This window comes from Vicugna pacos, unplaced genomic scaffold (assembly GCF_048564905.1).
Source record: "Vicugna pacos unplaced genomic scaffold, VicPac4 scaffold_103, whole genome shotgun sequence".
NCBI lineage: Eukaryota > Metazoa > Chordata > Mammalia > Artiodactyla > Camelidae > Vicugna > Vicugna pacos.
Genome location: NW_027328783.1, coordinates 3,779,678 through 3,923,121, shown reverse-complemented (window position 1 = coordinate 3,923,121; position 143,444 = coordinate 3,779,678). Strand labels below are relative to the sequence as shown.

At 44.6% G+C, this 143,444-nt stretch overlaps 1 protein-coding gene and 6 long non-coding RNA genes across 15 annotated transcripts; 6 read left to right on the top strand and 1 right to left on the bottom strand.

Annotated features, from left to right (window-relative positions):
• Window positions 1–6,271: 6,271 nt before the first annotated feature.
• LOC140694737 (uncharacterized) lies at window positions 6,272–18,946 on the bottom strand. Its single transcript, XR_012070352.1, has 5 exons — window positions 18,691–18,946; window positions 9,287–9,434; window positions 7,965–8,024; window positions 7,049–7,243; window positions 6,272–6,302 (listed from the first exon to the last, which is right to left on the bottom strand). It is a non-coding gene; the product is annotated as an uncharacterized lncRNA (long non-coding RNA).
• Window positions 18,947–23,101: 4,155 nt separating this feature from the next.
• Window positions 23,102–24,571, top strand: LOC140694756 (uncharacterized). The gene is made up of 3 exons (XR_012070377.1): window positions 23,102–23,282; window positions 23,689–23,796; window positions 24,309–24,571. It is a non-coding gene; the product is annotated as an uncharacterized lncRNA (long non-coding RNA).
• A 21,781-nt stretch (window positions 24,572–46,352) lies between these two features.
• LOC140694752 (uncharacterized) lies at window positions 46,353–49,223 on the top strand. 2 transcript variants are annotated; one of them, XR_012070370.1, is made up of 4 exons: window positions 46,353–46,621; window positions 46,926–47,046; window positions 47,312–47,510; window positions 49,103–49,223. It is a non-coding gene; the product is annotated as an uncharacterized lncRNA (long non-coding RNA). The 2 variants fall into 2 exon arrangements; XR_012070369.1 differs by lacking the exon at window positions 46,353–46,621 and having other exon boundaries at window positions 46,798–47,046.
• A 414-nt stretch (window positions 49,224–49,637) lies between these two features.
• LOC140694727 (uncharacterized) lies at window positions 49,638–61,796 on the top strand. Its single transcript, XR_012070340.1, has 11 exons — window positions 49,638–49,812; window positions 49,931–50,022; window positions 53,246–53,332; window positions 53,667–53,826; window positions 54,921–55,008; window positions 56,739–56,867; window positions 57,211–57,343; window positions 57,731–57,784; window positions 58,061–58,255; window positions 60,017–60,126; window positions 61,522–61,796. It is a non-coding gene; the product is annotated as an uncharacterized lncRNA (long non-coding RNA).
• Window positions 61,797–71,802: 10,006 nt separating this feature from the next.
• On the top strand, window positions 71,803–103,618 carry LOC140694717 (uncharacterized). 7 transcript variants are annotated; one of them, XM_072957827.1, is made up of 9 exons: window positions 71,803–72,106; window positions 72,581–72,861; window positions 73,388–73,466; window positions 96,561–96,678; window positions 97,215–97,338; window positions 101,914–101,973; window positions 102,139–102,229; window positions 102,508–102,628; window positions 103,339–103,618. In XM_072957827.1, the coding sequence occupies exons 1-8, from the start codon at window positions 71,914–71,916 to the stop codon at window positions 102,600–102,602; spliced, it is 1,041 nt and encodes a 346-aa protein (XP_072813928.1). In that variant the 5' UTR covers window positions 71,803–71,913; the 3' UTR covers window positions 102,603–102,628; window positions 103,339–103,618. The 7 variants fall into 7 exon arrangements, 1 of the variants encoding a protein (XP_072813928.1); XR_012070301.1 differs by lacking the exons at window positions 71,803–72,106; window positions 73,388–73,466; window positions 101,914–101,973; ... (1 more) ...; window positions 102,508–102,628; window positions 103,339–103,618 and adding an exon at window positions 97,620–97,889 and having other exon boundaries at window positions 72,648–72,861; XR_012070300.1 differs by lacking the exons at window positions 71,803–72,106; window positions 73,388–73,466; window positions 101,914–101,973; ... (1 more) ...; window positions 102,508–102,628; window positions 103,339–103,618 and adding an exon at window positions 97,599–97,865 and having other exon boundaries at window positions 72,648–72,861.
• Window positions 103,619–109,172: 5,554 nt separating this feature from the next.
• LOC140694759 (uncharacterized) lies at window positions 109,173–111,519 on the top strand. The gene is made up of 3 exons (XR_012070380.1): window positions 109,173–109,299; window positions 111,117–111,266; window positions 111,362–111,519. It is a non-coding gene; the product is annotated as an uncharacterized lncRNA (long non-coding RNA).
• A 7,475-nt stretch (window positions 111,520–118,994) lies between these two features.
• On the top strand, window positions 118,995–130,875 carry LOC140694733 (uncharacterized). Of its 2 annotated transcripts, none has more exons than XR_012070347.1 (3): window positions 118,995–119,224; window positions 119,690–119,744; window positions 130,630–130,875. It is a non-coding gene; the product is annotated as an uncharacterized lncRNA (long non-coding RNA). The 2 variants fall into 2 exon arrangements; XR_012070346.1 differs by having other exon boundaries at window positions 119,018–119,153.
• Window positions 130,876–143,444: the final 12,569 nt, after the last annotated feature.

The window sequence follows — 143,444 nt, the reverse complement described above, 5'->3', positions numbered from 1 at the left end:
TTAAACAGATATCTGCCTCCTAGTCCTTGCTGAAAGGCAAGGAATAATGAGGATCCCTTCAAATGTAGTTTTGCCTGATTGTTATCTCTCTCTGTCAAAAGCACCCCAATTTTTTTTTCAAAATTCAGCTTTGATTTCTTTTTATCAAAGTAATGCCATACATTTAATAAAGAGTCAAACAGTTCTCGAACACCGATTGTAAAAAGGAGCAGTTCCCATCAACCGCCCCATTTCCTGGCCAGAAACAACCACGTTCAGCTCCTACTGCTGACTCTTGGAATACTTACTCCCTTTCTCTGACTAATATCCTTGTAACACAGCCTACTGACTTTTTCAGCTTTATGTATCACCTATTTAACTTTCTATTTTGGAAAATGAGGATTCAGCTCTCTTTCAAACCCCATCTCATCTACACACCCAAACCTTCATTCTTCCAACCTTTTGATACAATTACATTATAATTTTCATCAGCTCAGTATCCTTGATTTACATTATTATTACTCTGTACAGACTATTCAGAGCTGTAGCAATTTGTGCTAGTCTTACCTTTTCTTCCCTACTTCGTTTTCCTGGAGTTAATAATTGTCTTGGTTTTTCATAGCTTAGATTTCTGTGCACTTAATAATTCAACCTCAGACCTTCTCTTAACGAACAACTTTCACAATACTTTCCAATACATTGTCTACAAATTTCATCTCCTTGAATAAATCTCTTCAGATCTCCTTCCACATGGATTAACAACATGCTAGTCTTGTCACAGAGCTCATGGGGCCACTAGTGGGAAGTAACATGGGAATACATGGATCAGGATCAGGGAAAAGATCAACATAATTGCCTTAGCAATACATACTTAAAATAGTAGGAAAATTGTTTTCTTTACAAACACAAACACACACACAAACCCCAAAAGCCCATAAAGAATGATTAAAGAGTGGTCAAACCCATTGCCCTGCCTTCAAATTCTGTATAACATAAAACAAAAATAACAGAAGGAAGATATCATATAAATATGAATCTCAAGGGGGATTGGGTACACTCAGTGGCAGAGTGTGTGCTCAGCATGCTTAAGGTCCTAGATTCAATCTTCAGTACCTCCATTAGAAAAAAAAATTAAAAAGAAAAAAAATTATCAATTTTAAATATTTACATATTAACAAATATCCTCCTTTAAAACTGTGTTCTAAAGGATAACCCGGGTTAAGGAGAAAGTACCTCTTCATGACTGTGATCCTGCTGATAATTGAGGGAGGAAATTAGAGTATGACCACATGAAATAAAATTCCTTATGAAATAATGATCCCGGGTGACAATCATTATTGGCTGCTGTCATCACAAAAAAGAGAGTCGAATGTAATATTATGTACCTTATGACAGGAGTACAAAACTTCACATAACAATTATTTTTGCACAAAGTTGAACCTCAATCAGATCAAGCTTTTAGGGGAGGATTAAATCACTTAGCTAAAGCCAATACATAGGATGGAGAAACAAGTCTAACACCATAGGGGAGAATGAAATCAGCCAAACAGGAAATAGAGAAACCCCTCAGCAATTTCAAGGAAAATGAGAAACAGGAAAATTATAGATTAGAACGCACTTGAGAGATATGCTAGCTGCAATGTCTGAATCTTGTCTGGATCTTGATTTCAACCCCAAAACTACTTAAAAGTGTATTTTTGTGACAAGCAGGGAATTATTTTGTAACCCTAAAAAAAAGGAATATTCCAATTTTATTTGAAAGAGACCTTGTCATTTCACTAATGAAAGGTTAAGCTATGTAGGATTGTCTTCAAAATGACCCCATAGTGGGGGAGGGGAGGAGATGGAGATGAAAGATGCAACAACAGTGACTCTGAGTTTATAATTCTGGAGCTGGGTGACTGATAACACCCAGGCAGGCTGGCTGTACTGTTCTCTCTATTTCTGTACATGTTTGAATCTTTCCATAAAATGTGAAACAACAAATAGACTTCAGTGTTTTAAAACCCTCACTTTGAAGGTTAAGAGGTTTGCCCAAGTAGGTGGGCACCTGCGTGGGGCACTGAGATAAGAAAGAACAGACACCTGGCTCCAGACCGACCTGGGGCTACCTTGATCCTCCTCTTCTCCTAACCATCCACAGCCAGCCCATAACTGCATCCCGTCAGCCCCACTCCCCAAATGCATTCCTCATTGGCTCCCACCATCTCTCAACTGGCCCAATCCAAGAGCCTCCTACCTGGCCTCCCTGCTTCCTGGGTCCCTGCCATACATTCTCCACATTATCTTTGCAAAATGTGAGTGAGAGAAAATTACTTAAGTGCTTAAGCTATCATGACTGCTTCTCACTGCGCTTAGAGTCTACACTCCTTTCCGTGCTCCTGATGCCCTTCTAAACCTCGCGTCTCATCACTCTCACCAGCGCTGGCTCCAGTGTCTCCACAAACCTGCTGAGCACATTTGTGCCTCGGGGCCAATGGACAAGCTGCTTCTATTCCATGGGTGACTTTTCCCAGATCTTCAAATTCCAGCCTCCTTATCGCCATCTCAGCTCACATGTAACCTACTCAAAGATAGCTTTCTTAACTCACTTCCCCCCGAGTCTCCCATCTCAACACTGTGTTATTTCTTCATTTCAATCTGACATTGTTTCCTTATTTGCACGATTATTTTTGTTTTCTCGGTTGTCCTTGGCCTCCATCCCCCCAGCAGCCTTGCCCAAACAGCATAAGCCCCCGGGGAGCAGCCGGCGCTGGTGCTCTGAGAAGACACATGCTGAGCGCGACATTACAATCACGTGGTGTAGTGAAACGGTGTCGAACAGCAGATACAGAAAAGCAGTGAGAATTTCTCTCTTATTTTATAATTTAAATGAAATATAACATTTACTCCTATGTAATGAAGAATTTGGTAGGTCTTTGTTCCCAGTTCCTAGGCAGCAACCGCTAAAGCCTCGAAATTTCCCAAGATAAGAGTGTCTTTGCTATTCATGGTGGAACCTTGGATGGCTTGTGTTCATGAGATGACTCAGGATGGGGACTGGCCAGCCAGAGACACCAACCATGTGATTAGACGAGTGGGGCTTTGAGCTTTGTGACAAGTGAGTGGCCACCAGGAGAGGAAGGGGCTCAAAATTTAGGGCTAAGGAAAGGTTTGACTTACAGTTAGGGTTTGGGTTAGCCATGTCGGTAGTGACCCAATAAATCATGGCTTTGTAATAAAGCCTGCAGTAAAAACTTGGGGCAACGAAGCTCAGAGCTCCTGTGAGCTTCCTGGTTGGTAACACTCTTGGAGGACTGTCACACTCAGATGCCATGAGGACAACCCTGAGCCCTTCCCACTGGGGTGCTCTCCACAACAGCTCACCTCATGAGACCTAAGGGCTGCTGCTTGTCTGTGCTTCGAGGAGGAGCCCATTCCCTGTACAGAAGGCCCTGATCACTGGGGCAGCTGAGGTCCTCTGACGGAGGCTGAAGTGGCACTGGGAATCAGAAGCAAACAGGTGAGCGTCACTGTCACAAAATGTTCACATGTTCTGTTGATAAAATTTGGTGCTAACACTTCATGGTCATTTATAAATAAGGGGCCCTCACTTGCCAGGAGGGATGGAGGTACCATATAATTTTTCATAATTCTCACCCAGGATTAATATTAACCCCTTGAGGGTCATTTGCAAACGTGGGTGGAAAGGAACGCTTGGATGTCACAGTCCTGGGACCACCGTGGGTACCTGGTGAGAGCCTTGCAGATGCTTAATGTTCTACAACCGGGCCAGTGTTCCACAGGAAAAATCTAGTCCACCCAAGTGCCCAAACTGCTGCAGTGGAGGGACACCTGATGGTCCAGCCCCCTCTTTGGACACCCGGAGGAACTTGGACCCTGACAGGTTAGGGGCAGGGTCAATTCTAAAACCCAGGCATTTTTGTCCCCACAATTCAGTAGTTATTCGGTGACAGCACATGGAATATAAACAACAAAGTAACTTGACATGATGTTATATATTTAGCTTACTCAAGAAACAAAGTTTAAATCCAGTCATTCTCCTTCCCACCTGACCTACTTTCCTTTGTCTTGTACTAGCACCAGATTATTACCCACCCAGCCTTAACAAGGGTCCTGACTCCACTTACCTCCCTCCCAAACACCACATGAGATGATTCCTCAGCCTGGATGTGGGACCAGCAATTACAAGAAGCTTTAGTGGAAAAGAACTGGTTATGCACAGATACCAACTAAACACTGTAGATTCCTGGTGTCCCACAATAGTAATCATGACAGCTGTTTGCAAGTGTCCCCAAAGTTCATTTAAGACTCTCACTGCTAATTTTGCTGGGACATAAATATGAAACATGTGGACTGCTGGGCTGGACTGCTAAGCTGGGTCTCTAATCCAGGAAGCTCAGTGTCTGCTCCCTGCACCCAGCTCCCTGTTCTGTTCATGCATATGCATCAAGAAGCTGTTTAGTGTCCATTTTAATATCTTAAACAGTGCATTTCAATATTGTCTTCATCCACAAATACGTGTACCACATAGTAGTAATGATCAATCTTAGTATTTGCTTTCTTTGGTCTTAGAGAGTCAGATAAATGGATAGCAAAGATAACAAAGTCATAGAGGGCTATAATATAGTATTTCCTTTATTTCAATGACAGGATTTATTTAAAGAGCTGAGATATAACATCCTTGCATTTATGGCATCATTAAGCATCTGAAGCTGTTACATTATAAAAACTTCATTTCTAGCGAGATGTTATCAGTTAGAGAAGAGCTCCTAAATTTGAGGGGTTGCTGTCATCTCAGACAGAGTCCCTAAAAAATGTCAGCAATCTGCAGTATTGCCATCATGACAAGAACCCAGACAGATGAAATTTGGAAAGCCCTGTGGCTTTCTAGTGTACAGACATAAAATGGTATTTCAGAGGGAAAAGCCTGAATTACAGAAAGTGATAAATGAAATGGTCTAACATGCATTTCCCTTTCAAAGAACTAATATGTCTTTTGTCGATAATAACATCTGTCAGTAATTATGAAAAGAGCTGACAGATGCATAGTACTTAATATAAGCCAGGGCAGTTGTATCACTGACACAGATTCATTAATCCCCATAGCATCTCTACGAGGTGGGTACTACAATTATCCCCATTTTATTGGTGAGGAACTTGATAGACACAGAGGGTAAATGACATTTACAAGGTCGACAGCGAGAAACCAACACAGGTGTTCCAGCTTGAGTCTACGCTCTTGGCCACTTCTCTTTTTTTTTTTTTTTGGTGGTGGGGAGATAATAAGGTAATTCTGGTGGGGGGTGGGGAGGTAATTAGGGTTATATGTCTATTTTAGAGGACGTGATGGGGGCTGAACCCAGGACCTTATGCTTGCTAAGCATGTGCCCATTCACTTGAGCTGTGCCCTCCCCTCTAGAGTCTATGCTCTTAGCTGCTAATCCTCACTGTCCCACATGGTAACTGTGGGGGAAGTACAGTTCATTCATTCACTCGTTAAACTCAGCCTTCCCGGTGCCTGAGATTCAGCAGTGAACAAGACAACATGTTTCCTGCCTTAAATGAGCTTGTCGCCTCCTGATATATTATCTTCATTTTACCCAGGAAGAAACAAGGTCAAGAAGATTAGCCTTTTCCTGTTAACACCGGAGGAAACATGAGGTGCTTTATTTCAATTCTGCCATTTGACTTACACCATGGGGAGGGAAAGCTGCCTTGCAAATCCTGGAGCTCACAAACCTGTTAATCCTGAATTTTTTTTAACACTGTCCCTTACTTGATACTTGATCTGAGAAAGGATGAAGTAAACCTAAAAATGTTCTAAGAGAGCTTGTGGCTTATACAAGGTAACTAACCAGCCACTGTTTACTATCCTAACAGGAATCTGTAGGCATATTTCTTTTCTTTCTCTTTTTTCCTTTTTATGGGCAGCTTTTAAAAACCAAATCAAACCAACCAAACCAAATCACTGATAATTCAACAGCAGGTTCTAAATCACCCCCAAGACAGCAGCTAAACTCGGTTTAGACTTACAATGCGGTTTCTGGTGGTTGGATTGAAGAATGTATCTCTATCCTGAATATAAAAGTCTTTCATGGAGCTCTTCTCAAATAGGGCAATGAAAAACTCTTGTTCCGGTTGTTGATACTTTCATCCACTTGGAGGACTTTCATCAAACAGCGGAAGTTATTAAAGGCTGAGGACCGGGTTTTCAAATCATTGGGCTTCAGAGGCAATATTATGTGCAGTATCTCAGCGTATGTACAGAACACCTCCCACAGGGGGTGTGCTTTTGCAAATACAAGCTTGTCATCCAAAACCTATATTGGGAGAATGAAAACACAAACCAGGAAAATATTTTCACATTTTTAGTATACAGATTTTTCCTACGTTGCTGGTAGTTAAAGCACTTGTGCAAACACACACATATGTCACACTGGTAAAAGTGAAGATATAATAAAAATAGATTTGCAGTACATCATACATTTTTGCCTTAAAGATAATTTCTTTGTTGAAATTACTGAAAAGTTTTTTAAATTCCTTACAGTTCCTTCATAAAATAACCAATGTTTTAGATAAAGAAAAGCAAACTTGTTAATTTTTAGTCCAAATTAGTAACTAAAAATAGAAACACCAAAATATTCTTTGCAGTGGTATTGTAATGACAATTTTTTAAATTTCTGAAACCTAGAACTATTTACATATCTGTTCAATATATTGTTAAACAGCCATTAAAAGGGATTTAAAAAATTTATATTTATTGATATGGAATATATAATAAAAGGAGAAAACAAAAAAATGTGAAATAATAATTTTCCTTTTTGGAAGGGAAAAATATCTTCATTTGAACAAAAAAAAGTTTAGAAGGATTTTATGATCCTTTATATATAATTAAGGTACAGATGGTTTTTAATTCCACTGTTCTTTCACTTTCAATTTTGGGGGTAACTTTTTATAATAAAAAAATCTCTAAAAAGGTTCTTGCATAAATACATTAATAGATATATTTATGACTATATTCTCTGGCTATTAAAAAAGATCTCCTAGCTGTGGATCTGAAACTTACATTCCATAATGCAGATTCTGACTGACTCGCCTCCCAGCCCACAGCAAAGGCACGGCTAGTGTGACATGTTTCAAATACCATTCCAAGGAACATGCAGGCTCCCAGCCAATGGCTGCAAGGGGACTGACACTGATCTGGTTGCTCCCAGCTGCAGACCATCACAGATGAGGTTAGATCCACAGGCTCATATTTTCTCTGTCAAAAGAAATCAGAAAGTGTTAGGCTTTTACTTACACCAGGGAACAAGAATTTGTTTTTTTATGCAAAAAAATAACAACAAACCAATTTGAACCTGATGAAAAAACATTTACTCAAAACAGCACAGTAGCAATGAAGGTGCTCTGGCAGACAGGGACTTGTTGGATTCCTGTGAGTGCTGGACTCCTCACATGGAATTTCCTTGGCACTCCAGAAGGCCTGTGGTTGTCCTCATGGGTTTGTGGCCATAAGTGGTGCACAAAAGTCTCTGGCTTTGCCACAGTTTCAAAGCCTTTTTGGCTTATGAAAGGTTTTGCCCTCAAATGGAGTTTTCTTGAGTCCAGTCACTGATGTCATTTACCAGAGTTACAATCCAGATCTGATATTCTAGACTCTTAATATCTTGCAGACATTCAAATGGTTCAGGTTTGGATGTGTATTCACCTCTGCAGGCCTGGACCAAATCCGATAAAGACACCCGGACAAGTTCAGCAAAATACAAAGAAATTTTTCTCTCTGCAAGACTGAAATGTCTGTGAAGCTATAAAAACATCTGCACCTACAAAAATAGGGAACCAACTCATCAATAACATATCTATCCATAATGCATGGACATTCAAAATAAATACTGTATTTACTCCTATTAAATTCTATCTTGCTTTTGCCAAACTGTGTCCTAAACTGAAAGGAAAGTAGGTAAATGTAGAGAATTTTTTACCTTTTAAGAGAAAAAGGAACCCTCCTACTCGGTTGGTGGGAATGTAAATTGGTGCAGCCTCTATGGAGGACAGAAAAGAGGTTCCATAAAAAAATGAAAATAGACTTCCGTGTGATCCAGCAATCCCATTCATGGATATATGTTTGGAGAAAAATTTAATTCAAAAAGACACATGCACCCCAATGTTCACAGCAGCACAATTTAAAATAGCCAAGACACTGAAACAACCCAAATGTTCACTGACAGATGACTGGATAAAGAAGTTGTGGTATATTATATATATATATATATATATATATATATATATATATATATATATATATATGTATATATACATGTATGCATATATATACACACGCATATATACACATGAACACACACACAAATGGAATACTGTTCAGCCACTAAAAAATAAAATAATGACATTTGCAATAACATGGATGGACCTACAGGGTATTATGCTAAGTGAAATAAGTCAGAGAAAGAAAAACAAATATTCTATGTATTAACTTATATGTATATCTAAAAAATAAAACAAATTAATGACTATAATAAAACAGAAATAGACTCACAGGTACACAGAACAGACTGGTGGTTACCAATGGGGAGAAGGAGAAGAGGGGAGGCAGGAAGGGGTTAGGGGATTGAGAGGTAAACAGTACTAAGTATAAAATGGATAGGTTACAGGGCTGTATCATACAGCACAGGGAAATATAGCCATTATTTTATGGTGACTTTAAATGGAATATAATCTATAAAAATGTTGAGCCTCTGTTTTGTACACCTGAAACTAATATGATGCAAATCAACTACTCAATTACAAAATTTTTAATCAAAGTTTTCTTTTCATATTATTTGCAATAAGTTAGAAGCCAGCACTGTCAACAGAAACATAGTGCAAGTCACAATTTTCCAGTAATCCCATTTAGAAAATAAAAAGGAACAAGTGAAATTAATTCCAGTAATAATTACATTTATCCCAAAATATCCAATATACTATCATTTCAAAAGTGTGATTGACACTTTTAAAACTTATTAATAATATTTTACATTATTTTTGTTGTACAAAGTCTTGAAAATCTATTATGTATTTTCCACTTATAGAACATCTCAATTCACAATAGCCACATGTGGCTGGTGGCTACCATACTACACAGACCAGATTACACCATTCACACTTCTGATAAATTAACTGCTCTTACTTATTTAAAAAACTTGCAGAAAAGGGTTTAGATATTCCCTCTATCAAACAAAGCAACCTTGACAGGTGGGGATTATTTTCATTATAAAGTGAAAAATAAAGGTAAGAGAGCCATGCTTACATGTATGTTAAGGTAACAATACCTTCTTAATTCATTCAGGACTTTACAATCTTTCTTCATATGCCAAGGATTCACTGTCACTGCGCAATGTTTTTCACTACTATCATCTTTGTGATTGAGAGGCTTCTGATGACCCTGCTTTGTGCTTCTGTACATAAAGTAACAAAACAGAGAAAAAGACCTTATTAAAGATAATTTAGGGGGGAGGGTATAGCTCAAGTGAAAGATCATGTTCTTAGCATGCACAAGGGCCTGGGTTCAATCTCCAGTAATTCTTCTAAAAATAAAATAAATAAATAAAAACCTAATTACCACCCCCCAGCAAAAAATTAATTTATTACTTTAATTAAAAGTTTAAAAAAGATAATTTAGTGCAGGCTTATCAGGCTACAAGAGCTACAATGAATGCCCCCACCCATTAATTTAGAAGAAGTCTCACAGTATTTCTCAACATAAAGGCTAAAATATAATTGAGAACACTTCCTGATGGTCAGCATCATTTTAACAAAAATGTAGATAATTACGTCCCTGTTGTCAAATTTCTGTCAGAGTTGGGCATGGAACATTTAGTTAGTAAAAGTGACTTTGCAGCTCTCTTTGAAAGAAATGCTGAGAAATGATCTTTTCTGTTGGAAATTAGCCTGCTTTTAAATTCTTCAGTAGGCATAAGTGTTTACAAACCAGGCAGGAACTGGATTATATTTTACATGTACTTTAGAAACTGATTTGAATTTTGCCCTCTACCTGCAAGGCTATTTCTTAGGTAATAACATAAGCAGGCCACTATACTAAATTTTGTTTCCCTGTTTGCTTAATCCTCACAACAACTCTGTAAGCTGCTATTATTACCCCCATATAACAGATAAAGAGCTTGAGGCAGAAGATAATTTGGGTAACTTGGTAAATGGTGGAGCTGGGTAAGACTGCAGCCAGTCTGACACTCAGGTCCATTCTTCTCACCAATGTCTGATACTGCTACCTACATTCAGCAATGACCGCTAATTTCATATTTAAGTGTGTCATTTCTAAAAGTGCAAAGCTATATTAGTACTGCTGTGTAAATTATCCGTTTGAGATGTGATTGCCAAAAAAAAAAAAAGAAATAAAATCAGGGTGCCACTGAGGGGGGGCAAACTGCATATGGACGGACACAAGGGACTTTGTGAGGAAAAAGTTGCACAAATCTAGAAATAGCTAAAATGGCTGACTTGTACAATTATAATGTGTGAATTTTATGGCCTGTAAATTACACCTTAATACAGATATTAAATTAAGAAACTGGGATACAAAATTAAGACTAAAACACATATATAAATCACACAAAGAACAACAGGCAAATATCATTATTTACTGCACCATTGTCCTTGATGCAGCTTCCTATCCTCACCCATTCCTGAAAGGATGATTCATTTTTAAAATAGTCTTTTAATTTATTCAGCAAATAATTTTTGATTGCCTACTATGTACCCAGGACTAGTCTAGGCAGTTGGAATAGATAAATAAACAATACAAAATCCTGTCCTCACGGAGCTTTGTTGGAGTCTAGCTGGGATGGGGGTGGAGATGACAATTCACACAACAGAGCAGCAGAGGAGGTGGCATGTTAGGAAAGAGGAACCATGGAAAAATCAAAAAAGGGCAAGGTAAGGAGAGTTTAGGGTATGGGATGAGGGTGATGTTGTATTAAATACCAGAGCAGGCCACACTGAGGACTGAGGTTAGAACTAAGACTTGGAGGTGAGAAGTCCCAGGTGGACGGAATAACCATCACCGAGGCCAGCGTGCACTTCGCATGTTCCAGAATGGGGGCACGGCTGGAGCTGCGGAGAAGGGTCAGTGCAGATCCTGTATGGCCTTGGAGGACGTTGTAAGGACTGTGGCTTTTACCCAGAGTGAAATGGGGAGGCACTGCAGAAGGACGACACAATCTAACTTAGGTTTTCGAGGCTCACTTGACTGCCAGGTGAGAATAGTCGAAACGGGTCAGAGATGAAAGGAGGGAAGCCTCTGAGAAGGGCTGTGCAGGAGGAGAGGACAGTGGCTCAGGGTAGGGAAGCAGCAGTGGAGGCAGGAACCATGGTGAGAAGTGGCTGGGTTCTGGATATGTTTTAAAGGCAGTGTTAAACCAGATCTATTGACAGAATTCATGTGGTATGTCAGTGAAAGTCAGAATAACTCCAAGTTTTTTGACCCAAGCAGCTGGATGGATTAAGTTTCCACTAACTGAATGGGGGAGGTTGCAGGAAGAACCAGTTTGGGGTGTAGGAGAACAAAGAGCTCAGTTTTTACACATGTTGCTTTTAAGATATCAGAGTTTCAAGTGAAGATGTCAAATCAGCAGAAGATTGTAAGAGTCCAGAGTTGGAGAGAAAAATTCTAGCAGGAGACAGAAATGTGGGAATCATGGGTCACACAGGTGGCACAGGAAGACATGAAACCCAGGTACTCAAACATTAAGATAACCTGGCATTAACCATAGAAGTTGTCCTTGAGGGCCTGCCTACTAGGTGTGGATATCAGTCCTATTTCCTGACCACTCGAGTTTTAAAAAGCAACTTACAAATTAATTCGTGCAAGACACTGCCTCCAGTGGGTGGGTCCAGAGCTGGAGTGGGAGAATTGGATGGTGCACACTACTCCCTACAGTAGAATGTGTGTGTGTGTGTGTACACATGTGTGTGTGCGCAGGGGGATGAGATACACCTGGCTTAAGAAAAAGAGCTAGTAAGTCTAGAAGCTGAAAGATGAAAGAACATCCAGATATGGTAGAGGGAACAGGGGAAACACTGTGTACTGTAAGACATATCCCCATAATGCCATTTCCCACCATCCTTTCATCAGGAACACAGTTGGAAAGGGGGGAATTATGTAGATACGTGTGATGTACACAAACTTTCTGGGTATGTAACACAGAATATCTACATATGTAGCAAGTTAGTGATATTTATATATGCTTCAAGTTTAAAAACAAGTTCACAACAGAGGGAAAATAAAATACTGAGGAGTGGTAGAAGTATCATAGAAGGCCTTTCAATGCTCAGAATGGAAGCAAAAGCAGCTTCACCCAACAAAGAACGTCAATAAGAGTCAAGAATGTTTATATTTGCTTAAGAAATTGAGAGTTACAACTTCCTGCTTTAAAGAATTAACATAAGATAGATACCACACTATAAGCAACGTCTATACTGGAGCTTTCTTAAAGCTATTTTAGTTCCTGCTTGTTCTGATGTACTCCAGACACTCTGCAAAGAAAACCTTCTATTCAAAGGCTTAAAGGAATAAAATAAGAAATAACACTGCATTCTTTTCAGTGGTCTCTGTACTGAAAGTCACTTGCAAATGCAGCACCCTGCCACAGGTCCACATTTTTAACAATAAAGACCTTTGCGCAATTTTTCAATTGCTATGTGACTTTGGGTCAGTCTCTCACTAAGAAGCAGAATGGAGTACCAGAAAATGACACATCAGGTCTAAAACTACAGATGTGGGAGATGAACCTACACCAGGAAACAGCTAAGTGGGAGGGTAAGGTTTACCTTTTAAGTTACCGTAAGTGCAGTTACACCTGCTCCCTGCTTCCCCTGTGAAGTGAAGAGCTAGTCTTTTCCAGAAAAGCTCTCATTCTGAGAACTGTCTTCTTTAAAATATTCGGAGATTCTCTTTTAAGGTTCTTTCACTTTTAAGCCTTTCCCCAACTCTACATCCTATAACAAGTGTAAAAATTATCCTATAGCCTATTGTTACAGAACATACTCTACAAAAGCTGAGGTTTCCCAGGGTTTGGATCCCAGAACTCTGCTACCAGATAATCCTAAAGCTTTCCTTCCATAACAGACTCTTCTGCCAATTCCCAGCTGCGGGCAAATTCGGCTTCTCAGACCAGGTAACTTTCTAACTCTGCCTACGAACACTCTGCTGCCAGGAAAGGAACTCTCAGACAGAAAGCACACAATGCCCCTAGTGAGGGTTGCCTCCTTCAATCAATCAAGATGCCATCACCAAGCAAATATTTAAACCAACTGCAAAACCTCTGAAGACAACTTACAAACAATATACTTTCTATGGAGGCATACTATTTGCTCTGGAATAGTGATTTCCAATGGAAGGAACAAAGGACCACATGACCCAAGCAATTTTTTAAAACTGCACATAACCATCCCTCTTCACGTGAGGATTCAGGCAATACGGTCTTACAGGCCTAGGTGTAACAGAATGACAGCACCTCTAGGAGTAGGTTGAAAAGCAGCGAGGTAGACTTCTAGTGAAAGGGGATGATGTAATAGGCCCCATCGCCCACTTACCTACCAGCACAGGACAGTCATCTCAGATCGAGAACAAACACTTTGGGAAACAGAGGTTGTTTATATTTTTATGGTATTCTGGTGGAAATAACGCCCTGAGTCATGTGAAGTTGTGGCTGCAAAATTGAACAGGGGACTGGACATTTTCACATTCAGGACAAAAGTAGCCCCTGGATAGCCACCATATCTGCTCTCCCCTTTGCCTGTTCACCCCAAAAGCTGCAGGACTCTCCTGCTTGCAATGACACCCACCACTTCTCACAAATTCTTGCCAAGTTCACATCAGCAGCTGGTGGTGTCAAAGTCACCATTTGTACTGCTATGAAGTCCCTCCATTTCTTTATATCCCTTCTATTTTCTCTGTTGTCTTCCTAGCTACACTTGCATTCACAAGATAGTTACCGCACTAACATTGCCTCTGTAATCAGTCCAGGATATAGGAAGTAGAGATTCAACTGTAACCAGTCCCAGAATACTTGTCATGCCACACTAGTGTCCCAAAAAATACTCTGGCATCCCTCATCTCACTCAAAGAACCACTGCATTACTTAGAGGTTGTAAAATTAGAGGGCTTTCTCTACTGGGAAACACTGTGGCTTGTGTTAGAGTTGTGATTTCAGTTTTTGCAACTACTTACAGGCAAAAAGACATGGCCCGCAAATTTTCTTCAAGCGTTTGGTATTTAAACTTTCATTAGATACAGAGCCGGTGGACTAACCGTAATCTAGGAACATATGGTCATATTATCAAATAATGTTCATGTCTACCTTACAGACATGTAAGAACTTGGATTACACCTGCAAGCCTCTAGGACTTTAGAATTAGATGTGAAGCATCCTGTGAGATAAAAAACCTCCTATCCAGTCACAGAACACAATTACAGACAACATGACACTAATGTCACTGAATATATTAGTATAGTCCATGTATGGTTAAGTTACATCTCCAATTTCTCAGAGCTGGAAAGGAGATGTCTAGAAAAGCTGGAAAAGCCCAATTACCAAAACAGCTCAAAAGTTAATGCAGACTCCTGCACCTCCCAGGGCAGAGGGCGGAGGGGGCATTGCCCAACACTCTGTCCTCCCCCAGGATGTGGCATGTGGGGAAGCAGGCAGGAATGGGTGGCTGGGACTCGGAGGTGGAGAGGTGATGAAAGCAAGAGTGGAACTGCTCTGGTCCTAGAACAACAGAGCTGTAAAAAGCTCGGCTTCAGTTCAACCAACTCCCTCTCCCACTTTCCCTCCCACCTACGTGACAAACAGAGCACAGCCAGGCACTTTCTGCCCATGACGGTGACTACTAGTAGGAAAGGGACCAGGATAAAAGCATGTCCTATAAAAGATCAGTCTGATTTTAAGGCTATGTTATAAACAATGAACAGCACTGTCAGAGTGGGACACTTGTGTGGCGCTCAAGTAGGGAGGAGGAGGTTGAGGATCCATTTCCAGCACTTCCATGTCTTTTATCACTCCTATTTCTGACCTTTCCTTTGCCACTTTTTGAAGCACTGCCATCACTGGCAGGTAAAGGGGCAGCAATGTGACTTGGCCGTTTGGCTGATGGGGCTACATTTCCCAGCAGTGGAATGAAAAGGCACTGGAAGAGGATCAGCTGGAAGATGTGAACTGCGGTCCTGGCCTGTGCCAAACACTAACCAGGTGACCCTGGGTTAGGCTCTTAGTCTCTCTGGGCTTCCGGCTGTTTACTTATAAAAGAAGGTTTTGTCATTGCACAAATATATCCAATATGAAATGTAACATGAAAGTCAAACATAATGACATCTCACCTGCTTGCTTCAGGGAACTGTACAAGCACTGAACACTATGTGAATGTAAACACAGTCTTAAGAAAACTATTGAGGTAAAGCACTAAACTGAACATGGAGATAAAGTTTTATGGATTTTCTTGGCTTTCTTTTTTAATTGCAACACTGAATTAATAGTTATTAGCTATAATCCACACCACCACCACTGCGAATAAATAAAGAAGGTAAGCACTGCCTGGATGCCTGTTATTGCCCGATGCTAAGCAGGGTGAGGGGTATAAAGGAGGCTGAACAAGTGAGTCTTCTCCAGTTACCAGCTAAGTGAGGAGACACATTGGAAACCACCCAGGAATGGTACCAAGTCAGTACTCAAATCCAAGATTACAGACTACTGATCATAAACAGTACAGGAATACAAAGAGGAGCTAGAAGTATTTGGAATAAATAGGGAAGACTCTATGAAGGGGATGGGGCTCCAACTAGTTCTCAGGGCAATTCTAAGCTGTTTTAACTGAGGACTGGATAGGAAAAGGCTGGTGACTCCTGGTTTTTAATAAGGCACAGGTTACCCTAGGAGGCTAAGTTACATAATGATTGGAACAAATAAGGTAAGTCCAAAATGATGAAGGGTCGAGACTCCCTGGCTGAGATCTGGTTGTGTTAAGTCTTTGACTTGACTGTAGATGTGGGAGCACCAAAACTGTAGGTTGACTGAAAGGGGGGGAGAGAATATCCAAGAATTCAGCAGAAGGAAAAATTCATGTATCAGGGATGAAAGCTCTTCATCAGAGTATCAGCAATCAGAATAGACACTTGAAACCAAAAACATACAGTTCACGAAGCTGACAAAATGTGGAGGGTGGTGAGAGAAAGATAAATCAAAGACCACTCCAAGCCTTTGTGTATTCAAGACCGAAAGAATGATTATCCCACTGAATAAGTGGAGACGCTGCAAGAAAAAAGATTATGAAATCAGCTTTAGACATGTTGAATCTGACGTATGAGCTAAGAGTAGGTTTTCTCTAAGAAGCTCAAAATTCAAAACTGAAGCACAGATGTTGAGTACAGGCTTAAGATGCAGATGGACAAGACATGATAAATCTCCTAAAAGAAAACATAGGCAAAACATCATCTGACATAAATCTTAGCAACATTCTCCTAGGGTAATCTACCCAGGCAATGGAAATAAGAGAAAAAATAAACAAAAGGGACATAATTAAACTCATAAATTTCTTCACAGCAAAGACAACCATAAGTAAAACAAAAGGAAACAACAACCTACGAATGGGAGAAAATATTTGCAAATGATACGACTAACAGAGGCTTAATTTTCAGAATATATATAACAGCTCATACAACTTAATAACAAAAAAACAAACAACTCAATCTTAAAATAGGCAGAAGACCTAAACAAGCATTTCTCCAATGAAGACACAAATGGCCAATAGGCACATGAAAGAATGCTCGATATCACTAATAAACTGAGAAATTCAAATCAAAACTATAATGAAGTATCAGCTCCCATCATTCAGAATGGCCATCGCTCAAAAGTTCATGAATGATAAATGCTAGAGAGGCTGTAGAGTGAAGGGTACCCTCTTACACTGCTGGTGGGAATCTAGTTTGGTGTAGTCATTATGGAAAGCATGGAAATCCCTGAAAAAACTAAAAGTAGACTTACCCTATGACCCAGCAATCCCACATCTGGGTATATAACTGGAAAGAACTCCAATGTGAAAAGATACCTGCACACCAGTATTCACAGCACCACTGTATACAAGAGCCGAGACATGGAGGAAAGCTAAATGTAGCAACAGATGACTGGATAAAGAAGTTGTGGCATATTTATACACTGGAATACTACTCTACCATGAATAGGACAAAATAAAACCATTTGCAGCAACATGGATGGAGCTAGAGATCGTCATTCTAAGTGAAAGCAGCCAGAAACAGAAAAATACCAAATGATACCACTCATATGTGCAATGTAAAAAAAGAGAGAAAAAGACACTGTGAACTCATCTACAGAACAGAAACAGACTTGCAGACTTAGTAAACAATCAAGGTTACCAGGGAAAGGGGATAGGAAGGGATAAATTTGGGAGTTCGAGATTTACAAATGTCAGCCACTATATATAAAAAGAGATTTTAAATTAAGTTTCTTCTATATAGCACAGAAACCTATGTTCATTATCTAGCAATAACCTATAATGAAAAAGCTGATACAGCCACCAACTGAGGAAGCAGGAGAAGAAAGGAGAGTTAGTTATGCTGGGCTAGAGCCCACTTCTAAAATCCTTGTCAGCCACTGAGGCTGCCCCGAGTACACTGAGCTTTCCTCCCAGGGACAGGCTGACATGACATGCGTCCTGCAAACCTGGGGCAGTAGAGGCCGTCCCCAGGTCTGGCCCTAGGGGAGATGGGAGCAAGTCCACCTGCTCCCCTTGGGGCAGCACCCCTCCCTGCAGCCCCCGCCACCTGACTGCACCACGCCTGCATCTCAGGAAACCACTGACTTGAAAACAACTGATCCACGAACCTGGGGCAGCGGCAGGGAGATGGGCAGCGACCTGGCAAGCTGGTAGACTTGCCCCCATCTCCCCCATGGCCTGTCCAGGGCTCGGCCTCTGCTGCTCCAGGCACGGTCCGCAGGTCAGCCTGCTCTCGGGAGGAGGGCACGGTGTGGTTGAAGGCAGTGGCGGGTTATGGGGTCTGCCCATGGGAGCCCTTGGATTTGCTTCAAACTCCCCAGCGCATGGCCTGAGCTTGGCCTCTGCTGCCTCAGGTTCGTGGAACTCAGGTTATAGGTCAGCCTGCTCCTGGAGGGCGGGTGCTGTGCTGTCAGGGAAAGGCGGCAGCTGCGATGGCGGGATTGGGGCTGCCCTGTGAGAGCGCGGGGGTTGCAACAATTTCCCGCTGCTGCTGCAGCCATCCCAGCACACTCATCGCACCGAGCCCATCTCCCAGGAGCAGACTGACCTGTAACCTGAGTCCCACTAACCTGGGTCTTTAGAGGCCGCCCCCAAGGTCAGGCCGCAGGTAAGATGGGAGCAAATCCATGGGCTCTCATGGGGCAGTTCCCATTCCATCCGAGGCCCCGCGACCGCACCGCACCCACCTGCAAGGAGCAGGCCATCGTCTGAGGGCCAGTCGGAGATGCTCTGGAACCGTCCGGCGCCCTCCCAACTCCCGGGGCTGTACCTGCTCTCCTAAACCCGTGTATAAGCGGCGGCAAAAACACGGTGTTCAGGAACTACTAATACCGGGGTTACCACGAACCACAGCGGCGGCTGGGACCCGCCTCAGGGTCCTAACGGGACGCGCGGCCGGGACCTCACCTCCGCACCCCTCCCTGGGCGCCTCCTCAGCTGCACAGCCCAGGCGTCACCCGCCGGCTCCCCGAGCAGCGCGCCCCCACCAGCGCCCTCTTAACTGTCCGGCAGCGGCAGCCGAGCCGCGGGCAAGCGGCGGCCCAGGCCCCAGGCCGTGTTCCTCTTCCAGGAGCTGGTCCAGGAGCAACCGGCTGCCGCCAGCTTCCACGCGTTCTGGGTGGGTTCCGGCGTCCGCGCGTCTGTCCGTCTGCGCGTGCGCGCCCCTCCTCCTCCCGCCCGCAGCGCAAACTGCTCGGGTGGGTCTCCTGCTTTACCGGCCCTGGCCGCTGGGGCCGGGAGGAGCCAGGTGGGGCCCCTCCTGCTTGTCCCGCCGGGTCTCCATCCCCAGAGCCTTCACCCAGCCACCGACTGGGTCCTGGCATTGAACTAGAACCACGACTGCCCTAGGCCAGGCCTCACCCACCCAGCCCCACTTTCCCTGCTCAACTTCCCCTCCCTGTTACTACCCTCCCACCACTGGCCAGGCCCAGTCTCCCACCAGACCTTGAAGACAGGGCTCCTTCTCCTCACACCATGGTCCCTGCCCTGACACTCCATCCTGCTAGGTCCTAACCTATGGCCCCTACACCCACAAGCTTACCCCTCATGCCTCAGCACAGGACACCCAACATCCTGAAATTATCCCCCTCACCTCTCAGCCAGGTCATTTCCACTCTGATCGGGCCCCACACCTCTCAACCTGTACCCCCACACCATGGGATCCCCTTAAATCTGAGTGCACCCCTACCCTGAGCTCACTCACTCACCCTTCACCCTGTGGTTGGGGTGGGGAAATCCGTGCTCCAGTAATGATGACTACTGCCACCAGTGGGGGATCGAGCCTAGTGTGCACCTTCAGAGTTAATGTCTGAGGCTACAGGGTGAGGCAGGCTGGGATGAAGGTGGTTCCAATTCCTGCCTTGGCACCCTGATCCCCGCAGCCTGTGCCTGAACTGACCTGATGGGTCAGGTTGATCCCAGACTGCCAGCCACTGGCCTTGGGCTTTCGGTGGTTGATGGTCCTGATGGTGATCTGGACTCCTAGGGCGGAGGCACTGGGCACGCGGACCTTTGGGGTGGGGGAGTTCAGAGTATGCACTTAATCCCAGGGTTAGACATCAGATGGTGGGCTGTGTGCATGGGGCTTTGTGCATGGTATGGACTCAGCACAGGTGGGTGCAGGGAACTTGTTCATTCACACCAGGCCAGAGGGAAGAGGGAAGGGAGCTTTTAAAGTGTCAAAGTGAGGAAGCCAAAGCTTTAGAGCAAAGTAGGAAGGTGCACTGGCCAGGCCACCATGGATCTCGCCGCAACGCTTGTCCCTTGCATCAGGGGAGACTGGCAGTTGACTGGCCAATGAGACATCCCCTGCTGTGGTATAGTTTACAGGCAATTGAAGGGATTTTGAAAGGTAATTTTAATCCAATAATTTTCAGTTTCTCTGTGGTAGATTAGGTCCAAAATCATGGTGAATCTGGCAGGGATCCTGCCTGAAATCCAGCCTGGGACAGTGGAGGACCCACCCAGGAATCATCCACTTAGCTCTCACCAAAAGTCACTGTAATAGAGAAGAACAAATCTGACTCCATATTGGATCTGTTCCTTTTCCTTTAACCCTCTGCCGTGTTATCTAGGCTTAGACTTGCAAGCTCTGCACTTTTTGTAAAACAGTGTTGCCTTTAGTCTGAAATAAACAGGAGAGCCTATTCTCAAAAGTCTGAGCTTTAAGGATATTAACACTTTGCACTCCTATAAAGATAACAAGTTGCAGAATAGAAAAAGTTTGTTTTGTTGCAGGTTTTGCAGGAACACCATGATCTGACCCACGTGGACAGCTGCAAAGGATTCCAAGAACAAAGAATTCCTACACCAACAAGTTTGCAACAACCAACCACAGCCCCTCCCCTTTTTTAGTAGAAAAGGAGCCTGAAGTTGACATGGGGAAGATGGTTCTCCAAGATATTAGTCCGCCATTATCTTGGTTTACAGCTGTTTACGTAGACCAGGTCATAGTGCCTCTGTAAATCCCCTAACAAAACAAAAGTAGTTTTCTATTCTACAACCTGTTGTCTTTATATAAGTGCAAAAGTGTTAATATCCTTAAAAAATCAAAGCCTTGAAAGTAGGCTCTTCTGTATATTTAAGGCTAAAGGCAACATTGTTTTACAAAAGGTGCAGAGCTAGTAAAACTAAGCCTAGAAAAGAGGGCAAAGGGTTAAAGCCAAAAGGACAGATCTTCTATGGAGTCAGATTTTTTCTTTTCTATTATACTATATTCTATTTTTGTTTTAAGTATATAAGAATAAAGTTTAGCCTTTTCCCATTTTAAATTGTGCAATTTTAAGGAGCATTAATTGCATTCACAGTGCTGTGAGACCAGCACCACTTGTTTCAGACTATTTCCTTCCTCAAAGTAAAAGCTTGTATACAAAGAGCACCCCACGTCCTACCTCCCCTAGCCCATGACAAGCCCTAATCCCCTTTCTCTCTCTATGTCTTTACGTATCCTGGAGGTTCCCTATCAGTGAAATCGTATAAAAGGTGGCTTTTTTTTGGTTTGTCTGCCCACATATCTTAAGTAGGGACGGGTGAATTATTATTTTTTTTGTTTTCACATGAATTAGCATTTTTGTATTTTGAGAGGAAAGTCCAGACGGATTAAAGATGAGACGTACCAAATGAAGCCCTTTTAGTAACTCTGTGTATAATCTCGGGGTAGGCACTGCTGTTCTAACTGTGAAACCAGAGCCAGAAGGGAGATGCTTAGCTCTTCTTGTGGCAAAATAAATCCAAACAAAAGCAGAAAACAAAGGCCAAGAAAGACAGCTGGAAAGACAAACCACAGCCTGGAAAAACCTTTCCTCATGACCCAAGATCGGAAAAAAGCTTCACATCCCTGTGGTCCAAAAAGCTCTTGAAGCCCAGTGTTCTGAAAAGAAACAAAACACACAGAGTCAGTTCCAACGAGAGGCAGTGCAGGTGGCCAGTTTGTACTGGAGATGCTTGACCTCTCAGGTGAGGACACAGGCAGACAGACAGACTGCAGAGACAGCATTGGCCACCATCACCCTGGCAGGTCTTTAGCCCGGTGACAACCAGCCCTGGTGACAACGTGAGCAGGCAGAGGCCCCAGGAGGTACCCTGGAAGGAAGAGCAAATGGACGCTCCTCTCCGGCAGAACAAGGTGTAGGATGCATCAAAGTGCCACAGGTGCATCCCTTCCCTAGCAGTGCTGAGCCTTAGAGAAGATCCCACCAAAGTGCTTGAACAATTTTCAAAGATAATGTTTCTTCAGTAACATGAATTCAAAATAATCAATATGTCGTCAAGGGATTTTCAGAAGTGACCTGCCCTGGACCCGTACAATACACACACATAAATACACACATATACACATAGATATATACACACATACATACAGGAAAAGAGACAGACAGACTGAAACACAGAGAAGCAGGGGGAGACAGAGAAACAGAGAGAGAGACAACTCAGAGAGGCACTGAGAGACAGAGACAGAGAGAAGGAACACTGGAGCTGGTAATGAGTGGAACTCACATACATTTTCACAAGTCAGTCTATGTGTCAGAACCTGGTCCCAAAGTCGATCCACCCTCCAGGGGAGGGTGTGGGGATCCCACAAGGGTGTGGGAACAGAAGGCAAAAAATAGGAAGCCATTGTGGGGCCGCCCACCACAGAGGCCGTGATGGGACACTGGGCCTGTATGTCAACATGACAGAATGACCTAGGAGGTTGTATGCCAGAGCGGACGATGTCAGAGTTGTATTTAATTTCAGTCTCACGACTGGGAGCGGGGAAGCAAGCAGCAAGGAAAGTGACTTTCTCCAGACCCCAGGGCAGACCCCGGCCTGTGTGGGGTGTGCTTTGCACTCCGCCAGCCCTCTGTGGGGTCCTTCCTTTGCTGAGTCTGTGCACGATCTCCCTGTGATGCCAGCCCGTGGGGGTGACAGATGCAATAGGTGTTTCTAGGTCTAGAGACAGGATGGCTTCTCTAGGAAGCAGGGGCCAGAATGATCCCCACTGTGCTGATGGGGGATTGGGGAGACCCTGAGAGGCACGTGGCTTGTCCAGGATGATAACACTGCTGAGTAGGGGGAGCCAGGTCTGAACCCAGCTGTGTCTTCAGAGCTGCGGCACTGGTTGCATCCAGGACTCCCCAGGGCTATGGGGGGGGGCTGAGTTGGTGTCACTGTGTGTGGACATGGCATGGAGTGAGAAATGAGAGATTGGAAGCCCAGAAAGGCCCTTGAGGAGCTTTGTGTCAGGAGGAAGCTTGGAGAAGTGGACCCCAGGAAGTGACCTCACTTCCCTGGCAATAGAGCCCAACAGAACTTGGAACCGAAGTCACCAGGCACCCGCTCTGTAGAGAAGTCCCTACTCAGCTCACCTGGTTGGAGACAGAGGCATGGTCTGCTGCATCCCATTATCCTGAGGCCACAGGCCCCGGAAAGCCCGCAGCGAGGGTCTCTACCAACGCTGCCGGCACTGGGTCAGGTCTCACCCAAGGCGCCTCTGGCCTTTTGGCCAGAGAGACCCAAAGGTAACACAGGGAGGCCCAGGGCAGGCCCCCCCAGGCTGGGCCACCACTCAGATCCCATCCAGGTAGCCACACGGCCCCATCCTGCCTGGTGGAGGTGGAGCAGTCATGTTGGGGATGGGTATCTGCCTCAAGAAAGAGCAGGACAGAGGCCTGGGGGCCCGGTCACGTAGACAGCCCAGGACAAAGCTGGCTGGCTGGGATGTGGAGAGCCGGGGAAGGGTCCTGCCGCCCGAGGTGGAGCCCATGCTCTCTGGGTATGCATTTTCCCTCCCGGATGTCTGAGCTGAACAAGGTTCCGGTCTGATCTAGCAGCAGAGGGTAGAGTCTACAGAATCAGGAGTGTTCCTGGCCGGGAAGGACTCTGAGACTTCCATGCTGGGTCAGCTGCTGGTCACTATCATTGCAGAGCCAGATACCACATGTTGAAAAGAAGCTGATGAATAAGAACACCAACGCCCCCTCCCCAAGTGAAGGACTGGTGTGTCACTCTTCTGAGGGCCAGCGCAGACTCCTGGTGGGTCTGGATATGGAGGGGTCCCCACCACCATGGCCCACAAATCAGTGGGGCAGGCCTCCGACCCAGACATCACCCAGGGCTCTCCCAGGGACCTACCCGGGGCTGACGGGTAGCTCAGCACACCCTGGTCTGACCTGGAGCACCGTGCCCACCTCGCTGCAAGTCAGGTGGAGGACCAGGAGCCCCCGAAGCAGAGACCAAAGGTCAGAAAAGCAGGGCTGGTGTATGTGTGTAGGTGAGGGTGGGGCGAAGGCTGGGCCACACAGGGAGGTGTCCCTAGAGGCTACTGTTGGGACCAGAAAAAAGAATGGCCTCAGAACACCTGTCTGGAAATATTCAGTCACAGAATACATCCTGTGGGCACTTTCTGGGTGGGAGCTGTCTGGAAAGCTCTGGGAAGATTTCTGTCCTTGTAGAGGCACATGGAAAGGGAGGCAGGTGCGTAAATTTTTCCTCTCTCACAGCATGAGATCTTCCACAAGACTTAAAACTCTCTCCACTTCCAATAGTTACAGAGGAGGCAGGGGCAGGGGAAGATGTCAGAGACCAAAAATGGGACGAACTGGATCCAGCAGGAGACCTCGAGCTCCCTCCTGCCGCTCCTGCAGCTCCTCCTGAACCTGCGTCTGCAGCTGGACTGCTGGGCAACGGAGAAACAGTTCAGGCATCACCACCACCTGGGGTAGAGCCCCCTCTGCACCCACCCACACCTTCTTCTCCAAAATGTTCTCCAAAATTCCACCGTCAGTCCCCCCACAAACTTGACGTCCCTTCCACTGGAGATGTTTTTGTTTCATTTTCTTTAGTTTCCTTTGCTTGTTTCACATCATTTATGACATCCTTTATTTTTCTTTTTAGAGTTTCATGTAATAAAATGTAGACTTTTCCCCTTTTAAATTGTGCAATTCAGGAGCATTAGGGGCATTCACAATGTTGTGCGACCATCACTACCATCTAGTTTCACACTATTTCTTTCCTCAAAGTGAAACCTTGGATCCAGAGCATGCACTCCCCTCCCTCCTCACCCAGCCCCTGACAACCCCAAGTCCTCTTTCTCTTTGCGTGTCTTTACCTCTACTGGTTGTTCCCTGCCAATGAAATTTTAAAAAAGGATTTTTTCCTTCCTGCCCACATGTTTTCACCTGGGGCTGAGGATTTTTGTTTGTTTTCACTTGAAACAGCATTTTTATTATTTTCAGGGGATATGCAGGGGGATTAAAGATGTGATGCACAAAATGAAGCCCTTTTGGTAACTCTGTGCATAATCTCAGGGTAGACACTGCTGTTCCCCCTGTGACACCACAGCCAGAAGACACAAGGGAGATGCTTAGCTCTTCCTGTGGCAAAAACAAAACCAAACGAATCAAAAAAATTAGTAAAAGCCCAGAAAAATTGCTTGAAAGGCAAACCACAACCTGGAAAATGCATTCCTCATAACCCAAGGTTGGAGAAATTTTTCCCATTCCTGTAGTCCAAAATCCTTTTGAAACTCAGTGTTCTAAACAGAAACAGAACAGACATGGGCAGTTCCAATGAGAGGCAATGCAGGTGGCCAGTGTGTGTTAGAGATGCTTGACCTCTCAGGTGAGAACAGAGGCAGACGGAAACACTGCAGAGACAGCATTGGTCACCATCACACTGGCGGTTCTTTAGTCAGGTGACAACCAGCCCTGGTGACAATGTAAGCAGGCAGAGGCTCCAGCAGATCCCCTGGAGGGAAGAGTGAAGGGACGCTCCTCTTCAGGAGAACAGGGTGCAGGACGCATCAAAGGGCGACAGATGCATCTCTTCCTCAGAAGATCTGATACTTACAGTTCATCCCACTAAAATCCTTACACACCTATTCAAAGATGCCTTTTCAAGGGTGTTCATCACAGCACTGGTTGAAACAGTCGGAATTAAAGCAACAATAATATTGATGGAGAGGGGATGGGGTCCATTCGTTCTGGTTCATGTGGATGAATGAATGCTGTTCAGTTGGAAAAGTGGGTGCCTGGTCTCAACCCAATGTCAAGGGAGGCCTCAGGGTGGAAGTATGCAGACCCACTCTCTGCATCCAGGGTCCCATCTGCACGACCACATGTGTGTGAAATCAATATAGATGGAAATTGATCTGATTGTGAGTGTGTGAGAGACAGAGATGGAGAGAGACATACTGAGAGACACAGAGACTGAGACATAAGCACCAAATCATTCATGACAGACACCGCTGTGGGTGGGAATTACAAATCACTTCTTTTTTAGGCAATATTTCAATTTTTTGTACTGTGTCTCTATTACTCTACTAATTCTAAAAGGATTAAAATCCTATGCTAATGTGACCCATTCATTACTCATCTATGGAGTAATTAAAGTACATTAATCCTATTTTTAAAAGAATTTAAAGCCTTCTCAGGACTCAGTTCCATTTCAGCTCAGTGGAAGCAGAGGTTCTCCAGGAGGTCGTGTCTCTTCTGAATCAGCATCCAATACAGGTGAGCAAGAAGTACCCGACTTGGACACTGAAGACTACAATAGATGAGAGAGTCTGTTGAGAGAAATTAAGACCTAAATTCAAAGAGAATAATCCCATATTCATGGAGCAGAAGGCTTCATTCTACTAAGATGACAAAGGTCCATGAATAGATCTAAGGATTCAAAGAATGCCTACCCAAATCCCAGGTGGTATTTTGCAGGAATTGACAATCAATCTAAAATTCACGTGGAAAATCCAGGGGGTCAGAATACATGAGTGAATCTTGAAAAAGAAGAACAAAGTTCGAGGAATGGAAAGTCAGATGGAACCCACGGTTAATACAAAACCTCTTTAAGCTGAAGATAACTGAGATTCAAAAGATGCAGAAGAAAACCTGTCATGGAAGCCAATTCTCTCCTTTCCCTTTTCCCTATTAAGTTAGGTTGATAAAAAAGCCTTTAACTTTCACCATTTAACATGGTAGGTACTTTTCTGGTTGGCTCCTGCGTGTGTATAAATAAAACGTTTCTCTCGTTCATCTCCTCTTTACTTCTGTGGGCTCTTTGGGAGGGACTCTGGATTATGGGGACCTGCTCTTTTCTCACCTTCTTTAGTGACATCTTTTGCCCATGGTGAAGTTCTTAAAAAAAAGAAAAGTCTCATTGGTTTTGGGTCAGATTTGGAACATGTATACCTTTGGAGACCCCCTGGAGGAACAAGGGGGTTCAATACTGCCTGGAGAATTCACTTGTCAAAATGCCTAACAAGACGCTATTTGCAAGGTTTTTTTTTTAAAGATTCTTACCCTAAAACAAATCCCCTATCTAAACCTCTTGGATGATCAAATATAAAGAAAAAAGGAGAATCATGTCTGGCCTAAGAACACTTGCTTAACAAAACAGAAGGACAGAATCAGTTTCAGAGCAAAAATTAAAATGCATTTATACCATCAACCCTCCCACCCTTTTGTACACTGTCCTCATGTAATCTGCCAGATGGCCCCCTGGAGAAGGCCCTTTGCCCGGAACTCGTGCTCATTTTCAGAGCTCGGCCAAGCGGGAGGTTGGTCCCCAGGGCCTGAGAGGGGCTATGTGTGAAATCTTCTCTGCTGAGACCCAGTGGGCTGAAGGGAACTGTGTTCTCTGAGGGAGAGAGAGCACACCGAGCCTCTGTGGAGGCATCTCTGAGATCCTCCCAAAGGCACACATCTCTAACTCTGGACACGGGAATTTTTGATTAGCATCTTAGTTGGAAATCTCCTCCTGGATAGAAAGAAGCAGATTCAAGATGTTGCAATTGGATGGGCAGGTCGGCCTCTCGAATTAGTCGATGAGGAGGACACGCAATTCTCTGCAGAAGTAGGAACACCCATCCCTGCTCGGCTGACGTCATGTACAGAGAAACAGACGCGACTCTAGGGGGAATTCAAAACCCACCAACCTTTCTTACCGACGTCAACATCCCCACTTTATTCTCCTGTCAGGTCTCTGCACAAAAACTGTGGCTCATCCCCAAATATCACATACCCATCACCCTGTACCACTCTGTGTCTGTGTCCAACTCGAGCATTAAGGCCTGTGACCGTTACTGTTAATTCGTGTCCCCCTTTCTGCCCGTCTCCCGCCATCATCCCAGTCCAACCTCGGTGTCTCTCTCCAGGTCAGCAGTACTCTTCCCACTGGCTTCCCATCAGCTTACCTTGCCCTGCTTCCATTGCTTATTCCCCATACGTTACCCACAACGGTCTTATTAAAGTATTAATCAGATCAAGTTGTTCCGCATTGCAAAATACTTTTGTGATTTTCCATTGTATTCAGAAGGATATCCAGAGTCCCTACCAAGGCCCTTTGTGATCCGGGCCCTCACCGATCTCTGCAGCCTCAGCTCTCACCGTTCTGCTCCAGCCCATCTTCACCGCCCCGATGGTCCCCACCAGGACAGCTGCGTTTCTAACTCCAAGTCTAGTACTTACACTTCTTCCGGCCTGGGAGGCCTTTCTTGTCTGTTACATACGTGGCTTATTCTTTTGCTTTATTCAGGACTTTGTTCAAATTATTTACCCTCAGAGAGGACTTATCTGACCAGATTATTTAGAATAGCATGCACATATTTCCTATTCAAACATTTTCCCTCCTAAAATGCTTTATGTTTCTTTGTGGCAATTATTAGTACCTGGTAGTACATCATATATTTATTTGCTTACTGGTTTACTGTCTGTCTTTCTTACTAGACCTATATTCATGGAACCACAAATAACTGTTTTAACCAGTAACTTTCAAACCACCTTTAAATGAATTCTTTTATAAGATGAGAATTTCAGAGGCTTCCATGGGTTGCTTAGGGGAAAAAAGAAAAAGGATTCAGGTTGAAATAATTTATTAAGGACCTGAGAGTTGGTTATTTATTTTATACATAGTAGTGTGTACCTGTTAATCCCAAACTCCTAATCTAGCAAAAGACCTAGCTGACTACTAATTTTAAAGGAATTTTTTTTCTTTTTAAACTGGGGTTGTTTGAGATCTCTTTTCTTCTTCATTATTTTTCTTTTTTTAAAGATTTTTTCTTATTATTTTTTTACATTGAGGTTCCGCAAATTGAATCCAGCATGTACTCTACCCCTTGAACTATACCATCCCCTCCAAAGACAATTATTTTTATACTTTGACAATACCATATTGAATTAAGATTTTTGTTCCATTTTCCCTTCATAGAGTTTATAACTGAGGGAGAGAGTCAGAGGAAGCCCTGGGCCAACCCTTCCTTCTCAGCGGGTCACTACACAGCAGAGGAGCTTGGCTGTCTCCAGGCCCAGCTCACCTTTCTGCTCTGAGGGCCGACTCAGGCCACTTCTCTTAAAAGCGGCGTGTTAGAAGCAGCAGAAAGCCAACTAGCGAGCAACAATGACAAAACTGACCCACCTGCAGTTGGACATCATCTGCTCTGAAACGAACCTCTTAAATTTCTTCTTATTAGTGGATGGTTTTCAAAAATATTCCCAAGGAGATGAATCTCACTCCATTTTTCTGGATTTCTTAGGCCTTCTATGACTTTAACTGCAGGCTTCATTTTCTGCACAACATCTGCAGGGAAGCCAGGCAGAAAACGTGAACAGACCCTGCAGGCCGCGGCTGAGGCCTCCCGTCAAACATCCTTGTTGTGCAGAGCCTACGTTCATGGGACCAGTTTCATTACTGCTGTAATTAGTTCTTGTCCAAGTGTCCCACCGGAAATGTTTCTAGATAGAACGTGGCCTGACGCAGATGAGCAGTGGGGATGTGGGGTGCAGATGACACACAGACTGGAAGGAGAAAAGGGAAATGTTTCTTCAGGCTTCAGTTTGGAAGATTTCTGATTTTTATATGGACATTAAACTTGGTCAGGCTGAAGCACCATTTGCTCTAAGACGGGGTGATGTACACGTATCCCTACAACTTCAAAAAATATGTTGAAGCTGGGCGTAACAGCCTAGGGGACAGACAGCTTTGAGTGACACCTCCGTTCCAGGATGCCTATGATCTCGGGCTCACAAAGTGGAAAAGAATACACATATTTTGCCTCTGTAGTTCTATGTGAAATTATTTTGACCCTTGCCGGATGGTGTAAGATCAGAGAGCATGTAGTCTTTCGTACATCGCAAAGACGACAAGTCTTCTTGATGAGTCAGCAGACTGTTTCCGATGGCCCGGGGTCTATGTCAGACATTAGCTGTCTAGACAAATACCACACAGCCCCCATCCCTCAAGGAGATCACAGTGTGTCGTGGAAGGGAAAAATTTAAATAGGTTTTCAAAACAATTTGGTAAGAGTCACTTTGCATCATATATACTATATGTTCAGAGGGGCTCTTGCACTGCCTGGGGCTGTGTTCTAGAAGGTAGGGAAGGTGTCAGAGAGGAAATGCTTTCTGCACTGACATCTGACGGATTCCAGCAAATCTCTAGACCAGGAGAGTGCGTGGTGGGGACGGGATTCTCAGCAGCTTGCGTGTCTTGTGCAGACCCCTGGTCATGTCTAAGAGCACTTTGCACTTAGGGAAGGAAGGTCAGTGAGGCTAGAGGCTGTGAGGAACTAACGGAAGCTGAGGCTGAAAAAAAGCAGCAACGAGGTGATGAGAAGGTGTGACGTTAAATCAGAGAGCGTGGACTTCCTCACACACGCAGCGTGGAATTCTTTGCGGTTTTAAGGAGGAGAGTGACACAGATTAGTCATTAAAAGTGAGCAAAGTGGATTGTTCACTCTAAAGTACAGCACTGGGGAGACTAGAAAGGGGTGGGAATTAATGCAGTGGGGAGCGAGGAGCAGGGACTTAGTTGGGGGACATTAAGGAATAGAATTGTAGTACTGATGGGGGTGAGGGAGTGGAAAAGTAAAGGAAAACTCCCAGATGTTTGGCACAGAAAAGAGATGGGACAGTGATGCCATTGTTTGAAAAAGTAAAACTAGTTCTGGGCGAGTGTAAATCCAGACAAACAGAGCTTGAGATTTTTATGTGCTAACCAAATGTGAATGTCTACTTGTCAATTAGAAATATATTTCTGGGACTGAACTGAGATGTCCATGCTGGAAAAGATTTGACAGTTAATCATTGGACAGAGAGCAGTTGAAGCCATGGGAATAAATGCCACCCACTGACAGTTTACCAAAGAAAAGGGAAGGAGGGCACTTCTGGTTCAGAAAATATGGCAGACCAGAATCTTGAAGACCCACTCACTTAAGACACATAAAAACGTAGGACAAAATGCTGCCAGTGTTTTCCTGTTTTTTTTTTAAGGGCACGTTTATTGTGGTATGGTACCTGTACAATAAAATACACATATTTCACATGTACTACTTGGTGAATTTGATAAATGTCTACACCCAGAAAACCATAACCACGATCAAGATAGCTAACATTTCCATCACTCCCCAAGAGGGGCACTTTTCGAATCCCCATATTTATCCCTTCCCATCCCCTTCTCTCCCTGTGAACCGTAAGTTTGTTTCTCTATGTCTGTGGGTCTGTTTATCTTCTGTATTTAAGTTCATATGTTTCTTTTTTTGATTCCACATATAAGTGATATCATATGGCATTTTTCTCTTTTTCTGGTTTACTTCACTTAGAATGACTATCTCTACGTCCATCCATGTTGCTGCAAATGACATTATTTGTTTTTTCATGGCTGAGTAGTATTCCATTGTATAAATATACTACTACTTCTTTATCCAGTCACCTGTCAATGGACATTTGGGTTGTTGCCATGTCCTGGCTATTATAAATACTGCTGCTGTGAGCATTGAGGTGCATGTGACTTTTTGAATTAGAGTTTTCTTCTGACATATGCCCGGGAATGGGAAGGCTGGATCATGAGTTAAGTCCATTTTCAGTTTTTAAAGGAACCTCCACACTGACTTCTCTAGTGACAATGCAGCCCATCTTGTGAAAGCAGAGCCATGCTCAGAAAGTAATGGGTATTTCTAAGGGCCAGACATGAAGTGCAGTGAGTGTGGCCTGTTCAAGAATCAGAGGGCAGTCTGCCAGGGCTGGAGGAGAGTGACAAGGGAAGTGTGGTACAGGTAGGAGTCAGACCATGTGGGGACATGGCAGGCTGGGATAAGGAGCCTGGACTTCCAGTAATCCCTTGGTAACCATGGGGCACTGGTTCCAGGACTCACCCTGAAGTCAACATCCATGGATGCTGACGCCTCTTGTATAAAATGACATAGGACTTGCATGGGACTCATGTACATCCCCCCATCTACTTTTATATATATATACAAACTTTTTTTATTGAGTTATAGTCATTTTGCAAAGTTGTATCAAATTCCAGCATACAGCACAAGTTTTCAGTTATACATGAGTATACACATATATTTGTTGTCACTTTCTCTTTCACTGTGTCCTCCTGTGTACTTTAAGTTATCTCTAGATTACTCATGGTATCTAATACAACATGAATGTTATGTAAGTAGTTGCCAGTGTATGGCAAATTCAAGTGTTGCTTTTTGAAACTTTCTGTTTTTTCAACAATATTTTCAATCCACCGTTAGTTGAATCTGCTGGATAGGGAGGCCCTAGATATGGAGAATCCCCAAGCTCCTCCTTCCCACATCCTATATTTTCACTGCAAGCACTGAAGGGGTCCAAACATAGAAGAGACCCATCTACCTGCTGGAAACCCTGAGGAATTCCGTCAGCGTATGTAGAGCAGGAGAGAAGGTTTAGGGCCAACTAGTGGGAAAGGAGGGCCTGCCTGGAGAGGATGGAGGAAGGACAGTAGTGGAAGCCATCACGTACTCTTACTGGAACTAGCTGACAGCAGTGAGGGACGCCAAGGAACTGGGTACACGTCACGTGTGGGGCGATCCTGGCCACCAGGTGCAGGGTTCACATAACTGGGACCCAGTTTGCAAGATCAAAATAACAAGGAGGCAAAGGGGCTGCCTCAGTCCCAGGATCCTGACAACGGCCACAGCGACGTGACCCCAGCTAATGCGGTTCCCCTAGTAAGCCAGAAAAACGAAACTCTGAGCCAAGATATTGCAGATTCCACTGCAGCCACATGGATAACTAGATCTCTAACCTGACAAAATGTAACCACCAGAAACAGGAATCTTTCCTTTTCTCTTCCTTTGGAACTTTGGACAGGGAGTCACAAATCTTTGACGGGAACCACCTATAAACCAATAGAGAGCTCACTTTTTCAGGAATAAGCATGGAGAAAAAGAGTGGGGTGATGGTTTAAAGCAGAAGTCAAAGTTGAAGCCCATCTGAGAAATGGTAAAAACATGTTTCTCAATGAATTCGAGTTATGGCAAAAAGAAGGAGGAAGGTTAAGGAAATCTCTATTAATATCCATTCACCATAAAAGACTAGCCAGCCATAAAAAGACAACACCTTAAATTAATAATTTTTTTTTTTGGTGATGAAAAACAATGCCTTAATTTAAAACAAGGCTTGGGCCATCAACAACACTCTGAGAATTGTTGACGAGGAGAACATAAATCTGCATATAGATATGTAAGTGTTCCAAGTCCACCACTCAAAAACAATTAGTCAATCATGTGTCCAGTTGATTGGGAAATCCCAATAAGTAAATAAGTCAAAAGTGGGAAAGACATGGGATTAAATAGTGGTAGTGAGCAATGAAATCCAAGATGTATATACCTATATTTTCTTTGTTAATGTAACAAACTTAAAGCAACTGTCTAAAAAGTAGTAACTGGAGCACACAAACACACACACACACAATTTAGAACAACAGAGAGGTAAAATATGCTAAATTTATCATTATTGAGGAACAGGATCTAATAGATTATTTCATTTTTGAGACTCTTATAGGAATACTGGTCCAATTGCATAAAAATTTATGAACTTAGAGGTGATTTATAAAGATTTAGAGAGAATTTTCTTTAAGAGGCAATATAGCTTCCAAATCACTGAAGAGAAAATTAACAATAAAAAAATTAATTAATCTAGGTAATATGGAGTAACACTGACCATATTTACCACCCTAAAATAAACCACAAAATGGATAAAATATATGAAGCAATGATTTTTAAGACACGTGGAAACGATCATCCACTAGGACCTTGCCTTGCCACCTCGATACCAAGGCTCCTAGGCCTCCTACTGCCATCACAAAGGATGTCCACCAGGAGGCGACATTTCCTTCCTCTGCTCCTACTGCAGAGCCAGTCCTGAGCAGTCCTTTTCCAGGTGTTGGCAGGCAGCTCCCAGAAGTGCTCTCGTGGGCCTTGGTCCCTTTTGGCCACCAGCAAAGGGATCAAGGATGAGCAGTGAGCCTCCTTCCTCATCCAAGACCTAGGAAACTATCTGACTTCTGAGCAGCCCTTCACTCTTGTCTGCTGTCTGGTACTCTCCACCCGGCTTCCGAGTCCCCGGCACGGGCAGCCTGCACGCTGGCCACAGCCCATCAGAATCTGTTCCCCCGCCAAGAGGCCACGCATGATCATGAGCAGGGCTCCAGGCCTCTGGAGCAGTGCGGCTTGGACTGGGTCCTGGCCCTGGGCGCGCGAGCTCCATGCCCTTGGTTGAGTCAGTCAACATCTCTAAGCTACAGTTTCCTCATCAGTAAAATGAGGACATAATCAATATGGAAAAAAAACAGAATCTGAGGGGGACTAAATTTCTGGTGATTGAAGATAATTTTAATTTTGATTTATACAGCAAAGGACATCATACAATTTTTACTACATCGTATTTCTAAAGGACAGCTTCTACTATTAAAAGTAATGCATGCACGTACACACAAACACACGTGCAGACACACTGGCTCTAGTCCACATACATCCCCACGGGCACACACACATGGAGTCATGTACCACCCACACACCCATAACATACGCACAACCACACACATCCTCAGGCGCACACACACACATAACATACAGAACCACATACATCCCCAGGTGCACGTGAGCACACACAAACACAGTCATGTACAACACACGTCCCCAGGTGCGCGCGTGCACACACACACGTCTTACACACTTTGGCGTTATTCTAAATCAATTTACAATTGAGGGTCACAGTGTCCATTGTTTTATCCACTCAGAAGGTCCTGACTTTGGAGCGTGAAGCAGGAGCTCTCCTCTCTGGAGATGGTCTTTACCAATTACAGTCTCAGTAGAGCCAACATAACTGCTCTGGACCTTTGGAAGTGCAGGCCAGAGCATACCTGGGAGCTCACATCCTGTACATGTAAACATGTTAAGTGCAGTAGGTTCTAAAGTCCTGCCTTTACAAATATACGTTCATTATAAGGGGGAAGACCAGGTTCAAATTTAGAATTCCAAGACACAGGGGAGTCCGGCAAAGAAAGTGAGCGTGTGGGGAGAGCTGATTCCCAGTCTCTGACCACTAGCCTGATCCTTTTCTTCCCAATGCTGGGTCCATCCCTTGCCACAAGTGGCCTTGGATGTTCACAGGGGGACACTCAAAACTCACATTCGGGATCTGCTCATACCCTCCATACATACAGCTGCCCTTTGGCCTCTCTGTGAGTCCTGGGAATCTGAGCTTCCGGGAGAGCCGGTGCAGGCACTAGGAATGGGTCAGGGGCTGCTGAGACAGGGCATCTGGGGTCCTGGGCTTCTAGAGCATGGGATGGAGCCAATGACCCTGCCCCCTTGGCCCTGCTGACTCCACCCCATGGAGGGCGTGGCCAGAGGAAGTGTCAGGGCCAGAGGGACCCTCTGCAGTGCAGGACCCAGGGCAGCGGGCCCCCTTGCCGGGGTCTAAGAGCAGAAGGCCTAAGGAAAGGTCTGAAGAGGCTCTAAGGTATCTTCATTCCCATTAATTAAACAAAAATAAAAGCATACCACAGGCGTGAGTGGAAAGGGATTTGTTAGAACAAGGGAAGGCACTTGCCAAGGTCTGGCCATAGAGGGCTGGTGGGTTTGTCAGGTTGATGAGGAACCAAGAGGCTGTTAGTCCCTTCTGGGTCTAAACACCTCTTGAATTCCTCCGGGTGACACTGAAATGCAGTGAGACACGGAACTCTCTTAAGTTGTTAAAATCTTCATGGTGAACCATTCAACTCTCTCCTCATTCTTGGCTGCGAAAGCACGATAAACACAGGCCAGAAACTCATCAGCCTGTTGGTTGGTTCACTATCCGTCTGGCGCCTCCTCTTGTAGGAGCCTTTATCACATCACCCAGGGCTGACCCGGCTCAGGATTATAGCTGATTTTCCGCAGGTGGCATCACTTGCTAGTGACATGAAGCAGGCACATTAGCCACCTCCCAAACACTGAGGCTCCTCCTGGGAGGAGCCTTCAGACCCCCAATCCAGCCTCTGCACCACGATGTTCCTTAGTGTCACTACCGGTTTGCTGCCTTGGCCTCTAGCTTTGACCAGATCCTCGCCAGATTGTCGATAAATATCACCCATATACCACATCTAAGCTTGCGGTCCAGATGTGACCATGGTTCTTATTTTCTTCCCATCGATGGATTGTTTGATCTTTGTGTAATCATGTCGACAGCAAGGCCAGTACAGCCCTCTTGAGGCCTCCCCGAGCCGCCTCTGTGTATAACTGTCCTAGCACCCCAGGGGATCGGGTCTGAAGCCTGGCACTCAGACACGAGGATGTCAGCTGGAGAGACAGGAATCCACTCCTGCTGTGGCTTCTGCTGTGGCTCAATGTGGCCATAAAAACGGATCCCACAGGCCCTGACGTCACTTGACTCACTGCAGGGATGCTCCCACACTGCCGCGTTCCCCCAGAGACTGAGGGCTTTCTGCTTGTTCCGGAAGGCCCCACCCCCGAGGGGACCCTGGGTCCAGTGGAGCATCCAGCCTGCTTCCCCGCCAGCCCTTAGGGCCTTTGTGGGGCCTGGAACATCAACTAACCTCCCCTTAGGGACCCCTTTGTCCTTTGCAGCCAACAGACCTAGGTCATAAGCACTTTAACTCACCTGAGGGTGTTTTCCTCACTTCAGGGGCAGTGAGGACTGGGCTTCTTCACACTCCAAGTGCCCCCGGTCTGGATGCAGACAGTCTGGCTCTCCCCCCAGTCCTGCAGGTTCCGGCCACACCTCCTGCTGGTCACGGAGTCTGTGCTGTATTCTCTTCCAGGACAACAGGTGCACTCTGCCCCCCGCCCCGTCCCCACCAGCAGTGGCAGAGGTGGAGGACAGGCGGGTGATCTTGGGCCTGAGACACTGCCCTGAAATCAGTGCCCCAGAGGCCACTGGTGACTAGAGGGACCACGGGGAAGAAGGCAGCATGGGATGGGAGGGGGAGGAAGGTTCAGGATAACGAGATGAAAAGGGGAACAGATAGCACCGTGAGGACCTCGACCATGAAAGGGAAGAAGATAGACAGTGACAGCTGGAGCGGTGTTGGCGTTAAAAGCTGCGGGCATTTTCATTTAATTTTATTAATTACCATTACATATAGTGACATATTTTTATTTGATTAAAGATTAGGTGCCATGTCATATAACAGGATATAGTATATTATTTATTAAATAATACATAATAGTAGATATACTAGCATGTTATGTTCTGTTTATTTATTATCAGATAGTATATAATACATATGTAGTTATTTATATACATAATATATAATTCATGCATCTATATAATATATAACACATAACAATGTAGGATTATGAATATTATATTTTATAACAAGATTACATAACAATAATGATGTAATATTATCCATTGTATATCTTGGCTCATGACACATTCTCACCTTAGGTGCCTGTCAGAAGTATTTATGTATTAAAATTAATATTATAAGAAACAGTTGTGAACCTGTCACCCAGCACCAGAACAGGACTATTGACAGTGACATACTGTGTCCTATCCTGCCCTAGGCCTCTTCTCACAGGAAGTAACCAGCATCCTGAATCCTGGCTTACACTTGCCTTGTGTTACTTTCACACACACAACATTTAAGATCAGTTAAAACAAATGAACTGCAGGTACATGCAACGAAGTGGATGCATCATACACCCTATGTTAAATTGAAAAAGTAAGCCCAAGAAGGTAGCCTATAGTGTGCTAAGCTTTTAACTGTGTATATATATGTCAACTAAACTCACTAAATTAAGAACAACTACAGCTAGAGTCCAGGTGGGAGAGGGACAGATAAAAGGTGAGGTGAGCAGATTTGCTGCAGGTGAGCGAGTTCCCTTCAAGTAACATGTCATTCTCTCTGAAGCAGGAGGCAAGGCCATCTGCTGGGAGTCAGGGAAGAGACAGAGGGAAGCTTAGAGGTGTGCAGAGAGCATAGAATGTTGACACCACTGTGTGGCAAGTGGGGAAATGTGCTCACTAGAGAAATCCTGGAGGATTGCCTGGCAGTGGCAACATGCTGGGCATTGATTTGTAGTCTTAGAAATCTGTGCTGGGAGAGCCTGCTGCCTGCAGGCTCAGAACAAATAGAGCTGGGTGAACCGAGATGGAAGTCATCCTGGTGAGGAAATGAAAAGATCAAGGGTCAAGGGGGTTTTGTTTGTCATAAAGAGAGTGCTGACTGTGGATGCAGAGCTGGAAGGTGGGGAAGTGGAAGTAAGAGGAACGTGGACAGGTAGGAAAGCAGAGGAGTCAGTGCATGATGCCCCAGTGAGGGTGAAGGAGGGCCAACGAGGCTGGTGGAGAAGCAGCTGGATGGCTGAGTTGGGCACATAAAGGAGAGAGGCTGGACCTGGGGTGGAGACACGCCCGGGTATGAGCCCGGGGGTAGGGTGAATGGGAGGTGTCTGGCTCAGGCTGACGGAGAAGAAGACCCTACAATGACCATACTGGGTGGTGGAGGGAGAATCAACATTGACGTCTTGATGGTAGGCGGTGAGGCAATACAGAGTTGGTGGTCCAGCTGCTCCTGACTGAGGCAGATGAGCAGGGAGGCCAGGGTGGCAGGCACTGCTAGGAATGGACTGGGTTTTCCAGGTGCTCCCAAGAGAGGAGGAGAAATCACCTCATGGGGGAAAGTGAGCACAAGGAGGTCAACCCAGGCTCCTGATCAAACGGAGAGTGTGAGGGGGCAAATCGTCAACTCCAGAGATGGTGGCCTAGGAAGCAGGGACCATGGGTGAAGTGAGGGGACACTCAGAGAAGAGAGAGAGATGAGTCTTCTGGGTGTAGGGGGAAGAGAGGCCCCAGGACAAAGGAGCACAGGGGCACAGTGATGAGGATGGACTGGCTCTGTTGTGACACTGCAGGAATGGCTGGATCTTTGTCCTGAGGGCTTAGTTTGGGGGGGCTACTGGCCTCATGAGGGCCCCCCTCTCAGCAGCCTGGACAGATGCTCCCGCTCCTGATAGCTCTGTGGCCACCACTGTTCCCGGAAGGGCTCTGCCTCCATCTTCTATCAGACATTCCTGCCCAGTCCCCGACTGCCAGCGAGGGAGCCTGGGCCTCAAAGCCGTTTGCCGTGGAGGGACACAGGCTCCTTGGAGAAGCAGGCTGATCTTATTTTTCTCCGTAACCCACGGCCTAGCAAAGCGCCAGCCTATGGGTGGGCCATTCAGGGGCTCGGATTCTTCTTAAATTAACTCAAAGCAGTAGAATAGCACAGCTGGAGGAAGTGACCACTGAGCTCACAGAGTTCACTGCCCACACCCCCATTCTACAGATGAAGAAACAGAGGCCAAGCAGCCAAGGTCATGCTGCTCTTTAATGCTGGCCTCTGTTGGGCATACCAAGTGATGAGCTGCACTGAAGGGCCTGAGAGGGGGCTCTGGGGTCAGACAGCTTGGGTTCAAGTCCCACCCCTGCCATTTACTAGCTGTGTGATTAATGACTGTCCTTCCTGTAAAGTGCCACCTCATTTGTTTGTCATGAACACAGAGTTCCTTGAACAGCAGGACAGAATTCTTTAAAGGTTTGCTGTTGCTTTTGTTACTATTATCACCAAGTGAACCCTGAAATGAAGAACAAAGACAGCAAGATTTTTTATTTTAAAACATTTTAAAATACGATGATGACTGTTTGATTTAATCTATTCAAGTTTGCATTTGACCATTATTAACAACTGCACAATGGATGACTTTTGAGGAAATGTTACTTCATGTCTTTAATTCTCACTAACTACACAGGCTATTCAACAGGAAGCAATTTTTTTTCCAGGAAGAGGGACAAAAAGTTAACAATATCTCTGTACCTCTCGGTTCCCAGTGAGTTGGTTGTGATCTGTCAACCCAACTTTGGGGAAATGCCCGCTCCTCCTGGGCTCGCTGCACTGCCACGTGGCCTCCAGGGGGCGATTTACCCCCACACGAATCCAGTATCTTGGTTCATATCTTTGCTTCAGATCCCTCAAGGACTGCCCATGCACCAGGGCCCCATCTGCGCCGCCAGTCTCACCTGCTGGCCTCCAGGAAACTATCCTGGGTCTCAACCATCCTCTGTTCCTATGCCCGCCCCACTACTCTTCATTTTGTCCTTCAAGTGTGGGCTCCTGTGGCTTGCCACCAAGCAGGGGTCTCCCAGTCCTCCACCTTGGGGAACTGCATCGTCCTGCACAGTGCCTAGCGAAACTGTGTGGAGGCCGGAAGAATACAGAACAACAGGTGCTCAGAGGGGCTGCCTTTCCCACTGCAGGGGCCCTGGAGAGCTTTCTCCCAGCTGGTTATTCACAGGCGCTGAAGCTGTGGAATCTCGATCTTACCAATTTAAAGGGCATCATCACTAATTACAAAAGAAATCATTTTTTCAGTAGCAAAAGGAGAAAAGACTTTGTGCCCCATGCCCCCATCTTTCTTCCTCCGCCTTCAGAGGTGATTCTCACTCTCTGGGCAAGGGTAGAAAGCAACAAACAGAATATTATTTTTCAATGATTCTTCTTTCCCACTCTGAAGATTGCATCCCAAGACTGATGAAGGCTAGGATGGTTTGGCTTCCCTGTACTGAGTATTCAGAGGCTCAGGGTGGAGGGTGTTAGGGAGATAATTCAGAATTATGGAACCAAACAGAGACATTAAAAGGTTCTACTCTAAACAGAAAGGAAGCAGGATGCTATAGAAATGGGAAAACCATCATTGGAAATGAAATAACGAGTTACAAGACAATAAACATGAAGATGTAAAAAAGAAAAAGTATATCAAAATACAAAAAGGTGGGAAAGGGAGACGGTAGCAAGAAAAGATAGATTTTTTTCTCTTTCTTTTTCCTTTTTCTCATTATTCTTAGGATGTGTTGGAGCCTACGTGATTATCAGTCTAAAGGAAATAGATATGATAATGGGTTGATATACTTGAAAAATAGGGTAACCACAAATCGAAAGCATATAATAGAGTTGAAAAAAAAAAACCAAAAAAGAAACAAACTCTAAATGGCTTAAAGACTTAAACATTAGACAAGACGCTAAAAAACTCTCAGAAGAAAACATAGGCAAAACATTATTTGACATATATCTCAGCAGTGTTTTCCTAGGGCAATCCACCCAAGCAACAGAAAATAAAAGCCAAAATAAACAAATGGGACCTAGTTACACCTATCAGCTATTTCAAAGCAATAGAAACCATAAGCAAAATGAAAAGACAACCTATGGAATGTGAGAAAATATTTGCAAAAGATGAGACTGAACATGGCTTAACTTGTAGACTATAAAAATAGTTCATACAACTTAATAAGAAAAAAAAATAAACAACCCAATCCAAAAATGGGCAGAACAACTAAACAAGCAATTCTCCAATGAAGATATACAAATGGCCAATAGGCATATGAAAAAAAGGCACAATATCGCTAATTATCTTAGAAATGCAAATCAAAACTACAATAAGTTATCATCTCACACTACTCAGAATGGCCACCATTCAAACATCCACTCACCATAGATGCTGGAGAGGCTTGGAGAAAAGGGAACCCTCCTACATTATTGCTGGGAATGTAGTTTGGTGAAGCCAATGTGGAAAACAATATGGAGATACCTCAAAAGACTAAAAAAAGACATCATTTGATCCAGCAATCCCACTCCTGGGCATATATCCAGAGGGAACCTTAATTTCAAAATATACCTGCACCCCAATGTTCACAGCAGCATTGTTTTCAATGACCAAGACATAGAAGCAACCTAAACGCCCACTGACAAATGACTGGATAAAGATGTAGTATTTAGATATAAAAGAATATTACACAGTTGTAACAAAGAAGGAAATAATGCCATTTACAGCAACATGGATGGACTTGGAGATTATCACACTAAAGTGAAATAACTCAGACAGAGAAAGACAAGTAACATATGATACCACTTATATGTGGAATTTTTAAAAAAGATACAAATAAACTTATTTACAAAACAAAAACAGACTCACAGACTTAGGAAACAAACTTAGGAGTTTGGGATTAACAATTACAAACTACTATATGTAAAACAGACAAACAGCAAGGATTCACTGTAGAACACAGGGGAAAATGTTCAGTATCTTGCAACCTATAATGGAAAAGAACCTGAAAAAGAATAGACTATGTATATGTACAACTGAATCACTATGCTGTATACCTGAAACTAACAAAACAGCTGTATATCTGAAACTAACTAAACATTGTAAATCAACCACATTTCAATTAAAAAAAAAGATAAGCTCTAAATAGCTGTATTCAAAGAAAATCTTCAAATCTTACCTCCTACAAAAAGTAAAATGGGAAGCTTGAGCAGGACCAAATTATACTGAATGAGAGGTTACATACCTTCTCCAGCACGTGGCCCATGGTACACATACATCGTGTTTTCCTTCAGGTAAGAATGGCCCTTACTGCCCAGGGAGCGAGTCCTGCTGGGACAAGGCCTCTGTGGCAGTGGCCTCCTTGTCACCGCTCCATCTCACCAGAAGGCCAGGGTTTTCAGAGGGGAGGGAACACAGAGCTCATACACTTCAGATATATTTCCTGAGAAAAACTGTGGAAAGACCAAATTCACCTGCAGTGCAGGAAACATGAGCACGGCCCCTAAGCAGACTGACAAACCCGAAGCAAGACGGCCCGATGTTCACATCGGAACCAGAACAAAAACCGTCTGGCCCCAGTTAAACGATCACCATCTCACCTGCAATGAACTGTCCGTACTCAGTGTCAGGGATGTTTCTGTTGAGACTTGAGAGATCAAAAAAGTCAGACCAGGGAATCCGGACCTGGTGGATGTCCAGGCTCTGCTAATGGTAGAGGCGGCCCCAAGGGGGTATCACCAGCACCGACTCTTCCATTTTCAGCAGGGTCTTCAGGAGGAAGGCGATGTGGATACAGACGCCCCTACGGAGGCTGAAGCCCTCCGGAGGGTTGACATAACACAGAAGGTACCTGGCAGGGAGCAAAGGAGAGCGGGTCTTCAGAGCCAGGTCTCTGCACAGGAATCCCGGCTTAGATAGAACAGATACAATGGGAATCTCTGCACAGCACATGGCCTAGACTCAAGACACGTTCAGCAGCTTCTGGTTTGTATAGTGGAGGCACTGCCCACCGATCTCTGTGTGGCCAATTATTTCGAGTCCGGGAGCACATGCAGAAGACATCTTGGCATCTGTCTATCAACGCTAAGCACCTGACTAGTACCTGAGCACCCGTTCTCCAGGGAATCTCAAACTTCTTGGCCTAAAGACCCCTGTACACTCTTAAATACTGAGGACTTCAAAAGGCTGCTGTTTATGTGGGTTAAATCTATCAATAGTTCCTGTGTTAGAAGTTAAATAAGAACTTTAAAAAATGCTTATGAGTTCACTTAAAAATAATAACAACCTACTACATGATACCATTAATACTCTTAAGCAAAAAATAAGTATATTTTTCTAAACAAAAATCATTAATGAGAGGAATAGCAGTGATTTTAATTTCTGAGAATCTCTTTTGGACTGGTGAGAGCTTAATTCTATCTGCCTCTACATTACCTGTTTTGTGATATCACAGACTAGGTTTTCCCTGGAAAACCCCACAGGAAACTCGGGAGTGCAAGAGTGTGCAAAAGGCAGGTGACTTCCCGGCGTTCCTACGAAAATAGTCTTGCATCTCAGGGGCCTCGGACTCACTTTGATAACTGCTGCCCTACCCTAGGCGAGACTCTCCTACACAAGAGCCAGGCAAGTGTCCTGGCTTCTTTAATGAGTTACCGCAGCAACACCCCTCCCTTCTCTGTGTTAATGTTTCCCACAACCTCCATTACTGCAGATGAGGATGTAATCCTCAACTGAGGCCTCTAATCCCAGAAGACTACCAACCTTGAAAGGGAGGGCCCATCTACCATCTCTACACCCCGCACAGTCTATTTTGAGTCAAGCCCTAGATAACTGCTAATTGACACTGACCCTTGTCTTATTCCTGAGTTTTAGCGAAGGAGCCAACATCTGGATGGAACTGAAATTTCCCTGCTGATATACAAGGCTGATAAACCACCCTATTCCAACATCTGATTCTGGGGCTCTTCAAAACGCGGGTAAGGCCCCGCTTCATAAAAGACGGGTCCTCCACCTGCCCTTCCCAGGGGTTCTGGGAGGCCGCGGCCACGCAGGGCTACCCGGAGTCGCGGTCCAAGCCCCAGAGCCCGAGGGGGAGGAAAGCCGGAGGCTGTGCCCCAGCCCTGTCCCCCCCGCCCCAACCCGCTCCCCGGCACCACAGCCCTCCCCGGCCGCCACACCAACCCGGATCCCACCCCGGTCCATGTCCACTGGCCCCGCCAACGGCGCTGCCGTACGTTTACCGTCTGTGAGACGCCGCCCCAGAAAGGATGTCGGCCGCCGACTGACGCGGCCAGAACTAGTGGCCCGGCCAAGCAAGCCGCCATCCCCAGCAGCAAACACCGCCATGGTCCCGGGCAGCTGCACACTTCCGGAGCCCGCTGCCTGCCCCAGAAGCGCGCGCCAGCCCGCGAGGAGCGCGGCGTCTTTATCCATGGCAACGCCGCGGGGCCCTCCCCTAGCGCTTGCGTCTGCGTCCTCCCGAGGCTTGACGTGCGAGAGCAGAAATTTCGGAGCCAATGGGAGCAAGGGCGCGGCCAGAACGGGGGTGGGGGGAGGCTTATGGGGCAGCTGGGCGGGGCCGGGGCGGGCGGGGCCGCGCGGAGGTCCTCAGCTGCAGGTGGCACCGGCCGGTGGCTGGGGCAATGCTGCCAACAGTGGGCGGGGCGGCGGGGCAGCGGGGCGGGGGCACCCTCACCTGTCTGTGTGCGGGGCTCAGCCTGGGCTCCGCGGCCTCCGCTTGCACCGGAAGTGGACCCAGGCTACCGGTGGGCAAGATAGAGGACTGAGCCCAGGCAGGCACGGCTGGCCAGGTAGGGCACCTGAAGTGCAGATCCGCCAGGCCGGCTGCCGGCCTTGAATACGCGCTCCTAGGCAGTTTCCAAGAAGACGGGATCTGTCCCAAGAGGGGAGGTAGGGCAGGGTGCCAGATGCCTGGTTGGGTGCGGTCTTACAGGAGAGCCACGTTGAGAGGGTGCAGAGCAGCCCCTGTGTTGGCGGGGCTAGGAATTTGGAGTATAGGGTGGGGATGATGTGTGCCATTCCCTGTGGTCTCCCAAAGAACTCGCACCCCCAAGCAAAGGACCCTGCTCCCTCCACCCTTCACTGCATTCCCTGCCTTCCCCAGCACCACCGCCCCTGCCCCCGGAGTGTCCCATGACCTCTCCCCACACCAGGCACCGTCCCTGTTACAGGTACTTATCTCCTGGTGGTTCCAGCCCAAGGGTGGGGGCTGTATCTGACCAGTTAGGATGCCTGGAGCCTTTGTATGAAACCTCAGACTATAATGCAGGCGTGCACAGAGGCCCCTCAAACAGGATTCCCTGCATTCCCTCCCCACCACGCACCCACAGCGCAGCTGCCACACCAGGCCAAGCCTGCTGGAGGACCGCTGTTCCCTCTCCACCTGTCCCTGATCAAGAGTGCACCGCCCACACTGCTGGGTATTTAGTGGGCCTTAGAAGAGCAGCTGGTATTTTCATGGACAAATATTTGCTCTTTTGGGAAGAGTTGAGTGCAAAGGGATGTAGGGTATGCCTTTTCTGTTGTCCTGGAACTGGTGACTAGGATGCAAACTTAAGTCAAAGCAGTTTTTAGAGAGAGCCGCAATAGATCTTACCCAAAGATCACTGTTCCCCTACAAAGGCAACACCACCTAGCGGGTGGGGTCCTGGTCCCTCTTTCTGGAGGTTGGGCTTTGCACCCTCCAGCTGGGACAGAGCCCGAAACAGCTCTGAACACGCTCCAACAGGCTTTCCCAGCACAAACTGCCTTTATTTTGAATCTGGCTGAAGGAAGCAGCTGAGAAATCTGGGTAAATCTTCCTGGGTGTAACCATGCCTTTTGTGCTGAATGAAAGAGCGGCTCTCCACATGCTTACATCTTAGAACTGAATGTGTGTCGAAGCCTTCATGCATGTAGCATGTTGGGAACAGCGTTTCATGGTGAGGGGAACTCTATAACTTACATGTGTATGGGGAAGCCCTCACTCCAACAGGGTTTTCCTGCACAAACTGCCTTTATTTCGAAATTGGCTCTTGCTGAGAAATCTTGGTAAGTGTTCTTAAGTGTAGCCATGCCCATTATGCAGGATGAAAGAGCGGCTCTACACTTTTTCACATCTCAGAAATGAATGTGTGTTGAAGCCGTCATTCATGTAGCGTGTTGGGAACACAGAATTTAGTGGTGAGAACTATGTAAATTACATGTCTATGATGAAGCACTCTCTCGAGCCGGGTATTCCAGTGCATACTGCCTTTATTTCGAAACTGGCTTCTCAGAAGCCTGTGGTCTCCACTGCAGGTCTGTCTCCAAACCCAGGGCCAGCATGGTAACTCTGCTCCCCCTGTCTATTCTGGAAGTTCTAGGTGTCCTCCATGGCCCTTCCACCATTATGTTTTTGGAAAACCCCGCAGATGGAATGGGCCTGAGAACAGGAGAGCTGGATGCCAGAAGCCACTGCCCAGTGTGAGGCTCCTGGGAGGGGCATCTCCTCTCCGTGGGCTCTGATCTAACCTCCCCTCTCCTCCACCCCCACCCCTCTTCTCCTGCATTTCCTGATTGATCCCTGGATAATGGTCCATACCAGGAATGACCTGGGAGAGGTTTTATGAGTCTTTAAGTGGAAAAAAAAAAGAAATCTTTAGACAAGTTACTGAAAGTAACTTCCAGCTTTACCGGGAAAGACCTCATTCCAATGTTTAAGGCTAGTTGACAGGGTGTCAAATTGCTTAACCACTCACATCTGAGCAAGTGCTACCTCTCTCTCCAGCTCCCCGCAGCATCCACCTGTGGCAACTTGGCCAAAAGAAGGCAAGAAAGCTCTTTCCCCTCGCCAGCACCAGCGTGGCTTTGGAGTCAGTGGAGGCTGAGAGAAAGAGCCCCGCCCTGAGGTTTGAGGGGCCTCCAGCCACAGCCAGAGGAGCGGGGGTTTTCAGAGTGGCCCAGCAGGGAAACCAGGCAAGGCCACCTGGCCCAAGTCTTCCCTGCCCAGAGAGCCCCATGAACTACTTTGGGCCACACTCCCCGTTTGGGCCCCCTGCAAAAAGTTACCACGGGAGCCACACCTGAGAAGGCAGAAGGACAGCCCTTTAGCCTGGGGTCCCAGCAGGTGTGTCCTGTGAGACCTGTGGCCACATAAGTTCCTTGTCTCTCCAGGTCACTGAAGGGACTGTGCTGGGCATCTTGGTGGTCAGGGACATGGGAACACCTCTAAACTCTGAAGAAGGACAGAGAGACTCTTCCTGGAAGCAAGGATTCCAGGGAGACACCTTGCCCAGAACTGGGGGACTGTGTCCTGAGTAGACCCCTGGGAGGCAATGTGGGGCTGTGGGGTCCTCTTCTGAGAAGGGAGCAGGTGAGTTTTCCGGGGGTGGGGTCCTGCTTTGTCCAGACATGTCCTTGTGTAAGACTCATTTACAAACACCTCCAAGTCCACCTAGGGGTGGCCCCAGAGGTGGGGGTAGAGGAGGAGAGTGAAGGGTGCAGACTTAGGGCCCCCTGAGCCACCCAGGGAGCCAAGGGTCAGTGGGAACATCTTGGGAGTCTAGTGCAGGGGTGGAGGACGAGCACTAAGAACATGCCAAGTCATGCAATAAAGTGACCCATGACCACGAGACACAGGTGGCCGTACACCAAAAGAGGCAGATAGAAATTTAGACCCAGGATCTGAGAACCTTGAGAGGGGCTGGAGGGTCCCAGGAACCCTCAGGAACAGCTCTTCTAGGGGCACAGACATCCCAATACACACATTTCTCATGGAAGCTTTTTGGGGTGCAGAGTGAGTTACCAGGATCCTGAACTTAGTATGGAATCCCACCCCCTTGTTCATCACGGTACCTGGCAATAAATTGCTGTCATTTGTCCCTGGACATGCACAGGGGAGCTGACTGCTGTGGGGGTCACTGCAGGACTAGAATCTTCTGGTGTCTGCTCTGTGACCACAGAAACCCAGGGGGATTTCTCAACGGGAGAACCTGGAGACCATGCCTGCAAGGACCACCCTCATGGGATGGCCAAGGAGCTCGTGGTACCCAGGTCACCAAGTGACGAAGTTGTGAGGTTGCCTGGGGTATCCTGGGGGCATGTAGATTTCTGAGGTCAGCACGTGGGCCCAGCACTGCTGGATGGTCTGCACAAAGAGGGGCCTGCCCTCCTGATGATGGCTCTTAACACCTGCAGGGAAACTGCTCCCAGGGCTCCTGGAGGTCCACATTGAGAGTGTCCTGCCAGCCTTGTGGGGTCACCTTCCCCTGATGCAGAAGCAGACCTCTCTCCCTTGAGGCCCAGGGGACACCTGGCTCAGGTGCCACCTGTGTGCCCTGGACACGCAGAGCCCCAGAGCTCTGGCACAGCCTGGGGTGTGGTGGTGTCCGGGCAAGAAAGGCCCTGGGAAGGGGGTCATTCAAGGGCAGAGGCCACTCTGCAGGGATGCTGGACCTGGCAGCAATGCACTGCTTCAGTACTCCCTTGGGTTGGGTCTCCAACCTGTGGGATGGAAGGGCCACTCCTTCCTGCGGTGCAGTCGGGGGAACTAGATCCATCGTCAAGGTCAGCCCTGAAAATGGAGGCTGCGCTACCTCCATTCCTGGAAAGAAAATCAGTCCCCTCCAGTCCAGGTGATTCAGAAAGTCATTCAGCAATGTTCGGGGCCCCCACTTTAGGCTTTGAATTAGAGCTGAGCAGCTTAGGAGGCCAGATCCCTGTCCGTGGCTCCAGGAGCAGGCTTTCTGCTGGGGGACAGGATCCTCACAAACACCTGTGTCTTTGTGGGACACTCCCCTCTGACAAGCTGGGAGGCAGGGTGCAGTTGTGGGAAATCGTGTTTACATGAGCAGAGGGCCACCATGTGGTGGGGGCACAGGAGACTGTGAGAATGAGACCCACAGCCTTTCTGGAATCAAAAAACTGGCAAATGTGAAAAAGTGCATAATTTGTTTTATTGAACAGGCTGCTTATGTACGTTTGGAGGACCAGGTTCAAGGACTCAGCATCCCTCCAGGACAATAGCCTCAAGAGAAGAACAGACAGAGCAGGAGGAGATCTGGGGTTTCTCCCAGGAATGAGGAGGAACAGGGATTTCTGCAGATTTGCAAGGAGTCCCCGACCACTGAGCATGGGGTTACAGCCCCACGAGCCCCTGTCATGTTTGGCTTGGGCTCTGGTTCTGGCCTGCTCATGTATTCTTCCAGCAGAGTTCCAGAAACTCAGAGGGTGGAATTAGAGGGGCTGCGTTTGGAACCTAGTGAGGAGTTGGAGGGTCCTTTATATTGAGTCCCTTCATCCTAATCACCGTAGCTGAAGCCCAACACCCCCCAGGCCCCCATGGTTGCCGTGGAGGGAGAACAAGCCTGGCAGGCGACCTAGGGGTCCCACTACTGTGTCCTTCCCTTGTCTTCATTCCCTTTCACCCCGGAAGGTGTGATTGTCTCGTGTCATGGTGGCCTCCACAATGTCCCTCCCAGTAATCTCTCTTCTCCATCAGGTGGGGTTCCCAACCCCGCTCAGCCTTCTCTGCATGGATGCTGAAGGACCAGGCCCACCTGAAGTTCTGAGCTCGAGCACTAAGGTGGAAACAAAGAAACCAATGGAAAAAAGAAGCGAGTGATTGTGGCAAAGCTCCCCACCACAGAGAAGCTGCCCTGAGTGGAAGGGAGAGTGTGGGCATGCCCGTTTGTTTCCTATCTCCCAGTGCTCTTAGCTTTCTTATTGCCTACCTGCATGGTTACAACAAAATGATCTGCAAAACTGAAAATATTTACTCTCTCGCTTTTACAGAAAAGGCTGGCCAGCCTCTGGTCCGGTACCAGGCAAGAGATTGGAGTTCCTTTCCAGTTTGGAAACATCTTGGCAGGCCCAGGTTTGCAAAGGTCTTTAAGAGTAGTTACGGAGTTTTGCTTTTAAACTTTTTTACGGCTGTATATACTTGTGAGATGTGGTTGTGATGTATAATTCTGAGTCGGGATTTTCTCAAACTGTTTCTCACTTCTTATACCAGACATTCCTAAATTCCAAGTGGAACTGCATATTAAGGAAGCCATGGAATTTAGCAAAAGGATACAGATCTCATTTCCTTTTAAGCATCGATGTACCTCCATCATGGCAGTATTTGTTATGTGTTATTGATAGGGGAACTGAGTAGTAAACAGATTAATAGAAAATAGGGGATTTTAGGTACACATGTTCATCTTTTCAACATTGTTTGTAATATTTGCAGTTTAAGATGACCATTCCTGAGAAACAGGCAGCCTCTTAGAATGAAATAGCATTTCCTCTGAACCATAATTAATTTTTATTTTGTAGACAGCAGGAAGGGTAATAACACGTCACACATTTGGGGACGTCAAAGAGAAAATGTAACTTTCTGGGAGCGCACTCCCCCGCCCCCCCTGCCCTTTTTACTGTCCCATTCTCCCTGGAAGGCTCTTTCTTATCTTCTGCTCATGGCTCCAGTAACTCTTTCTTCCTCCTTGTTCCTCAGCTGGTAAGGTTAGTTTTCTACTTTGAACAAGCAAACAAGCCAACAGAAGAGAAATTTCACAAGCAACTCCCAGCACATCCGCTCGCCTTCTGATGTCTGTGACCTCACTCTCTGTGCCCCACCGCTTATTAAAAGTGGCATCGAAAGCCAGTTCCTCCAAAAGTCCCCGAGGCCCCATCCCTCCCATCTTCTCTGGGTTGTCACTCCCAAAACCATCCTCTCTTTCACTGCCTCATCTATTTTGTTCTCCTGCTAGTTGGCACCATCAGTATATAAACGTCCATCCTCTTAAACCAACAGCACTCCTTGACCCTAATTCACCCCCACCAATTGCCACCCTGTGTCTTTGCAGCAAATCTTTAAGGAGTTGTTTAAACTCACTGTCTGCATCTTCTCTTGAGCCATCCCCTTTTACACCCATTCTGGCTTTTCGCCTGATCCCTCGCTCTATGGAAACTGCCCTGTCAAGGCCATCAGTGACCCCATGTTGCTAAATATAGTGGTCAATTTTGACTCCTCATCATGCTTGGCCCCTCGGCAGCATTTGACCCAGCTCTTCCATCCCTCCTACCCCGTGTTCCTGCTTCACTCAACCTCCAGCCCATCTCTCTGTCTGTTTCTGCTTTTGGCCTGCTGGCTGGTCCTTTGCCAATGTCTCCTGTTTTTTCCAAACATATACTGTGGGTGTTCCCCAGGGTGGGTTCCTGGGCCTCTCCTCTCTCTCTCTGCTATTCCTTTGGTGGAAGCAACCCAGCCTTGGAAATTGGCATGCCATCAATTTCTCGATTTCTCCAAAATTCCCTGATTTCCCCTTTCCATCTGAGCCTTTATCCCTGAGACTCACATCACATTCTTTTCCTTTCATTCATCTTGCTTTCACATTCATACATATGTTCTACTATGAAATTACTTTTCCAAATTTTGAATCAGTACATATATATCATGTAAAATGCTCAAATATGTATTATTCCCACTAAGATGCTAATTCTACCTTAGAACATTTCTGCACTTCTGTATTTATGTGAATAAAGCGAATAGTATTTCTACAAGCCTCATAGTTAAACACTGTTAGTTTGGGGCTATTATGTAACATGAAATAATGGTACATCAACATAGTCGTTTTTCATTTATTTTTATGTAACACCGAGATGAGGTTTTTGCCCTGAAGACTGGTTTTATTGAAATTTTACCTACGTTACGGACAGTCAGTTTATGTGAAAGCCCTCATTTCTCCCCTTTTTGATATATGCTCCATTTGGCTATATATAACATATAACTTGGCATGAAACAAAATTCCCAAATCATTCACATAATACAATTAATATGTTTAATTATATTTTTTAAATGTTAAAAAGAAAAAGAAAACAGATTCCTCTACCTATTAGGCACTTCTGTGGCAATATGTAACACACCCCTTAACCATGACATTGAAGAACTGAGCTGATACCAGCCCCTTTCCACCTGCTCAGCCCCACCTTTTCCCATCCCCTTTCCCATCCGGAGAGGACATCCCTCCCATTGTCCAGGCCCAGATGTTGGAACCATGTCCTTTCTCTCTCTTTCTTTTACACTCACAGACAGCAAATCCAGCTTGTTAGAAAATTCTGGATATTCTGTCTTAATTAAATACCTGCTCTCTGCTCCCCGCCCTCCTAAGAGCCACCTTCAGCCTTTCCTGGATACCAATAGCCTTCTGTTTCCATCTTTGCTTTCCTGCAATCTCTCATCCACACAGAGTCAGAGGGAGCTTGTAAAAACATACATTGGGGGTGGTGGGTGTTGCTCAGTGGTAGGGCGCATGCTTAGCATGCTTGAGATCCTGGGTTCAATCACCAGCACATTCATTAAAATAAATAAATTACTTCCCCCCAAAAAACACAAACACAAAAGCATAAGTTGGACTACATCACCCCTCCCCTCAAAACTCACTAAACGGGTCACCATGTCATTAGGAGCCAAAGTCGTCACAAAGGCCTCAGGACCCGGCGTGCTCTGCCTCTCTGCCCACACTCTCCCCCTCACTCTGGGGGCCTCTGGCTCCGGCTCTTCCTTCTTCCTCCGGATCTATTCTGCTTCAAGTTCATTACTCCGTGAGATCTGCCAGGATTGCCTTATTCTCTCCTGCCTGCCTCCCACCCCACCGCCATCACCCGAGTTTGCTCATATCACTCTTTTTTAAAAATTTATCCAAACTCTTGCTACCCCAACATGCTGCCTGTTTCCTCTGCTAAAATTCTGAGCCCCCAGTGATGGGGAGTCATGTCTATTTTGTTGACTGATAAAGCCCGAGAGCCTTGGGAACGGTCTAGTTAGGAGATTCCCGTATGTAGTAGGAGCTTATACACATTTGCTGAATGAATGTAGATGCCCTGGTCCAATCCGATGGAGCACTTCTGTGACGTGCTCAAAGAATAACTCTCCTTTCCACCTGAGAGGGGGTGACAACTTCCCTGGTGATTAAAGGCAAGAATTTTTTGCTTTATGCTGTTAACCTTAGGCGGGGAGACTGGGGGATCTTCATATATATTTTTAAATTTGGTTCACTCTGCAGTTGGTCTTTGGTCTCTGTATAATTTTGAGAAACTCTTTATGAGTGATCATTCTTTGATCAGATTGAACAGGTTCCAGGGGGAAGGACCAAGCCTGTCCCATCAGCCATTCTATGTGTCTTGTCCTGGGACCCAGTGGATGCTCAGCATGTAAGTGAACCGACAGGAGTGAGTGAAGAGATGGGAGCATCTCATTATTGTGGCGGATCTCTGTCCAATGCCTTGAGATTTGGGGAAGGGTTTACGAGTGCAGAAGGGAGAGGTCAGGTCCTCTGTGCTTTTCCTGAGTGCCCTGGCCTTACCCATTCCCCCAGCCCCCTCTGGGCAGCCAAGCCAAGGAGCTGGGCCACCAGGGGTTGTGCTGATCAATAATCCACCTTCACCCCAATTCCGGGGGTAGGTACACATGGTTGTAGACACTGGAGTCAGGTCCTTGGAGGAATTCCTCACCGAACTATGTTTTGGACCTTTTATTTTTCTCTAGAACCTCCAGCTGAAGAAGATTGTTTTAGACACATGAAAGTTGAGGACACCTTCTGTCCCCTCGCAACCCAGGCGGGGCTGGGAGTCTGCTGTTTCTATAGCCGGTGGGCTCGTGTTGATTTGGGCATCCCTGTGCCTGAATTCCTGCAGTACACTCGGTGGTAAGGTTGGGGGTGCCTGGCAGGGAGGGAAGCGGGTTGGGAGACTGTACAGCTGGGCTGATGTTAAGCTGGGGTGAGCGGGAGCTTGCTGATGCATGGCATCTCGGGGCAGGGAACTCTCCACACTCAAGAGGGGTTCCCACTCCCGCAGGGTCCCTTTGATCAGGGTGCTGGGCTGTCAGGGGACCACAGGGGTCCCAGTGAGGATTAGGGTGCCTTCAGGCAATGGGAAGTGTGGGGTCCAGTGGCAATTGAATTAACTGTGCCCCCAAACCCAGCCCCCACCTCTTTCAGCCTGTTTCCTAATCTGCAAAACTGGAATGTTATTAAACATCTCACGGGGTCATTGATGGGCTGGGACAGACTAGACAGTCAGGAGCTGGAATTCCTCTGTCCCCTGATTGTTTGCCTTCTTTCTGACTATTTGCTCTCACAAGCTCAGTCTCTCTGTCTCTCGCTCTTTCACTTCTAAGTGTCTCTCATGCTCTGGTTTCATTTGATTTCCAACCACCGCCCCTCCCCTCCGCCAAACTCCAGATGAGTGAACTTGATTTCTATGTGTCAGTTCCAAATTCCCAGGAAAGATGCTCTGTCACCGTCTGGATCTGCTGTCCAACCCATGAGTTGTGGCCAGAGGAGCGAGTCCTTCTGGGACCAGCAGAGGGTCTCTGCCGAGCCCCCAGCCACCACTGTGGGAGCACATAGCTCTCCGTGGAGGAAGTACTGGCTGTGACCTTGTGTCACTAAGTGTGAATTTATGTCTTCTCTTGAACCACCTTCATCCTCCTAAACAAAGATGAAAATTAAACACTCCCGGGATTTGTGTCATGGAACACTCAGGGTGGGGGCTAATGGGGCTGGAATTTCTGCTGTATTTAAGGGGCTACACTGAATCCCCAACGAGAGCCTACAAAGGGAACAGCACCGGCCCCACCCGGCACTTAGGGCGCTGAGTCTGCGTGACGGTGAGCCAGGCTTCTGACCACAGCTCAGGGGTCTGGTCTGACCAATTAGCCTTTGAAACCAACCAGCTTTGGATTCCTCAATCCCACCCTGAGGTTTTACCTGAACCATCAGCTTCTGTATCTCTGAAGACAGATGCTGAGGACCCTTCACGTAAGCCGTTCGCACAGCCCTGTTCAGGCCTTTGTGCTGCACGGTCTGCCCGGCGAGCTGACCGAGGTTGGTATTTTACTGATGTTAGAAGTAGTCTGGTTTCCCGATGTACTGTTTCACTGAACAAGCAACAGAAGCCACTTCTCGCTGATAAAAGCAGAAAAGGGGCATAATGAAAAGATACTGGGAGGGTGTGTGGAGTGGCCAGGACCGGAGCCAACCCAGGAGCTGTAGGAGGTGTTAGGGAGCCCCAGGCACCAGGCTGGGAGGGGTGCTACCGGGCCCCCTGCCACCCCAGAAGGGACCCCCCTCCACCCGACCCTCCACCTCACTCACTGCAGGTTCATGTCCCGGCAGGGCCAGGTCACACTGAAGCCACCAGCACACACCTCAGTTGGGGAGCTGGCCCCGTCTGAGCTGCGGGCGTGCCTGGTGTGGGGAGAGGCCCAGTTAGAGGAAGGCAGTTCCCCTACTGTTCCGAGTTAAGGTGCAAGTCAGTGCCCATCACTCAGGAGAGCCAGGCTGGACGGACCTCATTGTGGTGACTAGGCTGTCTGAGTTCACTTATTACTTTCTACGTTTGAAGGCCCTGGAGGGAGAAAAAGTGAAGGTTCTAGTACTTATTTTGTGTTTCCTACGTACCAGGTGTGGTAAACAAGCCACTTCAGACAAGGCCCGGAGCAACCACGTAAATAGGCCATGGAGCAAGTCGTGCAGTCAGGCCTCTGTGGTCCCGAAACCCGTGTCCCCATCGGCTCCATAGTTACCAGTGGAAACTAGGGGGATTTATAGGACTGTGTGCTCCTGTGAGGGCTGGGATATGTGTGTTTAAGTCCACATCTTCAGAAACTCGGCTAGAACCACAGCCACTGATTGCACGGTGGCAGAGGAAGGGAGGATTCCAGCCTCTGGTCCAGCTCGTGTGGAGCTCAGAAGTTCTTCCTCCTGTCCTGAAAATAACACCAAATCTGAGGGAGCTGCAAACCCACTGCTCTTCTTAGATCCCAGAAGACTGAGGGGGAAAGCTGTTTCCAACCCAGAGAGGTTGCAAAGGGAACAGCGGGCAGGCTTGGAGAGTCACAGCTCCCAAGGCAGAACCTGCTTTTGTAAGAACCCCGGGGGCAGGCAGATTTAACAGGTCCCTGAGGCCAGCAGGAGGCTCAGTGTGGGGAAATCAGAGTGTGACAACTCCAGGGGGCCAGTCAGAGGGGCCCCATGCTCTTTTTCATGTATTTTACATCCAGGACCGTGTCCTGTTCTCAGAATGAAGGTCAGAGGATAACTCCTCATGCTTCCTGCCTGGAGAGGAGAAAATAACTGTATTGAAATACACCCAGAACATTCTGTTTCATTGGGGGAAGTTGTTTTTTGTTTGTTTTTTTAATGAGAAATTATTTTACCAGAGCCTAACCAACCTGGGAGAAGGGAAATCCCTTCTGTGTCACCCAAATTGGGGTGGGGGGAAAGAGACACACTTGCGGAGGTCACAGCTCAGGGCACAGGCTCAATGAGAACTAATCACAGGACTGCAGATGCCCTGCTCTGTCCCGCTCCCCCAACACCTTACCTCCATGTCAGTAGGGCCCGTGTGTAATAACAGGAATAATACTAACAGAAGTAAATGTCTCAGGAGTGTCTAGGGAAAACCCAAAGACAGCGGGGAGATGAAAACAAGGACACACAGGCTGTTTTAGCCTCTCACACCAATAGCTGTAGCAAACTACACACAGCCCAGCCCCAGTAGATAAACAGACAACCTCACAGAAGAAATTATTTATTTTGGTTCTCTTACCCAGTGCATTCCATGGTGCATCCTCACCTAGAATTGAGTGGAAGCAAGTCCATCTCAGAAGGGACATAACTGAAGAGGGATGGCTTCCCAGACTCTGAGGGGCAGAGAGAGCACCAGCCTGGTTTAGAGAAAGGTGAGGGGTGGGGTAGGGTGTGGGCTGCCTTCTTCCCCATATAAGGAACCTTCCTGAGGCCAGCACAGTAGGAGGGAGGGCCATGGGGTGGAAGCAGCCAGACTTCATCCTGAGAACTGTTGGGATGCCTCAAAGGGACCATTCAGGTGCCCAAACTGGGCCCTGATTGAGGGAGCCAGTCGGTCTGACTCAGAGCCCAGGACTGAGGTGGGCTCACAGCAGGCCGGTATTACTTGGCCGGATCCATTTCACTTCTCCGAAGCCCTGTGTAAAACATGAAGCGTGGACGGCCTGGTGAGCACAGCTCTGCCCTCAAGACCGGTTTCAACTCCTCTCTTCCCAGAGAACAGCATCTCTGAACCCGTCCTGGGTGACCTCACAGAGATCACCCTAGTGGCCCAGGCTAGTGACCGGGAACATGTACCTTCCTGCAGGCAACCCCTGACGTCCACTGATGCATCATATACTGGCAAAGAGTGAGTCACTGTGCATTGGTCTAACAGCAGAGACTCTGCCAAAGGCCCAAGAGGTGGTGTGTGGGACATGCAGGGGTGCAGGAGTGTAAGCAGCACAAAAGTGTAACTGGTGACAGGGGTGCAGGGGCTGTGGAGGGCGCAGGCATTTCAGGGGATGTGGGGGTGGAGGGATGCAGAATTGCAGAGAGTAGCAGGGGTGCAGAGGTGCAGGGAGTGTAGGGATGCAGGGAGGTGCTCAGGGACCTGGCCAGGATAAGAAGGCAAGTGCACATCCTTGCAGTCAGCCTGACCCCGGTAGGCTATTGCAATGCTTTTGGGCGGCGGCGGCGGCGGTGGCGGTTGGGAGGCTGCCCGGGCAAGCCGATCGATTTCTTCTCTTCCCTGCAGCCTGGCCTGGGGTGGGGCTTGGCCGCCGGAGATTCGCCAGATGTTGCACTCCAGGTAAGCTTGCTCCTGGGAGGTGGGGCGGTTAGGTCAGAGGGCGGTGGCAGCGGCAGAGGGGCGGAGCGGGTCTACCCCTGGTGAACGGGTGGAATAGCTGCCTTGTCCCGGCTGCTGGGCCTGGTAGCGGCCTCTTCTTCCCCAGGTCGCCGGACACTCCTGTCCCACTCAGCTAGCTGAGTGCGGAGTGGGGGCGGGGCCGTTAAGGTGCGGGACCCACGGGGGGAGGGAGGCTGCCGCGGGGGAGCCGATCAATTCGCTCCGCTCTCCCCGGAGGCGGAGCCAGGGGCGGCTTCTGCTGCCCTAGAGGCGGGACGCGGGTCTCCAGATGAACTTGCTCCTGGGAGGCGGCGGCGGAGGCGGCAGGGGCAGGGGATGTGTTCCAGGGAGTTGCTCCATTTCTTCTCTCCCCCACGGCCTGGCTTGGGGGCGACGTCTGCCGCCGGAGATTTGCCTGAGGTCCGACTCCAGGTGAGCTTGCTCCTGGGAGATGGGTGCGGTGCGGTCAGGGGGCTGGTAAGGTGGTGGCTGCAGGCATAGGGAGGCTGCCCCGGAGGAGATTGTGGATTAGCTCCATGTCTGCACCGCGTGGCCTGAAGGCGGCCTCTGCTGCTCCAGGTCCCGGGACACCCCTGTCCCACTTTGCCTGCTGGGGGCGGGAGGCAGGGTAGTCAGGGTGCAGGGGTGGCGGTGGTCGGGGGCCTGCAGCGGGGGAGCGGCCCATTTGCTCCCATCTTCCCCGCGTCTTGTCCTGGGGGCGGTCGCTGTTGCCCTGTGTTATGAGACGCGTGTATCCTAGTCGGCCTGACCCCGGGAGTTGGACTTGGTACTTTGGGGGGGGTGGCAGCAGCAGCAGGTTTTCCCATGGAACTTGTCCATTTGCTCCCACTTCCCCCCATGGTTTGCCCTGGGGGCGGTCCCTGTTGTCCCAAGTTCGTCGGACGTCCATCTCCAGGTCAGCCTGCTCCCTAGAGAAGGCCACTGTGAGGTCATGGGCAAGAGTGGTGGCTGCTGCGGGGGTAGGGGCTGCCTTGGGGAGCTGGTGGATTGGCTCCCGTCTCCCCGATGGCCTGGTGTGGGAGTGGCCTCTCCTGCCCCAGGTCACCAGACGCACCTGTCCCACTCAGCCTGCTGGGGGAGGGGCGCCCTGGGCGGTGCCTTTAAGGTGCGGGGGTGGCGATGGCGGGGGTAGAAGACCTGCAGCGCGGAGCCTGTCAATTTGCTCTCCTCTTCCCCGTGACCTATCCGCGTCCTCTGCTGCCCAAGAAGCCGGATGCCCGTCTCCAGGTCAGCTTGCTCCTGGGAGACGGGCCCGATGTGGTCGAGGGGCAGGCAGTTGCGACGGCCGGCTGCCCCGCCTAATGGGGCCACTTCTTCTCCTCTCCCCTGACCTGGCCTGGGGACGTCCTCTCTGGCGCAAGATTCGCCTGACACCCCACACCTGGTCTGATTGCTCCTGGAAGGTGGGCGCGGTGAGATCAGGAGGTGGAGAGGACAGGGGCTGCCCCTGGAGAGCTGGAGGATAAGCTCCAATCTCTCTGCAGGCCTGACGTGGGGGCGGCCTCTGCTGCCCCTCGTTCCCAGGTCACACTTCTTCGGGTCATATTTCCCTGGGGTTGCGGTAGGGTGCGGGGGCGTCGGGGTGTTGGCGGGGGTATGGAGCCTGCCGCTCGGGAGCTGGGGGTTTAGCTCCCATCTTTTCCGCAGATTGGCCTGAGGGCAGCCTCTGTTGCTCCAGGTCGCAAAGCAATTTCTCTGACAGCTTAGCCACCGGAGGTGGGCAGGATGGGCTGAGAGGGCTGAGGCAGCCGCCAAGGCAGCGACGGAGGGGGCTGTCCCTGGCCAGCTGGTCAATTTGTTCCCATCTCAACCTTTGCTGCCGCAGTTTCGCAGAACGCCCTTCTCCAGTTTATTCTTCTCCAGGGAGGTGGGCGCAGTGCATGCAGCCCGAGGTCTGGGCTCTCCCTTGGGAGGGGCAGAACTCTCTTGTTCTCCTTTGTCTTTATTCTTCAGCGAAGTGGTTACTGGACGCAATTCTTAATTCTGAGAAAGTGTAGCCTGTGTTATGGAAGAGCTGCTGGACAGTGAGGTTTCTGGGTGGATTTTCACATCAGCTGATGCCCCAGGCAGGCAGGAAAGCTATTACTCAGAGCTTCTTAGTCTGGGGTTGGGGATGGCCCCGCCATCCTCACCATGCTTTTTAAAAATGTGTTACTTCCCTCTTTTTCCTAGGTGACATTTTAGGTTATTGGGTCTCAGATTGCTGACACACTCATCCCTGTTCTCAGACATCTTTTAAACTTGGGTGAAGTGATAAGTAGGGGAAGATGATTTACTGAAAGGTAAGAATACTTAAATTCGCATTAAAGCTACATTCTGTCAAGCTTTCTAAAATGATTTTCCTCTGATTCTAAATCCACGACCTAGTGAATGTTGTACTCCTGTGTAAATTATTGATCTTCACATCACATTTGTTGAGTGGTCAACGAGATTTGTTAATTAGATTATTCCTGAAAGGAAAAGTTCAGGCTTTTCAGAATTCCTTGTCTGATGTCACCCAGGCAGTCACAGTAGAAGACAGAGCTGATATAAAAATCCCTCAGCTGCCTGAACTGCAAAGCTTCTGGGATTACTGATCCCTGAAATGCAGGTGACTCTTGATGATAATCTGGGGGATGGTTTAAATGATCAGATTCTTCCAGTCCTATAAATGGGTTCCGTGGCCCCAGCCCCGGGAGAACTGGACATAAGGGCCATATCGTGTGTGGTGGGATGGGAAGGCAAGGTGTAAGAGCTGGAAACACTGAGATTCCACACTCGCTAAACACAGACTCCAGAGCCTAATTGTTGTCAGGTTCTGTTCTGGATTTGAGAGTGTGTTCATACATGATTCTTGCCCTTCTGGAGTCACTGCCTGGGTGGAAGTAACCTTTACATAGATCTGTGGAGGATGACATTTAAGTAGATGGGCTGTTATGGTTCTCAATGTGCCCAGGCTTGCTCTTCCAGGCACTCGTGGGACTAACGCGAGTCATGTTATTCACTCATTCACTGATTTATTACCCTTGAATTGATCACTCGTCCCACAGTAAGTGAAACAAGGTAACAGGAAGCTGAGTTTTGTCCCCTCTCCTATCACTGATTGTTTTTCAGTCGGGCGCCCTGCGTATGCATTGTGAAACGGTGGTATTTCGTGCCCAATGGGGCAGCACTGTCAGTTCTGAGAATCAGGGGAGACACATGGGTAGGACAGCACCCTGACACACATGGCACCCCCCATCCCGTGAGACAGAATTGTCGATGCTCAGGTGACCCGATGTAGACTGCGGTGCTAAACCTGAGCATGTTTAGTTATCCTGGTGGCTATGAAAATACAGACTACCAGTCGCTACCTCTGGAGACTCTGAGGGTGTGCACCCCAGGATTCTGCATTTTAAGAAGCACTTTAACGAATCCTGATGAAGAGATCTGAGTGTCCCACGGAGAAACACTGGTGTGCGAGGCACCAATATTGAGGATTCTCAGGGAACGATGTCTTTTTAGGATGGTCCATGAGCCCTCACTTTAGACTTTTGCCTTGGGTTTAATTGTATGTGTTCAGAAGTGATGTCTTTCAATTCCAGTGCATGTCAGCATGCTCTGTGCAGGGATTTACCCTCAGTAGATGGCAAAAACTATGATTCTTCAGGTCACCGCGCTACACTGTGAACGATATTTTATTTTGGTTTTCTTTGTAGCAATGCAGAGTCTCCCGAGAAGAGATTTAGACTCAACAGCTTTGTGTCAGACTTTGGAAGACCGCTGCTGCCCAAGGTGTTCTCTGGCAGTGCAATGACGAATCTAGGTCCCTCTTTCACTGCTACATCAATGAAGTGGACCACTTGGACAAGGCCAAAGCTGGTATCCCTACCATAGCCCTTTACAGTGTTATTCGGCTCCAGGAAGCCATCAGATGCAGCAGGTGGCCAGAGGAGGAGCCGAACAGACTCATGAAATGTGACATCCCCAACTTTATCAACACGGACCAGAACTCTGCCTTTGTGGAAGATGATTTCCTGATTTTGTAACTACCGATTGTTCTAGAAAATAAGCCAGTTGCCCAGAACTCACACAAAGACTTGAATTGAGAAACGTGCTTTCTCAGGTATCTTTCTGAAGATGTGAAGTCTGTCTTTGTATGGAAGGACGTCCCCTTTCACAAAACTGAATGTGTTTGTGTCTGAGAGAGGGAAATGGAGACAGAAAGACGAAGAAGCAGAAGAGAGCCCCCTCAGAAGAGATCTAGTTAAGGTGAGTTTTTGTGCCTTTAAAAAACATTTGGGGTTTTAGGGGGAACAAAGTATTTACACTGTCTTATTCTCCTCATTGGAAACCTTGGCCCCGTCGTCAGAGTCAGCGGCCTTGAACGGGGGTTGCACGCTGCGTTTCATCTGGCACAGCCACTTCCACGCTCTGCCTTTAGCACGTTGCTTTGCCTGTCAGGGTTGCCACCCTTTTAACTGTAAGGTGAGGAGTCTGGAGTAGATGATCCACCCCAGCTCTGCTGTTTTGCAAATTTCTGATTTCGTATTCGGATGAGTCTGGGATACACCCAGAGCAGTATAAACCAGGCCCTACCTCCTGCCTATTGCTGGGGCATCCCTCAGGTCTGTGCCTTCTACTCAACCCTTTACTGAGCCCAGCTTTTGTCAGGAGCCCAAGTGCCTACCGGGATGGCAGGGGACTTGTCTTTCGTGGTCACGGTGGCCAAGAATTCTATTGGTGTGCTGAAACAACTCTTCTGAGATCCTCCACCCACCCCTGCTCAAACCTAATGACAGCACTACGGTTCCTTTCCTAGGAGGAGGATCAATCCATGGTGCATTTGATGACAATCCTGTCCCCAGGGATGCACGGAAGTTTATCAGCTGATTGAGGGGAGGTGCCTCTGTGTCCCTGTATCTCTGTCTGCTCACAGTTCGCTGCCACCGGCTACTGAACAAGAAAAGTGCTATTCACCATGTTGTGTGTTTTCCAAATGTGTAGGTGATGGTCTTGTGGCTCGTGCGTGGGCTTTGATTTGGGATGGTGAAGGGCTTATAAATACCTCATCAACATGTATTCGAGGTGGCCTGGTGCCACACAGATTTGATTCATGAAGGCATCAAGCCTGCACACTGGTTTGGAAACAACTTGGTTTTGATCAGTTCCACTGCATGCATGACTCGCTGCTAATCTCTGGGTGGTTTTTTCATTTCAGATTTATTCACCCCATGTCTTGCTTAAGCTGAAAAATACATTTATTTCACCAGAATATTCTCTGATTCTTTGTTTACACACATCCAGTTTTTTTAATTCCTTTAAAAATGATTCTGTGTTTATAATGCCTCCTAATTTCTATCATCTCTATGTTGCCAGTGGCCTGAGACATGCACCAGATTTGATGCCGGAACAGTTCCACCAAAAGAAATCCCTTTGCCGTAATATCTTTTGAGGAAAATATTATTCTTTAAGGCTCTAACAGTAAATCGTAGAAGAAAGCATGGAACATTTCTTGTAGTTAATACATGTTCATGCGAAAAGAAATGATATTTTCATTAAACAATGTTGATTTTAATAACTTTTACAAATGTGAACATTATTATTCATAATTTAAGTAACCAGATAAAACCAGTTATTTATTATGAAGATTGAAAACTATTTACATGGTCTCTTAATTAGAAGTAGCTTTATTAGAAGACTGAAGGGTATTTAAAAGATGGAAAAATACCCATGATGACACCATCATTTTTATTAACTAAATATCAAGAACTGTGCAGGGATAAGATTTAACCCTCTGCAAACTGCCAAGTTAGCATGAGGTAGTTTGTGGATGCTGCCAGAGGACAGGACACTCCCCCAGGATCAGAGACAAAGGACTCCCTGCCAGCACAGCAGGCAGCCTGTGGTTCAAGTTCATATTGGTTCCTGAGTTCCTTTCCTATTGCTGTTGTAACAAAGGACCACAGACTCAGTGGCTTAAAGCAATACACATTCATCTTCTCACTGTTCTAGGGTGCAGTAGTGCAAAGTCAATGTCAGTGGGCTAAAACCAACGAGTGGCCAAGGCTAAGTTCCACACCTAGGCTCTTGGGAGGGATTCGTCATCCTACCTTTCCCAGCTTGCAGAGGTGCTCACACTCCTTGGCCCAGGGCCCTGTGTCACTGTGACCTCTGCTGCCACTTTACATCTCTGTCTCTGACTATATAGATATAGAGGAAGAGTCTTCTACATCTGGTATGGACACTTTTTCCTACATGGACATTGTATCCTTATTTATGTGCAGATGAAAACCCCTTCCCTCCAGGGTGCGGTGGCATCAGCTCACAAGATGACCACTCTGGGCTTTAAGTGTCCTCTTTGTATTGTCATCAGGGAACTTCTCTCTCCATAGTTAGCTCTGTGTTACTTTGTTGTTATATTTTACCCAGAATTACTGAAAGTTTTACTTAAAAGGGATCCTAATTAGCTCTGTTTACCTGTTTCCAGAGCTGAAAGCTTCAGTTCTAGAGTATCAGTTTGATTTTTCCTAAAAATACATTCCAGTATATTTCTCTGGTGAAAGTCTCTACCCTGTTATCTATTCTCCCATCATTTCCTTATTTTCTTGAATATATTAAAAGTATTTTATAGCCTTTATTGGTAACTCTGACGCCTACATCACCTGGGGTTTGCATCCTTTGTCTAATGCTCCTTATTCTCATGTTATCTGTCATATAGTCTGGACATGTTGCATGTCTAGAAATTCTTTATTACATGGCAGACATTGCAAATGAAAAATCCATGTTATCTTCTGTGAGAGCTTTTCTACCTTCCCGTTAGGCAGACAGTGTGAGGGACTGATCATGTCACTCCAATCAGGCGCTGAGGTGGATCAGGACTAAAGTGCCTTTTTTCTTAAAACAGCTTTGAGGTATACTTGGCAAAATAATTTTCACACGTTTAAAGTGTACAGCTTAATATGTTTTGACGTAAGAATATCCCCAAGGAACCATGACCACACTCAAGACAGTGAACATACCCATCACCCACAAAGCTTCTCTCCTGACTTTTGTTGTCCCTCCCTCCCTCCCCGTCTCTTCCCCTGGGAACCATTGATCTGCTTTCTATCACAACATATTGGTTTGCATTTTCAAGATCCTTATATGAATGGATTCATGCAGTATCTACTCTATGTTGTCTGACTTCTTTCATTCAGTGTAATTATTTTGAGAATCATCTGTGTTGCTGTATTAATAGCTTATTTGTCTTATAGTAGAGTATTGTTTAGTGCTGAGTTTTTACTGAAGAGTTTATTGTGAGCAGTGTTTGTATAGACCATCATTTCTTTCTGCATTTACTTCTTGATGGATGCATGGGTTATTTACAACTTGAGCTATTATAAATAAAATAGCAGTGAATATTTGGTTATAAGTCTTTGTATGGACATATGCTTTTCCTTTCTAAAGCACCAGATGAGGAATGTCTGGATTATATGGTACATAGGTGTTTACCTTTTTAAAAGAATCTGTTAAAGACTTTTCCAAAATGGTTGTACTATTGCAAATTCCTCGTGGTGTGTATCAGTTCTGGTTGCTCTACTTCCTTGCCAGCACCTTGTAAGGTCAGTCTTTCTAACTGTATTCATTCTAGTATGTATGTGAACTAGTATCTCACTGTGGTTTTTAAAAGTATTTCTCTAATCACTAATGACACCTTTAATCAGCATCTTTTCATATGCTTATTATCCATCTGGATATCTTTACTGAAGTGTGTTTTCTGGCCTCATTCATTCAGGTGTTTGAATTATTATTGAATTTTGTGGCCTCTTTATTCTGGATCAGATACAAAGAGAGACCATTATCAGATATATGATCTGCAAATAGCTTCTGTCTATGGCTTGTCTTTTCATTTGCTTAGCAGTGTTTAGAAGAGCATTGAAGAGTCTTCATGTTCATAAAGTTCACTCTATCAGTTTCTTTTTAAAATAGATGATACTTTTGGTGTCATAGCAAAGAAAAATTTGCCAAACCCAAGGCCATAAAGCTTAAGCCTATGCTTGTTCTCCTAGCTGTTTTATAGTTTTAGATTTCCTATTAAGATCTATGATCCATTTTGAGGTAAATTTTGTATATTTTGTGAGGTGTGAATCAAAGTTCATTTTTTTTTTTTTTTGCGTATCACTATCTAATTGTTCCAGCACTACATGCTGAAAAGATCCTTTCTCCACAGCATCCTTTTTGAGAATCAATTGTCTGTATAAGTCTTGGTTTAGTTCTGAACATTCTATTGTGTTCCATTATTCTATTTTCCTGTTTTACACCAACACCATAATTTCTGATTACTGTAGCTTTATAAAAAAAAAGTTTGAAAATCAGATAGTGCAAGTCTTCCAACATTGTTTTTCTTGTTCAAAGTTGTTTTGGATTTTTGGGATCCTTTGAATTTTTATATGAATTATAGAATAAGTTTTTAAATTCCTTACATCCTGTTCTGCCAAAATTCCACCCATGTCTTTGGCCGTCTCCAGAGCCACATTTTCTGAAGAAGTCTCTCTAGATCCCAGGTGAAAGGAATTTCTCTTTCGTCTGTGCTCAAATCACATTTGATATTATTTGATTCCATTTAATCATATTTGCCTGTATGTACTTGTCTGATCTTTCCAGCCATTTAGTAAATCTCAAAAGATTAGGAATCTTGACTTGGTTCCCTCTGTGTGCTGAGAAACTAGTTCTATGCTTTGCAGGAGTGAGCCCTGCAGTAAGAGGTATCTGCAGCACACATCTAGCTCATTGCTTGAATATTGTCAAGGAATTCTGCAGATTTAGAATTGTTTATTGATTGTTGTCTCCAAGACGGCTCAGTCTTTTTTATTTCTATTGCTACTGCTGCAGTTTCAAAGAACAATGGGCTAGTTATTTTGCAAATATCAAATCATACTCTAATTGTGTTGTCACGCAAATTACGTGCTGCTGTGTCTTAACAACCTGCTTAGTGTTCACAGGCTCCTTCACTCATGGAAAATTTGGGAGAATGTCATATCCTTAGAGATAGCAATGCTGTCTTTGGCGACCTGAGCAGCAGTATCTGAATTCACTCCTGCTATTTTTCCAGTGTCCCCTCTAGACCTCCTCCAGCCCTCCATGGGGGGCCCTGCAGTTCTGCCCTAGAAAAGCCTGTTGCTTCTCAGGAAGACTTCCCTATGAAACATAATCATGTCCTTCTTGTGGGGACACTCAGTCCAGAGACCTGAAAGCAGGGGAAAATGTTCAGCCTGCTTTTGGTAGAACCTAAATTCTTCCATACTTGTTAGAAGCAATTTCAATGAGGAAACTGTTTTGGCATCTAACAAATCAGCATAAATGACTGATGAGGAAGATCAGCTTCCCCATCCCACTCAGTCGTCATGTTGATGTGACACACACATTGGCAAACATTTTCCCCTGTGAGCAACGTAAAGTTCAAGACGTTATGAATGGCTTTTTATTTTTATTTCTTAGTCTTTCCACATTCACTGTGTCTCGTGAGATTATATGAATCCTGCTTATTTTCAGCCCAGCACTAAACTTTTTAAAAGGATCACGTGTTTAAAAGGCTAGTGGACAATTTTTTAGAAGACAGAAATCCTTAGATTTTGGTCCCAGAGTTGAATCTTGGTTAGTGGTGAATGAAAATTCCCATTAAAATTTTAAATTCAGTGATATAAAGTCTTAAAAATAGTTAAATATTAGTCAATTTCATTAAACACTATAAGAGTTATTTACCTTTAAGCCTGTTTCTGGGGCAATTTTGCAATGATTCCCTCCCTTTATCGATTCCCTCTTTATCAGAATCCTTGAGAGGCCCCTGTCATCATTGTCAGTATCATCATTATCATCATGGAACTGATTCTTCTGGAAGATTCTAGGAAAATAAAGAGATGGACGAGATTATGTGTAGGTCAGTGTGTGCATGTACAATAAGAACAGCTGTCAGGCATTAGATGCAAGATACCCATTTCATTTAGGGGAGAATGTGGTCATGAAATCCTGATGTGGTGAATGAAGGAAGCGGTGGGAACAGGATAGTCAATGGAAAGGAGGAGGAAGTGAGTGAGTTGGAGAGCATAGATCCTTGGTTAGTTGATCAGCACATTGGTAAGAATGAGGGGAGTGTGATGGCAGAATCATGTCCCTCCCCGGCCACAGGGTAGCCACCTGTGACATGTTACTGTACATGGCAAAAGGGATGACAGATATTTTAGGATTAAAAATCTTAGAGGATTTCTGTCTCCTAAATTGTCTATTAGTTAGCCTTTAAACCCATGATACATTATTATAGATTAGTGCAGGGGCACAAATAAAAAGGATTCATATAATCTCACCAGACAAACTGAATGTAGAAAGGATAAGGAAGAAAAACAAAAAGTCACTTATAAGTGCCTTGAACCATAAATTGCTCATGAGGAAATGTTACACAAGGTGAATGTCACAGCCACATACATACTGCCTGAGTGGGATGGGACAAGGGGATCCTGAGATGAGACAATAGGGTGAGTAGTCTGGATTGTCCAGGTGGGCTGAATGTAATCACAGGGGTCCTTAAAATGGAGGATATTTCCCAGCTGAGTTTAAAATCAGAGGGAGGTGTAGCGATGGAGCAATGTTCAGAAAGGCTGCTGACCATGAAAATGGAGGAAGTTGAGGGGCACAAGCTAAGGAAGGTGGGTGACCTCTGTAAACTGGAAAAAAAAAAAAGGAAACATTCTCTTCTAGACCCTCTAGAAGGAAGGAACCCTGCTGGTATCTTGAATTTATCCCAATGAGAACTGTGTTGGATCTCTGACATCCACAGCCATAAGCTGATAAGTCTGTGCTGGTTTAAGCTATTAAGCTTATGGGAATTTGTTACAGTGGTAATAGGAAAATAACATAGTGAGCGGTAGTGTAAGGGATTAAAGGTCTAGGATGGGGTGTGGAGAGAATTCTGACATTTACACCTAAAAAACTACCAGGTGAAGTGGGAAGGTGTTTTAAGGAAGACCTACCTGGCAGGGCTGTCAAGCAGACTGGAGTGAGCGAATCCTTGGAGTTAGAGGAATCAATTAAACCTCTACAAGGAAAATAAGAAATAAAATGTAGCAGGGCTTCAGTGTTAGTAGATGTAGGAATGGAAATGGGCAGAGAGATATAAACATTATTTTGAAATTAGCTACAGGTTTGATGACTGCATGTTTGGGAGAGTTAGCCGATGTGTGGACTGAATGCATCCCCTCAAAATCCATATGTCGAAACCTCATCTCCCAGGTTGATGATATAAGGATGCGGGGCCTTTGGGAGGTGATTAGTAGGATAAAATGAGGTCATGAGAGTATTGCCCTCATGAATGGTATTAGTGTTCTTATACAGGGCCCCAAATTGCTTGCTTCTCACTCCTCTCTGGGCCATGAAGATAGTGGGAAGACAGCCATCTTCGAGCTGGCAATCCTCTCCCAGATACATTGAACTTGAAAGCCTCAGCCTCCAAACCATAAGGAATATGCTGGTTGTTTAAGCCACCCGACACACGGTAATTTGTTACAGAATCCCAGACTGACGAAGACAGTGGAGAATGCCACTGCGTTTGGCACTGATTGCCTGGAGAATGCTGAAACCCAGGGAAGTGGGCAGCACAGACGTTTACTCACTTAATCCTGCCAACACTGTAGGGGATAGAGTCTACATTTTCCTCGCTATTTAAAAGGTAAGGAAAAAGAGGCACAAATAATAACAATGACAATGACAACAACAACAACAACAGCAACAATAATTTGTCCAAGATTCACACAGAACTCCCTGGAGGGAGAGTGAGAATTAATACTTATGCAGGCTGGCCCCAGAGCCCCTGCTCATAACTACTAAGTCAGATCACCTTGCTTATTTAGATCAGTTTTTTTTCAACTGTGATATGAGTGTACTGTGTCCAGTAACTTATAATTTCAAAATACCTCACTGTAAGGGAAACATTAGTCGCAGGCATTACAACCCACAGAAAGCTAGACATACAAAAATAACTTGTTAGGGCAAGATAACCAATAATGTTTTTAAATATTATACCTGCTGACCCTTTGCAATAAAGTGTTTATTTATAATTCTGTCTGGCTACAGAATAACATCATAATCCTGCATGTGGCTGGTGGCTCCCGTGTTGGACAGCACGGGTCTAGAGAATTTAAATGACTTGCCCAGCCTTGCCCAGGAAGCTCGTGGTGGGATCAGAGCTATAGTCTGGGACTGTTCCTTCCTATCCAACAATTCCCTCATGGAAGTTTAGAAGCTTCTCCTTTGGTGCCCAGCTGTCTATCCGTACTTATGACATCTTGTCAGGTGCCCCGGCCTGCTACTGAACATCAGCCAGAACCCACTTCTGCACTTTTTTGGCCAGGTAATACCTTCTAGCAACTTCCATTGCCTTCTTGGCATCAGTTTTTACATGGAAGGGTAGTGGCTAGAGAAGGAAATGTGTCCACATGACAGGTTTTTCATAAATATAGTAGGAGTGGTCAAGAGAAGAAAACCTCAGGAATACGAGTGGAAGCAGGTCATTTAATATACCAAATGCGTACTTTCAATGTATGTTTGTGTTTCCGAGTCCACGCTTGTTCTACTCGTGCATTATAGGCCAACACATCAGGAGACAAGGATTTGGGGCAAGAAATAGCGGCTTTAATTTGTAAAGCCAGCGGAGAAGATGGTAGACCAATGTCCTGGAGAACCATCATCCCAAGTCAGAATTCAGGCTCTTCTTATATTAAAAAGGGGAAGCGGGAATGCTTGGTTGTTGCAAACTTGGTGCATGAATTCTTTGTTGTTAGAATCCTTTGTTCTTGCAGCTCTTCACCTGGGTCAGATCCGTGTAAACCTCCAACAAGCAAATGTTATTTTCTATTCTGTATCTTGTTATCTTTATACGAATGGAAAAGTGTTAATATCCTTCAAAGTCAGAGCCTTGAGAATAGGGTCTCCTGTATATTTCAGGATCTAGGCAACATTGTTTCACAAAAGGTGCAGAAACAGCAAGACTAAGCCTAGGAAACAGGGCACACGTTTAAAGTCAAAGGAACAGATCTAATATGGAGTCAGATTTGTTCTTTCCTATTTCAGTAGTGCCATGGAGAAGGCACTGTGGGCAGCTTTCTGTAGGGTCCTGGAGGCTTTCTCTCTCAGCCTCTGTGCGCCTCTATTGAAAACCCGTCATCGCTATCTGGCCTGCTGGAAAACCAGTCCGCCTGTTTTGCCCTGAAGTTGTGTTCTGTTTATAACTCATCTCTACTCCTTGGAAAACAACTCAATAAAAACTCAGTTGGTTTCCCACCAGCCCTGAGCAGGGGTGAGGGATAGCATGTTATTATTTTATTAAAAAAATATATAAAAGAGTTTTAAAACAGCACTGGGCACATAGGAGAGAGACAATCAATGCTTCCTGGCTTAAATCGAAAATGATGACTCAGTGAGTCTATGGCTGCTGTATTTGCTGAGCTAGTTACTCCTTTGCTCCATTACACATTTATTTTAACTGAAAAAGAAATATATGCATATGGTTAAAAAAATTCAAACAGAGCAAAAAATACTCAAGTGAAAGAAGTTTTCCCTCATCCTCTGTTCTTACACGCCTCCCTGGAGATGCCAATGTTTACAATCCTTTGTGTGCTTTTCCAGATATGCTATGCAAGTTCCCACCAATGTATGTAAATTCCTTTAAAGTTTTACTTATTTTTAACTTAAAGGGATTTAAATCCTCAAGTGGCTTCTGCCACAGTAATAGAAAAGAAGAAATCTGACTCCATATTAGATCTGTCCCTTTGACTTTAACCCTGTGCTCTGTCTCCTAGGCTTCTTCTTGCTTGTAAAACAATGTTGCCTAGAGCCTAAAATATACAGGAGAGCCTATTCTGAAGGCTCTGACCTTTAAGGGTATTTAACACTTTTCCAATCATATAAAGATAACACGTTGGCGAATAGAAAATAACGTTTGTTTGGTTGGAGGTTTACAGGGATCTGACCCAGGGAGATAGCTGCAAGAACAAAGGATTCTAACAAGAAGGAATTCCTACACCAAGAAGTTTGCAAAAACCAAGCACATAGGAAAGCAGCCTGAATTCTGACTTGGGGAGATGGTTTTCCAGGACATTAGTTTGCCATCTAGGTCTACAGAAACTTGCTATTCCATGCCCCAACACTTGGTCTCCCAACTTACTGGCCTGTCCTGCACTGAGGAGAATGAATTTGGACTCAATAACACTTCTACCTACCTAGCAAGTTGGACACTGGGACTGAGGGCAGCTCTCCCACACACAGGGGCCTACGGTGAGCCCTTGATTATTCCCCGAGGTTGGGGTGTGGTTTACCCAGGAGGGATGGGGACTCTACACCAACACTCAGGCAGTCTGCTCCTTCTGGGGCTCTGACATTTTACCTCCCGCTCCCTGCCAGCCCAACATTTGGGACAGTGGAGCTAAGGCAGAGATCGTGCCTGCCTGTTTCCCAGCGTGTAAAAGGGGAATATGTACTCTTCCCAAGGTAGTTCTGAGAAACAACACCTGCGGGTGCTTGGTTCCCTGAGCAACAGTAAACCTAGCTCCTTGTGGGGGCAACGGGTATGATACCCGTAGGGTTTCTGCAGAGACCTTAGCTGGAGGGCTGGGCCAGGGACGTAAAATATGAGCTGTGGGCAATGACGGGTAAGAGAAGGGTGTATAGGCAGGACTGCTGCCTCCTTCGGGGTGCCACAAGAGGTAAAACGCTTTCTCCCCATCTCTGTTACTCCCCTCCCAATTCCAGATAACTGCCTTCCCTCTGCTCCTCCTGTCCATGTGTCTCCCTCCACTTTTCCCCGCCTCCCCTCCTCCTCCCCTATTCTCCCTCCCTCGGTTCCCCTTCTCTCTCAGGACCCAGAGCGGATCGCTGGCCCTCCTGCGCATGCGCAGTTGCTGCCAGCTGGACCGCGGGTTGGAAGCTCCAGCTCCGAGCCGGGGATCGGCCCCAATGGCTTCTCAGCTCTGTCGCCCTGTAGGCCTTTGGCTACTGCCTGGGGCCGGGGCCTCTGGCTGTGGAAGTGCAAGGTGAGGGGATATCGGGAAAGGGGTGAGGCGGCTGCGGGAGGGCGGTCGGCGTGTCACAGCCCCCCAGGGCGCCAGTCAGCGTGTGTTCAGCTGGATTGCTCGGGCCAGACCCCTCTGCCCGCGCCACCTGCCCCGGCGCCCCGGCCACAGCTGTCCAGGGCCAGGTGTGCCCCTGCCGCCTCTTGGCCCAGCCGGGCTCCCCTCAGTCCGCGGCTGGCGTCCGCTTCCCCTCTCCCGCCCGCGAGTCCTCCCCTCCCGGGCTTCCTCTCCTAGGCCGCCGACCCGTCCCCACCACTGGGCGGGCTGTGTCCCGGGCGGGCGGGGTCTGCACACCCGGACGGGGCGGGCGGCTTGGGCTGGGGCTGGGGCTGGCCTCCGAGCGGGGCTGCAGCCCGCGTCCCCCACCCCGCTCTCCCTGCCCCGCGACCCCGGGGCTGCCTTCCTCTCCCTTTCCCGATCCCTGAGGTCCAGATTAGCGGCGTGGGCGCTGCTCCCCAGGCTGAGAGCCCGCGGCTGTAACTCCCAGCTTCTCCTGGTGGAGTCGGGAAAAGGGAGCGGCAGTGCTGAGGGAGCTTCTGTCTCCTTGATCAGGATTTCTGCCCCAGGTAAGTACCTTGAACACTTTCAGGTGTTATGATGGCGGTGCTTGTTGATGTCACATGTTTTTATACTGAGAGGGATTACAGTGGTGAAAGCAGGGCTTGGTTCAGTTAAAAATGAGCTGAAGGCATGAGGCTGTCTCATCCTCCATCATTCACTCTCCCAGGGTGAAACGTGAGACCGTCGATCTTAAAAAGATACTTATAGTCCGTAACTAGTCCAGCCCAGCTACTGTGTGTTAACAGGAACAGCACAACCCTAGGCGTTGGAGACCCAGGGACATTGCACTCCTAAAGAGCTCCTGGCAAAATCTGGTTTGTTTTGGTTTTTTTTGTTTGTTTGTTTTACTTAAATTGTGGGACAGACTAGTAGTAGAGAGGGAAAAATAATTGGCAAGAAGGATTTTTTCATATAACAGCTTTATTGTGATATTGTTCACACACCATGAAGTCCACCCACTTGAATGTTACAATTCAGCAGCTTTTAGCATATTCACATTTGTGCAACCATTATTATTCCAGAACGTTTTCATCACATCAGAAAGACCAGTTGAAATGCATGACCTATCCACCCCTTCCCAGTGGTGGTTCTAAAGAAGTTTCTTGGCTGTTCCTGACCATAAATTAACTTGTTACATTCCATGAAATATCTGGGAGAAATTCTAATCAGAATTGCAATGAATCTGTCTATCAAAGCAGGAAGAATTAATGTCTTTATGGCATAAACTTCTTCTACACATGAATATATCTGGGACCCTATCTTTTCATCTGTCCAGAGCCAGGCCTATGGGAAATCCTCATTAATTCTTGGGTTTGTGAATGATGAGATTCAATACATCATTAGATGCAACTGTAGCCTTTCACTGAAGAGAAAAGTAACCTCGTAGAAGCCAAGTGATTCTCTGATGGTTAGAATGAGTGACCGCCAGTGCTGGAGTATTCGAGTGGACTTGGTGCTTGCAGAGTTCTCCACCACCTACAGCTAAGGGGATTACCGTGTTCTTTTACTTTTTTTTTTTATGGCGTTGCTTTTATTTTTACTTATTATATAAAATTATTTTTTATTGAAGTGTTGTAAATTTACCAGGTTAGCTTCAGATGTACAGCAGAGATTCAGTTATAAGCTTAAGCATATGTATATAAATGTTTTTCAGATTGTTTTTAGTACAACTCATTACAAGAAATTGAAAATAGTACCCTGTGCTATATAGTAGGTCCTTGTCATTTATTTTATATTTATTAATGTGTATCTGTTAATCCTCCCTTTCCTGCCTGCTAACATCAGTTTGCTTTCTATGTCCATGAGTCTATTTTTGGCAGCACCGTTTTTGCTAGCAATATATGCTGGTTGGCTCTTTTCTGTTTCAGTAGTTCCATCTTATGTGTGGGCGTTTTTCTTCTGGTGGGCCTGTGTGTGGTTTGCACACGTGATAATAGAGATCTGTATTTGGGAGAACTCCAGGCCTCGTGTAGTCCCTCGTATGGAGCGCCCACTGAACTGATGCTTGAAATTGGAAAAAAACAGTAAATGTTGGAATTTCCACTATGGTTGAGACTTCCAGGTTTCTATAACCTCTTTAGCCCACCTAAATTTTGGCTGCACCCAATACTGGATAATCTGGTGGAACTTCATGGTATGGTGGTGTGGAGACAGGGCCTTGTATGCTTCTTCTCTTTCCTTTTTCTAACAATCATTTTCCTGGGCCTTCCAGGTACTCCCCCAGAAGGGCCCAGGGCTGGCTTGGTGTTGCACTGAGGCAATATTTGTTAATAAGTCCCTTTCCTCATCTCTTCTGAGCCTCCATTTCCTTCTCTGCACAATGAGGGCTTAGACTAGATAAGTGCTTTTCAGTTTCTTTTAAAGCCATGTTTCCTTTGAGAAACAGAAAATTCAAATCTCTCCTCCCATCACAACCCTTTAGATTTTGACACGTCCTCCAAGGAGTCACATAGCTCTTTGTGGTAAATTGACGTGATTGTGATTCCACGTGGCACAGAAAAGACTCTTCAGAGATTTATTGCAGGGAGAGGGCAGGAAAGGGGCAGTATGTCACACTTTCTTGTGTGAGCACTGGAGCAAAGGCTTGGGTTTAAATACAGTGTCTGATGTGGCATCTCTCTAATCTTGCACAATGTGATAAACCTCTATCCCTAGTTTCTTAATGTGTCAAGTTGGGGTGGTAATGTTTTAAGGCTTTTGTGAAACATTATACACATAAGCCATTTGTGTCTCGGTAGATACAAGACCTGCTAGAGAGTCGGAATTTCTTTAAAAATACATATATATTGTCCACATCACTCTGTCTGTGTGTATTTTGAAGTTCCTGGAGGGTGAGGGTTGAGTGTAATGTCCATCGTGGGACAGGTGGCCCATGGGTCTGTGTGCCTCAGATTGCCCCCTCCTCCCCAGTCCTCTTCCTCTCAGTCCAGGATGAAGTTCCCTAGTAGATTTACACACAGGTCTTGTGGAAATGGCTTTTCATTTTATTGTTTCACCAAGGAGGGTTGCCATCATGATCTCTGTGGTCAGGTTTTGGTGACCTGAAGGCTATGCAATTGGGGATTTCTATTTTATAAAAAGAAAAATAATTACAAATACAAAATTAGACCTAGGTTGGTGGCAGGGGCTTTTGAAAGTGGGGACCATTAGCTTTTTTAGCTTCAGGTGCAGTGGCCTCTGGCCACGAGGACACATCCTCATGCTCTGAATTTGGAGGGACCAGTGGGTTCAGTGGGAATATTTACTGAGTGCATCTCATGGGCTGCGCATTCTCTTATTTGTACTGTGTGTTCCTTATTTGAGACGGTGAGCTGATTTAAACTCAATAGCCTCTTTAAAATAATAGACTTTTTATTTTTAGATGTAATGTAGATTCCCATGTAGTTGTAAGAGATAATATGGAGAGGGCCTATGGACTCTTTGCCCAATTTTCTTTAATAGTTCCATCTTGCAAAGTTGGGGTACTATTCATTCGTGACTCACTAACCCTTTTAGGTTTGTGTTATTGCCCTCATTTCTATTTATGAATAAACTGGTGTTGAGAGAAGCACACAGGTCTGCCCAGGTCACCCACGTGGTTAGTGAAGATTTGGGTGGAAAGTGGGCATGGCATTTCCAAGCAGTACCATTATGATGGTCTGTGGCAGGGAGCAGCATTCACTTTGCTTGTTTATTCATTCATTCAACAAACATTTATTGAATAAACTCTGTGGGTCAGATGCTTTCATAGGGTTATCTGATTCTTCAGCAGTATGGAGAATCAGGTAATGTTTTCTTTTTTTTTTTTTTTAATATGAGAAAAATATCTCTGAGAGGTTATAATCTCCCCAAAGGAAAAATAGCTCATAAATGAGGGATAGTACATTTGTACAGTTCCTTCTTCTTATGCAGATGGTACCCTAGGCATTTTACATTTGCAAACTTCCATAATCCAGATATATTCTTGTAAGGCAAGTAGTTTTTTTTTAATTGAAGTATAGTCAAGTTTACAATGTTGTGTCAATTGCAAAGTGGTTTTTTTTGAATTTTGAATGGAGAAAATATTTTTTGAGGGGGTTAATTAAGTTTATTTATTTGTTTCATTTTTCTAAAATGAGGTACTGAGGATTGAGCCTAGGTCCTTGAACATGCTAAGCACGTGCTCTACCACTGAACTGTACCCTCCTCCCCAAAGCAAGTTTTCTTACCCATTATTCTGCACCTTAGGAGTTCAAATAAATTGGCGTTGAAATCCAGATATTTTGATCCTACTATGGTTCTTTGCATTATATCCTGCTGAGGGGTGGGGAAGCAGTTCCTTTATTCATTCATTTATTCAGCAGTTTTGAGCACCGACTTTGCATCAGGGCCTGCCTAGGTGCTTGGAAACAGAAAACAAGAAATGATCCTTTTCTGCAGGGGATGGAAGCCTAGACCAAAAGCTGGGTAATGTGATCTGAGCTTCAGTAGCCATGTGCAGACGCTGAGGACAAACTTATCCCCGATTTGCTTGGACTTCCCTTGCCTTCTGGCTGGTGCACACCAGGTCGCCGCATCCCAGTGAGGCCCGCAGCCCACAGCACAGTATGTACATCGATTTACCCTCCCTTCTCGGCAGCGCCTGCAACATGAACGCCCCTGACTACATGCAGTGCGCTGAGGACCGCCAGACTCTCCCGATTGTGGTCCAACCCGTGGGGATCATCTTAGAGAATTTCTTTTGCATCTATAATGGAATCTCCTTGGTGAGCCAGATCAGACCGTGCGGCTCCCAGTGGGCACTCTGTATCTACTATAGGTATCTCTATGCGCCCGAGAATGGATGGAGTGACTTCCAGACCCACCGCAATGTCATGGGCCTTGTCACCATTACTGACTGCCTCTTGGCCAAGACCTTCTAGAAGCTCCACGCACAGAGGAGCTGTATGGCACCACGCTCTACGACTCTCAGCTCTTTGTCTTTGTGCTGTATGGGGAGGTGGCCGAGCAGCCGCACACCGACGTGGCCTTCAATCTACGAGGACTGCAGGGTGGTGGAGAAGAGGATCGACGACTTCACTGAGTCACTCTTCATCTTGCCCAAGTCCAAGTGGCTGGATGGGGACCCCGAAAATTCTGGGGAGAAGACCCCCCTCCTCTACATCCTATTTGAAAAGGAGGACTTCGTGGGACTGGACACAGACAGCAGGCAAGTCAACCTGAAGGCCGGGCCACCCTGGCTGTGTGACAGATTGCTTCCCTACATCCAGAATGGGATCATCAAGGAGGAGGGCTTTCTTGTAGCCAAGGCGGGAAGGAGGTGTAGCCCGCCGGTTTTCAGACGTTTAAAACTAAATCCGCCTTTGTTTCAGAGAGATCCTTTTAGGGTTAGTGTGGACACTTACTCCCCCCTTTCAGCCAGGACACTTGGGGGGACCCCTGGAGTTGCTGTCCAATAGAGTAGCCACAGCTACTGTTGTTAGTAGTGCTGGGGAGGAGGCCGGTCTGAGCTGAGATGTGCTGTAGGTCAAATGCACATCAGACGCTGAAACTTGTCTAGTAAAAAGAATATAAACTATCTTGTTACTTTCTATATTGATTACACGTCAAAATGATAGTATTTTACATACAGTAGAATAAGTAAGGTCTGTTCTTAAAATCAGTTACTTGGTTTTTTTTTTTTGTTGTTACATTTTAAACGTGGCAACTGAGAAACATTATTTACATGACTCTCATTTCATTCCTGTTGGACAGCCTGTCCTGGGACAGTTTCATCCCTTTGCTTATAAATGAGACTCTGAATCCCGAGACGCAGAACGAGGTGCTGGTTGAGCTCAGGGTGGAGCCGATGTCTCCTGCCTCCCAGGCCCAGCACCAGCACGGCTCAGGCCCTCTCCCCTGCCTGACAGCCACCATGCCAAGTTAGGGCATCAGGAACACTGCCAGGGGCTTCCGAATTAGCTCCTTACGCAGGGAAAGGCATGTCACGGTGTATGGGACACAGCAGGGAAAAATTCGTCCTCACTTTGTCCCTGTGATTAGGTCAAAGACCCCACTCTGCCTTGGAAGTGCAGATGATCTCTTCTGGGCTGCCTAACCCCTCACCCTCTACTATGTTTCCCTGTGTATCTTTCAAGCTGTCCCTCGGGCAGAAGAGGGTGAGACGTCTTTGCCGAGAGGTGGTCCCCCTTTACTGGGGAGAGTGAGGTGAGCTGTGTCCCCCCGGCCTACGGCCTCGGGCCTTGAGTCTGGAGAGCGCTCATGGCGGTCCCACAGGTGACGGTCGGAGGACATGGCACGTGCTGCCGGGCCCGCTGTGCAGGAGGGGCTCTGTGATTCTCTGTGATTCTAAGGTCAGATTCTACTTTCTTGTTGTTGGTAAGATGGAGGAGAAGATGCCAGAGAATTGATAAAAAGAAAATCCACACCAGTCCTGTGAATGACAGACACAGGGGATCCGTGTCCCACCTGCGTGTGGTGCCTGGCAGGCTCTGGAATAATTTTCACTTCCTCCCCGGACATTCCTCTATGGCTTAAGGAAGGGGAGAGGCATGTCGTGGCCATGATCTGTACTTGTCCTCACAGGGCCCTGTGATCTACATGCCCACACTACACTTCTGCTCCTTGGAGATGAGGTGTCAGGTTTAGGAAACTGGGCACTGCTGAGGGCATAGCTGCCAGAACCGTGCTACACCAAGGCTGGCTCCGTTCACCTCACCTGTCACCTCCTGTTGAGTCCTAAGGCATCATTCAAGGTAGGTGCATCGGTGCAATGAAAGCAGGGACCTCCTTCACCCCCTGGACAGACTGGTGGGTGATCAGTGGAAGCCTGGAGCCCTGCCCCAGCCCCACGCCAGTGCCTCCTATTTTGTCATAGGAGGCACTGGTGACATTTTTGCTCAGCAACTGCTTAGCTCTGATTCTGCAGAGCCAACAGAGAATGCCAGCTTGTTTTTGCCTTTTGAAGTCTGCCCTTGGGATTTGGCGGAGTAGCTGGATGTGTGCTTAGCCCATAGTGGTTGACACTGTCACCATTGTTTACCCAGAACCTCGTGTACCAGGCATGGCTGCCGGCATCAAAATACAGCAGCACATTAAACCTCCCTCCTGGTGGGTCTGTCTGTTCTGGTACCATAAGGGCTCAGCCAGCATCTGAACGTCAGTGAGATAACGTGGCCAGTGAGCTCGGGTCAAGCACGTTCTCCTCCAGTGACTTTTACTCCATTGTTGCTTTTACTATTACACAGTCATTAATTTTTTAAACAATGCTTTGGTTCAGGAGCAGAACCTAATTCTCCCCTGTTCCTCTTGGTGGGAGTGAGTAAATTTGTCCAGCTTGAAATGCGACCACATTTTGTAGCTCAAAAGCTGTCTACACGCATCTAGGTGAAGTTTTGGTTTGGGGCGCTGACCACGTTGGGGTCCCCCGGCAGCATCGCTCCCCTCAGGCCCCTGCCTTCCCTGGATCAGGAGGTGAGGGTGGGTCTCACCGTCCCCGCGTCCCTGTCCTCATCACACTCACGTAATTTCTTGTAAATGCTGTCAAAGTCATTTTTGTTCTCCTGTGTTTCTAATTTTGGCTGTTCCTCTATTCCTTTTTCTATTTTCCTTTATCCCTTATACCACCCCGTGAGCATGTTGTTGGGTCTGAAAATGTGGGCTGTGCACACCCTGCATTGGAATAGCCAGATCGCCCTCTGTGCCGTCTCCATCGCTATAAAAAGCAAAAACTTAACAGTTGCCATGATTCGTATATTATCCTAGTCATCTTATTTTCTACTTTTTTGGAATTTTTGCTATGTTAGCACATCACCCACTGGAGTTTGATATCTGTTAAAGTCCTTGCTTTGAGGAACCTATTAGTTCGTCCTTATATTTGGTAACAAATGCTCTCTTACTAATTTTGTTTATTTGTTTTGAAGAAGTGAGATGCGAATTGATTTAGGCAGCTGCTGAGGGATTTTTTTCATGGAGTATTTAAACTTGGAAAGTCAAAATCTGCAGCACCTTGCTTGATTCTGGCTTTTACACAAACGTGCTCGGCACACGGTTCCTGGCTGTCGCTGTGTGACGTGCGTGACGGCGCTTCCTGGCCGGCGGTCACTGGTGAGGAAGTGGCCGGCTCGGGGGTGAGCAGCTGCAGGGGACGCTGTTGGAGGAAGCAGTCACCGGTTTTTTGTTTTTTGGTTTTTTTTTTTGCATTCACCTTCCCAGTGCCATTTACTTTACTTTGCATTCATAGAGGGGCAGGAGCGGGCCTAAAACCATGCCACTCTTTTGTTCCCTTTATGAGGCTGGTTTTTCTAAGTATCAGGAAAACATTGCCTTGTCCTAAGGAGCTGGTTCACTTGGATCTGGTGGACACAGGGACCCCTAAAGGGGACCGTAGCTTCCTCTCTGCTTCAGCCAGTGAGCATTCAGAGCCGGGTCTGTGGTTTGCCTCAGCAGCCGTGCAGGCCACCCTGCACCGGCCTTTACTTTTACCCCTTTTTGGCAGTAAATAGCTGACTCTGTGTCTGTTGCAGCTGATGTCCACCACTGACGGCCGTGTGGTTATTTTGCGGTAGTGAGTCTTCAACACCCCTGTCAGCCGTGAAGGGACCTTGCATTCTCACCCCGACCCTGGTTCATCTCACCCAGGGAAAGGGTTTGGCCACCACCGTCATGCTGGACATGAGGCCTTGTTTCTCCTTTCATGCTCTGGTCCAAATGTGGACACTTCATCCTTCACTGACTTGGTCTCGCTTGAGACAGTCCAGACTTTCTGAAAGAGTCCATCACATTCTGGGGGGGAACAGAACAGAAGTAAGGGTCGCAAGTAGGAGTCTAGGCTGTCTGGGTTGGCAAATGCAGGCTGGGATCTGTGATGGCCGGTCTGTGCCCTGGAAACTGGCCTTTCCAGTGGCTCCCGAGAGAAAAGGGGTCGGAGCGAGAACAGACTTGCCTGGGTTCCTACCATCCTCATCTGCTCACCGACAGGAGTGTCAGCTAACTAGGAGCTCCCCCAGACCTCGGGCCCTTGAAACCTCAGATCACGGGAGATCCTTGAGTCCCTTCTTCTGGTCCTTCTTTGTGAGAATCCAGTGCCTTCTGAGGTGACTGGCAGCAGGAGATGCCTCCCCCTCCAGGGAACTCCCTTCGGAGGACTGTGACTCAGTGCACCTTGCTGTGAGCTTGTGGGTTTCCATCGTGCTCCCTGCAGAACCAGACTTGAGACTGGCTTAGCGACAGAAATAACAAGACTGATTCCAGGGCAGGGCCAGGTGGAGGGAACAGTGGAAATTGAATGTGACCTCAAACACCTAGGTGGGTGCTGGGGCTGTTACTAAAATGGGGAGCCTGGGAGGTACCTGCCAGGAATCGAAGTCTAGAGTAAATGGTGGACATAAGGCCTTTTTTTTTCGACATATGGCATTTTTAAGATGCCATTTGTCATCCAAGTTAGGACTTCCAAGAGGCACTCGTGTCTATGAGCCTGGGGCTCAGGTGAAGGAGCTGGACTAGAGATACACATTGGGATTCGTCATTCTTAGCTGGTGTTCACAGCCGTGCAAGTGGATCAGCTCATCTCAAGAGGTGCAGACTGTGTCTGAGGGGGGGCAGGGCTGTGTCTGGTTTGGAGGAAAGCCCGGACCATGCAGCTTTGGTGTGTCAGTCAGCGGCGTTTGTGATTTTCAGAGCAATGGCATTTATCCTTAAGGTTCTGGGGGGTGGGCAGGCCCACCCAGGAAGAAATCTGAAGAGAGGGTTTTGGCCACGTGTGCGCGTCTTGGGACAATCCAGAGGCTGCAGGGTCCAGAAGGGGAAACTCCTCAGAAGCTGGAGTCGGAGTGGGGAGTTGGGAGAATGTAGTCACACTCTCCTGTGATGAAGGGAGGGAGGCCTAGGGAGTCCGCACCCTAGCGGACTCTCTTTCCCACGAACAAAAGGCAATCAGACAGAAGATTTGAGGTAAGAAGGGATGGGCGTTGGGAGAGGAGCCAACCTGGAGAACGGTGGTTGAACAATTCTTGAATAGTCTCCCTGAAACATAGAGTTATAAAAACCCAGACTCTTAAGAATATTGATAGTGACTGGGGAGTAGGCAGTTGTTTTTCTGACCTCCTAAGGGTAAGGTATGTATCCGGGGATATACAGAAGAATCGGGCAGTCTGTTCCTGGGGCTTCACCCTTACCAGGGGGAACAGTGCAAGTTTAAAGGGGGAGGAGGGCAGCGGAGGGAAAGTAGCCAGGCCCCGTGTCACGTACCAGTCGGCCGCCCTACTTGCGTGTTGCATTCACATCCATGCCTCCCAAGTGGGCGGTGGCAGCCCCGTTTTGAAGATTGGGAAGCCTCCTCAGAGGTTTAAGGAATTGGTTCATTTAGCAGCTAGTAAATGCTGTAGCAGGATTCCAGCAGGGCCTTGTCAGACTTCAAGGGCATGTTCTCTCTACTAATTCCGGTTGTACCTGAAATGGTGAAGTGAGTCAGTTTCGGAGCCTTTCAGAGAAAGTACGCTTTAAGTGCCTCAGGACTGTTGCACAAAGCTCAGTGTTCTTTCATGGTTCGGAACCACCGCAGTGCTTTTTGCCCCACAGATGTAAGGTCTTACTCCTTTGACGATGGCGTGGTTGTAAATGACATACAGGTGCAAAACCACACTTAGCAGCTTCTGAAGGGAAACTCTCCTGTTCTCCCTTGATCGGCTTTCTTCCACGGGATGTAACTGTGCTGCAGCTAAGGCCTGAGCTTTCCGTATGGAGTGAGGGTTTGATATCCAAATTTAGCATAGAACAGTCAGATGGAGAAAATCGAAGATGACAATATATTTTGGGGTTTCATTAGACAAGACATACTATCTGTTAATGGCTCATAAAGCTAATGAAATTGAGTACAGAACATTGCATTTCTTACTTTCTACTGAGAGCTGTCTTCCAACATAAGGTTCTCTGCTTTGGAACTTCAGCTCAGCCACTAGGGCGCCTGTCATTGTGTTGGTGTGATTGCATTTACACAGTGCATGTAATCTGGGCTTCCTTAGCCCCAAACACTCCAGTGCAGAATCATAGGCTGTAGCCATCACTTAGTTATACAAATACTTCTAAAACTATATGATACCAAAAAAAATAAATAAATAAAAATAAAGAGAGAGAGGGAGATTGCCTTTATCAAAGTTCCTTTGGATTTTAACTGCAAAGTGTTGTTGAGCAGCTCTGGTTTCCTTTGGATATGAATATATACATTTCTTTGCATGTAACTTGGATTTCAGGCTTGCACACCAAGCTCTTGTTTTCCATGAGCCACAAAAATCATAGCCAAATGACACACGTATGAAACAGTTTATTCTTTTTATCTGAGACAGAATCCTTGAATTTGGGACTTGAGCTGCGACTTTCCTGTTTGCTCTTCCCACCCCTCTTGTCACCTCACTCCTTTTTCCCACGTGGCCTCCAAGAGGTCATGGTCTCATAGGAGCAGGTGAACAAATACCAGTTGGTCGCCAAGCAGTGCTGCTGTAGATGGAGCCCAGCCAAGAGCTAAAGGACATCATCAGGGAGGACTTCCTGGAAGAAATTGGCTCTACATTCAGTTCTGAGGACAGAGTAAGAGTCAGCCAGGGGAAGGAATCAAGAGGGTGACTCAGGTGGCAGGAGCAGCCTGGGTAGAGGCCTGGAGGCTTGTGGGGTGAGGACTCGTGGAGACTGCCCTGTGTGGTCCAGGGTGGTGGGTGACCCTGCTTTGAAGGACACTGGAGAGGGCCTAGGGGTGGAGGGCTTTGGAGGAGCTTGGTTTTTACTAGAACTGACACAGAAGAGGCAGTGAAGGGTGTCAGCAGGAAGTGACCCTTAGGAGAGCAGCTCTGCCTGTCCTTTTGAGTCCCACCCCTTCATTCTTTTATTCACAACACACGCAATTCTGAGTGTCTAGGGGAGAGGGGGTGGACCCACAGTAGTAAGCAAAATGTACTTGCTTCTTGAGAGCTTAGCAGTGTCAGAAGTTGACTTAGATTAAAATGTTTTATTAACACAGCAGGGCACCTAATCCAAAGTGCGGAGGTTGGAGGGAAGGAAGACTTCCTTGACAAACAGTTAAAATGAGCCTGGAGGCTAGTGGGAAGTAGCAGCAGGTCACGGGGCCCCTGAGGTCACTGGGGACCTGGTGCTGAGGTGAGGATGGACAAGCAGGGTCGGGGGTGGGGCTAGAACTCTACCAGGGAGCCTCTGATGGGTTTGAAGTGGGGGAGATGTAATCAAATTTGTGCTTTGGGAAGGCTGCCTTGGCTGTGTGTGTGTGTGTGTGTGTGTGTGTGTGTGTGTGTGTGTAGCGGGGAAGAGGGGGAGGGTGTCACCAACTGGGAGGGTCATTAGAAGACCATTCACAGGCTCGGAGGCCACCAGTGGGAGAGGGGCGTCGGGACTGCTTGGGGACCGCAGGGGCAGAGTGGATGCCGGGTTTCCTTGTGTGGAGGGCTTGTTAGCGGGGTCGCTCTAGCGACACCTTGTGGCTGGAAGTAAACAGATGGAGGCCGCCAGGTGGACTTACCTCTTCTCTCCTTCCCTGCCTTGTGTGATGATCTTAGCTCTGCCAACATATGGAACAGAAGAGCTAAGTTCCAGAGTAGCCCAGGACTTTGCTGGGCTCGTTCAAGTGAGAGCAGATAGGATTTAGGCTTGTGTTGAGATCTGTAAGTTAACTTAGCTAGAAACGTCCTGTCTTTTGGATTTTCATAGGGGTAGTAATTCTTGATAAAGATTGCTTTCTTGGTGAGAGGAAATTTAATACAACTGATGTCTTTCTCAAAAAATATCTTATCTTTTAAGAAATTTAATATTCAAAATAATAGTAATATTTTAAAATGATAAACTAAGGCTTTCGTGTAGTTTCTTTGGTTTCTGAGTTGATGTGTAGGTAGACCCTTTGCATTACATAATAGCACATCTTTGACAGTATTTAAAGAGCTGTTAGTGAGCGCCCCCAATTTGAAAGCATCATTAAAGCTTGCTCTGAAATAGTGAAGTCATATAGGTCTTGTTTGCAGAAGCCAGATATTTGGTTTATAATCTGCAGCATAGCTCCCTTTATAAAATAATAATAGATTCAAAATTAACAAAGTGGAAAATAATTGATTTTTTTTAAAAAATGAAACATAAACTTTCTTGTGCTATTGTTGCAACTGGAAATTTTGAAAAGAAAAATCCTATTGTAATATCATCTAAGTGAAATACATATATGTCTGTCACATTTGAATAGTAACTGCACAGTGGTTTTTGAAGTCAGGATCATTCCAGCTCAGATACTGGCAGTGATGGTTGCTGGTTTTCAATGGAAGAGCCTAAATTTGCTTTCTTAGCTTTATTCTTTTCTTTTCTTATATTTTCTTTTCTTTTCTTTTCTTCTCTTTTCTTTTCTTTTCTCTCTCTCTCTCTTTTTTTTTTTTTGGGGGGTAGTGCGAGGGTTGAGTAGTGCTGTGTCAGCATGATTTGGGGGCAATTTGTGGGCAGATGTCGTGCAGCAGCAGTGAGATATTTCCATGCATTTTACTTTCCGGACATCACCAGGGAACATGTGTGGTTTGTGACTGCAGGATGGGATGCTGCAGGACTCCCTGGTCCATCAATGTTATGTCTTGGAGCTGCTCCGGTCAGTGAATGATTTTCTGTGGCTTGGAGCTAATGTGGTCTGATGCAGATGATCAGATGTGTAACTAAAGTACTGTTACTTGAAATAAGAGAAAAGCTAGCAAAAATGTCTCTAAAATACAGGATGAGGGAGGAGAATTGGCTGAGCTGCTTGCAGTGGGGAATATTCTCAGGTGACTCCCTCACTGTGTCTCCTGTCACTATCCCCCACAGCCCTGCATGGCAGGCCTACTGAAGCAACCATGCACTTTCTCAGAAACGCGCTGAATTTCCTTGTGCCTCTGATTGTTCACTTTTTTTTTTTGAAAGCACATCTTGCCCTTTGCTTAAATGCCATCCCTGCTAGCCACCACTTACACTCATTCTTCTGGACCTCGTCCATATATAGCTGCTGAATGAAAGAACAAAATGTAGTATCTCCATTTAGTGGAATATTATTCAGACATAAGAGTGAATAAAAAAGAAAAAATAAATAAAGGGGAATATGAAAAAAGCCATCTGCTCTGGGTAGTCCACCCTGACTGCTCAACCCGGCCTTTTCCCTTTGAAACCCCACCCCTTATACCCCACTCTACTATTTTTGATAGTATTTACCACCTTCTAATAAAGTTTAACATTTTCAAAAAAAAAGAGACATGCTGATACCACTTCAACATGGGAAAGCCTTGATAACAGCACGTTAACTGAAAGGGGCCAGACACAAACGGCCACATATTGTTGATTTCAGTGATCTTAGAAATGCCCAGAATTGGCTCATGCAGTGGCAGAGAGCAGATGATGGTTGCAAGGGGCTGGGTGGAGGGGTTTGTGGAGTGACTGCTAGTGACAGGGGTGTTCTATTGGGGTGATGAAGTGTTCTGGAAATAGATGGTGGTGAGGGCTGCACAACCGTGAGTGTGCAGAAGACTGCTGAGCGCTGTCTCTGGGAGTGCTTGTTGTTGGGGCGGCTTTATTTTGTTCTCATCCTGTAATGTGAAGGGTCATCTTGTGCTGAGACCATTCAACTCCTGTGAGTGGTAAGGCTAAGAGACTTTGCAGAGTCATGTTTCTTTTTTCCCCCTTGCTGAGTGTAGGCAAAAATGGTTTAAGCCTGAGAAAGTGCTCCATATGCAGAAATGTCTTTCAGTTTTGGCTGGTGTAAAAATCTTGTGAGCTTTTTAATCATTTAGGACAGTCTGTAGGGGGAAACAGCCTGTGAAGCCTGGGTGAGACTTGGAAGAGCCGCGCTACCCTCCCAGACACGGGTGGGGATTTCACCCCCATTCAGGCAGTGAAGGGCCAAGACCCGTGAGAGGAGTTGACAGTCATGAATATTTATGTGTATCCGCTGCTTCATCTTGGATATTAATTTCTAGCTGAGTCATTTTGTGGCAGCAGCCTCATCCTACATCAGGAATTTATAGTATCTGCTCTTTGAGGTGAAGAGCTGACAGACTTGATTATTTAACAGTCTATCTTGTATTGATATCTCAGATTCCTTTGTCAATCGCAAAACAGCAGAAATACAGACGTCCTTTAATGCCGATGTGACCTGGAGCAGGTTTAGTTTCTGTACCTCAGTGACCTTATCTGCGTGTGGGGAAGATGATAACAGTGCTTCCCTCAGAGGGGCTGGTGAGAGGAGACTGAGAAGCACAAATGGAAGACTTACACGAGATGCTCATGAATGACAAAATTTAGTGCTCTCAGCCTGGTGAGGCCTCAGGGGCAGAGATGTCAGAACAGAGCAGTCCTAGCCGGAGTTCGATCCGCATTGGCAGGTTTTATGATCACTATCACCACTGTGGGTTATCAGGTAGTTTTAAGACTTGGTAATATGAATTCATGAATAATGTTAAAGACTAGACAACTCAGATCCGGTTTACATAGTTCTCAAGATTTCCTGTGAGAAATGGATATTTTTTCCCCATCTTAAATCTGAGTGGATTCTCTAAAAAAATTCTGTAGTCCTCCATCTTTTTCCTTTAATTCTCCTTTTTTTTAAATAAAAGTTTTTAAATGGAGTTACTGGGGACTGAACTGAGGGCCTCATGCGTGCTGAGCACATACTCTCTCAACTGAGGTATACTCTCCCCCATAATTTTTTTAAACTTTACTTTCTTAGTATTCAGAGGTTAGAGGCCTCTAATTCTTTTTTTGGAGACTTGTCCATAAACCGGTAAATCTAAAATTAATGGACAAAATTTGGTTTATTAAAAAAATCATTAGAACTTTTATCAATCCATTCAAAAGGGAATGCTTATTGAGTTAAAATGTTTCTCCTTTATGGTGATTTCTAATTTTTGGTCTAGCTTAACTTATTAAAAGTAATCCTCATCATCATAATGACCAAGCTTGCTGTGAGTGGACACCTACCAAAGGCTAAACTGTTTTTCTCATGTTTTACTTCAAAGCAGGTGTTTGACGGCAGGTATCAATGTCTCCGTTTTGCAGCTGAGGGATTGAGAGGTGGGCAGCTTGTCCCAAATCAAACGCAGCTGGCGGTGCCTAGCTCGGTGCTGGAACCCAGGCTGCACAGGATGCATTCTCAATTTCTCCTCTGATCAGCCTCCCGTTGAGTGGTTTCCCGAACTCCTGTGAGTCCATAAATGACCGATTTTGGCGATCTCAGCCTGATGAGGCCTTCAAAGGAGAGACACCAGTGAGAATGTGAGACAGAGCGGCATAAATTAAAATTGTACATTTTCACAAATGTTGCATTCTCAGGTAATGACTTAAATAGTTTATGTTTTCTTTATATTAGTGCTATGTAAGCACTAAAAACAAAACATTAAAAATGATTATAGTGCAAAATAGGAGTGGGCTTTGAAAGTCCAATCATTGCTAATGATGTTGCTTGTTTTTCTCTAGTGGTGCTTATTGACAGAATAATTTACAATGACTGAATTTGTTTTATGTATGTAGTCTTAGTATGGAGGAAAAGTTTGTCAGTGCATATTGAAAGTAAAATCTTTACTCTTTTCTTTCCTGATGATAAATATGTACGTTGTTTCCATGGCTTAAGTATATTTCCTCATTTGTGAAATTTGAGTGATGCCGTTTACCATGTCTGACTGTGAGAGGTAGACGCCTTGTATACAAAGCATCCAAGAGCTGCTTAGTAAAAATGTGCTGTCACAATGACAGATAGTTTAGAAGGATCAACTGTGAATACTAAAGAGGGTGGCTTGTTTCTGATGCATATTCAATATGGATATATATGAATATGGCTTAAAGTAACAAGGATTCAGGGTTTTGTGTGTGTGTGTGCGTGCAGTATGAAGTTTTAATGAAATCTGTATCATTCTATTGAGACAGGGACTAGTTAAATTGACTTAAGCAGACGACCTTGAAGATTATTTACACAGAATGTGTATTGTTACAACTCAGTGTTCATGCTGCCGTGTAACTATACACTCAGACATTTAAATTCGTAGGACTCTGACCAGAAGCATTAAGTTTAGAAAAATCCACATTGATCATTTTCAGGGAATAAGCTTCTCTCTTTTGTGATTAAAGAAAATTTTGATTTATTTTTCTGCACTCTTAATAGGTTTTAAAATATCAAAACATTGATTTGACATGTCAGCTTTTTTAATAGAAAGAAGCTCATGCTGTTTTAATATGTAAATAAATGTTTTTGTATTTCAATACACTTCTATGATTTCCTGGCTCTTTGAGAAGTATTTTGCAAGATACTTAGATTACCTCCTGTTGGAAAAATACAGACATGACTTTTATGAATATAGGCCTAGTACAGGTCTGTTGGTTTTTGCTACAGTGCAAGACATGAGGACTAGGAGAGCAGTATGTGCTACATAAGCTTTTAGTTATCTGATTCTTGTTTCTGATCCACAGGCAATTTTTGTGTTGCACCTTTCCAGGCAACCAGGAAGGCCTTTTAAGCCATAGGTGGCGCTGTTACACCTTCTTACAGTCTTAACTTTCCTGTTTGTAAAGGAAGTCTTAAACAACGTTTTTTTTTTTTTTTGATTCCTTTGCTTAGTGCTTCAGGGTAGCACAATGTCCATTATGTCTGACTACCTGGAACTATTATTCTGCTTATGTCTTAGTTTTATTCTATCATCTCGCTGTGAACATTTCAGACTTCCTGTGCAAACAGTTGCAACATCGGACTTTTCTTGCAGTGTTAGAAACCAGTGAGCCGGGATTTTATAAAAGAGCTAGAAGCGGCCTCTGGAGCACCTTAAAGCTGAAAAGTGTACTGAGTTCCCTAAGTATTATCCCCACCGCTGTGTGTCAATGGGTGGTAGGAGATTTGGTACATATACAAAGGGGTGTGGTGTTTTGACTTGGGTTTGCGTGCACGCGCTGCCACTGAGCTACGTGATCCTGAGTCAGTTCGTTCTGAGTTTTTCCCTCGTCTGTGAGATGGGGACACTCATTTCTGCTTTGTAGAATTGTGAGAATTAGAAATTATGTAAAGTGTTTAGCACAGTGTGTATGACAAGAGGGCTCATAATCTTAACTGCTGTTTGGTGTGAAGCCATCATTTGATAGTCTTTGGCAATTACTGAGAAACAGAAAAATAAGAAAAGCTGGTTTTATGATGAAAGATATTTGAGGAGGTTCCATAGTTCCTATATACATAATTTAGCATCAGCAGAGTCAGGACAGTTACACAGTCGCCCTGAACCAATGTTAAGCCACAGAATTTTTGTTACTTCATATATGTTGGGGCTTAAGGGGACCCAATACTTATACACATGTTGTGTCCAGCAGCCAACTGAGAGATGACTAAGAAGAACAGGCAGGCGATAAGTGTCTCCTTTATTACTGATGAAGCCACGTTCTCCATGAAATTCAGGGCTGTGGGAGAGTGAGAGTCATGACACTATGTCCCAGAATTAGAGACTTATGCAGTCCCAGGTAACTCTGGTCCACAGCGAGCATTCCCTTGAGAGATTCTGACCCATAATGCACAGGACTGTCTTGCCATGGAACTGAGCATCCCGGCTGCTTCCTAAGGGTGGCCAACACTGGAGGGGAAGGAAAGCTTTCATATGCCCTGCTTGTCTCCCCGGATTCACACCTCAATCTGTTAGTGTGAGGAGGGCTAGCCGTGGGCCAGTGGTCAGGGGTGTGAAGGGAGAAGCAGTCTCCCATGGACCAGAGGAGTGGGGAGGAGGGAATCCCCCCTCAGATTAAACAGGTGGTGGCTTGAAACAGAAGGGTGCTCCTCAAGAGTTTATAAGAGGGGAAATAAGGATTTCCTTTGGGACTCAGAATAGTCATGAAACACATAAGATGATTAGATGGGAGACTTGTAAATCACTTTCTTATTAAATTGAAATTTGTTGGGCACCAAAAATGTGCTACATTCTTTTCTGAGAGTTTTACAGAAATGAATCCTCCAATTTTCACAACAAGTGAGTAAGAAAGATTTGATTGTTATCCCAGGTTTACAGTGTGGAAATTGAGGCACACAGAGGGTAAGTAATTTGGCCAAGGTAACAGAGCTATTAAGTGGCAGAGCTGGGATTTAAATCCTGGCTATCTGGTTTCCAGGCTCCCAGGGATGGGCTTTGGGTGTTTACAGGTATCTGCATCCCTGGATCTCTGTACCTCTGCATCAGTTAGACCAGAAAGGACAGGGAAAGTGGAGTTATACAGGTGCTCACAGTCGTGTCTCAGCCACTGTCCATGGAATGTGCCCCGTGATTGGCATTAATTGTTTTCCAGGCAGTAGATCTGTTCTTATAAAAGAAATTTAGTCCATTGAGTTAATCTAGAAACCCTTCCTGCTCTGCTTCTGTCCACGCTTGCCATGTGACTGCCTGCCCGAGATTGGGCCGTGGAGGAGAATCTGTACTCATGGTTGAACTCTGATATTTCAATCTGGTTTGTAGTTTCACATCTCCTGTTACATTAATAAATTGAATTTCTGGTTTTCTTGCATCAGTGTGTCATAAGTTTGCTTAATGTGAAACCAGTCCATGGGAGCCGAGGGGTGCTGACGGTATAATTTCTGAGCATGTGGCATTTCTACCCGTGCAGAAATGGCTGGAGGATGTCCACCTTCCTCACTGATTTCTCCCAGCAGCAGGGTCCTCTCCCACCCCCGGATGTGAGGATGGGATCTCTCTGAGTAGGCCATTCAGAGGCCGAGTCCACCAATCAGATGAAGTACCTGGAAGTGGGTTTAATAGAAGAAAAGGGCTTCCAGGTAGTCCGATGGGCTGTTTGAGTCCGTTTGGTGAAAAGATGTCCACTGTCTGTGGTTGAGCTGCTTCTTTGCTGTTTAAAAGTCTGTATTACATGAAGGGATTTTAAAAAGCAGAAAGGTGTGATTTCAGGTGGTACATCCGCACCGGTGAGTAGTGCTGGATGACCGCCTGTGTGAGGAATAGACAGAGTCTTACAAACTTCATAAAACAGCTTTTAAAGCTCTTCCATCTGAGTGCACTTCGTATGGGGTCCAGTTCATGACTGGTCGCGCTGAGAGGGCACGTAACTGATGATGGCAGAAAGGACACGGAGGCATCAAATAGGTCCCAGACATGTTCTCTGTTTAGAGGATGGGGCACAGAGTAACATATTTGAGCTGGTTTTTCATTGAACACTTTTGAGTATTTTCTAGGACTCCCCAATCCCCCATGGTTCCATGCAGCTGGGTGTCCCCTCAGTGCAGCTCTGTCAGCGCTTGCCCTGGGCTGATGCGGTGTCACGGGGAGCAGGACGGTCAGTGTCCCCGGCTCCTCCGAGCTCCGTCTCCTCATCCGCAGAGCCGGGTTTCTCATCCGTGTCTACTTAGTAGGATTGCTGAGAATCACACGTGATGGTTGTCAGGTGTGATTTGTGGTTGTCTCTGTGATTGGCGTATAGTCAATATTTGATAGAAACACTTGTTTTTTATTATAATTGTGGCTCCTAGATTGCAGTGGTTTTTACTCTGCATTTATTTTTTTATATAAATTTATTCTTATTTTTAAGTAAGCACTTGTATTTATTTATTTTCATGAAGGTACAGGGGATTGAAGCCAGGAACATGTGCGTGCACAACAGGTGCTCTACAATGGAGTAATACCCACCCTCCTTGTCTGCACTTAAAAATAAATATTTCAATACACAAAATATTTCTTAAACACCATCATGGGTCCTATTTTCTGCATAGACAATTGAATACATATGCCATCTCAATAAGAATAAATGTCATAGGGACATACCTTTCTAAATCTGTTTACGTGTTTTAAAACGATCATAGCTAGTGAAAAACACGAGTCTTGGATCCACTACTTCTTAGGGTCTGCTTTGCCATCATGGGGAATTACATTCTACAGAGAAGGCTAATTGGATCTCATTGATATTTGGATGATTTTGCAATGTTCAAGGCTTTCAAAAGCTGACCGTTTTGTATTTTAAACTAACTACAAAGTTATCTTCTAGAAGTTGTAAGTCCTTAGCTTGTGAAGTGCCCAGTAATTCAGTTTGTATATGTCTGTGTCTCTGTGAACGTGTATGTGTGTGATTTCAGGAATGTAGCAATAAGTTCCATATAGCCTTCTGAAATCTTTCTCCTCCAGTTCAAGGTGTAGGTATATATTTACACAAATAAATTGATACTCTTTTGTGATTTGGCATATTGGTGGGAATAAGAGGTTCTCATAATTGTTTCAGAAGGGTTGGGGAGCATGAGCTTAGAAAATGGGAGGAGATAGAGGCAGGGAGGTTCTTTAAACTTTGTGCAAGATGAGAAACAGTAGCTTTTCTTTTTTCTTCTAAAGCAAACTGGCACTGAATTGTAACATACTAATACTCAGAATTGCTTTTCTGATCAGAGACAAGTGCCTCAGATTTTTCAAGGCAACATGAATGATGAAATGTGTTTTAGCAGTTATCTTTAAAAGTAGTTTTATTTTTCAAGTATAAGTCTATAGACTGTTCTTTTTTTCCAGCTGTACAAGAATTTCTCATTGATCCAGGTACGTGATCAATGTGTTTAGTTTCTTTGGGTTATTTATTTTTTTTAAGTGCTTGATTCATTCTGGTGTGAATGAATGTTTAAAATTTCTGGATTTTGATCTTTAAAACTTGCTGATTTATCAGAACTGCAAAAAACCTGATGTTTGTTCCTTGTTTGGTGGGGCAACCTATTGATTTATGTTGTCTGTTATAGAGGGAAATTCTTCCTCTAGCCTGTAGATAATTAAGTGAATGGTTTGCAGTGTGCCTTAAAAATTATTTGAATGCATTGAGCATGTTTGTCCAGTGAATTTTGGATTGAGTCATAATAATGACTTTGCTTTGATTCTGTGGCTTTTGTCCTCTCCACAAGAATTTGAATTCTCTGTTGCATTTTGTATTCGTGTTCTTAACAGGGGAAGGAATTTTGCATTTTTTAAAGAGGTGGGTTTTCCTATCCCCTCTGAATTCCTTCTGTAATTGATACAGCGAAAATCTGTTATTGCAGTGCTTAATTATTTCATAAAAAATTTTTTGGCTTAATCAGAAACAATGACAAAGAATGATAATAAAAAATATGAAAACCTTCCTTCCTTTGAAGAATAAAAATGAGGTGGTCAGGCTCACGCATGCTTTGTACCTGACACACTTACTCTCATGTCATTGTGTATCATGAGTCGGAGATGGAGTTGCTTCAGGTTTATAGATTTTTGTTTTAACATTTGTGTTGAATTCATTCTCTAGGCATGATGATTCCTGTTGCCTTTGTGGAAAGTGTAGATGAAGGGAAACAAATGCTTTGTTTTGTTTTCAGGAGGCCTGAGATGCTGATGAGAAAAGAGTAGAGGGTGGGCTGAGGAAAATAGTGACAGACCCTCACCTCCAGGCTGAAATTGATGAACAAAGAAATCAATTAAGTGTATTGGTATTTGACTAATAGAAGTCAGACAGCCCAGACTGTCTAGTTATGCCCAAAGGAAAGTACTGAATTCACCTGCAGAATTAGGTGCTTTACCATGTAGAAGCAGCTTAGAGCAATCAGAAAAATCATTCTTATGATGAGATATAAAAAGAATATAATATCTTTTATTTCTGAAACTTTTCTACATTAAGTTGTGTAGAGCTAAAATTAAGTTTCAAGCACCAGGAGTTAAGAGTTTAGGTGGTTCTGTGGGATCGTTATTCAGGGATGTGTCTAGACCCTGCTGGAGTGGCCGAAACTGGCAGGAAAAGATCCAGAGCCAGGATTTGTCATCCTAGGATGTCCTCCATAATGGTTCCATGTGGGAGCCCATGATTGAGTTAACAAGTTGTAACACATCCCAGCCGCCTGTCAACTTTAAGAAAAAAAATGTGCTTATTAACTGCTTTAAAGCAAACACCTGTGCATCCTCACTCCTGTCTCCTTGCCATAAAAAGCAGAGACAATGCCTTGCTTGCATATTTGAGGTTATAGATAGCACACTGCTTATTGCAGAGCAATGACCCAGGCCCTCAGCTATTAACGCCAGGCCTGCGTGGTGTTAGATAGTCTATTATCCCCAAAACAGGGAGCAGGCTGGTCTGGTGGTCTGCTTTGTAATGAACATGTCTAAAAAATGTATCTTGTTCCCCTCAGCCCATGACTTCCCTAAAGGTAAACTAAGCCTTAGTACTCATGGTGGAGTCTACAATCTCTGTCTCATCCCTTCTTTCCCCAAGTTCCTGCCTACTATCTCACAACTGTTATTGACTTTTTACTTTGATTATACACAATAAATATGGGAGCGTTTGAGAGACTCGTGGATTTGGCTCCCTAATCCCTCTCGCTTTCTTTCCTTTTTCCGCAGTCTTGAGAAATTTATTCCGTGTCGGTAAGACTTCCGCCAGCCAGAACCCACAGTTCCAGGTGAGAAGGATGCAGGCTTTATCCCTCCTACCCGAGGGAGAGAGAGGAGATAATTGAGATATGCTCCCCTGTGGTCCCTTCCTGCCCCAGGGCCACTCCAGTTCACCTGCAGCCTTCTGGCCTCTGCTCACAGGGCCTCTGTCCCAGGATTGACCGCAGCCTTTTATTCCCTTGTCAACATTCCCTGTGCCTTTCAGAGGTTGCTCTCTTCTCTGCAATTCAACCCTGGCAGATGTGATGGTGGTCAGCGTGCTGATGGGCAGTTACTTGGGGACTCCCAGGAGCCATGCTGATTCTCCTGAGTCATTCGGGGTTACAGAACTGTCAAGCACTGCAGGAAGCCCATTCACGTGAGTTCAACACAGCATTACATCACTTTCATTTTATTTTTGAATTTTCAGTGGAGAAATTATTTGTAGCACACTGTTCCAGATTTTAGGCCGCCTGCTTTCCTCACCACCATTTCCTTGTTGGCTCTGGTGCTTGTTTTAAGAACCAGGTTTCTTCTCTGGTCATTTGTAGCAGCTGGGCTTGCCGAATCCTTGATTTGCATTTGAAGCAGAATGCTTCTTCGTGATGTCAAACTGATTTTCCTTGTCATGTCTGAATATTTCTTGTACACTCAGCAACAGTTTCAAGTGAAATGCTCTTGTCCAATTTCGGTTAACTAATATTTGCTGATCTCCTGCTTTCATGCTGAGGGCAGTTTCTTCTTCCTGTAATAAATGTTAGCAATTTGCATTTACTATGGAAGGTACTAATCCGAGGTGCTTTTGTTCTTAACAGTTTTAATACAAATCACCCATTAAAATGTACAGCAGATTTTACTCTATGCCCAGAAATGTGCATTCCAGTCAATCTTAGAATATTTTCTTCCCCCCAACAGGAAACCCAGTACGCATAAGCAGACATTATCAACTTCCCCATCCTCCCCAAGCCCCAGGGAGCCACTCTTCTGTCTCTGTGGATTTGCCTGTGCTGAACATTTCATGCAAATCGAGTCACTTCATGTAAGTGGAACCGTCTATTTTGACTGACTTCTTTCACACTGAGTAACGTTTTCAATGTTTGTCCACATTGTGGCCTGGGTCAGTACTCTATGCTTTGCTATTGCTGAATAATATTTCACTGTATGGCTGGGCCCCTTTGTTTACCCATTCATCACGTGATAGACATTTGGGTTGTTTCTGTTTTTTGGCTCTGAAAATTAATGGCGAAAAGTAATGGTGAATATTCCTGTAGGAGTTTTTATGTTAACATTTGTTTTCAGTTCTCTTACTTGTGTGCCCAGGAAGCAGAATTGCTGGATCATTCAGAAGCCAAATGTTCAACTCTCTGAGGACGTGCCAGGATGTTTTCCAAAGTGGTCACGCTGTGTTACATCCTCACCAGCAATGGCTGCGGGCTCCGCTTCCTCTGTGTCCTCATTAGTGCTTGTTAATCTTTTTTTGATTTTAACCTATTGTAGTGAATCTGAAGCGGTTTCTCCTAGTTGTTTTGACTTGATTTCCTTTAGAGCTAATGTTATTGAACACCGTTTCATTGTGCTTATTGGCCATTTGTATATTTTCCTTGAAAAATATCTTTTCAGATTCTTTTTTCATTTTTTAATTGAGTTGCCTTTTTATTGTTGAGCTGTGGAATTTTTTTTTTGATACACAAATTCCTTATCAGATAAATGATTTGAAAAAATTTTCTCCTGAGTGTTGTTTTTTCACTTTCTGGATGGTGTCTTTTGAAGCAAAGTTTTAAAGTTTAATGAACTCCAATTTATCTCTGTTTTCATTTTTCCTTGTGCTTTTGGGGTAATATTTAATATCTGATGTATTTTATTAAAACTTGTATATATAAAATAACTTAATTCTTAGGACCGTTCTAGGAGATGGGTGCGGTTGTTGTCCCCAGTCTATGCATCGGAGACTGAGATGCAGAGAATTTGACTGACATATTAGTGTCAAAGCTACCCAGTGCTGTGGGAATTCAGACCCTCATGTTTTTCCCTAGCATCTGAGCTCAACACCACCATGCTCCAATCTTTCCAGGAAACGTTAATGAAACAATCTTTACTTTTTTGATCTCTTGTTAGATTTTTTTCTTATTGGGGACCTCAAAATCTCATTTTCTTTTCGGATATCAGTGTCGATTTATTTTAGGTCTCATGTAGGGAGAAGCATTGCTATCAGTTAACTTCTTTATTACTCACTCTCCAGTGATGATTGTTGCTAGTTGATCTAATCAAGTCATGCTTAAGTCTTTCCTGCTCATGACACTAACAGCAGAGTCATGACTTATAGAATGCTCAAAGAAGAAAGTACTTGATTGATTTTATTTTGCCAACAAATCAAACCAATCAAATAAAACCCTGGTGTTGACACAGACTATAAGCCCTCCAGAATAGGGTCACTGTCTTCATTGTGTTTCATTTGTTGGGTCACAGTGTCTGGATAGTGCCTTGCTGTCCAGCAGTTTTGTGAGGATACGGTGCTCGTGAATCATTGTAAGGACAGAATTTTGACAACAGACTGTGTTGTTCATTTCACGACGGGAAAGGTAATATAGAATTACTGTTCAGATCTGTTTTAAAATTAAGCTTTGAATTTTGAGAATAGTTCAAGAAGCCATACAAAGCTCTTTTTCACTAATTTTAGATCTATCTTAGACACATTATGTTTACATAGCAGAGTAACTTATCAAGTAGATTTGACAAAAGGAGTGTTATATTGATTATTTGTTTTAGTTGAAATATTCTACCAGGGATAAAGTCATAAGTGCCCATAAATGAACAAATATATTTGTATTTCTATGCAACATGGGAGCAGACTACATATGTTTCTATATAATATATATGACTGTGTGTTTTAATCTTTCTGTCAGTGTTTTAATAGTTTTTCAGCAATTTTGTAACTTTAGAATTCTTCTATGGAAATCACCCCCAATTCTAGTGCAGTTTGTACTGTGTATCCTGTCTTATGCATGGGATTCCACTGTCCCCTCAGTGAGGAATTTCCTCTCCTATTGTGTTAGGAGCAGAGTTAAAGGAACTGTGATTTCTAGGCCTTTGCTCTCCATGTGTTTGCAGTTGGCTCTCAGTCACGATTTTCCCTTTCCAGAGTTTTCATTGTTAAATTAGAATTTCTGAAAATAACTATTAATATGTTGCATTGGTCTCCCTAGAAACTTGACGTCTTTGTGCTTTTCAGTTTTCAATTTATGAAAAATGCAAATGCACTCTTGTTTTTAAGTTGTCCTTTTTCAATAGATATTTATCTCTTAATTGATAGAATAATTTTTTCCCAATGAATGAATCGGTGTGCATGTTTTAAAGGATAACTTACTTTTTATTTTTCTTATTGTAACAGTAATATTCATTGTAGAGAATTTAGTAAATAAGGATTAACACAGTAATAACTTCACAATGACCTCTAATCTCACCTGGAGATAGAGTTGTAAGGTTTGAAATTGAGAATTATAAGTCCTCTCAAATTTTTCTTTTTCAAGTACGTATTGGTTACTGAGATCCTCGAATTCCCATATGAATTGTAGCAGCAGATAGTCAGTTTCTGCAGAGGAGCCCGCTGGGATTGTGATCGAGACCACGTTGAATATACGGATCGCTCTGGGGAGCACTGCCATTCCAAGAGCACTTTCTTTTGATAGGGGAATGTGTGTGGAGTGTCTGTCCTGGTATTTAGGTCTTCTTTAACTTTTTTTTTTCAACAATGCTTTGAGTTTACAGAGTATTATTTTACTTTAATTATCTTTGCCTTTATATTGAGGACAAGTGTGCAAGGTACCGGGATCAGAAGTGTATTTGAGCCCCGCAACTTGCTGCCACCATGGACGCTGCGCTCTTGCTTCACCCGCTGTACAATCTTGCACAGAATACGACCTCAGTAACTCTCTCTTGAATGAATGATTATATGATTGTTGGATGATGCTTGAGAGTCCTTGTGATGATTTTTTTCCCCAGCCTTTCCCCAGTTCTTAACTATGCCCTTTCTCTTCCTAAACTCCAGCCTGGGTTTCAGCCTGCCTGTGGCATTGATTTTCCTTGTCTGTGGACTCTTCCTTTCACTGGTTCCCGATAATGTTACATGTGGGCTGTGGAAACTTGCTAGATGTCAAGAAAGAGCTAATCCATTGTAGGCCAGTATTTTTAGAGTTTGTTATTGTTTTATTGATTGAAATTAAATGAGGCTGCCCCCTGAGCCCTCCCGTGAGCACTTTTGACCTTCCTACAGCTGATACTGCTCTAGTTGCTGCATGTGCCCTTTCCCCAGCCTTGATTTTGTAATTGAATAAGTCACCATCACTGGAGCCCTCTCTTGAAAAGATAAAGAGAACATTTGCTCCTTTTCCCTGTTTGGAGACTTCGATGAGATGAGATCCCAGATAAAGAATGGAGCCCCACCTCTTTCTGACCCCCGCTGTTTCCGTTCCTTTCTTCAGGGGAAAAGAGTACAATTCAACAGTATAAAGATTGATTGTGAGCTAATGAGCTAGACAAGACAACCGATCATTTATTAAATAACCTTTCATGATAGAAACAAATGTATTATACACACAAACAGCACACAAAGCACTGTAGTACCATGGTTACAATCGTGGGTCCGAGTTCGTGTCCTGCTCTGGAGAGACCAGTCCTGTGAGATGGAGAACTGGTAAGTCGGCTTAGCCTCTCCAGAACTGGTTTTCTGTCCTGCAGAGACGGGGCTCGCTAGGCGTCCCCCCCCCGTAGAGGTGCTGTGGGGTGTAAATGATGCGCATGGGCAGCCTGAGCACAGCTGCTCATTCCTCGTAAGTGCAGGGTAGCATAGCTTTTGCGGTGATGGCTTTATGACCGCCCCATGTAGACTGTCAGTGCTCTGAAGGGATGCCTTGTGGTTTGGAGATGGGATTCTCACTTCTGTAAATACCCAAGTGTAGTGTTATTGGGCCCTGCTGATTTCAGTCTATTCTTTAGAAAGTACATATTGTAGATATATTTTTCAAGCATGCGTGCTTTTTTTCTTTTACTATTTAAAGTTCTACCCTCTCATCTCTTGGTATTACTTTTCATGGAATCCAGGAAACAGTCCTAAGCTACCTGCCTCTTCACACTTTTCCGTGGTGGTTTCCTTCCCTGATTAGAAGAGGGTTTTGCATAGGAAATTTTATTTGTTCCCCTTTTCTTGGAGTCTCTCTCTCTGTCTGCCCATCTCTCACCTCTCAATCTGTCCATTTCTCAACCCACTGCTTCTTCTGACATGTTCCAAAACGCATTTCAGGTAGCTTACAGAAGAACAGATACCAAATAAACAGGTGAGAAAATGGGGCCCAGTTCAGACAGTGAGGCTAGGAGGCGAGCCTGTGTGAGGATTGCAGGCGTGAGACACATGTCTCTGCCATGTGACTTATAAGATCGACAGCAGCAGTGTGCTTCAAGCTCCCAGCAGACACAGGGAAGCAGGATTTGAGGGAGATGCTTACTGGCTGTGAAATAAATAAGTGACTTAGGAGAAGCCCAGCCTTTCCAGCTACTAAGGCTTAGGAGAATATTTTGAGTGTCTTCCAAAATCAGAGTATGGCATCTTTTCTTTTTTCAGAGTTCTATGTATAGTTGGTTACATTCTATACCTGGAAATTTCTCCAAAACTGCTTCCCACGTGAGTCCCATGGCTCGGGAATTGGGTGGTTCTGCTCATTGATGGGGGTTGGCCAGAAACAGAAAATGAGAGCCTCAAAGGGGCCTGGGATTTGTCAGTTATGTTTTGTCAGTGCTGTAGGGTTCAAGAAATGCTTTCACCGTTTCTCTCCATCTGAGGCGGCAGCGTAATCTCTTACCAGCATCAGGAGCTCAGGGCCACGGGATGGTGGGGGCTGACTGCACTGCCGTCAAGACAGCTGAGCTAGTCACTGCAGGTGTGGTTCTTTTACATACTGCATTTCATGTTCTTTACTAGAATGTTTCAACAGGGAGTTAATTAACTGAGTTAATTAACATTTAATAAATATGATCTTTGTTGAAAAGACAGTTATAGGCAGAATATAAGCTGTGAAGTCTTTAAAAACGGTTTCATTACTGAAATTTCATTTGGGGAGATACACGGTTTATCTTATATATGGCTCTCTTTTAAAGTAACAAAGAAACAAGACAGAAAAGGCAGAGGATGATTTCTGTTCTTCCTCTCGGCTTGCAGGTGCCCTCACCCCCAGTAGCATCAATCAAGACACCAGCACTGACACTGGCCGTGCTCAGAACTGCCTCAGCCCTGAAGACACTGCTGAGAAATAGAAGGGGGCCACGCCCTGTTACAGCAGGTGCTCTCACTTTGTGGGTCCTTATGTAACTTCGTGGTGTTAATCAGGATCGCCCGTCCTACATTGTGTGATGCTGCTGCTTTGTCTCCTAGTTACTTGTTTCTCTAAGTATTCTTGTATTATTCTCCAATGCATAGTACTACACACCCAAAAATGCTTTTTTCAGATGAAAAAGAATGTGCATTTAAAATAATAACTCTGAAAAGGGGGGCAAAAGAGGCTATCCTTGTCCCGCTATTCAAAGATAATAATTAAGACGTTAACGTATATTTTCATCAGTGTGGATCACCTCTGTCATAAAAAACCAGAGAGCACTCTGTGACTGTTTACTGTGTGGACACCTCCATTTTCCATTCGGCTTTTTATATGTTTTTCTACAATATTCTATCTCCTCTGGCATGATTTTTGATGACCAGTATAGCATTCTGTCTTGTGGAGGCATTGTCCATTTTACTTCGGACTTAAATAAACTTTTAAATTCCAAGTATACTTAACTGAAATACTGAAAAGAGAACTGTGGTGGTACAGGAAGGCCCTACCTCCCTTCCCCTTATTTCCGAAGAGTAAAAACTGTTGAAAATTTGATATATATGTTTCATGACCTTTATGCCTATGACATACATATATACACACATATGAGAATTCCATGTATACGTGTGTGTATATATGCTTTATTTAAAAATGAGACCATACTATATGTTTTTCTGCAGCTCGCTTTAATCACTCAGGTGTATATCATAGACGTCCTCCCACTCCAGACTCACCCGGTCCTTTCAGATAGAGTGGAGGGGTCTCCTGATTTGCGGGTGTGGTCTCTTTCCCACGCACACCTTTGGTGAGAGAATGCTGTGGACAAGGCCCTGGACCACGGCGAAACGCTGGCTCCCTCATTGCTCGCAGCTCGTCGTGATTTACCGCATCATTGTCTTGATGGTGGACAGTTAAATTTTCTCCATTTTCCACTGTCAGAAAGGATATTTGACTGGCATCCTTCTTGTACAGACATTCCTGTGATCTTTTATGAGTATTCCCTTAGTTAAGGCTTCTGGAAATTTAGTCCCTGGATGTGACATTTACATTCATCACAGACTCCATTCAAGTAACTCTAGAAATTCCTTCCATAGGGGAATGAAAAGATGCACAATTACTTATGTAACCAATTCTCTATTGCTGGATATGATTTCACTTCAGTTTTTCTTCCCACCATTGTAAACAGTGCTGTGTAAATGCCCTGATGGGTACATCTTTTTGGACTAAATTTGTTTTTTCCTAAAGGAAACGATTCCTAGAAGTGGTGTTGAGTCATTGTGTACGTACGTTTTTCAGAGTTTACATATCCATTGACATGTCGTCCTCTGAAAATGTCGCTCATGGTTTCTTCTCCCACAGATGGACACTAGATAGAATATCTTTTAAAAATATTTGCCAATATGATGAGCAAAAGTGCTTTTTCATTGTTTTAGTTTGCATTTGATGACCAGTGAGGTATTGAGCATTTTTCACTCATTAGCCATTTGACTTTTTTGAAATGAATGATTCCTTTTATCCTTTGCACACATTTAAGTGGGGGAGCTTCTTGTTGCTTTGTGACAGCCATTTGTATGTTATGAACATTAACTTCTTGTCTTCAACAACATGTATCACAGAGCTTTTTCTTGTCATTTCTTTCCTTTCATTTTGTTTAGGAGGATTTTTATTTTGGTAGTGTCTCAAAATATTCTTATGATAATAAATGTATTCCTTATGTGTTTTATCTTTGAAATTATTCTTAAAAATAATTTCTTATACTGGAATAAATCTCCTCTGTAGGTTTTTTTTAATCTCTAAGATGGAGATGATAATAGTACTTGTTAATGTAAGGGTAAGTTGAGTTAATAAGAGCAAAGTGTTGTATTTGCTGTTATTAGTACTTTTTTATATTTACATCACTGTCTGTAAATTATCTTGTGGTCCTTATGAGAGGAATAGTATTTATTCTTTCTAGGTGATTGTCTGATTGTCTCAGGACAATTACTGAAGTCATACTTTTCTCTTTGATTTGAAATCCCACCTTTACAAAATACTTGTGTACACTAGAGTCTCTTTTTGAGCTCATGGTTCCCTTCTGTCAATCTGCCTTTCTTACTCCAGCACCATAACTTACATATTGTAAAAATTTATTTAATAATTGGCAGTCTGAATTTTTTTCATTCTTTTCTTCCATCCCAAATTTTCTTGTCTAGTATTATGATTTTATTATTCCTGAAGAATTCCAAAATATTTTGTTCAAGTTAAAAAAAATCAGATTGGAGTTGTCATGGGAGTTTTCAGTAAGTTTTGAATTATTCTGATGAGAACTTACATCTTTACAAAACTGCTTTCATCCATGCAATTTGTTGATGTCTCTACATTCTCACCTCTTACTTTACCCCTCAGTACAGCCCTGAAGTTTCTCCATTTAGAACATGGGCATTATTTTTTAACTTATTCCAGATTATTGTTTATGTTTTTGTCAATTTTGTAAGTGAAAATTTTTTGCTATTATATTTTTAAATGCTTAAAACTGAAATTTAGAAAGGAAGATTCGGTTTGTAAGTACTCACTTTGTATTTTGTCATTTAAAATTGTAAGTATTAAGTAGTTGTTCCAGAATCCTTTCTTTTTTGTTTTTAAAAATTTGTGTCGAAGATTCTCAAAATGTTCATAGCTAAGTAGTATAGGTGGGGAGACAGATGGAGAGAGGTAGTGTGGCTCATGTACAAACTGTGAGCAGTTTCATGGCTGCCTTTAGGCTGGAGAAACCACAGAAGAGCCCAGGTTAGACAAGGAATGGCTTTGTATGCACTTGAAAGCCAGCTTTCCTGCCTGTATGGTGAAGCCTGGTGGGCGTGGCAGGTAGATGATCAAGGTCTGATCAAGGTCATTTGCTGCACAGAGCGCTGTGTCTGTGAGAAATGGTGACCATTGCCATGGCAAATGCTTGGTGCCAGGAACAATGCAGGGGAGCTGGGGAGCCTGTGTTAAGGATTTTCCAGTCCTGGGAGTGGGAAGATCAGACTCTGCATTCAGATCTGAGTTTGAATTAATCCTCTTTAGTTTACTGGACCTCTGACTTTTGTCAAGTTATGCATCCTGTTTGAACTCCTGCTTTGTTGTCTCTCAAAACAGAAGAATTACAGCCTGCTGCTAGAGTGTTTGATCAGGGTAAATGATTTGTGTCTATAAGATGTCACGTACTGTCACAAGCTCAGTGAGCAATGAGCTGTCCCCTCTTCTCCTGCAAATCAGTGCTCGATAAGTCATCAGCAGAAAGCGAGTCCCTAATTTGTATGTGGTGCAAGGAAGAACAAAACTAACGTCTTGCCTTTCCCTGGCAGTATTCTTAGTTCTTTGCTTCATGTACCTCTTTCCTCCTTCACTCTCCCCTTTCACCTCCTCCACCAAGAGCCTGAGACTCTCTCAGAACAATAGATTCAAATTATTTAAATGTTGGCTCATTCCCATGAAATGACAGTGACTTAAAAAAACTGTACACATCCCAGAATTCATTGTATTTGATTTACACACACACACACGTGCACACACACACACACACACATCAGGCTACCTCCCATTTGCTGAGGGAGAAGGGCCACTTTTTCTGAGTTTTCATTTACTCAGCGTGAGAGCAGTCTCTTAAGCAGAATTTCACCTGGCTTCGTGCATGGTTTTTTAAATTGGATTTCTGCTTTTTGTCCATAAAAATATTCTCCTATTAGAAGACAGGAAGTGGAGACATAGATATTCTGCTGAGATATTGGTGTTATCATATTTGAGTTTTAATGGACATAAGGCGGCATAGAGTCATACATTATTATGGATGAGAATCCATGATGATGTAACTTAGACAAGAATCTGGGTCTCCTGCCATCGTGTCCACGCGGGTGAAGAGGCAACTGGGTGGGGGATGGCAGGGAACCTTCTTGCTTGAGTTCCAGGTTCTTGTTAGTTTTCATTGCTCAGCTGCCTTTAGTTTATGTCCATGAGGCCTCTCATGGGAAGGTCACTATGTCCTGAGAGACTGAGTTACTAATCAGCAGAAAGCTCTGGACCCACTCATATTTTCCAGAGTTTTTCTGCTGACCTGCTGACACTTTATATAAATGAGACCTAACAAACTACTGGATATAAAATCCTTATTGTTATCATTTGCCCTCGAGTTCCATAGGAATGGGGTGCTGTCTCAGGCTGTCTAAGGCTAGATCTGAACAAAGATAGGGTGATAGGCTCTGCTGCTGGACCCTCCCCAGTCAAATGGGATTTCCACCTTAGTTTTTAGAATCAGGCAGATGAGTTCAAATCTTGTCTTTACCAGTTATTAGCTTTGTGACCTTGGGGAAATAACTACTTTTTTGGTTCCAATTTTCTTTATCTGTAAATAAGTTCAGTATTTATTTTAGGGTTTTTGTTTTAGAATTGAATGTGCTAATTCCCTAATTTATTCCTAAAATACTGATCACATGGTTCTATGCTGGTGCCTTAGTAGTTGATTGCTAAGGGACTCAACAGTGAGAATGGGGGTGGAGCCCCCTGGATCATACAGCTTATATTCCAGGATATGCTTGTAAAAGACAGGATTGCAGTGGATTTTTAGTAAATGTCCATTCCTTTCCTAATCCCCATTGATTGTGTATATATCTTTATACTAATATATGAACAATTTTTTTGCAGTTTAAATCTCTTTGTAGTATTTAAAGAATGTAGCTATAACAAAAATACGTGAAATAAAATGACTTGACTTTTATTTTCCTTTCAATAAGCAAAACAAAATAAAATAGAAAAGAAAAGAAAAAGTATTGAAGGAGTAGAAATAATTTTATTTCCGTGGAGTCAACTCCCTATGTTAGGTTTTTCCATTGTGTTGTTCAACATCATATAAAATTGACAGGTTGTGACTTCAGTGTTGATAGCTAGGTGAGTATAGTTTCTTTTTGTGGTTGTCTTTGATGAATTATTTGCACTAGATCATAAATGATGTGCATGTTACATATTGGAAATGAGGAAACATTGGAGACATACTACCTCCAATGCAGTCATTTTGTTACTGAGTCCAAACTCGTTCTGCTCGCCACATGACAGGCCAATAAGCCGGGAGATGAGGTGTTGGAGCAAGGAATAGTGACTTCACTTGCAATGCTGGCAGACCCAGAAGACGGCAGACTGATGTCCTGGAGAACTATCTTCCCCAAGTAAGAATTCAGTCTCCTTTTATACTAAAAAGGGGCGGGGTTGTGGTTGGTTGTTGCATACTTCTTGCTTTATGAATTGTTTGTCCTTTGAATCCGCTGTTCTTGCAGCTGTCCATGTGGATCAAATCATGGTACCCCTGTAAAACCTCCAAAAAAACAAAGGTTATTCTCTATTATGCAACTTGCCATCTCTACAGAAGTGCAGATGAGCTAACATTTTTAAAGATCAGGGCCAGGAGAATAGGCTTTCCTGCAGATTTCAGGCTAAAGGCAACTTTCTTTTTCAAATGGTGCAGAGCTACCAAGTCTGAGCCTAGGAAACAGGGCAGAGGTTTAAACTCAAAGGAACAGATTTAACATAGGGTAAAAACTGTACATTTTATTACAATTCCGTTTCCAGCTTCATAGATAATATTAGTAAGAAATACGAGCAATTTTGTATTTTTGCTTCTTAATAACCGATAAGTGTACCAACTATATTTTGTGAGCAGGGATGCTGTGCAGGCATTGGGGTGACAGCAAACTCTTGTAGGGGGTGGCTGACCCTGCAACATCTCTGATGCCCCGTGAGTGTTGGTGAGGGTCCCCGTAGCCAGGGGCTCTCTTCAGGAACCAGCATATGGGCATTGACCTCTGGAGACCTCTTTTTCGGCTGCAGGAATTTTTTCAGATATTGAGATTGAAAAATCACTCCAGCTGGGAATAATTAGGGAAAAAAAAGAAAAGGAAAAGGGTTTGGAGTAGAGTAGAAGAGTAGTACTTAAGATCACGGAGCCTGAGTGCTTGGCAGCGGGGCCTCGGGAGAGAGGGGAGCAGGGGTGGGGAGGGGCCTGGCTCCGGAACCAGCTCCTGTAATTGTCCCTGCACGCAAGCCACATAGCTTTAAATTGGCCTGGGCCACCTCTCTGGGCTGGATATCACCCTGGGCAGAACCGTGGTATCTGTAAAGTAAAATGACTTCACAACTATTGCACAGAGCTGCAGGTGTAAGAGAGCCTAAGCCTGTCTCAGAGTGCAGGGGACAAGCGGAAAGGAATGGCAAAATTTCCACTGACAATTGAAATTTTGTTAAATAGCCTGCTACAGTTGTTTGCATCACTTGAATGAATGCAGGCATATTTCTGTGGGCATTTATAGGTTCACTGAACCCCACCAGCCCCTCTTGCCCCCATCGGAGATGGGCTTTCTCAAGCACAGTGCCCCTCCTGCTTGGGTGGAAAACGCTGCTGGTCCTTGCCTGGGGCCGGGCTGCTGCAGGGCACTGAATCCCCGAGGCACGGCCTGTGAGACACGACAGGAACATCTCTGCTCTTGACTGGGTGCCTCCGTTTCCCCTGCAATGTAAAAATGCCGGTGACTGAGTTAGAAGCATGCTTCCAAGCTGTCCATGTCCTTGGCATCCAGAAGCGGAGCCTGGAAGCTTTCGAATTTATCCAGAATGCGGTTTACATTCACCTTCAGCAGGTGAGTGTATGTCCTTACACAAGTGGAGGAATTACTGCAGTTTTCCTGGAACTTTCTCACTACAAGTCCATTTGATTTTTCTGTGCTAGGATTCAGTATGGCCTGCTAAAAACTCTGGAGTGAGATCTTGAAACCCTGATGAAGAGCATTATTTATTTCATTTCTCTATATGATACTCTTTTACTTTTAAAATTCAGAATTTTTGGTTGTTTCAAAAATTTTTTGGGGGGTTGGAGAATCATGTTTGCTCTTACCATCTTTGCAACCTGTTGCTTTGTGCCTCTCACCTGTCTTCTGTCACTTGTGAGGCGGTTCCATTTGTGACCCTGTCCGGGTTGTTCATGTTATAAAACATAAAGCCTGTAAAAGTACAGTCCCTTTTCCTCCGAAGACATTCCACAAATGCTCCTTTAACCTGGGTGTGGTTTTAAGAAGACAGAATCTTTAGAACATGTCCTTGCAGGTTGCTAGTGCAAAATCCCAAAATCAATAGTCTAGCTCAACATCTAAAATCTTTCTAATTTACCTTGGAATTGTATGGATAATTGAAGCAGTTTGCTAAGAACTCAGACCAGGTTTAGAATACAGGCTGGTGTAGCTCAGCAGGTCCTCCCAAGCTGATGCTCTGCCAGAGGGCGGGGCCGAGGGGAGAGGGCGGGTCCTGCCCTCCCTGAGGTGACAATTTCATGGCAAAGACTTTCACCTGGTGAAGAACTTGGAGTTTCTTCTAAGAAGAGTGGGTCTGAAAAGAGTCCAAAAAGCGCGGGAGTGACAAAGTCCCATTTGTCTCAAGTAGGGGAGAGTGGCTGTGGGGCCACTTAGGAGACTCATGTGTCCAGATGGGCAGTGTTGGTGGCTTCCACTTGAGCGGTGGGACGGTCAGTGTTTAAAAGCGAACATATTGAAGACATGTTTAGATGGTAAAAAGGAAAGGATGAAGGCTGTCTGTGAATGTAGGATGGAGTAAGGCCCAGGTTTCTGGGTGGATTAATGAGGTAAATGATGGTCCTTCTGTGCTCTGAGGAGGGAAAGCTGCAGAGGGAGTTCTGCGGAAATCTGATGAGTTCAGCTGTGGGTAAAGTGAAAGGTTGTTAGATGTGTGGTCTGGGAGCTCAGGTGAGAGCCAGTAGTGAGTAGGGGGAGGTGAGAGGGACTTTCAAATAATTTTGTATTGTGAACATACAAATAAGTATGAGTAATGACACATTTAACACCTCTATATTCTGGATTTAAAGCCCAGTAACATTTTGCTATACTGACTGCAGAGGTTCTTAATATTTTTTAATAGAAATAAGTAGAAACAAAATAGTGGAGTTAGTGAGCATCTTAGAGTAGATGTGTGTCCTTGTATGTATTTTTATACCTCATCTGTTTATAACCATAATCTACAAAAAGTTATCTTGCTTAGCATAAGTGTTAAACACAGGGACGTGACACACATTGTTGGGGGTTGAAGCTGATCTTCTCGGGCAAATTATGGACCCTCTCTTTTCCTTAGTTGCATCGTCTGTGACTGCCCCAGGGCCCCTCATCACAGCTGATTTCCTAGAGTAGATGTTGGGAGGGAGGCTGCTGAAGGGAGTAAGAGGTGGCAACTGCTAGGGATATTGAAGAGAGACAAAAACAGATTAAAGCCGATAAACTGAGTACAAATACCCTCTAAATAGAAGGAATCCCGCAGTGTTTTGAGCCGCTTATCATAAGGGAAAGAAAATCACGTGGATCCAAAGCTCTTGAGCATATGAATATTGTGGGTGGGAGGGTGTCATTATAAAAGTGTTGAGAAAAGGCCTCTTTGTTTTCCTTGACATTACCAGTAAGGATGGGGAGCAGAAGCGAAACCCTCTGCTTCACAGTTGAAGGTGCTGTTTTGTGTGAAACTGACCAAAGTTTGGAAACCAGTCATCAGCGATGCTGGCAAATGAAGAGGCTTCTGGATTGGGTGGGGCACTTGCTGTGACTTCCAGGTGACCTGCTGGCTGGGGACTGTGTGGCGGGCAGTAGTTTTGCAGGGTAGCCCGGGCATAATCCCTGGCTCTGATGCTGCTGGTCTGATTAACAGACCTGGGCGCACACTGTCCTAATGGGGCAGCTCGGGATGTGGCCCTGCCGTGCTGAGAGCGAGAAGAGGGCTCCCCTGAGGAGGTGTCCCTGCGGAGAGTGGAAATGTACTCCTGCAGGGGAGGAGGAGCCTCTGAGCAGCGGGCCGGATGCACAGGCAAGACCAGCATGAGCACTGATGTTTCCGGGAGCCGGAAGTCATACAGTGGCCCAAACGGCCTTGTTCCTGAGAGACTGGAGGGAATAGATGCTGAAAAGGCAGGCTAGGGTCAGACCCTGTGGTGGGTTATGAGTGACAGGAGAGGATTGTTCAGGCAGGCATGAGACAACCCTGTGGGCGTCCCAGCTGGGGCGTCACGCCGAAGGGAAGAGCAGAGTTATAGACTTTGCCACTTATTAGCTGTGTGACTTTAAGCAATATCACCCCACGTCTCTCTATATATATCTTCATCTGTAAAGTGACACAGTGACAAGGTCGTGCCATCAGAAGTATTAGCTTAGCTCTGATCCTCTTTGTCGACTCCTGTCTGTGCTTCCCTGCAAGGTTCTGCAATGGTTGCTTTTACTCTGAGATGGGAGGGCGTAGAGGGACACTGTAATACCCGAGGGCAGGAAGGGGTTGCTTTAAAAGCAGACATGTAACAGCCTGCAGCTGCAGACCTGCAGGCAGTTTGGTTGACGGTCCTTGAGAGGACTTTGGAGGCCTTAGCGTCGTCTTAAGTCTTGTTTCCCCTTGGGGACCGGATTTGCCTTTGGGGATTGATGTTGAAGATTTGAGCTTCTGCAAAGCTGTTTTCAGAGATGGGTATATACGTAAAATATCATATAAAATAAAATGATTTATTTAACGAGTGCGAATTTGTAGCTGTTAGGAACAGCTCTGTTGGCCTGGTCTCCACGGGGGACACCAAGGGTCAGCAGAGCGTGCAGGAGGGCAGGCAGCCTGCAGTGCTTCTGCGGGGTGTTCTCCCCAGCAGGGCGCTCTGCTGAGTTGAGTCTTCTACGAGTTTTGTTGCCAGAGGAGCAGACAGCAAATTAATGAGTTCTAGAGGGATTGTATAATGACAGGAAGAAATAGGAACCCGGAGATTTTCCGGACTAAAACACGCTTTGGTTCCTGATTCAGTGTGTTCCATTACAGAATTGATGAGTTGTGTCTATTCTGGAACGTCATTGAAATAAACGTTCAGCCTATATGTTAAGGGCTTTGTTTTATTTGGCTGGAGGACTCGAGCCGGGATGACAGCCTCTCAGATCACTCTGAGGGACTGCTCCCAAGAGGTAGGGGAGGAGCTAGGATATATAGAAGCTTACAACAAAGACCAGGTAATTGGAACAATAAAACATTGCTTGTTATCTAAAGAAAACCAGATATCTCAAGTTCAAGTATTTACTGCTTTTCTATGTATGGTGAGAAGCAAACATTTGGGTCATTGAATTCATTCCTTTGGCAATCCCCTGGCTATCTAGGGCCAGTATCCTGTCCTTTCTTACTCTGAGTCTGCTCAGAGGGCACCACTGTGAGTGGCTGAGAGGCCGGGCTGTAGGCATGTACTCGCTGGGGGTTGGCAGCAGCCGCTGATGACTCGGATTCAGCATTCTTTGTTTACTGTCATGGTTGCAGTATTTTCATGCACATTGTAGTATTTTCATTCACAGTGCTCCCACTTGGTCCTAAATTCGACCAACATTTTGAGAGAAATTTCATGACCAATTTTGTCCCACGGTGCTAGGATGGCTCATTCCTAGTTCAGGTGAAGAATCTTCTGAGTTGCCATTCAAGGTGTTAGTTTTTTTTGTCAGGCCCTGTTGATACTAAAAGTTCTCTGGATCACCTGTCTTACTAGTCTATTATGATACAGAAAGTGTTTACCCATCTTTGCTCATTCCCATACCTAGAATCACACTATTATATTTATTTTATTCAGGGTTATAAATTTTATCTGTTTCTTCAAGATGTTTAGCCATCATCAATCTTGTGGGCCTAGTTACACATTGGGAATTGTAACAGACAACAATTTTATAAAATAGACAGGATATAAGTAATACAGCTAGTAACGTTAATAAAGTCACGAGTAAGAATTTAATAGTCGAGAAGTTGTATTTTTGGGTTAAAATTTTGCTTGTGTTTCTGAGTTTGATCCTATGAGAAAGTTCATATTTATGGTCAGGGTCAGAGCAGGTATTAATTGGCCAGTTGAAATCTCCCACCTTGTAAGATCAACAGTGGCCTAAACAGAACTATAAATTCTTTTTAGAATAACGTTTCTGAGGGCTATCTAGTTAGAGCCTTGGAGTAGGGAAACCCACCAAGGTAACACAGAAGTACTAGACATAGGTAATTTATCATAAACTTAACAAGTGGAGTAGTTCATAATCAAAGGTTGGAGAAATTATCAAAGTAATTGGTATACAGTCCTGGTCCGGTGTCTTGGGTCAGCTGTCTAGCTCAGATGTCGTCTTCTTCTCATCCTGGTCTGGTAGCTTTTTCTCCATTTGGGCATTGTTTTCAGGGGAGCAGCACTCGATAGGCCAGTGCAGTGCAGGGGATGTTTCAGATAGGAAATGAATCCGAGACTCCGTTTCCTTCAGCTTTGGTGTGTATGGTCTGGTAAAGAGTACCTGAAAAAGGGTCCTTCCATTCAGGTTGGAGACAGTTCTTTAAGTCATGCCTGTTGCAGTATGTATAATCCCCTGGCTGCAGGTCATGGGGCATTGGAACTTTACCCAAGGATAGATTTCTGAGCTTCAGAAACAAACCTAGAGTATCCTTTTCATAATTCAATTAAACCGTACAGTAATGTGACATAACAGCAAGGAATGATCTGGGAAGTGTCTTAGTAAATATGGACCTCAATTAACAAAACTAGAATTTAATATCCACTAAAATATAATTTATTTTCTCTCTTAAGTTACCCTCAGTTTTCTCAAATATAGCCAAATCAAGATTAATTTTTTACAACTTAAGTCTGATTATTTGATCATAAAGGCTTTTTTAAATTGGCTGTGTTGGAAGTTTTAATACGGAGTCTCAGGGTAGAATGTTAAGGTTTGCTAAGGCCAAGAAAGCCACGTCAAGGCTTTTCATGGGTTTCTGCCTTACAGATTTAGGTAAATTCTTTTCTCTTTAAAATCCTTAAAATATCTTTATACTCCTATATCTGTTAGGAGATGATCTCCCTAATTTGTTTGATAGAGCCACTGGGGACCTAAGTGTTTTTAGTCTCTTGAGGGATCAGATAGAGAGAAAAGATAAGTGTTCCAAGTGTGATTACATAGGTATAATTTATCAAATTGCTGTGAACCATAACTAGCTTAAGGAGAAGAGATTCTTTACGTCTGGGAAACAGGTTAAAAGCCAGTAGTATTTCAAACAATATCAAAAATTATAACCATATTCAGCAGGTTAACCAGTCCCATGTAACTAATTCTTTTAATGAGAGTTTTCATTAGAACTTTAAAATTTCTTACCCAGTTTAGTTCAGTGCTGTAGTTTGAAATTTATTAGAAATCAGTAAATCTCCTTGAAGAGAAAGCATTTTGCAAAACCATCAGAAGAAAACAATTAACTGTCTATAAATGACAAAAGATTTAAAAGCATGGTTAAACACCGTTACACTATAATCAATAAAGAAACCTGTTCACTATACCCATACTTATCACTGGTAACATTTCAGATATGCCAGAATTTTAGGGAGTCCATGTAATTTCTACAATACCTATATTAATAATATTTCTCATTCAATATAACCTTAGAAGTTTTATGATTCATTTGACAATTCCATGTTATTTAAAATGCCAAATGAAACTTTATAGTTAAAAATCTCTCTTTGGGATGTTTCAGGGTCCTTCTGTAGCATCCCAAACTTAACTGGAGATTAAAAGAATTTTAATTAATTAAATTAATTTTTATTTAATTAATTAGAATTTTATATTTGGGGAGCTTTTTGAAAGATTTCAGAACACTTGATCAGATAAACATATAGATCACTGTAAAGTAGTACTAATTCATTAACAAGAAAATATGTCAAATGTAAAGGCAGAACAGATCAGCTAAGTGGTATAAGAAGTTTTACAATCTGTTACTGAAGGTGGATTAATATTTTAAGAAAATTTTTTCCTCTTAACAGAGAGAAAACCAAATCTAATCTTGTTCCAGCTAACTTCTAAGATTCATTTACGTTGCCCAATTTGTTTCTAAACTTAGCCAATTCTGACCATGTACAAAACTCTTCCCTCAGGGTTCCTTTTCCACAAGCCTTCCACAGCTTTCTATACTTATATTAGTGTGTCCCTTATTTTGTCTTCCATTCAGAGGTAACCAGCTTCAGGAGAAAGTCACTATTTTTCATTAACAAAGTATTATTCCATTCTTACATCTTCCTTTACACATTTATATTACTTTCCTAGGATACTGAGATCATTCCCTTACTAATAGAGACTATTTCAGTGTGGCACCAACCATTTATTAATATTTCTATATACCTTTAGTTTCACTGTAAGAGGAAGTCAAATGTTAAGTAATTCGTATTTCAATGTTATTTTATCTGAAAATGGCATAGCTATTTAATAAAATCTTGTCATTTAACTTAATTTAGCACAACACTAGAATTTAAAGATACCAAACACTTAGAGATTATCTTAAACATACATTTTAAAAATATATTTTAAATATTTACCCAAAGCTCTCATCTCATTTGCATTTAATTTACTTAAAATTTTACCACAGCACATTACTTTTATTTTTTTTTTGACAAATCTGCAACAGATATAACAGGATCTTATTTGACTTTCATTAAACCTAGGTACAGTAAAGGTATCATACATAATATTGATGACTTTAAAGATGTCTATATTAATTAGAACATACTTAAACTAAACAATATCAAATATTATCTTAATATTGAATATTTTCCATTTCACATGACGCTGAAAGTCAATTTGTTCAGTTGTTATTTTAAAAATACTTAATGTTTAAGCTCTTATATTTTTACGTCAATTAAGCAGAGCTCTATGACTTTGAATTGTTTTTCTTTAGCAGTAGAAATATCTCACTTCTATAATGTGTACACAGGCTTATAATCAGAAAAAAGCTAGAGATCTCATAGCTTCACTTTAAAACTTACTTATAAGATAGGTATAATAATAGTTGGAGTAAGCTGAATTTGCTTGCTCAAATCATTAAGGCTTACTATTTATGAAACAGACAGTTAAAATTTCTTCACAATGTCTGAAGGACCCTTCAGAGTTCTGAGTTCTAATATGCCAAAAATTTCTTGGCCTTAAGGTTTATTTCGTTGAGCTAATTAGACTCAGTCCTAGGTCACTGTTTGTTGTATTTATATTTCTGATGTGCAAGACAAAGACACTGTCTTCCAGGTCCCCAGAGAACTGCTCTCTCACCCAGGCCGTATTTTATCTCCTTAAATGGCATTTTTGTATCAGTGAGAAGAGCTGTAAACAAAGAATTCCATGTTTTAAAACTTTAAGGCTTACTTAAATATGTCTTCCAAAACTTGCATAAGGCATTTAGTAAGATCTCTTTTCCTTGTGTTATAAGTTAAACCCAGGGTAAACCTGTATTTTTTTATTAGCCACTCAAATTAGTTTCTAGTTTTACATTATATTGGACGGCTTATGTAACTATATTGGTTTATTTTAATTTGTTCAATTAATATTTTCAGAGGGACAGATATGTGCCTAGCCTTATAATACCAAGAAGGGGAAGTGTTTTTCCTCTTAAACATATGTATCCCACAACGCAAGCAAAAGTTTTGTATAAAGACCATTTAAATATACCAATTTCACAAACTTTTATCTCAATTTTATTAAATCTTATACCTTTAATTTTTATATTTATTAAGTTTAATCAATAATTCTTATTTCTAGAAGGAGTGCCAGAAACCTTTTCTTTGTGTGTGTGTGCATTGTATATAATTTTATAGAAGTCTCTAGGATGCCCAAGATTCAGCCAAAGAGCTTAGGCACTTCTCAGTTTTTAATTTCATTAATTGGTCTGTTATCCCAATTATTGATCAAGTATTTCAGTCTATATATACATATATTTCAAACTGTGGTAAGTAAAATGGGCTTGTTTGAACTTTAATCTTGGGGGGGAGTAGGTGAACTCTTTGGCCCTTTTTTTTTTTAACTTTACGTTGTGTAGTATCAAAACCCTGTATGTAAATCCAAAAATGTCCATTTTATTTATTTGATTCAAAATAACCATATAAAAATATTTATCCTTTTGGGATAAGCCACTTATTTTTTTTTTCGACATTTTTACAATCATTTTTCCAGTTATTCAATCTAATTAACATTAATTATTCTAAGTTTTTATTAGCATATCTAGAAACATTTATCAGAAAGGAAAACACAAACGTAGCTTTTCAAACCAGTTTTATTTTTTTAACTAAGTTCTTAGGTTAACCATTAGATATATTTTTCTACATTTAAACTTGATTTTAATACAAACCATAAAACAACTGTTTATAATGAGATCTCTTTAAACTTTCACCAATTAAAAAGTTTTTCCAAATTAAAAAATCCATCATATGGCCATCAATTTATATACAAATATAATATATATATAGTGATTTTAAACCAATAAGATGAAGAGGCCCTTCCACATGAGAGTCGGGGTGTTGCCTAAATAAAATTCAAAGGTTTACTCTCCAAAAGATAAAAGCCTTTGTGGTCCAGGCTGATGCAGCAAAGTTTAAGATGGCAAAATATCTGAAAATTGGTACAATCAAAGAATTGCTTAGAATCCCAATTTATTTGCGTGGCCACCATATGTACACAATACTTGAAACTTTTGTATGGTGGAGTCCAAGGTTTCCTTTAAAAAATAAACTAAACATACATATACATACATACACACACTTAAAACACCCAGAGAAAGATAAAACATTTACATTTCAAGGACACAGGAAGAGAAATCCAAGTTACCCCTAAAGGGGATTTTATTTTTATAAGTTCAGAATTCCAAAAAATGTTTTTATCAGGCCTGGTTAGTTATTTTCAGAGTGAGTTTTTTTTTTTTCTTATTCCCAATTAATGTTGTAAATTTTGTATGTACATAAACCTGGCTGGGGTAATAGTTGGAGACTGGCAATCTGTCATTTCTTTTTCTTTTCTTTTCTGTTCTTTATTTTTTTTTTGAAAGTTCTATTCCCCATTGTAAGGTCGGGTTCTCAGAATAAATTTGCTAGTAAGATTTCCCACAGGGACAACTCTGTGTCATGAAGTCTTTGTGTCTACCACCCCTGGAAGATTCTCTGTCACCCGAGAAAGCTGTTACCAGCCAGGAGGATGGTCCGAATTTTGGAGTTGAAAGTTTCCTCATAAGAGTTTTACTTTTATCCTGAAAAATTCAATGGAGGTAACCAAATTGAGGAAATTATTAGACCAGACTCTTACCTAATCACTCAGTCCTGAACCCAGTGTCTTTCAACTTGGACTCACTCAGGATGTCTTCACTGGGTGAGTATTTTCCTCATATGTTTCCACCAGCCCCACTTTGGACATATCCTCAAGGTGGATATTTCCTGTTATCTTTCAACCAGGCCCCACCCAATGTCTCCACTGGGTGGGTAATTCACCTCAGTTTCTTTCAACTGGAGGGCCACGTACCTGGATACACCGCCAGATAAAACTTAGGATCATCAACCAATATGTGAGATCCGAGAACCAAGAGAGACTCACCCAAATTCATCTGGACTCCCCGAGGAGGTGGATGGGCACAAAGGGCCACTGCTGGTACCAAGGCTCCGGTTACTTGGAGAGTTCAGGTGGAGAGAAATCTGCTGTGGTGCTTCATGGTGTCCAAAACTGTTGACTGAAATACATGTGCAGCCTAAAAGTTAAGAGTTATGTTTCATTTGGCGGGAGGACTCGAGCCGGGATGACAGCCTGTCAGAACTCTCTGAGGGACTGCTCCCAAGAGGTTGAGGCAGAGCTAGGATATATAGGAGCTTTACAACAAAGACCAGGTTGTTGGAACAATAAAAGATTGCTTGTTATCTAAAGAAAGCCAGGTATCTCAAGTTCAAGAATTTAGTACTTTTGTATGTGTGAGAGGAAGCAAATATTTGGACTCACTGAATTCATTTTTTAGACAAGCACCTAGCTATCTCGGGCCAGTAGCCTGTCCTTTCTTATTCTGAGTCTGCTCAGATGACACCATTGTGAGTTGCTGTAGCAGTTGAGCTGCAGGCCTGTCCTAGCTGGGGGGTGGCGGCAGCCTTTAATGACTTGGTTTCAGTATTCTTTGTTTACTGTCATGGTTGCAGTATTCTCATTCACATTGTAGTATTTTCGTTCACAGACTGATTATGGATAATCTGCAACCTTGGAAAGCAACCGAGATGGAATTACTGCAGGTACCTTCTGCTTTAATAAGCCGTGTGCAAACATAAACATGGAGGAAGCATACACTTGGATTTGGAGGTGTAGGAAAGGGATCCTGCACATTGCAGGAGAACGCAATGCAGAATTCCTTAAGTCCACCTTTCTTTACTGTAGTGTTTTCTGAGAACAGTTTATGGTAATTAACCAACATTGACAAACTGCACAAATTGCATTTAAGAGCTGGCCGGCTGAAACTTGTGTATTGGAGAGGTGGAATTCAAAGGCAAGTGGTCAGGTGGATTGGAGAGAGATGGAGCCAAGGCCTGGGCCCAGATTCCGGTTTAAATTGCCATTTCTTCACCATAGGGCCTTGGAATAGAATTCAAAATCTCTTAACCTGTTGGTGAATCTGTGAAATGGGCATAATATTCGTTTCACCCTGGGATTGTTGTAAGATCTGAAGAGTATTATAGCACACATGAAGCACTTAACCCACTGGCACTTAGCAGTGTTCACTGTGTGGGGCCGCCCCGCTTAGCATGTGTCAGAGCCGTAAAGGCAGCATTTGTCTGTTGAGGATGCACTTGCAGCCCCTTGGCTAGGTTATGAATTTGGTGATTTCCTATAATCCTTGTAATTCTATGTGCCATGGACAGTTATTTTCATGGACAGATGAGGAATCTCATGGTAAAAAGACTGTATAATTTGCCCAAAGTCAGACCATAATTTTGGGTGCAGAGGCCTCGGTTCAGCATGGGCCCCTGGGCCTTCTGCCCTCTCTGTTCAGCACCAGAGCCAGATATGGAGTCGGCTGTTTCCCTGCCCAGAATATCCGGCAGGCTGCAAGACACATCTGGCCCTGTGCTGCTTGAGCAAAAACTCCGAAGGAGAGACAGTTACAAAAGGGATAAACATAAAAACAGACGACAGCAAATTGTGATGAGCTCTGAGAAGGAAAGGAACATGTCTTGCCGTGCAGAGCTGGGAGCTTTCCCGTCTGGGCTGCTCTGGGGGTGTTCATCTCAGCTAAACAAGTTCTGCTGCTGCACCAAGGCAGGAAGGCAGGGCGCGTGTGGCCAGGTAGACAGGGCCTCGTTGATCTTACTCATTCCCCATTAAGCGACAGTTGTCTCGGGCTCTTAACTAATAAACAGATGTTGGCCATAATCATCACGCACTTTGCTTGGTAGTTTTATTGACCCCAGTTTGAGATGAGGTCATTGAAGCTGGGGAGTTTGCTACATGCCCGTGATTACCTTGCAAATACCCCGACTGTTCTTTCAATCTAGACTGGTGTGGCTGTCATGTCCCAGCCCTGTGAATGGCATCGTGTAGCTTCTCCCAAGTGGCCCAAATGACTGACATTGATATGCTTAATTCTTTGGAAATAGTATGTGACAATAATAGAAAAAGGTAGTAAGAAATTGTTTGGAAAACTGGAAAAAACCTTTTCTTCCCCAGCTGGGGGAGCATAACCCGTATCACTCACCCTACTCACTGCCTGTCACCTCCTCCCCGCCGACTCCGTGTTCATAAGCCACACTGAGTCTTGGGAGAACATTTTGCCTCATGACACTTTTGACTAGGACCTGCAACTTCTTTGTCCCTGGTTAACTCTCTCTTCAAAGCCATTCAACTTTTTTGCAGGCTCCTCCACTCAGATGTAAGAATAGCCTCTTTAAACTTCTTGATGCAGCTCCTTAATGAAGATCTTGTGATGGAAACCTAGCCAAAACTGGGATGTATGCATATAGTGACTGCAAACTCAGCACTTTGTTAGTTCAGAATCAGAGGGGTGAGTGACTCAGGAAATGCTTTTTTAAGGTAACAAGGGGAAAGTGAAAGGACACTTGCTGTGTGAGAAAGAAACATCTCAATCACAGCCAGTAAGGCACCTGTGTTCAGGATGGGGTGTGGCGAGTGCAGAGTTCTCACAAAGAAAATAGTGGTGTGATGGGAGCGAGGACAGTTGGGTACTTTATTGGGGAGGAAAAAAGTGGGCTGAACATTTCCTTGTTGAACAAGAGGATTGTGACATGATGTGCTTGTATTTTGGAGAGAAGGGTTTTGTGGGGACAAGCCTAGGAGTACGCTGTATGTCTGGGGAGTCAGCACAACAGAGAAACACAGAGAACCGGGCAGACCCCAAGACCCATGCTGGGGGAGAGACTGCCCACCAATTGGAGCCCTGGAGGCTGCTTCTGTCCCTTAGCTGTGGCCTCAGACCTCCCTTCACAGCCCAGTCCTGTTGATACAAGAATAAAAAACGTTGGGCGTGAGAAGGGCTGTGTCCCAGGCTTTCATTGAGCCCCTGGGATGTGCCCCACCAGATTTTGTTCCTTAACTTCATGCAGTAAAGAATTCAAGAGCAAGCCAGTGTTGAGTAAAGGTAGATTTGTTCAGAGAGATACATTGATAGGCAAGAGAAACTTCACGATGTGTGGGGGTTTGATGCTCATATTAGAAGTAGGTACACACTCCACACATTGTGGGCCTTCCCCAAAGAGGGAGAGAGAGTGGTGACCGCGAGGTGGCGCTGTGTTGCTTGTTTTCTTGGGCTTGGTGGTTTCATATGCTAAGAAGTAGAAGGACCAGCCTTAGGGCAAGGGGCTAGGATTCCCAGGGAGTTGGCCATTTCCCACCCTTTGACCTTTTGTGGCTAGCATTGGGACTGCCATGTTGCCTGGGGCATGTTATTCACCAAGTTACTATTACAATGGATGTTTACTGAAGCTCAAGATCTGCTAGAAGTTAAATCTCTTCATCCTGAGCCTCAAGGCCTATTGGGGTTTGAATCCTTTAACATTTTGATGTTAATTGCTGTGGCCTGCCTTGAATGGCTGTGCTCTTCCCCCTTCCATCCTGTCTCACTGTGATGACACAGAGACAGCAAAGGTCGGGCCCTACCTGTGCTCCTGCATTTAAAGGTGGGAGGTGTGAGGTGGGCTTATGATGACCCTGAATGGTAAGAAAAATGTTTCAGATTTTCCTACGTGAGACATGGGGACCTGACAGCAACCTCCGCAGATTTATCTCACGGGCATTATCGCTTGTGTTGTTATAGAAACAACAGGCAAGCCAAGAAACAAGTATAACTCACAAGGTTGTAGTACTGAGATTTATTTCGCTGGCACGCTCAGAGGGGCTTCATTTCCAAAGCTCTGAGCACCTCCAAGACGTGCACATGAGGTTTTATAGGGTTAATTACAAGTATGGGGCTATTAGCCAATAAGGCTCAAACAACAAAAAGCAAGGAATCAGTACACTGAAGCTTATCAATTTGGAACAGATCCCGTTACTGACAATTGTTGTCCTTGGATTTACGTGTTAGCTTATTAGCCCATTAAACTGACACTAAACTTCAGGTTTACCAGGTAGCTCAGCAAAACTTAGATCAGTAAACCTACACTTATCACACTTAGATTTGTGACTTAGCTTGTTAGCCCAGCTGGGGTTTTCCTTCACAGTGTCACTTATATTTTTTATTTTTCTTTTTATCTTTTTTTAAGTATTTAACCCAAATTTAATATCAGGGTTTTTTGGGAAAGAAATTTCTCTTTATCTTTTCTTTGGGGTTTTTTTGGGGGGGAGGTAATTAGATGTATTTATCTGTTAGTGGAGGCCCTGGGGCTTGAACCCAGGACCCCGTGCACGCTAATCACATGCTCTACCACCCGCCCCTTCATCATTTTCTTTTTGCTTTAGCTGCCAAGAATCTTACAGCTGAATTTGTAGTCGGCCTTTAACACTTGCCCTGACTTCATGGAATCCATTTTTATGAGTTTACCTCCCCCTGGTTTCATTTAAGTATTGAATCTCCATTTTCTCTTCACTCTCCGTTTTGCATTTTTGTTGTTATGGTTGTTAAGCTGTGTTTAACAGAATTGTTTAAATTCTCTTTTAGCAAGAGGCTGAATGTAAATAAATATGTAAGCAAACAGCACAATTAAATGCTTTTATACATTCTGAGCTGTTTAGTAGTAACTTAAAAACCGAATTGAATATTAAAGTGATAGCATTTTAAAAATATTTTTTAATTTTTCATAAAAATATAGCTGATTTAAAATATGATATTAGTTTCAGGTGTACAATAGATGCTCCATTTATAGTTACTGTAAAACATTGTCTGTATTCCCTGTGTTGTAAGATACATCCCTCTAGCGTGTTTACATTACATGTTGCAGTTTGTATAAGAAAGTTGGGTAACGCAGAGTCTGGAACGTGGCTGTGTATGACTCAGGTTCACGCTCACCCTGCCTGGCAGAGCTCAGGCCTTCACTCCTTTCTGCAGGGGAGCGAGTGGAGGCAGCTCTCATCAGCGCTGTCACCACCCTCTGAGTGGCAGTGACAGCAGTGACTGTGTGTGGACGTGCAAATTGTTTTTCCAAGAGCTTTATATGCGTTTCTGCATTTAATAATCAAAGCCCTCCTGTGAGGAAGCGTTTTTAATGCATAATACATTTTATTTTGATATTGATAGATTTCAAACCTCTGGAAAATTTACAGTAGTACAGTAAACGCTTAGATACAGTTCACCTTATAGGGCACTATTTGGCTTTCTGTGTCTGGCTTATTTTAGCATAAAATTTCAAGGTTCATCCATATTGTAGCCTGAATCAGTACTTTATTCTTTTTGTTTGATAATATCCTTTTCCATTTTTTTTGGTTTTAGTCTATTTAAAAATATTTTCATTGAAGTCTAGTCAGTTTATAATGTTGTGTCAGTTTCTTGTCTACAGCACAAGACTTCAGTTAAAAAGGAACATACCTGCATTCATTTTCATACTGTTTTTAAACATAAGTTACTATAAGATATTAAATATATTCTCCTGTGCTATACAGTATAAACTTGCTGTTTATTCTTTACATACTCAGTAACTGCAAATCTTGAACTCCCAATTTATTCCTTCCCACACCCTCCCCCCTCTGGTAACCACAGTTTGTTTTCTGTGACTCTGTGTCTGTTTCTGTTCTGTAGATAAGTTTATTTTTTTGTTTCTTTCTTTTTTTTTTTTTTAGATTCCACATGTCAGCAATCTCATGTGGTATTTTCCTTTCTCTTTCTGGCTTACTTCACTTAGAATGACATTCTCCATGTCCATTGATGTTGCTGCAAATGGCATTATTTTATTATTATTTTATGGCTGAATAGTAGTCTATTGAACAAATATGCTACAACCTCTTTATCCAGCCATCTGTCAGTGGACATTTCAGTTGTTTCCATGTCTTGCTATTGTAAATAGTGCTGCTGTGAACATTGGGGTGTAGGTGTCTTTTTTAATTAGGGTTCCTTCTGGATATATGCCCAGGAGTGGGATTGCTGGGTCATCTGGGAGGTCAAGGTTTTGTCTTTTGATGAACCTCTATACATTTTTCCACAATGGCTCCACCAAACTGCATTCCCACCACAGTGTAGGAGGGTTCCCAATTCTCCGCAGCCTCTCCAGTATTTATTGTCTGTGAACTTCTCAATGATGGCTATTCTGACTGGTGAGAGGTGATATTTGATTGCAGTTTTGATTTGCATTTCTCTGATAATGATATTGAACATTTTTTCATGTGCCTACTGGCCATTTGTGCGTCTTCATTGGAGAAATGTTTCTTTAGGACTTCTGCCATTTTTTGAATTGAATTGTTTGTTTTTCTTTCTTATTAAGTGTAAAAGCTGTTTACATATTCTGGGAATTAAGCCCCTAACAGTTTCATTTATTGCAAATATTTTCTCCCATTCCATAGGTTGGTTGTCTTTTTGTTTTGCTTACTGTTTCCTTAGCTGTGCAAAAGTTTGTAAGTTTAATTAGATCCCTCTTGTATATTTTTGGTTGTTTTTCTATTGCTTGAGTAGACTGCTCTAGGAAAACATTGCTGAGATGTATGTCACATGTTTTGCCTATGGTTGCTTCTAAGAGGTTTATAGTGTCTTGTCTATATGTTTAATTCTTTAACAGATTTTGAATTCATTTTTGTGTATGCTGTGAGGGAGTAGTCTAACTTCATTGATTTACATGCAGCTGTGCAGTTTTCCCTGCACCATTTGCTGAAGAGGCTGTCTTTACTCCATTGCATGTTCTCACCTCCTTTGTCAAAGTTTCAATGACCAAAAGTTTGTGGGCCTATTCTTGGTAAGTGTGTTTATCCGTTCATTGATGGATGGATATTGTTAGTAACTTTTGGCTACTCTGAATGATACTGCTATGAATATTGATGTGAAATTTTTATGAGAATATGTTTTCATTCTGTTGGCTGTACAGTTGGCCCTCCATATCTGTAGTTTCCACTACATGGATCCAGATGGCTGATTGTAAAGGGACTCGAACATCCTTGGATTATGGTATCTAGGGTGTGGGGTTCCTGAAACCAACCCCCCAAGGGTATTGAGGGATGACTCTACATATAGGAGTGGAATTGCTGAGCCATATAACTCTAAGCTTTTGAGGAAATACCAGGCTTCTCCAAAGAAGTTGCACAATTGTCCCTTTCCCCTGGCCACATATGAGGTTTCTCTGCCTCCTGAACGACATTTGTTATTGTCCGTGATTTGGTAATAACCATCCTAGTGGGTGTAAAATGAGATCTCATTTTGATTTTGATTTGTCTAGTGATGTTGAGCATCTTTTCATATGCTTATTGGCCATTTGTATATGTATCTAAATTCGTGGTGAATTTAAAAATTGGGTCTGTTTTATTGTATTGTTCAGTTGTAAGAATTCGTTATATATCCTGGATGCTACTCTCTTATTAGATACATGTTTTGCAAAATTGTTCTTCTATTCTGCACATTGTCTTTCACTATATTTTTTTAAACATTAAAACAATTTCTTTACAGGGGAGGTAGTTAGATGTAATGATTTATTTTATTTTTCTTGCTAAGCAAGCACTCTCTGACTTGAGATACCCATTTCCCCTGTCATTTCACTTTCTTGATGATGTCCTTTGTAAGAAAAGGGTTTTAATTTTGATGAAGTCCAGTTTATCTGCTTTTTCCTTCTATCACTTGTGCTCTTGGTATTGTATCCAGGAAACCAAAGCCTATCCTAGGACCACAAAGATTTATACTGTGTCTTCTTTTAGAAAGTTTATAGGTTTAATTTTTACATTTCTGTCTGTGATCTACTTTGTTTTAATTTTTATTTCTTATATAAAATATGGGTGTTCAGATTCCAGATTGATTCTTTTGCCTGCAGACACCCAGCTGTCCCTGCACAATTTGTTGAATAGACTATTCTTTCAATGGGGTGTTTTTGGCCCCGTAGTGGAAAACTGTCTGTAAATGTAAGTTTTTCCCCGTGGGTTTTTATTGTGTCTCATAGATTTATTTATCCAAACTTATGCCAGCAACATACTGACTTATTACTATAGCATTTTAGTACCTTTTAAAGTGAGTCCTCCAACTTTACTCTTCTTTTGCAAGGTTGTTTTGGCTATCCTGGGCCCCTTGCACGTCCATATTAATTTTGGGATCAGTTTTTCAATCTTTGCAAAGAAGTCAGCTGGAATTTTGATAGGGATTCCACTGTATATGTAGATCATTTTGAGGAGTCTTAATATTTTTAATAATACTGTCTATCATTCCATGGAAATGGGATGTCTTCCATATATGTAGATCTTTTAAAATTTATTTTGGTGATACTTCAAAAAGTTCAATGTACAAATCTTGTAAATTTTTGTTAAATGTATCTCTCATTTTATTTTTAATGCTGCTGTAATTGGAAATGATGAGTTTCTTATGGGTGGGACTATATATCAATCTTCTTATTTCTAGAATTCCTTAACAGCAATTACCCTAGTTATATATTTGCTACTTAAATCTATCCACAACAATTCCCCACCCCGTGTTATAAGAAACCAAGACCCAAGTTAAGCTACCTGAACACCTATGTGGAAATGTGAAATGAGACCCTTGGGTGGGGCTTTGTGCAGATGATACTGGAGCTTATTCAGGATGGCTTCATCGTAATTTCTTTTAAACAACCCTTTCGGTGTATTTAGTCAGATACATTAAGAACATGCCCTTTTGATGTGCGGAGTAGCTAAGACTATGATTTTCAAATAATTTCTAGTGAGAGTGTTGTTCTTGAAACCTAATTTGCATCAATCTTTGAAGATTTATGTTTCAGGTGCTTTGACTAAAGAACCCCCACCTGTCTTTAATCAATAACGACAACTAAATGCTCAAGCAACATGTAAGAGCTTGAGCAAACTGCCCCTACCCCATAGTGCTGGGTGGCTGCAGCTGCAACTGGAGTCAGCGCTTACCTATCCCAGTACGCTTGTGCTGATCTGCTCAAAGTGGTTCGTCCAACAGTTTGTCAGTAGTCTGTTGGACAAAGTCATTAAAAATTGATTGAAGGTTGCTGGAATGCAATATATTCTTATTAATATTAATTAAGCACATATTGAGTGCTTATTGTATGATGGAATTGTCCCTCAGCCTCACATGAATATTATTTCTCATAAAACCTCACATATTTCCTTGTTAATCTCACTTTACAGATAAGGAGACTGACAATTAGGTCTTCTCTCTTTCGGGGGAGCTCATTATCAATGATGGGAAGTTATAAGGAAAAAGATATTGATTCATCATGAGAAAACATTTTTCTGAGGGTCAGCAAAGAAGAAGATGAACACTGAAGAAGGTGATCATTGTTCAAGTGAGACAAGCCCTGGGTTGTGCGGAGTCTGCATCCCTGTCCTAGAGAAGGCACGTGTAGAGCTGCGTACTGGGTGAGGCGGCGTGGCCGCGCAGGGAACGCGGATGCTGGGCCGTTGGGCTGTGCTCAGGCCTGGTGGGGCTTTCTCCTAAGGGCAGCGGACCATCATTGACAGATTTTATGTTGGAGAGTGGGGTGCTCTCGTAGTTCACTTTTGTCTTGTAGAATGCTTGGAAACATTTAGAAGGCTTGGCAGGAGGTGATGTGATGAGTCAGAGTAGGGTGGCTGCGAGGTGTAGCAGTGTTCAATTTTCAAGTGGTTTTCAGGCCCAGGCTTGTGGCTCAGTAGCCGTGTCAGTTTGAATGACGCACTCAAGGAAGTGAAACAATTTATCTAATCAATTGAAGCAGCGATGTACCCAATTCCCAGGACTGTTGTGGAGATCCAGTGAGATAACGTTTGCAGTGTGCAGCATGGTCCCAGTACAGAGTCAGTGCTGAGTGAGTGCCAGTGAGTATCTGGTAGGTCAGGTGTGAGTGGTGGGACTCGGTGTCTGAGGATATCTGGGCCCTGAAGGAGGGGTCCATTCACATCTGTGAGTGATGGGTCTGAGTTGGGAGAGGCACGGAGAACTTAGCCCCCGACCAGAGGCCCTGGGCAGGACGGCTATTGGAGGAGCACCGTGAAGTCAGCTCTTTGCAGGTGGAGTTGGAGGTGCCCTTGTGACATCTAAGTGCAGTGTCACGAGCTGAAAGTGGAGGTCTGCGCCCAGGCTGTGCATTTTCGAATAATGTCAACTCCTGAGGACACCGAAGTATTGATCACTGAACGGAAGTCATACTTTACAGGACAAATGAATAGTAGTATCACCTCTGTCATCAAAGCTCACGTCTATTTATTCATCACTCACTTTGCTAATTGGGTACTTACAGAGCTCACTTCACCGTCCTCCCGTGGGCTCAGGCTCCACAGAAAAGAGCTGGTGTGTCTTCCTCTTTTAGAGAAGAAGACACATTTAGCTTGTAGCCTTCTGTACCTCGCCAGACTTAGGATATTAGTTTGTTGGTTTAATTGTATTTTCTGTTGGCCATGTCCTGACAGGAGAGAAATTTTACCTCATGGTCATGTTTCAATTAGCTGTTACTGAGAATTGCTGATCTGATACATAGTGTATGTATTATATTAACTTTGTAGAGTAGTTATCATTTTTCTGTCTTTGCCCTTTAATTTTGATTGCCCCTTCAGTGTTCTATCCTTTTTGGGGCCTTATTTTTTTTTAATTAAAAAATGTCTGTTAACAGTTAAGAAAACAAAAACAAAGAAAAAATGCACATGGGAGCTAAATTTAGAAAATGTCTAGTGTGTTTTCTTTCTCGGCAATGGAGGGTTCAAAAACTCGTGAAAACTTTCATTACACAAGTTCCTTAAAATGCTGATTAAGAAATAAAACCTTCCTTCCTCATCTTTCAAGCTGCACAACTAATTGTCAAGAAAGTGAGGGAAAATTCTCAGAAGCCAAGACAAATGAGAAAGCAGGGTTTCTGGGAGATATGCGAGCCTTAGAATCCCTGGGGTGCTGGTTTGATCCTGAACTGATTTTCAGTTGCCTTGACAGGAGGGCAGGATGTGAGCCCCAGGCCTCTGACACTAGGAGTTGGATGGGGGATCATATTATGGGCCAAGCCCATCCTGAGGATCTTGGTTTACTAAAGGGTGAAATAGGAAAAAAAAAAATTCCTCAAGGCAAGAAATTAAGGAAAGTCAACTTTGTTGGAAGAGGGGAAAAATAAAAAATCCAAAGTAAGGATATAATTTAAAGTTGTTCTGGCATTAGAGTGACCACAAATACCTGGCAGAAAAGCACAGATACTCCTTGATTGATAAGTTGTGTTTTGAATGAATCAGTGAACAGCCATTCTGAAAAAGGCCTCCAGAGTCTTGTGGATCAAGATACTGGACAGCAAACACCTCCCTTCCAAGGTCTCATTCAAATAACCAGAAAGGTTTTAAAGGAAAGAAGCCATAATCATAGATCTATTTATTAACATTTCTATATGCTACGAATTCAGAGGTGACTATGTAGTTGTCTCCTCTATTATGGACCTTACTTTCTCTTTGGGGAGACAAAATGACATAGTTGGTAATCTTGGTGGAGGGAGGTGTTAGTCTGTTGCACTTAGCCAGGAGAGGAGATTAAGAAAACAGTGAAGGGTGGGTGAAATTTTTAGCTGAGGACAGTCTTGTTCACTTGGCTTTTAATTGCAGGCTCAATGAACTGTCACTGGAGGGAATAGATCTTACGGAGGATGGACATAGCTCAGGCCTCATTGGAATGGACAAATGAACCTGGAGAAAGACAGTCAAATCTGTGCAGACATTAAAGTTCACTTGAACGTGCTGCATCCCTGAGCCAAAGATAGGACAAATATGCAACAATTCTTGAGGACAGAAGAGTGGTTTTTAAGGTTCTCCAAGAATGAATCCCATGGAACCGAGATGGCCAGTTGTCAAACTGAGACTTTGTTCTTTGGACGGTGTACCCAGCAAGGGTATTGGCCTTTTATATGTTTCCATTTGTCTTTAATACATGTCTGTTGATGAGGACGTGGGCACAAATGTTTGACACCTTGTCGAGGCGATTTTGGATACCTGCCTAGAAGCACGGGCACAGTTGCGGGTGCTTCATACATCTTGCAGCCCATCCCTTTCCCCGGCTCCGTGATCACGGCAGAGTGGTTCCTTGTTGACCTGTCCGTTTCCTCTGTGACATCATAACCCATGAAAAGACCGGAGCATATTAACTTGGCTTTGTTAAAGTCAAAGAAACAGATCAAATGTGGAGTCAGATTTGTTCTTTCCTATTTCAGTAGTACCATGGAGACGGCAGTTTGGGCAGCTTTTTGTAGTGTCCTTGAGGCTTTCTCTCTCAGCTTCTTTGCGCCTCAATTGAAAACCCTTCATTGCTGTCTTGCCTGCTGGTAATGCACACTGCCTGTTTTGCCCTGAAGATGTGTTCTGTTTATAAACTCATCTCTACTCCTTGGAAAACAACACAAGAAAAACTCAGTTGGTTTTCCACCAGCCATGGGCAGGGGTGAGGTATACCATGTTATTATTTCATAAAATAATAGTAATAATAGTAATAGTAATAGTACTAGAAATAATAATAGTATAATAATAATAATAATAATAATTATTATTATTATTATTATTATTATTATTATAATAAAAGAAGTCTTAAAACAGGACTGAGCACATTGGAGAGAGTCAATAAATGCTTTCTGGCTTAAATCAAAAGTGATGACTTAGTGATTCCATGGCTGCTGTATTTGCTAAGCTAGTTACTCCTTTGCTCCATTACACATTATTTTAACTGAAAAAGAAATGCAAGCAAATGGTTAAAAAAAAAAACTCAAACAGAGCACAAAAATACACAAGTGAAAGAAGTTTTCCCTCATCCTCTGTTCTTTCAGCCCTGTCTGGAGATGCCACTGTTTACTATCTTTTGGGTGCTTTTCCAGATATGCTTTGCACATTCCCACCTATGTATGTAAATTCCTTTAAAATTTTAGTTATTTTTAACTTAAAGAGATTTAAATCCTCAAGTGGCTTCTGCCCGGGTAATAGAACAGAACAAATCTGACTCCATATTACATCTGTTCCTTTGAATTTAACCCTATGCTCTGTCTCCTAGGCTTCATCTTGCTTGTAAAAAATTGTTGCCTAGAGCCTGAAATACACAGGAGAGCTTATTCTGAAGCTCTGACCTTTAAGGATATTTAACACTTTTTCATTCATTAAAAGATAGCAAATTGCAGAATAGAAAATAACGTTTGTTTTGTTGGAGATTTACAGGGATCTGACCCACGCAGATAGCTGTAAGAACAAAGGATTCTAACAAGAAGGAATTCCTACACTAAGAAGTTTGCAACAACCAAGCGCGTAGGAAAAGAGCCTGAATTGTGACTTGGGGAGATGGTTTTCCAGAACATTAGTTTGCCAACTAGGTCTACAGAAACTTGCTATTCCAAGCCCCAACATCTGGTTTCCAAACTTATTGGCCTGTCCTGCACTGAGGAGAATGAATTTGGACTTGGTAACACTCCTATCTACCTAGAAAGCAGGGCACTGGAGCTGAGTGTTATGGAAACAGGCCAGCCAAGAAACAAGCACCAATCGGAGTGCTGGAGTACTCAGAATTATTATGCCGGCGGGCTCAGAGGGGCTTCTGCTCCGAAGTTCTGAGCACCTCCAAGACGTGCACATGAGGTTTTAAAGACTTCAATACAAGTAAGGGGATATTAGCCAATAAAACTCAAAGAACAAAATGCAAGGAATCAGTACACTGGAGCTTATCAATTTGTAATACTTCACATTACTGACACTTGTTGAGCTTGGAATTACGAGTTAGGTTGTTAGCCCAATAAACTGACACTAAACTTCAGATTTACGAGATAGCCCAGCAGAACTTAGATCAGTAAACCGACACTTATCACACTTAGATTTGTGACTTAGCTTGTTAGCCCAGCTGGACTTTTCCTTCACATGAGGACAGCTCTCCCACCCCCAGGAAACCACTGTGAGCCCTTGATGTTTCCACTAGGTTGGGGTATGGTTTACCCAGGAGGGATGGGGACTATGCACCAACACTCAGGCAGTCTGCTCTGTCTGGGGCTCTGATCTTGTACCACACCACTCCCCGCCAGCCCAACACCTGGGACAGTGGAGCTAAGGCAGTGATCCTTCCTGCCTGTTTCCCAGCGTGTAAAAGGGGAATATGTACTCATCCCAAGGAAGTTCTGAGCGACAACACCTGCGGGTGCTTGGTTCTCAGAGCAACAGAAAACCCAGCTCCGCATGGGGGCAACGGGTGTGATCCCCGTAGTGTTTCTGCAGAAGCATCTGATGGAGGGCTGGATCAGGGAGGTAAAACATGAGCTGCGGGACTTGAACGGTTACAGAAGGGTACAGAGGTAGGTCTGCCATCTCAGGGTGCCCTAGAGGTAAAGCTTTTTCTCTCCAACTCCGCTACGACACTCCCCTATCCAGACCCATCCCTTCTCTGCTCTTCCTGTCCATCTGTATCCCTCCACTTTTCCCCTCTTCTCCACCCGCTCCCATCTTCTCCCTCCCTCGCTGTCCCACCTTCTCTCGCAGAATCCAGAGAGGATCCTTGTCCCTCCTGCGCATGCGCTGTCGGTGCCTGTTGGTCCGCTGGTTCGAAGCTCCATGTCCGAGCCGGGGATTGGCCCCAAATGCTTCTCAACTCTGTCGCCCGTTAGGCCTTTGGTTCCTGCCTGGGGCCGGGGCTTCTGGCTGTGGAAGTGCAAGGTGGGGGGCTCCCGGGAAAGGGTTCAGGCGGCTTCGGGAGGGTGATCCGCCTTTCACAGCCCCCAAGGGCGCCAGTCAGCCCGTGTTCAGCTGAATTTCTCTGGCCAGACCCTTCTGACAGCACCACCTGCCCCGGCGCCTCGGCCACAGCTGTCCAGGTCCAGGTGTGCGCCTGCCACCTCTCACGCAGCCGGGATCCCCTCAGTCCACGGCTGGCGTCCCCTTCCCCTCTCCCGCCCGCGAGTCCTCTCCTCCCGGGCTTCCTCTCCTCGGCCGCCTGCCCGTCCCCACCAATGGGCGGGCTGTTTCCCGGGCGGGCGTGGTCTGCGGACCTGGACGGGAGCGGGCGGCTTATGCTGGTGCTGGGGCTGGCCTCCGAGCGGGGCTGCAGCCCGCACCCCCCCTTTCCCTCCCCCCCGGGGCTGCCCTCCTTTCCCTTTCACCCTCCCTCAGGACCAGCTCAGTGGCGTGTGTGCTGCTCCCCGGACTGAGAGCCTCTGGCTGTAGCGCCCAGCTTCACCTGGTGGAGTCGGGAAAAGGGAGCATCAGTGCTGAGCAAGCTTCTGTCTCCTCCCTCAGTGTTTCTGCCGCAGGTAAGTATCTTGAACACTTTCAGGTGTTATGATGGCGGTGCTTGTTGATGTCACGTGTTTTTATAGTGAGAGGGATTAACAGTGGTGAAAGCAGGGCTTGGTTCTGTTAAAAATGAGCTGAAGGCATGAAGCTGTGATATCCTCCTTCCTTCCCTCTCCAAGGGTGAAACTTGTGACAGTCAATTTTAAAAAGATAGTTACAGTCCCTAGCTAGCCCAGCCCAGCTAGTGTGTGTTAACAGGAACAGCATCACCAGAGGCCTTGGAGACCCAGGGATATTGCAGTCCTAAAGAACTCCTGGCACAGTTTGGTTTGTATTGGTTTTTTGTTTTTCTTAAATTGTGGGACAGACTAGTGGTATAAAAAGAAAAATATTTGTCAAGAAATATTTTTTCATATAACAGCGTTATTGTGATATAGTTCACACACCATGAATTCCATCCATTTAAATGGTAAAATTCAGCAGCTTTTAGCATATTCACAGTTGTGCAACCATTATTATTCCAGAACGTTTTTATCACTTCAGAAAGAGCAGTGGAAATTAATGACCTATCCACCCCTCCCCAGTGGTGGTTCTAAAGAAATTTCTTGGCTAATCTTGACCATAAATTCACTTGTTACATTCCAAGAAAAATCTGGTAGGAATTCTAATCAGAATTGCAATGAATCTGTCTATCAAAACAGGAAGAATTAACGTCTTTATGGCACAAACTTCTTCTACCCATGAATATATTTCGGACCCTATATTTTCCTTTGTCCAGAGCCTGGCCCATGGGAAGTCCTCACTACTTGTTGGGCTTGTGAATGATGAGATTCTATACATCGTTAGTTGCAGCTGTAGCCTTTCACAGAAGAGAAAAGAAACCTCAGTGAAGCAAGTGACTGTCTGATGGTCAGAAAGAGTGACAGCCATTGCTGGAGGGATCCAGTGGACTTGGTGTTTGCAACCAGAATTCTCCACCACCTACAGCTAAGGGGATTAGAGTGTTCTTTTATTTTTTCTTAATGGCGTTGCTTTTATTTTTACTTATTTTTTAAATTATTTTTTATTTAAGTGTAGTCAATTTACAATGTTAGTTTCAGGTGTACAGCAGAGATTCAGTTATAAACATATGCATATGTATATACATATGTTTTAGATTGTTTTTAGTATAACTCATTACAAGAAATTGAATATAGTTCCCTGTGTTATATAGCAGGTCCTTGTCATTTATTTTATATTTACTAATTTGTATCTGTTAATCCCTCCTTTCCTGCCTGCTAAATACAGTTTGCTTTCTATGTCCATGAGTCCATTTATAGGAGCACCATTTTTCCTAGTAATATATGCTCTTTGGCTGCTTTCAGTTTCAGTAATTCCATCTTATCTGTGGGCGCTTTTCTTCTGGTGGCCTTTATGTGGTTTGCACACGTGGTAATAGAGATCTGTATTTGGGAGAACTCCAGGTCTCGTGTAGTCCCTGGTACAGAATGCCCACTGAATTGATGATTGAACTGGGAAAAAAGCACAGTAAATGCTGGAATTTCCACTATGGTTGAGAATTCCAGGTTTCAATAACCTGTTTAGACAACCTTACTATTGGCTGCACCCATACTGGGTAATTTGGTGGAAATTCATGGTATGGTGGTGTAGAGACGGGACCTTATATTCTTCTTCTCTTTCTATTTTCTAACACTCATTCTCCTGGGCCTTCCAGATCCTCCCCCAGAAGTGCCCAGGGCTGGCTTAGTGCTGCGCTGAGGCAATATTTGTTAATAACGCCCTTTCCTCTTCTCCTCTGAGCCTCCGTTTCTTTCTGTGCACAATGAGCGCTTGGACTAGATAAATAGTTTTCAGTTTCTTTTAAAGCCATGTTTCCTTTGAGAAACAGAAAATGCAAATATCTCCTCTCAACCCAACCCTTTAGATTTTGGTATGTCCTCCAAGGAGTGACATAGCTCTTTGTGAAAAATTGATGTGATTTTGATTGCAGGTGACACAGAAAAGACTCTTCAGAGATTTATTGCAGGGAGAGGGCAGGAAAGAGGCAGTATGTGACACTTTCTAGTGTGAGCAACGGAGCAGGGACTTGGATTTAAATACGGTGTCTGACGTGGCCTCTCTCTAATCTTGTAGAATGTGATAAACTTCTCTACCTCAGTTTCTTGATGTGTCAAGTTGGGGTGATAATATTTTAAGGCTTCTGTGAAACATTATACAAATAAGACATTTGTGTCTCGGTAGAAACAAGATCTGCTAGGGATTCAGGGATTTGTTTAAAAAAAATTCTTGTCCATAGCACTCTGTCTGTGTGTATTTAGAAGTTCCTGGATGGTGAGGGTGAGTCTAAAGTCCATTGTGGGACAGGTGGCCCATATTTCTCCGTGTCCCAGTTTACCCCCTACTCCCCAGTCCTCTTCCTCAGTCCAGGATGAAGTTCCCTAGTAGATTTACACAGAGGTCTTGTGGAAATGGCTTTTCATTTTATTGTTTCACCAAGAAGGGCTGCCATCATGATCTCTGTGGTCAGGTTTTGAAGGGCTGCCATCATGATATCTGGTAAGAATTCTATGCAATTTGGAGTTCCAATTTAATGAAAAGAAAAAAATTACAAATAGAAAATTAGAACAAGGGTGGTGACAGGGGCTCTTTTAAGTGGACACCATTAGCTTTGTTAGCTTCAGGTGCTGTGGCCTGTTGCCACGAGGACCCATCCTCTTGCTCTGAAGTTGGAGGGACTAGTGGGCTCAGTGGGAATGTTAACTGAGTGTATCTCATGGGCTGGGCATTGTCCTATTTGTACTGTGTGTTCCTTATTTGAGACAGTGAGCTCACCTAACCTCGATAACCTCTTTAAAATATTAGACTTTTAATTTTGAGATGTAATGTAGATTCCCATGTGGTAGTAAGAGATTATATGGAGAGGGCCTATGGACCCTTTGCCCAGTTTTCTTAATGGTTCCATCTTGCAGTGTTGGGGTACAATTCATTACTGACTCACTAACAATTTGAGGTTTGTGTTATTGCCCTTATTTCTATTCACGATTAAACTGGGGCTTCGTGAAGCACGCAGGCCTGTCCAGGTCACCCACATTGTTAATGCAGAGTCGGGTGAACGTGGGCTTGGGATTTCCAGGCAGTACCATTATGATGGTTTGTGGCAGGGAGCAGCATTCACTTTGCTTGTTTATTCATTCATTCAACAAACATTTATTGAGTAAACTCTGTGGGTCAGATGCTTTCATAGAGTTATCTGATTCTTCAGCTGTACTGAGAATCAGGTAATGTTTATATTTTTTAATCTGAGAAAATTAGCTCTGAGAGGTTATAACCCCCCCAAAGGAAGTATAACTCATAAAGGAGGGATAGAACATGTGTACAGTCACCTCCTTTTATGCAGGTGGTACCCTATGCATTTTACATTTTCAAACATCCGTAATCCAGATATATTCTTGTAAGGCAAGGCTTTTTTTTTAATTGAAGTATAGTCAAGTTTACAATGTTGTGTCAATTGCAAGGTGTTTTTTGACTTTTGAATTAAAAAATACTTTTTCAGGAGGGAAATTAGGTGTATTTATTTGTTTGATTTTTTAAAATGAGGTACTGGGGTTTGAACCCAGGACCTCGTACATGCTAAGCATGTGCTCCACCAATGAACAGTGCCCTCTACCCCAAGGCAAGTTTTCTTATCCATTATTATGAAGCTTAGGAGTTCAAATAAATTGAATAGGAATCCAGATCTTTTGATCCTACTGTGGTCCTTCTCTTTATATTCTGCTGAAGGGGGTTGGGGAAGCATTTCCTTTGTTCATTTCTTTATTCAGCATTTTTGAGCAGTGACTTTGCATCAGGGCCTTGCTAGGTGCTTGGAAATAGAAAATAAGAAATGACCTTTCTCTGCAGAGGCAGGAAGCCTAGACCAAAAGCTGGGTAATGTGATCCGAGCTACAGTAGACATGTGCAGACTATGAGGACAAACTGTACCCCCGGATTTGCTTTGGCTTCCCTTGTCTTCTGGCTGGTACACACCAGGTCACCGCAACCCAGATGGGCCCGTAGCACACAGCAGAGAATGTACCTCGATCTCCTCTCCCCTCTCGGCAGGGCCTGCAACATGAGCATCCCTGACTACGTGCAGTGTGCTGAGGACCACCAGACTCGTCCCGTTGTGGTCCAATCCATAGAGATCATCTCAGAGGAGAATTTCTTTTGCATCTATCAGCTACTCACCTCGGTTAGCCATATCAGCCCTTGTGGCTCCCAGTGGACACTCTGTATCCACTACAGGCACCGCTATGTGCCCGAGAATCGGTGGAGCGTCTTCCAGAAACACCCCAAGGTCGTGGGCCTTGTCACCATTACCGAATGTCTCTCTGCCAAGGCCTTCGAGAAGCTCCACATGCAGAGGAGCTGTATGGCACATCGCTTAATGACTCTCAGCTTTTTGTCTTTGTGCAGCATGCGGAGGTAGCCGAGCAGACGCGCACCGACGTTGCCTTCAATCTAAGAGTACTGCAGGGTGGTGGAGAAGAGGATCGAGGACTTCACTGAGTCACTCTTCATCTTGCTCAAGTCCAAGTGGCTGGATGGTGGCCCCAAGAATTCTGGGGACAAGATCCCCCTCCCCTGCATCCCGTTTGAGAAGGAGGACTTCATGGGACTGGACACAGACAGCAGGTAAGTTTACCTGGAAGCCAGTCCACCTTGGCTGTGTGCTGGATTGCTTCCCTACATCCAGAAAGGGATCAGCAAGGAAGAAGTCAATCTTGTAGCCAAGGGGGGAGGGAGGTGCAGCCCGCCGGTTTCCAGACATTTCAAAGTGAATCCGCCTTTATTTCAGAGAGATCCTTTTAGGGTTAGTGTGGACACTTACTCCCGCTTTACAGCCAGGAACATGGTGGGACCCCTGGAGTTGCTGTCCAATAAAGTAGCCAAAGCCACTGATGCTAGGAGCACTGGGGAGGAGGCTGGACTCAGCTGAGATGTACTGTAGGTCAAATGCACATCAGACGCTGAGGCTTGTCTAGTAAAAGTACATAAACTATCTCTCTACTTCCTATATTGATTACATGTCAAAATAATAGTATTTTACATACAGTAGATTAAGTAAGATCTGTTCTTAAAATCACATTCTAGTATTTGTTTTTTGTTTGTTGGTTTGTTTCTTTGTTTCAAATTTTAAACGTGGCAACTGGGAAACTTTCTTTACATGGCTCTCATTTCATTTCTGTTGCGCAGCCTGTCCTGGTACATGCTCATCCCTTTGCTTATAGATGAGATGCTGAGCCCCGAGAGGCAGAACGAGGCGCTGGTTGAGCTGCGGCTGGAGCCGCTGTCACCTGCCTCCCAGGCCCAGCACCTTTTCAGCTCAGGCCGTCTCTTCCTGCCCGACAGCCACCATGCCAAGTTAGGACATCAGAAACACCGCCAGGGACTTCCTAATGAACTCCTTATGCAGGGAAAGGCGTATCACGGTGTATGGGACAGAGCAGGGAAATGTTCATTCCCACTTTGTCCCTGTGATTAAGTCAATGGCCCCACTTTGCCTCGGAAGTACAGATGAGCTCTTCTGGGCTGCCTACCCCCCACCTTCTGCTCTGTTTCCCCATATATCTATCGTGTTGTCCCTCGGGCTGAAGAGGGTGAGATGCCTTTGCCGAGACGTGGTCCCCCTTTGCTGGGGTGAGTGAGGGAAGCTGTGTCCCCCCGGCCTACGGCCTCGGTCCTTGAGTCTGGAGAGGGCTCATGGTGGTCCCACAGGTGGCGGTCAGAAGCCCTGGCATGTGCTACCGGGCCCGCTTTGGAGGTGGTGCTCTGTGATTCTTGAACTTACCTAAGATCAGATCCTACTTTCTGGTTGTTGGCAAGTTGGAGGAGAAGATGCTAGGGAATTAATAAAAAGAATGTCTAGACCAGCCCTGTGAGTGAGAAGCACAGGGGACACTAGTCCCACCTGCGAGAGCCCACCTAGCAGGCTCTGGATGAATTTTCTGTTCCTCCCCGGAAATAGCTCTATGGCTTAAGGAAGAGGAGAGGCATGTCGTGGCCATGATCTGTACTTGTCCTCACAGGGCCCTGTGATCTACATGCCCGCACTCCCCATCTGCTTCTTGGAGATGAGCTGGCATGTTTAGGAGCCTGGGCACTGCTGAGGGCATAGCTCCCAGCACCGTGCTACACAGAGTCTCGCTCCGTTCACCTCATCTGTCAACTCCTGCTGAGGCCCCAGACATTAGTCAAGTAGGTGCATCAGCGAAACCTAAGCAGGGACCACCTTCTCCCCCTGGACAGAGTGGTGAGTGAGCAGTGGAAGCCTGGAGCCCTGCCCCAGCCCCCACGCCAGTGCCACTTCTTTTGTCATAGGAGGCACTGGTGACATTTTTGCTCAACAAATGCTTGTCTCTGAGTCTGCAGACCCACCAGAGAATGCCAGCTTGTTTTTGCCTTTTGAAGTCTGCCCTTGGGACTTGGCGGAGTAGCCGGATGTGTACTTAGCCCACAGTGGTTCAGCGCATTAAACCTGCCTCCTTGTGGGTCTGTCTATTCTGGTACCATAAGGGCTCAGCCAGCATCTGAACGTCATTGAGATAACGCGGCCAGTGAGCTAGGGTCAAGCACATTCTCCTCCAGTCACTTTTACTCCATTGTTTCTTTTACTATTCCACAGTCATTAATTTTTTAAACAATGCTTTGGTGCAGGAGCAGAGCCTCATTCTCTCCTGCTACTCTTGGTGGAAGTGAGTAAAACGGTCCAGACTGAAATGCGACAACAATTTGTAGCTCAAAAGCTGCCTAGACGCTTGTAGGTCGAATTTTGGTTAGGGGAGCTGAACACGTTGTGGTCCCCCGGCAGCGCCGCTCCCCTCAGGCCCCTGCTTTCCCTTGAGCAGGAGGTGAGGTTGGGCCTCACCATCCCCGTGTCCCTGGCCTCACACACTCACATAAATTCTTGTACATGCAGTCAAAATCATTTTTGTTCTTGTGTGATTCTAATTTTCTCTTGTTCCTCTTTTCCTTTTTCTTTACTCCTTTTTCACTTGTACTGCCCAGTGAGCATGTTGTTGCTTCTGAAAATGTGGGCTGTGCACACCCTGCATTGAAAATAGCCAGATTGCCCTCCGTACAGTCTCCATCACTTTAAAAAGCAACAATTTAACAGCTGTTTTGATCCATCTATTATCTTAGTCATTTTTTATTTTCTAATTTTTTGGAATATTTGCTTTGTTAGCTCATCACCCACTGGTGTTTGATACCTGTTGAAATCCTTGCTTTTGAGGAACATGTTTGGTCCTCCTTTTATTTGGTGACAAATGCGCCCTTATTAAATTTGTTTGATTGTTTTGAAGAAGTAAGATGCGAATTGATTTTGTCGGGTGCTCAGGGATTCTTTTCATGGAGTATTTAAACTTGTAAGGTCAAACTCTGCAGCATTTTGCTCGATTCCTGCTTTTACACAAACGTGCTCGGCACGCGGTTCCTGGCTGTCGCTGTGTGATGTGCATGACGGCGCTTCCTGGCCGGCGGTCACTGGTGAGGAAGTGGCCGCCACGGAGGTGACAGCTGCAGGGGACGCTGTTGGAGGAAGCGGTCACCGTTTGGTTCTTTAATTTTTTTTTTTTTGCATTCAACTTCCCCATGCCATTTACTTTACTTTGCCTTCATAAAGGGGCAGAATTGGGTCTAAAATCCATGACAGTATTTGTTCCCTTTACGAGGCTAGTTTTTCTGGGTATCAGGACAACATGACCTTCTCCTAAGTAGCTGGCTCACCTGGATCTGTTGGACACAGGGACAGCTAAAAGGGCCATAGCTTCCTCTCTGCTTCAGCCAGTGGGCATTCAGAGCTGGGTCTGTGGTTTGCCTCAGCAGCCGTGCAGACCTCCCTGCCCCGGCCTTTACTTTTAACCCATGTTGGCAGTAAAGAGTTGAATCCGTTTCTGTTGCAGCTGACATCCACCACTGACAGCCGTGTCGTTAGTTTGTGGTAGTCAGTCTCCAACACCCCAGACAACCGTGAAGGAAGATGATTTGGCCGACCTAGGACCCTGGATTCTCACCCTCACCATGGTTCATCTCACCCGGTGGAAGGGTGCGGCCACCACCATCATGCTGACCATGAGGCCTTGTTTCTCCTTTCATGCTCTGGTCCAAATGTGGACACTTCATTTTTCACTGAATTTGTCTCGCTTGAGACAGGCCAGAATATCTGAATGAGTCCATCACATTCTGGGTGGGGAACAGAACAGAAGTAAGTGTCGCAAGTAGATGGAGTCTAGGCTGTCCGGGTTGGCAAATGCAGGCTGGGATCTGTGATGGCTGGGCTGTACACTGGACACAGGCCTTTCCCGTGGCTCCTGAGAGCCCATGAGTTGAAGTGATAACAGCCTTGCGTGGGTTCCCCCATCCTCATCTGCTCATTGGCAAGTGTGTCTGCTAATTAGGAGCTCCCCCAGACCTCGGGCCCTTCAAAGCTCAGACCATGGGAGAACCTTGAGTCCCTTCTCCTGGACATCCTGTGTGAGAATCCACTGCCTTCTGAGGTGAACAGCAGCTGGTGATGCCTCCCCCTCCAGGGAGCACCCTACGGAGGACTGTTAGTGCACCATGCTGTGAGCTTGTGTGTTTCCGGCCATGGTCCCTACAGAACTACAGTTGAGATGGGCTTATTGATGGAAATAACAGGACTGATTCCAGGGCAGGGCCTGGGGGAGGGAACAGTGGAAATTGAATGTGACCTCAGACACCTCGGTGGGTGCTGGGGCTGTTACTAAAATGGGGAGTCTGGGAGATACCTGCCAGGAATGGAATTCTAGAGTAAATGGTGGACATGAGGCATTTTTAAGATGCCATTTGTCATCCAAATTAGGACTTCAAAGAGGCACTCGGGTCGATGAGCCTGGGGCTCAGGTGAAGGAGCCGGACTAGAGATACACGTTGGGAGTCGTCATTCTTAGCTGGTGTTCACAGCCTTGCATGTGAATTAGATCATCTCGAGAGCTGCAGACTGAGGCTGAGGGGGGGCAGGGCTGTGTCTTGGTTGGAGGAAAGCCCAGACCATACAGCTTTGGTGTGTCAGTCAGTGGCGTTTGCCATTTTCAAAGCAATGCCAGTTATCCTTAAGGGGCCAGGGGCTGGGCAGGGCCAGCCAGGAAGAAATCTGAAGGGAGGGTCGTGGC

Excerpts from the sequence above, each read along its gene's own strand:
- LOC140694717 (XM_072957827.1), top strand. The coding sequence starts at position 71,914 with ATGGTTTTCCAGGACATTAGTTTGCCATCTAGGTCTACAGAAACTTGC. Across the intron at positions 73,467-96,560 it reads GATCAGGATTTCTGCCCCAG|ATGTGATGGTGGTCAGCGTG; the intron begins GTAAGTACCTTG and ends CAACCCTGGCAG. Across the intron at positions 97,339-101,913 it reads TGCAAATCGAGTCACTTCAT|AGTTCTATGTATAGTTGGTT; the intron begins GTAAGTGGAACC and ends TTCTTTTTTCAG.